We start from the raw sequence: 144179 nt of genomic DNA on the forward strand, positions 1-144179 counted from the left end.
TGTACCGTATTTAATGTCGGGCTGTGTTTAATTTTACATTGTTCAGTGTAGGGCACCGTTTCATTGTACCGTATTTACTGTCGGGCTGTGTTTAATTGTTCACTGTAGGGCACTGTTTCATTGTGCCGTATTTAATGTCGGGCTGTGTTTAATTGTATATTGTTCACTGTAGGGCACTGTTTCATTGTACCGTATGTAATGTCGGGCTGCGTTTAATTTTAAATTGTTCAGTGTAGGGCACCGTTTCATTGTACCGTATTTACTGTCGGGCTGTGTTTAATTGTACATTGTTCACTGTAGGGCACTGTTTTATTGTACCGTATTTAATGTCGGGCTGTGTTTAATTGTACATTGTTCACTGTAGGGCACTGTTTCATTTTACTGTATTTAATGTCGGGCTGTGTTTAATTTTACCTTGCTCAGTGGACGGCACTGTTACAGTGTACTGTATTTAATGTCGTGCTCTGTTTAATTTTACATTGTTCACTGTCGGGCACTGTTTCATTGTTCCGTATTTAATGTCGGGCTGTGTTTAAGTTTACATTGTTCAGTGTAGGGCACTGTTTCATTGTACTGTATTTAATGTCGGGCTGTGTTTAATTTTACATTGTTTAGTGTACGGCACTGTTTCGCTGTACCGTATTTAATGTCGGGCTCTGTTTAATTTTACATTGTTCAGTGTAGGGCACTGTTTCATTGTCCCTTATTTAATGTCGGGCTCTGTTTAATGTTACATTGTTCAGTGTCGGGCACTGTTTCATTGTATTGTATTTAATGTTGGGCTCTGATTAAGTTTACATTGTTCAGTGTAGGGCACTGTTTCATTGTACTGTATTTAATGTCGGGCTCTGTTTAATTTTGCCTTGTTTACTGTAGGGCACTGGTTCACTGCACCGTATTTAGTGTCGGGCTGTGTTTAATTTTACATTGTTCACTGTAGGGCACTGTTTCATTGTACCGTATTTACTGTCGGGCTGTGTTTAATTGTACATTGTTCACTGTAGGGCACTGTTTGATTTTACTGTATTTAATGTCGGGCTCTGTTTCATTTTACCTTGTTCAGTGTAGGGCACTGTTTCATTGTACCGTATTTAATGTCGGGCTGTGTTTAATTTTACATTGGTCAGTGTAGGGCACTCTTTCATTGTACCGTATTTAATGTCGGGCTGTGTTTAATTTTGCCTTGTTCAGTGTAGGGCACTGTTTCATTTTATCCGTATTTAATGTCGGGCTGTGTTTAATTGTACATTGTTCACTGTAGGGCACTGTTTCATTGTACCGTATTTAATGTCGGGCTGTGTTTAATTTTACCTTGCTCAGTGGACGGCACTGTTACAGTGTACTGTATTTAATGTCGTGCTCTGTTTAATTTTACATTGTTCACTGTCGGGCACTGTTTCATTGTACCGTATTTAATGTCGGGCTGTGTTTAATTTTACATTGTTCAGTGTAGGGCACCGTTTAATTGTACCGTATTTACTGTCGGGCTGTGTTTAATTGTACATTGTTCACTGTAGGGCACTGTTTCATTGTACCGTATTTAATGTCGGGCTGTGTTTAATTGTATATTGTTCACTGTAGGGCACTGTTTCATTGTACCGTATTTAATGTCGGGCTGCGTTTAATTTTACATTGTTCAGTGTAGGGCACCGTTTCATTGTACCGTATTTACTGTCGGGCTGTGTTTAATTGTACATTGTTCACTGTAGGGCACTGTTTTATTGTACCGTATTTAATGTCGGGCTGTGTTTAATTGTACATTGTTCACTGTAGGGCACTGTTTCATTTTACTGTATTTAATGTCGGGCTGTGTTTCATTTTACCTTGTTCAGTGTAGGGCACTGTTTTATTTTACCGTATTTAATGTCGGGCTGTGTTTAATTTTACCTTGCTCAGTGGACGGCACTGTTACAGTGTACTGTATTTAATGTCGTGCTCTGTTTAATTTTACATTGTTCACTGTCGGGCACTGTTTCATTGTCCCGTATTTAATGTCGGGCTGTGTTTAAGTTTACATTGTTCAGTGTAGGGCACTGATTCATTGTACTGTATTTAATGTCGGGCTGTGTTTAATTTTACATTGTTCAGTGTACGGCACTGTTTCGCTGTACCGTATTTAATGTCGGGCTCTGTTTAATTTTACATTGTTCAGTGTAGGGCACTGTTTCATTGTCCCTTATTTAATGTCGGGCTCTGTTTAATGTTACATTGTTCAGTGTCGGGCACTGTTTCATTGTACTGTATTTAATGTTGGGCTCTGATTAAGTTTACATTGTTCAGTGTAGGGCACTGTTTCATTGTACTGTATTTAATGTCGGGCTCTGTTTAATTTTGCCTTGTTTACTGTAGGGCACTGTTTCATTGTACTGTATTTAATGTCGGGCTCTGTTTAATTTTACCTTGTTCACTGTCGGGCACTGTTTCATTGCCCCGTATTTAATGTCGGGCTCTGTTTAATTTTACATTGTTCAGTGTCGGGCACTGTTTCACTGTACCGTATTTAGTGTCGGGCTGTGTTTAATTGTACATTGTTCACTGTAGGGCACTGTTTCATTTTACTGTATTTAATGTCGGGCTCTGTTTAATTTTACCTTGTTCAGTGTAGGGCACTGTTTCATTGTACTGTATTTAATGTTGGGCTCTGTTTAATGTTACCTTGTTGAGTTAAGGGCACTGTTTCATTGCCCCGTATTTAATGTCGGGCTCTGTTTAATTTTACATTGTTCAGTGTAGGGCACAGTTTCATTGTACTGTATTTAATGTCGGGCTCTGTTTAATTTTGCCTTTTTTTACTGTAGGTCACTGTTTCATTGTACTGTATTTAATGTCGGGCTCTGTTTAATTTTGCCTTTTTTACTGTAGGTCACTGTTTCATTGTACTGTATTTAATGTCGGGCTCTGTTTAATTTTACCTTGTTCACTGTCGGGCACTGTTTCATTGCCCCGTATTTAATGTCGGGCTCTGTTTAATTTTACATTGTTCAGTATAGGGCACTGTTTCATTGTACTGTATTTAATGTCGGGCTCTGTTTAATTTTGCCTTTTTTTACTGTAGGTCACTGTTTCATTGTACTGTATTTAATGTCGGGCTCTCTTTATTTTTACATTGTTCACTGTAGGGCACTGTTTCATTGTACCGTATTTAATGTCGGGCTCTGTTTAATTTTACATTGTTCACTGTAGGGCACTGTTTCATTGTACCGTATTTAATGTCGGGCTCTGTTTAATTTTACCTTGTTCACTGTAGGGCACTGTTTCATTGTACTGTATTTAATGTCGGGCTGTGTTTAATTTTACATTGTTTAGTGTAGGGCACTGATTCATTGTACCGTATTTAATGTCGGGCTCTGTTTAATTTTACATTGTTCAGTGTAGGGCACTGTTTCACTGTACCGTATTTAATGTCGGGCTCCGTTTAATTTTACATTGTTCAGTGTAGGGCACTGTTTCATTGGACCGTATTTACTGTCGGGCTGTGTTTCATTGTACATTGTTCAATGTAGGGCACTGTTTCATTGTACCGTATTTAATGTCGGGCTGTGTTTTATTTTACATTGTTCACTGTAGGGCACTGTTTCATTGTACCGTATTTAATGTCGGGCTCTGTTTAATTTTACCAAGTTCAGTGTAGGGCACTGTTTCATTGTACCGTATTTAATGTCGGGCTATGTTTAATTTTACATTGTTCACTGTAGGTCACTATTTCATTGTACTGTATTTAATGTAGGTCTGTGTTTAATTTTACATTCTTCACTGTGGGGCATTGTTTCATTGTGCTGTATTTAATGTTGGGCTCTGTTTAATTTTACCTTGTTCACTGTCGGGCACAGTTTCATTGTCCCTTATTTAATGTCGGGCTCTGTTTAATGTTACAATGTTCAGTGTAGGGCACTGTTTCATTGTACTGTATTTAATGTTGGGCTGTGTTTAATTTTGCCTTGTTTACTGTAGGGCACTGTTTCACTGTACCGTATTTATTGTCGCGCTGTGTTTAATGTTACATTGTTCAGTGTAGGGCACTGTTTCATTGTACTGTATTTAATGTCGGGCTCTGTTTAATTTTGCCTTGTTTACTGTAGGTCACTGTTTCATTGTACTGTATTTAATGTCGGGCTCTGTTTAATTTTACCTTGTTCAGTGTAGGGCACTGTTTCATTGTACCGTATTTACTGTCGGGCTGTGTTTAATTGTACATTGTTCACTGTCGGGCACTGTTTCATTGTACCGTATTTAATGTCGGGCTGTGTTTAATTGTACATTGTTCACTGTAGGGCACTGTTTCATTTTACTGTATTTAATGTCGGGCTCTGTTTCATTTTACCTTGTTCAGTGTAGGGAACTGTTTCATTGTACCGTATTTAATGTCGGGCTGTGTTTAATTTTGCCTTGTTCAGTGTAGGGCACTGTTTCATTTTATCCGTATTTAATGTCGGGCTGTGTTTAATTGTACATTGTTCACTGTAGGGCACTGTTTCATTGTACCGTATTTAATGTCGGGCTGTGTTTAATTTTACCTTGCTCAGTGGACGGCACTGTTACAGTGTACTGTATTTAATGTCGTGCTCTGTTTAATTTTACATTGTTCACTGTCGGGCACTGTTTCATTGTACCGTATTTAATGTCGGGCTGTGTTTAATTTTACATTGTTCAGTGTAGGGCACCGTTTCATTGTACCGTATTTACTGTCGCGCTGTGTTTAATTGTACATTGTTCACTGTAGGGCACTGTTTCATTGTACCGTATTTAATGTCGGGCTGTGTTTAATTGTATATTGTTCACTGTAGGGCACTGTTTCATTGTACCGTATTTAATGTCGGGCTGCGTTTAATTTTACATTGTTCAGTGTAGGGCACCGTTTCATTGTACCGTATTTACTGTCGGGCTGTGTTTAATTGTACATTGTTCACTGTAGGGCACTGTTTTATTGTACCGTATTTAATGTCGGGCTGTGTTTAATTGTACATTGTTCACTGTAGGGCACTGTTTCATTTTACTGTATTTAATGTCGGGCTGTGTTTCATTTTACCTTGTTCAGTGTAGGGCACTGTTTTATTTTACCGTATTTAATGTCGGGCTGTGTTTAATTTTACCTTGCTCAGTGGACGGCACTGTTACAGTGTACTGTATTTAATGTCGTGCTCTGTTTAATTTTACATTGTTCACTGTCGGGCACTGTTTCATTGTCCCGTATTTAATGTCGGGCTGTGTTTAATTGTACATTGTTCACTGTAGGGCACTGTTTCATTTTACTGTATTTAATGTCGGGCTCTGTTTCATTTTACCTTGTTCAGTGTAGGGAACTGTTTCATTGTAAAGTATTTAATGTTGGGCTGTGTTTAATTTTACCTTGCTCAGTGGACGGCACTGTTACAGTGTACTGTATTTAATGTCGTGCTCTGTTTAATTTTACATTGTTCACTGTCGGGCACTGTTTCATTGTCCCGTATTTAATGTCGGGCTCTGTTTAATGTTACATTGTTCAGTGTAGGGCACTGTTTCATTGTACTGTAGTTAATGTCGGGCTCTGTTTAATTTTGCCTTGTTTACTGTAGGGCACTGTTTCATTGTACTGTATTTAATGTCGGGCTCTGTTTAATGTTACATTGTTCAGTGTAGGGCACTGTTTCATTGTACTGTATTTAATGTCGGGCTCTGTTTAATTTTGCCTTGTTTACTGTAGGTCACTGTTTCATTGTACTGTATTTAATGTCGGGCTCTGTTTAATTTTACCTTGTTCAGTGTAGGGCACTGTTTCATTGTACCGTATTTACTGTCGGGCTGTGTTTAATTGTACATTGTTCACTGTCGGGCACTGTTTCATTGTACCGTATTTAATGTCGGGCTGTGTTTAATTGTACATTGTTCACTGTAGGGCACTGTTTCATTTTACTGTATTTAATGTCGGGCTCTGTTTCATTTTACCTTGTTCAGTGTAGGGAACTGTTTCATTGTACCGTATTTAATGTCGGGCTGTGTTTAATTTTGCCTTGTTCAGTGTAGGGCACTGTTTCATTTTATCCGTATTTAATGTCGGGCTGTGTTTAATTGTACATTGTTCACTGTAGGGCACTGTTTCATTGTACCGTATTTAATGTCGGGCTGTGTTTAATTTTACCTTGCTCAGTGGACGGCACTGTTACAGTGTACTGTATTTAATGTCGTGCTCTGTTTAATTTTACATTGTTCACTGTCGGGCACTGTTTCATTGTACCGTATTTAATGTCGGGCTCTGTTTAATTTTACATTGTTCACTGTAGGGCACTGTTTCATTGTACCGTATTTAATGTCGGGCTCTGTTTAATTTTACCTTGTTCACTGTAGGGCACTGTTTCATTGTACTGTATTTAATGTCGGGCTGTGTTTAATTTTACATTGTTTAGTGTAGGGCACTGATTCATTGTACCGTATTTAATGTCGGGCTCTGTTTAATTTTACATTGTTCAGTGTAGGGCACTGTTTCACTGTACCGTATTTAATGTCGGGCTCCGTTTAATTTTACATTGTTCAGTGTAGGGCACTGTTTCATTGGACCGTATTTACTGTCGGGCTGTGTTTCATTGTACATTGTTCAATGTAGGGCACTGTTTCATTGTACCGTATTTAATGTCGGGCTGTGTTTTATTTTACATTGTTCACTGTAGGGCACTGTTTCATTGTACCGTATTTAATGTCGGGCTCTGTTTAATTTTACCAAGTTCAGTGTAGGGCACTGTTTCATTGTACCGTATTTAATGTCGGGCTATGTTTAATTTTACATTGTTCACTGTAGGTCACTATTTCATTGTACTGTATTTAATGTAGGTCTGTGTTTAATTTTACATTCTTCACTGTGGGGCATTGTTTCATTGTGCTGTATTTAATGTTGGGCTCTGTTTAATTTTACCTTGTTCACTGTCGGGCACAGTTTCATTGTCCCTTATTTAATGTCGGGCTCTGTTTAATGTTACATTGTTCAGTGTAGGGCACTGTTTCATTGTACTGTATTTAATGTTGGGCTGTGTTTAATTTTGCCTTGTTTACTGTAGGGCACTGTTTCACTGTACCGTATTTATTGTCGCGCTGTGTTTAATTGCACATTGTTCACTGTAGGGCACTGTTTCATTGTACTGTATTTAATGTGGCGCTCTGTTTAATTTTACCTTGTTCAGTGTAGGGCACCGTTTCATTGTACCGTATTTAATGTCGGGCTGTGTTTAATTGTACATTGTTCACTGTGGGGCAGTGTTTCATTTTACTGTATTTAATGTCGGGCTCTGTTTAATTTTACCTTGTTCAGTGTCGGGCACTGTTTCATTGTACCGTATTTAATGTCGAGCTTTGTTTAATTTTACCTTGTTCAGTGTCGGGCACTGTTTCATTGTACCGTATTTACTGTCGGGCTGTGTTTAATTGTACATTGTTCACTGTCGGGCACTGTTTCATTGTACCGTATTTAATGTCGGGCTGTGTTTAATTGTACATTGTTCACTGTAGGGCACTGTTTCATTTTACTGTATTTAATGTCGGGCTCTGTTTCATTTTACCTTGTTCAGTGTAGGGAACTGTTTCATTGTAAAGTATTTAATGTTGGGCTGTGTTTAATTTTACCTTGCTCAGTGGACGGCACTGTTACAGTGTACTGTATTTAATGTCGTGCTCTGTTTAATTTTACATTGTTCACTGTCGGGCACTGTTTCATTGTCCCGTATTTAATGTCGGGCTCTGTTTAATGTTACATTGTTCAGTGTAGGGCACTGTTTCATTGTACTGTATTTAATGTCGGGCTCTGTTTAATTTTGCCTTGTTTACTGTAGGGCACTGTTTCATTGTACTGTATTTAATGTCGGGCTCTGTTTAATGTTACATTGTTCAGTGTAGGGCACTGTTTCATTGTACTGTATTTAATGTCGGGCTCTGTTTAATTTTGCCTTGTTTACTGTAGGTCACTGTTTCATTGTACTGTATTTAATGTCGGGCTCTGTTTAATTTTACCTTGTTCAGTGTAGGGCACTGTTTCATTGTACCGTATTTACTGTCGGGCTGTGTTTAATTGTACATTGTTCACTGTCGGGCACTGTTTCATTGTACCGTATTTAATGTCGGGCTGTGTTTAATTGTACATTGTTCACTGTAGGGCACTGTTTCATTTTACTGTATTTAATGTCGGGCTCTGTTTCATTTTACCTTGTTCAGTGTAGGGAACTGTTTCATTGTACCGTATTTAATGTCGGGCTGTGTTTAATTTTGCCTTGTTCAGTGTAGGGCACTGTTTCATTTTATCCGTATTTAATGTCGGGCTGTGTTTAATTGTACATTGTTCACTGTAGGGCACTGTTTCATTGTACCGTATTTAATGTCGGGCTGTGTTTAATTTTACCTTGCTCAGTGGACGGCACTGTTACAGTGTACTGTATTTAATGTCGTGCTCTGTTTAATTTTACATTGTTCACTGTCGGGCACTGTTTCATTGTACCGTATTTAATGTCGGGCTGTGTTTAATTTTACATTGTTCAGTGTAGGGCACCGTTTCATTGTACCGTATTTACTGTCGGGCTGTGTTTAATTGTACATTGTTCACTGTAGGGCACTGTTTCATTGTACCGTATTTAATGTCGGGCTGTGTTTAATTGTATATTGTTCACTGTAGGGCACTGTTTCATTGTACCGTATTTAATGTCGGGCTGCGTTTAATTTTACATTGTTCAGTGTAGGGCACCGTTTCATTGTACCGTATTTACTGTCGGGCTGTGTTTAATTGGACATTGTTCACTGTAGGGCACTGTTTTATTGTACCGTATTTAATGTCGGGCTGTGTTTAATTGTACATTGTTCACTGTAGGGCACTGTTTCATTTTACTGTATTTAATGTCGGGCTGTGTTTCATTTTACCTTGTTCAGTGTAGGGCACTGTTTTATTTTACCGTATTTAATGTCGGGCTGTGTTTAATTTTACCTTGCTCAGTGGACGGCACTGTTACAGTGTACTGTATTTAATGTCGTGCTCTGTTTAATTTTACATTGTTCACTGTCGGGCACTGTTTCATTGTCCCGTATTTAATGTCGGGCTGTGTTTAATTGTACATTGTTCACTGTAGGGCACTGTTTCATTTTACTGTATTTAATGTCGGGCTCTGTTTCATTTTACCTTGTTCAGTGTAGGGAACTGTTTCATTGTAAAGTATTTAATGTTGGGCTGTGTTTAATTTTACCTTGCTCAGTGGACGGCACTGTTACAGTGTACTGTATTTAATGTCGTGCTCTGTTTAATTTTACATTGTTCACTGTCGGGCACTGTTTCATTGTCCCGTATTTAATGTCGGGCTCTGTTTAATGTTACATTGTTCAGTGTAGGGCACTGTTTCATTGTACTGTAGTTAATGTCGGGCTCTGTTTAATTTTGCCTTGTTTACTGTAGGGCACTGTTTCATTGTACTGTATTTAATGTCGGGCTCTGTTTAATGTTACATTGTTCAGTGTAGGGCACTGTTTCATTGTACTGTATTTAATGTCGGGCTCTGTTTAATTTTGCCTTGTTTACTGTAGGTCACTGTTTCATTGTACTGTATTTAATGTCGGGCTCTGTTTAATTTTACCTTGTTCAGTGTAGGGCACTGTTTCATTGTACCGTATTTACTGTCGGGCTGTGTTTAATTGTACATTGTTCACTGTCGGGCACTGTTTCATTGTACCGTATTTAATGTCGGGCTGTGTTTAATTGTACATTGTTCACTGTAGGGCACTGTTTCATTTTACTGTATTTAATGTCGGGCTCTGTTTCATTTTACCTTGTTCAGTGTAGGGAACTGTTTCATTGTACCGTATTTAATGTCGGGCTGTGTTTAATTTTGCCTTGTTCAGTGTAGGGCACTGTTTCATTTTATCCGTATTTAATGTCGGGCTGTGTTTAATTGTACATTGTTCACTGTAGGGCACTGTTTCATTGTACCGTATTTAATGTCGGGCTGTGTTTAATTTTACCTTGCTCAGTGGACGGCACTGTTACAGTGTACTGTATTTAATGTCGTGCTCTGTTTAATTTTACATTGTTCACTGTCGGGCACTGTTTCATTGTACCGTATTTAATGTCGGGCTCTGTTTAATTTTACATTGTTCACTGTAGGGCACTGTTTCATTGTACCGTATTTAATGTCGGGCTCTGTTTAATTTTACCTTGTTCACTGTAGGGCACTGTTTCATTGTACTGTATTTAATGTCGGGCTGTGTTTAATTTTACATTGTTTAGTGTAGGGCACTGATTCATTGTACCGTATTTAATGTCGGGCTCTGTTTAATTTTACATTGTTCAGTGTAGGGCACTGTTTCACTGTACCGTATTTAATGTCGGGCTCCGTTTAATTTTACATTGTTCAGTGTAGGGCACTGTTTCATTGGACCGTATTTACTGTCGGGCTGTGTTTCATTGTACATTGTTCAATGTAGGGCACTGTTTCATTGTACCGTATTTAATGTCGGGCTGTGTTTTATTTTACATTGTTCACTGTAGGGCACTGTTTCATTGTACCGTATTTAATGTCGGGCTCTGTTTAATTTTACCAAGTTCAGTGTAGGGCACTGTTTCATTGTACCGTATTTAATGTCGGGCTATGTTTAATTTTACATTGTTCACTGTAGGTCACTATTTCATTGTACTGTATTTAATGTAGGTCTGTGTTTAATTTTACATTCTTCACTGTGGGGCATTGTTTCATTGTGCTGTATTTAATGTTGGGCTCTGTTTAATTTTACCTTGTTCACTGTCGGGCACAGTTTCATTGTCCCTTATTTAATGTCGGGCTCTGTTTAATGTTACATTGTTCAGTGTAGGGCACTGTTTCATTGTACTGTATTTAATGTTGGGCTGTGTTTAATTTTGCCTTGTTTACTGTAGGGCACTGTTTCACTGTACCGTATTTACTGTCGCGCTGTGTTTAATTGCACATTGTTCACTGTAGGGCACTGTTTCATTGTACTGTATTTAATGTGGCGCTCTGTTTAATTTTACCTTGTTCAGTGTAGGGCACCGTTTCATTGTACCGTATTTAATGTCGGGCTGTGTTTAATTGTACATTGTTCACTGTGGGGCAGTGTTTCATTTTACTGTATTTAATGTCGGGCTCTGTTTAATTTTACCTTGTTCAGTGTCGGGCACTGTTTCATTGTACCGTATTTAATGTCGAGCTTTGTTTAATTTTACCTTGTTCAGTGTCGGGCACTGTTTCATTGTACCGTATTTACTGTCGGGCTGTGTTTAATTGTACATTGTTCACTGTCGGGCACTGTTTCATTGTACCGTATTTAATGTCGGGCTGTGTTTAATTGTACATTGTTCACTGTAGGGCACTGTTTCATTTTACTGTATTTAATGTCGGGCTCTGTTTCATTTTACCTTGTTCAGTGTAGGGAACTGTTTCATTGTAAAGTATTTAATGTCGGGCTGTGTTTAATTTTACCTTGCTCAGTGGACGGCACTGTTACAGTGTACTGTATTTAATGTCGTGCTCTGTTTAATTTTACATTGTTCACTGTCGGGCACTGTTTCATTGTACCGTATTTAATGTCGGGCTGTGTTTAATTTTACATTGTTCAGTGTAGGGCACCGTTTCATTGTACCGTATTTACTGTCGGGCTGTGTTTAATTGTACATTGTTCACTGTAGGGCACTGTTTCATTGTACCGTATTTAATGTCGGGCTGTGTTTAATTGTATATTGTTCACTGTAGGGCACTGTTTCATTGTACCGTATTTAATGTCGGGCTGCGTTTAATTTTACATTGTTCAGTGTAGGGCACCGTTTCATTGTACCGTATTTACTGTCGGGCTGTGTTTAATTGGACATTGTTCACTGTAGGGCACTGTTTTATTGTACCGTATTTAATGTCGGGCTGTGTTTAATTGTACATTGTTCACTGTAGGGCACTGTTTCATTTTACTGTATTTAATGTCGGGCTGTGTTTCATTTTACCTTGTTCAGTGTAGGGCACTGTTTTATTTTACCGTATTTAATGTCGGGCTGTGTTTAATTTTACCTTGCTCAGTGGACGGCACTGTTACAGTGTACTGTATTTAATGTCGTGCTCTGTTTAATTTTACATTGTTCACTGTCGGGCACTGTTTCATTGTCCCGTATTTAATGTCGGGCTGTGTTTAATTGTACATTGTTCACTGTAGGGCACTGTTTCATTTTACTGTATTTAATGTCGGGCTCTGTTTCATTTTACCTTGTTCAGTGTAGGGAACTGTTTCATTGTAAAGTATTTAATGTTGGGCTGTGTTTAATTTTACCTTGCTCAGTGGACGGCACTGTTACAGTGTACTGTATTTAATGTCGTGCTCTGTTTAATTTTACATTGTTCACTGTCGGGCACTGTTTCATTGTCCCGTATTTAATGTCGGGCTCTGTTTAATGTTACATTGTTCAGTGTAGGGCACTGTTTCATTGTACTGTAGTTAATGTCGGGCTCTGTTTAATTTTGCCTTGTTTACTGTAGGGCACTGTTTCATTGTACTGTATTTAATGTCGGGCTCTGTTTAATGTTACATTGTTCAGTGTAGGGCACTGTTTCATTGTACTGTATTTAATGTCGGGCTCTGTTTAATTTTGCCTTGTTTACTGTAGGTCACTGTTTCATTGTACTGTATTTAATGTCGGGCTCTGTTTAATTTTACCTTGTTCAGTGTAGGGCACTGTTTCATTGTACCGTATTTACTGTCGGGCTGTGTTTAATTGTACATTGTTCACTGTCGGGCACTGTTTCATTGTACCGTATTTAATGTCGGGCTGTGTTTAATTGTACATTGTTCACTGTAGGGCACTGTTTCATTTTACTGTATTTAATGTCGGGCTCTGTTTCATTTTACCTTGTTCAGTGTAGGGAACTGTTTCATTGTACCGTATTTAATGTCGGGCTGTGTTTAATTTTGCCTTGTTCAGTGTAGGGCACTGTTTCATTTTATCCGTATTTAATGTCGGGCTGTGTTTAATTGTACATTGTTCACTGTAGGGCACTGTTTCATTGTACCGTATTTAATGTCGGGCTGTGTTTAATTTTACCTTGCTCAGTGGACGGCACTGTTACAGTGTACTGTATTTAATGTCGTGCTCTGTTTAATTTTACATTGTTCACTGTCGGGCACTGTTTCATTGTACCGTATTTAATGTCGGGCTCTGTTTAATTTTACATTGTTCACTGTAGGGCACTGTTTCATTGTACCGTATTTAATGTCGGGCTCTGTTTAATTTTACCTTGTTCACTGTAGGGCACTGTTTCATTGTACTGTATTTAATGTCGGGCTGTGTTTAATTTTACATTGTTTAGTGTAGGGCACTGATTCATTGTACCGTATTTAATGTCGGGCTCTGTTTAATTTTACATTGTTCAGTGTAGGGCACTGTTTCACTGTACCGTATTTAATGTCGGGCTCCGTTTAATTTTACATTGTTCAGTGTAGGGCACTGTTTCATTGGACCGTATTTACTGTCGGGCTGTGTTTCATTGTACATTGTTCAATGTAGGGCACTGTTTCATTGTACCGTATTTAATGTCGGGCTGTGTTTTATTTTACATTGTTCACTGTAGGGCACTGTTTCATTGTACCGTATTTAATGTCGGGCTCTGTTTAATTTTACCAAGTTCAGTGTAGGGCACTGTTTCATTGTACCGTATTTAATGTCGGGCTATGTTTAATTTTACATTGTTCACTGTAGGTCACTATTTCATTGTACTGTATTTAATGTAGGTCTGTGTTTAATTTTACATTCTTCACTGTGGGGCATTGTTTCATTGTGCTGTATTTAATGTTGGGCTCTGTTTAATTTTACCTTGTTCACTGTCGGGCACAGTTTCATTGTCCCTTATTTAATGTCGGGCTCTGTTTAATGTTACATTGTTCAGTGTAGGGCACTGTTTCATTGTACTGTATTTAATGTTGGGCTGTGTTTAATTTTGCCTTGTTTACTGTAGGGCACTGTTTCACTGTACCGTATTTACTGTCGCGCTGTGTTTAATTGCACATTGTTCACTGTAGGGCACTGTTTCATTGTACTGTATTTAATGTGGCGCTCTGTTTAATTTTACCTTGTTCAGTGTAGGGCACCGTTTCATTGTACCGTATTTAATGTCGGGCTGTGTTTAATTGTACATTGTTCACTGTGGGGCAGTGTTTCATTTTACTGTATTTAATGTCGGGCTCTGTTTAATTTTACCTTGTTCAGTGTCGGGCACTGTTTCATTGTACCGTATTTAATGTCGAGCTTTGTTTAATTTTACCTTGTTCAGTGTCGGGCACTGTTTCATTGTACCGTATTTACTGTCGGGCTGTGTTTAATTGTACATTGTTCACTGTCGGGCACTGTTTCATTGTACCGTATTTAATGTCGGGCTGTGTTTAATTGTACATTGTTCACTGTAGGGCACTGTTTCATTTTACTGTATTTAATGTCGGGCTCTGTTTCATTTTACCTTGTTCAGTGTAGGGAACTGTTTCATTGTAAAGTATTTAATGTTGGGCTGTGTTTAATTTTACCTTGCTCAGTGGACGGCACTGTTACAGTGTACTGTATTTAATGTCGTGCTCTGTTTAATTTTACATTGTTCACTGTCGGGCACTGTTTCATTGTCCCGTATTTAATGTCGGGCTCTGTTTAATGTTACATTGTTCAGTGTAGGGCACTGTTTCATTGTACTGTATTTAATGTCGGGCTCTGTTTAATTTTGCCTTGTTTACTGTAGGGCACTGTTTCATTGTACTGTATTTAATGTCGGGCTCTGTTTAATGTTACATTGTTCAGTGTAGGGCACTGTTTCATTGTACTGTATTTAATGTCGGGCTCTGTTTAATTTTGCCTTGTTTACTGTAGGTCACTGTTTCATTGTACTGTATTTAATGTCGGGCTCTGTTTAATTTTACCTTGTTCAGTGTAGGGCACTGTTTCATTGTACCGTATTTACTGTCGGGCTGTGTTTAATTGTACATTGTTCACTGTCGGGCACTGTTTCATTGTACCGTATTTAATGTCGGGCTGTGTTTAATTGTACATTGTTCACTGTAGGGCACTGTTTCATTTTACTGTATTTAATGTCGGGCTCTGTTTCATTTTACCTTGTTCAGTGTAGGGAACTGTTTCATTGTAAAGTATTTAATGTTGGGCTGTGTTTAATTTTACCTTGCTCAGTGGACGGCACTGTTACAGTGTACTGTATTTAATGTCGTGCTCTGTTTAATTTTACATTGTTCACTGTCGGGCACTGTTTCATTGTCCCGTATTTAATGTCGGGCTCTGTTTAATGTTACATTGTTCAGTGTAGGGCACTGTTTCATTGTACTGTATTTAATGTCGGGCTCTGTTTAATTTTGCCTTGTTTACTGTAGGGCACTGTTTCATTGTACTGTATTTAATGTCGGGCTCTGTTTAATTTTGCCTTTTTTTACTGTAGGTCACTGTTTCATTGTACTGTATTTAATGTCGGGCTCTCTTTATTTTTACATTGTTCACTGTAGGGCACTGTTTCATTGTACCGTATTTAATGTCGGGCTCTGTTTAATTTTACATTGTTCACTGTAGGGCACTGTTTCATTGTACCGTATTTAATGTCGGGCTCTGTTTAATTTTACCTTGTTCACTGTAGGGCACTGTTTCATTGTACTGTATTTAATGTCGGGCTGTGTTTAATTTTACATTGTTTAGTGTAGGGCACTGATTCATTGTACCGTATTTAATGTCGGGCTCTGTTTAATTTTACATTGTTCAGTGTAGGGCACTGTTTCACTGTACCGTATTTAATGTCGGGCTCCGTTTAATTTTACATTGTTCAGTGTAGGGCACTGTTTCATTGGACCGTATTTACTGTCGGGCTGTGTTTCATTGTACATTGTTCAATGTAGGGCACTGTTTCATTGTACCGTATTTAATGTCGGGCTGTGTTTTATTTTACATTGTTCACTGTAGGGCACTGTTTCATTGTACCGTATTTAATGTCGGGCTATGTTTAATTTTACATTGTTCACTGTAGGTCACTATTTCATTGTACTGTATTTAATGTAGGTCTGTGTTTAATTTTACATTCTTCACTGTGGGGCATTGTTTCATTGTGCTGTATTTAATGTTGGGCTCTGTTTAATTTTACCTTGTTCACTGTCGGGCACAGTTTCATTGTCCCTTATTTAATGTCGGGCTCTGTTTAATGTTACATTGTTCAGTGTAGGGCACTGTTTCATTGTACTGTATTTAATGTTGGGCTCTGTTTAATTTTGCCTTGTTTACTGTAGGGCACTGTTTCACTGTACCGTATTTATTGTCGGGCTGTGTTTAATTGCACATTGTTCACTGTAGGGCACTGTTTCATTGTACTGTATTTAATGTGGCGCTCTGTTTAATTTTACCTTGTTCAGTGTAGGGCACCGTTTCATTGTACCGTATTTAATGTCGGGCTGTGTTTAATTGTACATTGTTCACTGTGGGGCAGTGTTCCATTTTACTGTATTTAATGTCGGGCTCTGTTTAATTTTACCTTGTTCAGTGTCGGGCACTGTTTCATTGTACCGTATTTAATGTCGAGCTTTGTTTAATTTTACCTTGTTCAGTGTCGGGCACTGTTTCATTGTACCGTATTTACTGTCGGGCTGTGTTTAATTGTACATTGTTCACTGTCGGGCACTGTTTCATTGTACCGTATTTAATGTCGGGCTGTGTTTAATTTTACATTGTTCAGTGTAGGGCACTGTTTCATTTTACTGTATTTAATGTCGGGCTCTGTTTCATTTTACCTTGTTCAGTGTAGGGAACTGTTTCATTGTAAAGTATTTAATGTTGGGCTGTGTTTAATTTTACCTTGCTCAGTGGACGGCACTGTTACAGTGTACTGTATTTAATGTCGTGCTCTGTTTAATTTTACATTGTTCACTGTCGGGCACTGTTTCATTGTCCCGTATTTAATGTCGGGCTCTGTTTAATGTTACATTGTTCAGTGTAGGGCACTGTTTCATTGTACTGTATTTAATGTCGGGCTCTGTTTAATTTTGCCTTGTTTACTGTAGGTCACTGTTTCATTGTACTGTATTTAATGTCGGGCTCTGTTTAATTTTACCTTGTTCAGTGTAGGGCACTGTTTCATTGTACCGTATTTAATGTCGGGCTCTGTTTAATGTTACATTGTTCAGTGTAGGGCACTGATTCATTGTACTGTATTTAATGTCGGGCTGTGTTTAATTTTACATTGTTCAGTGTAGGGCACTGTTTCATTGTACTGTATTTAATGTTGGGCTCTGTTTAATTTTACCTTGTTCAGTGTAGGGCACTGTTTCATTGTACTGTATTTAATGTCGGGCTCTGTTTAATTTTGCCTTGTTTACTGTAGGTCACTGTTTCATTGTACCGTATTTAATGTCGGGCTGTGTTTAATTTTACCTTGCTCAGTGGAGGGCACTGTTACATTGTACTGTATTTAATGTCGGGCTCTGTTTAATTTTGCCTTGTTTACTGTAGGTCACTGTTTCATTGTACTGTATTTAATGTCGGGCTCTGTTTAATTTTACCTTGTTCAGTGTAGGGCACTGTTTCATTGTACCGTATTTAATGTCGGGCTCTGTTTAATTTTACCTTGTTCAGTGTAGGGCACTGTTTCATTTTACCGTATTTAATGTCGGGCTGTGTTTAATTTTACATTGTTCACTGTAGGGCATTGTTTCATTGTGCTGTATTTAATGTTGGGCTCTGTTTAATTTTACCTTGTTCACTGTCGGGCACTGTTTCATTGTCCCGTATTTAATGTCGGGCTCTGTTTAATTTTACATTGTTCAGTGTAGGGCACTGTTTCATTGTACTGTATTTAATGTCGGGCTCTGTTTAATTTTACATTGTTCACTGTAGGTCACTGTTTCATTGTACTGTATTTAATGTCGGGCTCTGTTTAATTTTACATTGTTCAGTGTAGGGCACTGTTTCATTTTACCGTATTAAATGTCGGGCTGTGTTTAATTTTACATTGTTCACTGCAGGGCATTGTTTCATTGTACCGTATTTAATGTCGGGCTCTGTTTAATTTTACCTTATTCAGTGTAGGGCACTGTTTCATTGTACCGTATTTAATGTCGGGCTGTGTTTTATTTTACCTTGTTCAGTGTAGGGCATTGTTTCATTGTGCTGTATTTAATGTCGGGCTCTGTTTAATTTTACCTTGTTCACTGTCGGGCACTGTTTCATTGTCCCGTATTTAATGTCGGGCTCTGTTTAATTTTACATTGTTCACTGTAGGGCACTGTTTCATTGTACCGTATTTAATGTCGGGCTCTGTTTAATTTTACCTTATTCAGTGTAGGGCACTGTTTCATTGTACCGTATATAATGTCGGGCTGTGTTTTATTTTACCTTGTTCAGTGTAGGGCATTGTTTCATTGTGCTGTATTTAATGTCGGGCTCTGTTTAATTTTACCTTGTTCACTGTCGGGCACTGTTTCATTGTCCCGTATTTAATGTCGGGCTCTGTTTAATTTTACATTGTTCACTGTAGGGCATTGTTTCATTGTGCTGTATTTAATGTCGGGCTCTGTTTAATTTTACCTTGTTCACTGTCGGGCACTGTTTCATTGTACCGTATTTAATGTCGGGCTCTGTTTAATTTTACCTTGTTCAGTGTAGGGCACTGTTTCATTGTCCCGTATTTAATGTCGGGCTCTGTTTAATTTTACATTGTTCACTGTAGGGCACTGTTTCATTGTACCGTATTTAATGTCGGGCTCTGTTTAATTTTACCTTGTTCAGTGTAGGGCACTGTTTCATTTTACAGTATTTAATGTCGGGCTGTTTTTAATTTTACATTGTTCACTGTAGGGCATTGTTTCATTGTGCTGTATTAAATGTTGGGCTCTGTTTTATTTTACCTTGTTCACTGTCGGGCACTGTTTCATTGTCCCGTATTTAATGTCCGGCTCTGTTTAATTTTACATTGTTCAGTGTAGGGCACTGTTTCATTGTACTGTATTTAATGTCGGGCTCTGTTTAATTTTGCCTTTTTTACTGTAGGTCACTGTTTGATTGTACTGTATTTAATGTAGGGCTCTGTTTATTTTTACATTGTTCACTGTCGGGCACTGTTTCACTGTACCGTATTTAATGTCGGGCTCTGTTTAATTTTACATTGTTCACTGTGGGGCACTATTTCATTGTACCGTATTTAATGTCGGGCTCTGTTTAATTTTACTTTGTACACTGTAGGGCACTGTTTCATTGTACCGTATTTAATGTCGGGCTCTGTTTAATTTTACATTGTTGATTGTAGGGCACTGTTTCATTGTACCGTATTTAATGTCGGGTTCTGTTTAATTTTACATTGTTGATTGCAGGGCACCGTTTCATTGTACCGTATTTAATGTCGGGCTCCGTTTAATTTTACATTGTTCGGTGTAGGGCACTGTTTCATTGCACCGTATTTAATGTCTGGCTCTGTTTAATTTGACCTTGTTCACTGTAGGGCACTGTTTCATTGTACTATATTTAATGTCGGGCTCTGTTTAACTTTACTTTGTACACTGTAGGGAACTGTTTCATTGTTCTGTATTTAATAGAACATAGAACATAGAAAATACAGCACAGAACAGGCCCTTCGGCCCACGATATTGTGCCGAACCTTTGTCCTAGATTAATCATAGATTATCATTGAATTTACAGTGCAGAAGGAGGCCATTCGGCCCTTTGAGTCTGCACCAGCTCTTGGAAAGTGCACCCTACCCAAACTCAACACCTCCACCCAACACCAAGGGCAATTTGGACATTAAGGGCAATTTGTCATTGGCCAATTCACCTTACCCGCACATCTTTGGACTGTGGGTGGAAACCGGAGCACCCGGAGGAAACCCACGCAGACACGGGGAGGACGTGCAGACTCCGCACAGACAATGACCCACGCTGGAATCGAACCTGGGACCATGGATCTGTGAAGCAATTGTGCTATCCACAATGCTACCGTGCTGCCCTTAAGAACAAATACATCTACACTATATCATTTTCCCGTAATCCATGTACCTATCCAACAGCTGCTTGAAGGTCCCTAATGTTTCCGACTCAACTACTTCCACAGGCAGTGCATTCCATGCCCCCACTACTCTCTGGGTAAAGAACCTACCTCTGATATCCCTCCTATATCTTCCACCTTTCACCTTAAATTTATGTCCCCTTGTAATGGTGTGTTCCACCTGGGGAAAAAGTCTCTGACTGTCTACTCTATCTATTCCCCTGATCATCTTATAAACCTCTTTCAAGTCGCCCCTCATCCTTCTCCGCTCTAATGAGAAAAGGCCTAGCACCCTCAACCTTTCCTCGTAAGACCTACTCTCCATTCCAGGCAACACCCTGGTAAATCTTCTTTGCACCTTTTCCAGAACTTCCACATCCTTCCTAAAATGAGGCGACCAGAACTGTACACAGTACTCCAAATGTGGCCTTACCAAAGTTTTGTACAGCTGCATCATTACCTCATGGCTCTTAAATTCAATCCCTCTGTTAATGAACGCGAGCACACCATAGGCCTTCTTCACAGCTCTATCCACTTGAGTGGCAACTTTCAAAGATGTATGAACATAGACCCCAAGGTCTCTCTGCTCCTCCACAATGCCAAGAACTCTACCGTTAACCCTGTATTCCGCATTCATATTTGTCCTTCCAAAATGGACAACCTCACACTTTTCAGGGGTAAACTCCATCTGCCACTTCTCAGCCCAGCTCTGCATCCTATCTATGTCTCTTTGCAGCCGACAACAGCCCTCCTTACTATCCACAACTCCACCAATCTTCGTATCGTCTGCAAATTTACTGACCCACCCTTCAACTCCCTCATCCAAGTCATTAATGAAAATCACAAACAGCAGAGGACCCAGAACTGATCCCTGCGGTACACCACTGGTAACTGGGATCCAGGCTGAATATTTGCCATCCACCACCACTCTCTGACTTCTATCGGTTAGCCAGTTCGTTATCCAACTGGCCAAATTTCCCACTATCCCATGCCTCCTTATTTTGTGCAGAAGCCTACCATGGGGAACTTTATCAAATGCCTTACTAAAATCCATGTACACTACATCCACTGCTTTACCTTCATCCACATGCTTGGTCACCTCCTCAAAGAATTCAATAAGATTTGTAAGGCAAGACCTACCCCTCACAAATCCGTGCTGACTCTCCCTAATCAAGCAGTGTCTTTCCAGATGCTCAGAAATCCTATCCTTCAGTACCCTTTCCATTACTTTGCCTGCCACCGAAGTAAGACTAACTGGCCTGTAATTCCCAGGGTTATCCCTAGTTCCTTTTTTGAACAGGGGCACGACATTCGCCACTCTCCAATCCCCTGGTACCACCCCTGTTGACAATGAGGACGAAAAGATAATTGCCAACGGCTCTGCAATTTCATCTCTTGCTTCCCATAGAATCCTTGGATATACCCGTCAGGCCCGGGGGACTTGTCTATCCTTAAGTTTTTCAAAATGCCCAACACATCTTCCTTCCTAACAAGTATTTCCTCGAGCTTACCAATCTGTTTCACACTGTCCTCTCCAACAATATCGCCCCTCTCATTTGTAAATACAGAAGAAAAGTACTCATTCAAGACCTCTCCTATCTCTTCAGACTCTATACACAATCTCCCGCTACTGTCCCTGATCGGACCTACCCTAGCTCTAGTCATTCTCATATTTCTCACATATGTATAAAAGGCCTTGGGGTTTTCCTTGATCCTACCCGCCAAAGATTGTTCATGCCCTCTCTTATCTCTCCTAATCCCTTTCTTCAATTCCCTCCTGGCTATCTTGTATCCCTCCAATGCCCTGTCTGAACCTTGTTTCCTCAGCCTTACATAAGTCACCTTTTTCCTCTTAACAAGACATTCAACCTCTCTTGTCAACCATGGTTCCCTCACTCGACCATCTCTTCCCTGCCTGACAGGGACATACATATCAAGGACACGTAGCACCTGTTCCTTGAACAAGTTCCACATTTCACTTGTGTCCTTCCCTGCCAGCCTATGTTCCCAACTTATGCACTTCAATTCTTGTCTGACAACATCGTATTTACCCTTCCCCCAATTGTGAACCTTGCCCTGTTGCACGTACCTATCCCTCTCCATTACTAAAGTGAAAGTCACAGAATTGTGGTCACTATCTCCAAAATGCTCCCCCACTAACAAATCTATCACTTGCCCTGGTTCATTACCCAGTACTAAATCCAATATTGCCCCTCCTCTGGTTGGACAATCTACATACTGTGTTAGAAAAGCTTCCTGGACACACTGCACAAACACCACCCCATCCAAACTATTTGATCTCAAGAGTTTCCATTCAATATTTGGGAAGTTAAAGTCGCCCATGACTACTACCCTATGACTTCTGCACCTTTCCAAAATCTGTTTCCCAATCTGTTCCTCCACATCTCTGCTACTATTGGGGGGCCTATAGAAAACTCCTAACAAGGTGACTGCTCCTTTCCTATTTCTGACTTCAACCCATACTACCTCAATAGGGTGATACTCCTCGAACTGCCTTTCTGCAGCTGTTATACTATCTCTAATTAATAATGCCACCCCCCACCTCTTTTACCACCCTCCCTAATCTTATTGAAACTTCAATAACCAGGGACCTCCAACAACCATTTCTGCCCCTCTTCTATCCAAGTTTCCGTGATGGCCACCACATCGTAGTCCCAAGTACCGATCCATGCCTTAAGTTCACCCACCTTATTCCTGATGCTTCTTGCGTTGAAGTATACACACTTCAACCCATCTCCGTGCCTGCAAATACTCTCCTTTGTCAGTGTTCCCTTCCCCACTGCCTCATTACAAGCTTTGGCGTCCTGAATATCGGCTACCTTAGTTGCTGGACTACAAATCCGGTTCCCATTCCCCTGCCAAATTAGTTTAAACCCTCCCGAAGAGTACGAGCAAACCTCCCTCCCAGGATATTGGTGCCCCTCTGGTTCAGATGCAACCCGTCCTGCTTGTACAGGTCCCACCTTCCCCAGGATGCGCTCCAATTATCCAAATACCTGAAGCCCTCCCTCCTACACCATTCCTGCAGCCACGTGTTCAACTGCACTCTCTCCCTATTCCTAGCCTCGCTATCACGTGGCACCGGCAACAAACCAGAGATGACAACTCTGTCTGTCCTGGCTTTCAACTTCCAGCCGAACTCCCTAAACTTGTTTATTACCTCCACACCCCTTTTCCTACCTATGTCGTTGGTACCAATGTGCACCACGACTTCTGGCTGCTTCTCCTCCCCCTTAAGGATCCTGAAGACACGATCCGAGACATCCCTGGCCCTGGCACCCGGGAGGCAACATACCTTCCGGGAGTCTCGCTCGCGACCACAGAATCTCTTATCTATTCCCCTAACCATTGAATCTCCTACAACTATTGCATTTCTATTCTCCCCCCTTCCCTTCTGAGCCCCAGAGCCAGACTCAGTGCCAGAGACCTGGCCGCTAGGGCCTTCCCCCGGTAGGTCATCCCCCCCAACAGCATCCAAAACGGTATACTTGTTTTGAAGGGGAACGGCCACGAGGGATCCCTGCACTGTCTGCCTGTTTGTTTTTTTCCCCCTGACTGTAACCCAGCTATTCTTGTCCTGTACCTTGGGTGTGGTTACCTCCCTGTAACTCTTCTCAATCACCCCCTCTGCCTCCCGGATGATCCGAAGTTCATCCAGCTTCAGCTCCAGTTCCCGAACACGGTCTTTGAGGAGCTGAAGTTGGGTGCACTTCCCGCAGGTATAGTCAGTGGGGACACCGGTGGTATCCCTCACCACCCACATCCTACAGGAGGAGCATGTAACTGGCCTAGCCTCCATCCCCTCTTACCTTAAAGAATATAGCTGCTGTGTGGACTAACTAGATCTCCGCCCTCCGACTCTGCTCCCAGACAGCTACACTTCCTGTAAACTCATGGTTCTCTTCGCACTCTTTGCGGAAATGTCGGAAACAAAATGAAAGGAGCACCTTACTCCCTCCTCACCTAACTCCCTCGGTCACCAAACTCTCACTATCGCACTCAAAAAACACCAAATTCAGCACTCAGTGCAAACAAAGTCTGCACTGTAGGGGATAACTTTTATTCTGTGAATCGAGCCTCTGGAAAACTGGCCGAATCCAATTAACTAATTAACAAGCTCCAGCTGCAAGTGCCTAGAAGTAGAAGCCTGTTTAATGTCGGGCTCTGTTTACTTTTACTTTGTTCACTGTAGGGCACTGTTTCATTGTACTGTATTTAATGTCGGTCTCTGTTTAATTTTACCTTGTTCAGTGTAGGGCACTGTTTCATTGAACTGTATTTAATGTCGGGCTCTGTTTAACTTTACTTTGTACACTGTAGGGCACTGTTTCATTGTACCGTATTTAATGTCGGGCTCTGTTTAATTTTACCTTGCTCAGTGGAGGGCACTGTTACATTGTACTGTATTTAATGTCGTGCTCTGTTTAATTTTACATTGTTCACTGTAGGGCACTGTTTCATTGTACCGTATGTATTGTCGGGCTCTGTTTTATTTTACATTGTTCACAGTAGGGCCCTGTTTCATTGTACTGTATTTAATGTCGGGCTCTGTTTAATTTTACTTTGTTCACTGTAGGTCACTGTTTCATTGTACCGTATTTAATGTCGGGCTCTGTTTAATTTTACATTGTTGCTGGTAGGGCGCTGATTAATTGTACCGTATTTAATGTCGGGCTGTGTTATATTTTACATTGTTCACTGTAGGGCACTGTTTCATTGTACCGTATTTAATGTCGGGCTCTGTTTTATTTTACCTTGTTCAGTGTAGGGCACTGTTTCATTGTACCGTATTTAATGTCGGGCTCTGTTAGATTTTACCTTGTTCAGTGTAGGGCACTGTTTCATTGTACCGTATTTACTGTGGGGCTGTGTTTCATTGTACATTGTTCACTGTAGGGCACTGTTTCATTGTACCGTATTTAATGTCGGGCTGTGTTTAATTTTACATTGTTCAGTGTAGGGCACTGTTTCATTGTACTGTATTTAATGTCGGGCTCTGTTTAATTTTGCCTTGTTCACTGTAGGGCACTGTTTCATTGTACTGTATTTAATGTCGGGCTCTGTTTAATTTTAGCTTGTTCAGTGTAGGGGACTGTTTCATTGTACCGTATTTAATGTCGGGCTCTGTTCAATTTTACATTGTTCAGTGTAGGGCACTGTTTCATGGTACCGTATTTAATGTCGGGCTCTGTTTAATTTTACCTTGTTCACTGTAGGGCACTGTTTCGTTTTACCGTATTTAATGTCGGGCTCTGTTTAATTTTACCTTGTTCACTGTAGGGCACTGTTTCATTGTACCGTATTTAATGTCGGGCTGTGTTTAATTTTACATTGTTGACTGTAGGGCACTGTTTCATTGTACCGTATTTAATGTCGGGCTGTGTTTAATTGTACCTTGTTCACTGTAGGGCACTGTTTCATTGTACCGTATTTAATGTCGGGCTGTGTTTAATTTTACCTTGCTCAGTGGAGGGCACTGTTACATTGTACTGCGTTTAATGTCGTGCTCTGTTTAATTTTACATTGTTCACTGTAGCGCACTGTTTCATTGTACCGTATTTAATGTCGGGCTGTGTTTAATTTTACATTGTTCACTGTAGGGCACTGTTTCATTGTACCGTATTTAATGTCGGGCTCTGTTTAATTTTACATTGTTCAGTGTAGGGCACTGTTTCATTGTACCGTATTTAATGTCGGGCTCTGTTTAATTTTACATTGTTGCTGGTAGGGCACTGTTTCATTGTACCGTATTTAATGTCGGGCTGTGTTTTATTTTACATTGTTCAGTGTAGGGCACTGATTCATTGCACCGTATTTAATGTCGGGTTCTGTTTAATTTTACATTGTTCAGTGTAGGGCACTGATTCATTGCACCGTATTTTATGTCGGGTTCTGTTTAATTTTACATTGTTCAGTGTAGGGCACTGTTTCATTGTACCGTATTTAATGTCGGGCTCTGTTTAATTTTACATTGTTCACTGTAGGGCACTGTTTCATTGTACCGTATGTATTGTCGGGCTCTGTTTTATTTTACATTGTTCACAGTAGGGCCCTGTTTCATTGTACTGTATTTAATGTCGGGCTCTGTTTAATTTTACTTTGTTCACTGTAGGTCACTGTTTCATTGTACCGTATTTAATGTCGGGCTCTGTTTAATTTTACATTGTTGCTGGTAGGGCGCTGATTAATTGTACCGTATTTAATGTCGGGCTGTGTTATATTTTACATTGTTCACTGTAGGGCACTGTTTCATTGTACCGTATTTAATGTCGGGCTCTGTTTTATTTTACCTTGTTCAGTGTAGGGCACTGTTTCATTGTACCGTATTTAATGTCGGGCTCTGTTAGATTTTACCTTGTTCAGTGTAGGGCACTGTTTCATTGTACCGTATTTGCTGTGGGGCTGTGTTTCATTGTACATTGTTCACTGTAGGGCACTGTTTCATTGTACCGTATTTAATGTCGGGCTGTGTTTAATTTTACATTGTTCAGTGTAGGGCACTGTTTCATTGTACTGTATTTAATGTCGGGCTCTGTTTAATTTTGCCTTGTTCACTGTAGGGCACTGTTTCATTGTACTGTATTTAATGTCGGGCTCTGTTTAATTTTAGCTTGTTCAGTGTAGGGGACTGTTTCATTGTACCGTATTTAATGTCGGGCTCTGTTCAATTTTACATTGTTCAGTGTAGGGCACTGTTTCATGGTACCGTATTTAATGTCGGGCTCTGTTTAATTTTACCTTGTTCACTGTAGGGCACTGTTTCGTTTTACCGTATTTAATGTCGGGCTCTGTTTAATTTTACCTTGTTCACTGTAGGGCACTGTTTCATTGTACCGTATTTAATGTCGGGCTGTGTTTAATTTTACATTGTTGACTGTAGGGCACTGTTTCATTGTACCGTATTTAATGTCGGGCTGTGTTTAATTGTACCTTGTTCACTGTAGGGCACTGTTTCATTGTACCGTATTTAATGTCGGGCTGTGTTTAATTTTACCTTGCTCAGTGGAGGGCACTGTTACATTGTACTGCGTTTAATGTCGTGCTCTGTTTAATTTTACATTGTTCACTGTAGCGCACTGTTTCATTGTACCGTATTTAATGTCGGGCTGTGTTTAATTTTACATTGTTCACTGTAGGGCACTGTTTCATTGTACCGTATTTAATGTCGGGCTCTGTTTAATTTTACATTGTTCAGTGTAGGGCACTGTTTCATTGTACCGTATTTAATGTCGGGCTCTGTTTAATTTTACATTGTTGCTGGTAGGGCACTGTTTCATTGTACCGTATTTAATGTCGGGCTGTGTTTTATTTTACATTGTTCAGTGTAGGGCACTGATTCATTGCACCGTATTTAATGTCGGGTTCTGTTTAATTTTACATTGTTCAGTGTAGGGCACTGATTCATTGCACCGTATTTTATGTCGGGTTCTGTTTAATTTTACATTGTTCAGTGTAGGGCACTGTTTCATTGTACCGTATTTAATGTCGGGCTCTGTTTAATTTTACCTTGTTCACTGTAGGGCACTGTTTCATTGTACCGTATTTACTGTCGGGCTGTGTTTAATTGTACATTGTTCACTGTCGGGCACTGTTTCATTCTACCGTATTTAATGTCGGGCTGTGTTTAATTTTACATTGTTCAGTGTAGGGCACTGTTTCATTTTACCGTATTTAATGTTGGGCTGTGTTTAATTTTACCTTGCTCAGTGGACGGCACTGTTACAGTGTACTGTATTTAATGTCGTGCTCTGTTTAATTTTACATTGTTCACTGTCGGGCACTGTTTCATTGTCCCGTATTTAATGTCGGGCTCTGTTTAATGTTACATTGTTCAGTGTAGGGCACTGTTTCATTGTACTGTATTTAATGTCGGGCTCTGTTTAATTTTGCCTTGTTTACTGTAGGTCACTGTTTCATTGTACTGTATTTAATGTCGGGCTCTGTTTAATTTTACCTTGTTCAGTGTAGGGCACTGTTTCATTGTACCGTATTTAATGTCGGGCTCTGTTTAATGTTACATTGTTCAGTGTAGGGCACTGATTCATTGTACTGTATTTAATGTCGGGCTGTGTTTAATTTTACATTGTTCAGTGTAGGGCACTGTTTCATTGTACTGTATTTAATGTTGGGCTCTGTTTAATTTTACCTTGTTCAGTGTAGGGCACTGTTTCATTGTACTGTATTTAATGTCGGGCTCTGTTTAATTTTGCCTTGTTTACTGTAGGTCACTGTTTCATTGTACCGTATTTAATGTCGGGCTGTGTTTAATTTTACCTTGCTCAGTGGAGGGCACTGTTACATTGTACTGTATTTAATGTCGGGCTCTGTTTAATTTTGCCTTGTTTACTGTAGGTCACTGTTTCATTGTACTGTATTTAATGTCGGGCTCTGTTTAATTTTACCTTGTTCAGTGTAGGGCACTGTTTCATTGTACCGTATTTAATGTCGGGCTCTGTTTAATTTTACCTTGTTCAGTGTAGGGCACTGTTTCATTTTACCGTATTTAATGTCGGGCTGTGTTTAATTTTACATTGTTCACTGTAGGGCATTGTTTCATTGTGCTGTATTTAATGTTGGGCTCTGTTTAATTTTACCTTGTTCACTGTCGGGCACTGTTTCATTGTCCCGTATTTTATGTCGGGCTCTCTTTAATTTTACATTGTTCAGTGTAGGGCACTGTTTCATTGTACTGTATTTAATGTCGGGCTCTGTTTAATTTTGCCTTTTTTACTGTAGGTCACTGTTTCATTGTACTGTATTTAATGTCGGGCTCTGTTTAATTTTACATTGTTCAGTGTAGGGCACTGTTTCATTTTACCGTATTAAATGTCGGGCTGTGTTTAATTTTACATTGTTCACTGCAGGGCATTGTTTCATTGTACCGTATTTAATGTCGGGCTCTGTTTAATTTTACCTTATTCAGTGTAGGGCACTGTTTCATTGTACCGTATTTAATGTCGGGCTGTGTTTTATTTTACCTTGTTCAGTGTAGGGCATTGTTTCATTGTGCTGTATTTAATGTCGGGCTCTGTTTAATTTTACCTTGTTCACTGTCGGGCACTGTTTCATTGTCCCGTATTTAATGTCGGGCTCTGTTTAATTTTACATTGTTCACTGTAGGGCACTGTTTCATTGTACCGTATTTAATGTCGGGCTCTGTTTAATTTTACCTTATTCAGTGTAGGGCACTGTTTCATTGTACCGTATTTAATGTCGGGCTGTGTTTTATTTTACCTTGTTCAGTGTAGGGCATTGTTTCATTGTGCTGTATTTAATGTCGGGCTCTGTTTAATTTTACCTTGTTCACTGTCGGGCACTGTTTCATTGTCCCGTATTTAATGTCGGGCTCTGTTTAATTTTACATTGTTCACTGTAGGGCATTGTTTCATTGTGCTGTATTTAATGTCGGGCTCTGTTTAATTTTACCTTGTTCACTGTCGGGCACTGTTTCATTGTCCCGTATTTAATGTCGGGCTCTGTTTAATTTTACATTGTTCACTGTAGGGCACTGTTTCATTGTACCGTATTTAATGTCGGGCTCTGTTTAATTTTACCTTGTTCAGTGTAGGGCACTGTTTCATTTTACAGTATTTAATGTCGGGCTGTTTTTAATTTTACATTGTTCACTGTAGGGCATTGTTTCATTGTGCTGTATTAAATGTTGGGCTCTGTTTTATTTTACCTTGTTCACTGTCGGGCACTGTTTCATTTTCCCGTATTTAATGTCCGGCTCTGTTTAATTTTACATTGTTCAGTGTAGGGCACTGTTTCATTGTACTGTATTTAATGTCGGGCTCTGTTTAATTTTGCCTTTTTTACTGTAGGTCACTGTTTGATTGTACTGTATTTAATGTAGGGCTCTGTTTATTTTTACATTGTTCACTGTCGGGCACTGTTTCACTGTACCGTATTTAATGTCGGGCTCTGTTTAATTTTACATTGTTCACTGTGGGGCACTATTTCATTGTACCGTATTTAATGTCGGGCTCTGTTTAATTTTACTTTGTACACTGTAGGGCACTGTTTCATTGTACCGTATTTAATGTCGGGCTCTGTTTAATTTTACATTGTTGATTGTAGGGCACTGTTTCATTGTACCGTATTTAATGTCGGGTTCTGTTTAATTTTACATTGTTGATTGCAGGGCACCGTTTCATTGTACCGTATTTAATGTCGGGCTCCGTTTAATTTTACATTGTTCGGTGTAGGGCACTGTTTCATTGCACCGTATTTAATGTCTGGCTCTGTTTAATTTGACCTTGTTCACTGTAGGGCACTGTTTCATTGTACTATATTTAATGTCGGGCTCTGTTTAACTTTACTTTGTACACTGTAGGGAACTGTTTCATTGTTCTGTATTTAATAGAACATAGAACATAGAAAATACAGCACAGAACAGGCCCTTCGGCCCACGATATTGTGCCGAACCTTTGTCCTAGATTAATCATAGATTATCATTGAATTTACAGTGCAGAAGGAGGCCATTCGGCCCTTTGAGTCTGCACCAGCTCTTGGAAAGTGCACCCTACCCAAACTCAACACCTCCACCCAACACCAAGGGCAATTTGGACATTAAGGGCAATTTGTCATTGGCCAATTCACCTTACCCGCACATCTTTGGACTGTGGGTGGAAACCGGAGCACCCGGAGGAAACCCACGCAGACACGGGGAGGACGTGCAGACTCCGCACAGACAATGACCCACGCTGGAATCGAACCTGGGACCATGGATCTGTGAAGCAATTGTGCTATCCACAATGCTACCGTGCTGCCCTTAAGAACAAATACATCTACACTATATCATTTTCCCGTAATCCATGTACCTATCCAACAGCTGCTTGAAGGTCCCTAATGTTTCCGACTCAACTACTTCCACAGGCAGTGCATTCCATGCCCCCACTACTCTCTGGGTAAAGAACCTACCTCTGATATCCCTCCTATATCTTCCACCTTTCACCTTAAATTTATGTCCCCTTGTAATGGTGTGTTCCACCTGGGGAAAAAGTCTCTGACTGTCTACTCTATCTATTCCCCTGATCATCTTATAAACCTCTTTCAAGTCGCCCCTCATCCTTCTCCGCTCTAATGAGAAAAGGCCTAGCACCCTCAACCTTTCCTCGTAAGACCTACTCTCCATTCCAGGCAACACCCTGGTAAATCTTCTTTGCACCTTTTCCAGAACTTCCACATCCTTCCTAAAATGAGGCGACCAGAACTGTACACAGTACTCCAAATGTGGCCTTACCAAAGTTTTGTACAGCTGCATCATTACCTCATGGCTCTTAAATTCAATCCCTCTGTTAATGAACGCGAGCACACCATAGGCCTTCTTCACAGCTCTATCCACTTGAGTGGCAACTTTCAAAGATGTATGAACATAGACCCCAAGGTCTCTCTGCTCCTCCACAATGCCAAGAACTCTACCGTTAACCCTGTATTCCGCATTCATATTTGTCCTTCCAAAATGGACAACCTCACACTTTTCAGGGGTAAACTCCATCTGCCACTTCTCAGCCCAGCTCTGCATCCTATCTATGTCTCTTTGCAGCCGACAACAGCCCTCCTTACTATCCACAACTCCACCAATCTTCGTATCGTCTGCAAATTTACTGACCCACCCTTCAACTCCCTCATCCAAGTCATTAATGAAAATCACAAACAGCAGAGGACCCAGAACTGATCCCTGCGGTACACCACTGGTAACTGGGATCCAGGCTGAATATTTGCCATCCACCACCACTCTCTGACTTCTATCGGTTAGCCAGTTCGTTATCCAACTGGCCAAATTTCCCACTATCCCATGCCTCCTTATTTTGTGCAGAAGCCTACCATGGGGAACTTTATCAAATGCCTTACTAAAATCCATGTACACTACATCCACTGCTTTACCTTCATCCACATGCTTGGTCACCTCCTCAAAGAATTCAATAAGATTTGTAAGGCAAGACCTACCCCTCACAAATCCGTGCTGACTCTCCCTAATCAAGCAGTGTCTTTCCAGATGCTCAGAAATCCTATCCTTCAGTACCCTTTCCATTACTTTGCCTGCCACCGAAGTAAGACTAACTGGCCTGTAATTCCCAGGGTTATCCCTAGTTCCTTTTTTGAACAGGGGCACGACATTCGCCACTCTCCAATCCCCTGGTACCACCCCTGTTGACAATGAGGACGAAAAGATAATTGCCAACGGCTCTGCAATTTCATCTCTTGCTTCCCATAGAATCCTTGGATATACCCGTCAGGCCCGGGGGACTTGTCTATCCTTAAGTTTTTCAAAATGCCCAACACATCTTCCTTCCTAACAAGTATTTCCTCGAGCTTACCAATCTGTTTCACACTGTCCTCTCCAACAATATCGCCCCTCTCATTTGTAAATACAGAAGAAAAGTACTCATTCAAGACCTCTCCTATCTCTTCAGACTCTATACACAATCTCCCGCTACTGTCCCTGATCGGACCTACCCTAGCTCTAGTCATTCTCATATTTCTCACATATGTATAAAAGGCCTTGGGGTTTTCCTTGATCCTACCCGCCAAAGATTGTTCATGCCCTCTCTTATCTCTCCTAATCCCTTTCTTCAATTCCCTCCTGGCTATCTTGTATCCCTCCAATGCCCTGTCTGAACCTTGTTTCCTCAGCCTTACATAAGTCACCTTTTTCCTCTTAACAAGACATTCAACCTCTCTTGTCAACCATGGTTCCCTCACTCGACCATCTCTTCCCTGCCTGACAGGGACATACATATCAAGGACACGTAGCACCTGTTCCTTGAACAAGTTCCACATTTCACTTGTGTCCTTCCCTGCCAGCCTATGTTCCCAACTTATGCACTTCAATTCTTGTCTGACAACATCGTATTTACCCTTCCCCCAATTGTGAACCTTGCCCTGTTGCACGTACCTATCCCTCTCCATTACTAAAGTGAAAGTCACAGAATTGTGGTCACTATCTCCAAAATGCTCCCCCACTAACAAATCTATCACTTGCCCTGGTTCATTACCCAGTACTAAATCCAATATTGCCCCTCCTCTGGTTGGACAATCTACATACTGTGTTAGAAAAGCTTCCTGGACACACTGCACAAACACCACCCCATCCAAACTATTTGATCTCAAGAGTTTCCATTCAATATTTGGGAAGTTAAAGTCGCCCATGACTACTACCCTATGACTTCTGCACCTTTCCAAAATCTGTTTCCCAATCTGTTCCTCCACATCTCTGCTACTATTGGGGGGCCTATAGAAAACTCCTAACAAGGTGACTGCTCCTTTCCTATTTCTGACTTCAACCCATACTACCTCAATAGGGTGATACTCCTCGAACTGCCTTTCTGCAGCTGTTATACTATCTCTAATTAATAATGCCACCCCCCACCTCTTTTACCACCCTCCCTAATCTTATTGAAACTTCAATAACCAGGGACCTCCAACAACCATTTCTGCCCCTCTTCTATCCAAGTTTCCGTGATGGCCACCACATCGTAGTCCCAAGTACCGATCCATGCCTTAAGTTCACCCACCTTATTCCTGATGCTTCTTGCGTTGAAGTATACACACTTCAACCCATCTCCGTGCCTGCAAATACTCTCCTTTGTCAGTGTTCCCTTCCCCACTGCCTCATTACAAGCTTTGGCGTCCTGAATATCGGCTACCTTAGTTGCTGGACTACAAATCCGGTTCCCATTCCCCTGCCAAATTAGTTTAAACCCTCCCGAAGAGTACGAGCAAACCTCCCTCCCAGGATATTGGTGCCCCTCTGGTTCAGATGCAACCCGTCCTGCTTGTACAGGTCCCACCTTCCCCAGGATGCGCTCCAATTATCCAAATACCTGAAGCCCTCCCTCCTACACCATTCCTGCAGCCACGTGTTCAACTGCACTCTCTCCCTATTCCTAGCCTCGCTATCACGTGGCACCGGCAACAAACCAGAGATGACAACTCTGTCTGTCCTGGCTTTCAACTTCCAGCCGAACTCCCTAAACTTGTTTATTACCTCCACACCCCTTTTCCTACCTATGTCGTTGGTACCAATGTGCACCACGACTTCTGGCTGCTTCTCCTCCCCCTTAAGGATCCTGAAGACACGATCCGAGACATCCCTGGCCCTGGCACCCGGGAGGCAACATACCTTCCGGGAGTCTCGCTCGCGACCACAGAATCTCTTATCTATTCCCCTAACCATTGAATCTCCTACAACTATTGCATTTCTATTCTCCCCCCTTCCCTTCTGAGCCCCAGAGCCAGACTCAGTGCCAGAGACCTGGCCGCTAGGGCCTTCCCCCGGTAGGTCATCCCCCCCAACAGCATCCAAAACGGTATACTTGTTTTGAAGGGGAACGGCCACGAGGGATCCCTGCACTGTCTGCCTGTTTGTTTTTTTCCCCCTGACTGTAACCCAGCTATTCTTGTCCTGTACCTTGGGTGTGGTTACCTCCCTGTAACTCTTCTCAATCACCCCCTCTGCCTCCCGGATGATCCGAAGTTCATCCAGCTTCAGCTCCAGTTCCCGAACACGGTCTTTGAGGAGCTGAAGTTGGGTGCACTTCCCGCAGGTATAGTCAGTGGGGACACCGGTGGTATCCCTCACCACCCACATCCTACAGGAGGAGCATGTAACTGGCCTAGCCTCCATCCCCTCTTACCTTAAAGAATATAGCTGCTGTGTGGACTAACTAGATCTCCGCCCTCCGACTCTGCTCCCAGACAGCTACACTTCCTGTAAACTCATGGTTCTCTTCGCACTCTTTGCGGAAATGTCGGAAACAAAATGAAAGGAGCACCTTACTCCCTCCTCACCTAACTCCCTCGGTCACCAAACTCTCACTATCGCACTCAAAAAACACCAAATTCAGCACTCAGTGCAAACAAAGTCTGCACTGTAGGGGATAACTTTTATTCTGTGAATCGAGCCTCTGGAAAACTGGCCGAATCCAATTAACTAATTAACAAGCTCCAGCTGCAAGTGCCTAGAAGTAGAAGCCTGTTTAATGTCGGGCTCTGTTTACTTTTACTTTGTTCACTGTAGGGCACTGTTTCATTGTACTGTATTTAATGTCGGTCTCTGTTTAATTTTACCTTGTTCAGTGTAGGGCACTGTTTCATTGAACTGTATTTAATGTCGGGCTCTGTTTAACTTTACTTTGTACACTGTAGGGCACTGTTTCATTGTACCGTATTTAATGTCGGGCTCTGTTTAATTTTACCTTGCTCAGTGGAGGGCACTGTTACATTGTACTGTATTTAATGTCGTGCTCTGTTTAATTTTACATTGTTCACTGTAGGGCACTGTTTCATTGTACCGTATGTATTGTCGGGCTCTGTTTTATTTTACATTGTTCACAGTAGGGCCCTGTTTCATTGTACTGTATTTAATGTCGGGCTCTGTTTAATTTTACTTTGTTCACTGTAGGTCACTGTTTCATTGTACCGTATTTAATGTCGGGCTCTGTTTAATTTTACATTGTTGCTGGTAGGGCGCTGATTAATTGTACCGTATTTAATGTCGGGCTGTGTTATATTTTACATTGTTCACTGTAGGGCACTGTTTCATTGTACCGTATTTAATGTCGGGCTCTGTTTTATTTTACCTTGTTCAGTGTAGGGCACTGTTTCATTGTACCGTATTTAATGTCGGGCTCTGTTAGATTTTACCTTGTTCAGTGTAGGGCACTGTTTCATTGTACCGTATTTACTGTGGGGCTGTGTTTCATTGTACATTGTTCACTGTAGGGCACTGTTTCATTGTACCGTATTTAATGTCGGGCTGTGTTTAATTTTACATTGTTCAGTGTAGGGCACTGTTTCATTGTACTGTATTTAATGTCGGGCTCTGTTTAATTTTGCCTTGTTCACTGTAGGGCACTGTTTCATTGTACTGTATTTAATGTCGGGCTCTGTTTAATTTTAGCTTGTTCAGTGTAGGGGACTGTTTCATTGTACCGTATTTAATGTCGGGCTCTGTTCAATTTTACATTGTTCAGTGTAGGGCACTGTTTCATGGTACCGTATTTAATGTCGGGCTCTGTTTAATTTTACCTTGTTCACTGTAGGGCACTGTTTCGTTTTACCGTATTTAATGTCGGGCTCTGTTTAATTTTACCTTGTTCACTGTAGGGCACTGTTTCATTGTACCGTATTTAATGTCGGGCTGTGTTTAATTTTACATTGTTGACTGTAGGGCACTGTTTCATTGTACCGTATTTAATGTCGGGCTGTGTTTAATTGTACCTTGTTCACTGTAGGGCACTGTTTCATTGTACCGTATTTAATGTCGGGCTGTGTTTAATTTTACCTTGCTCAGTGGAGGGCACTGTTACATTGTACTGCGTTTAATGTCGTGCTCTGTTTAATTTTACATTGTTCACTGTAGCGCACTGTTTCATTGTACCGTATTTAATGTCGGGCTGTGTTTAATTTTACATTGTTCACTGTAGGGCACTGTTTCATTGTACCGTATTTAATGTCGGGCTCTGTTTAATTTTACATTGTTCAGTGTAGGGCACTGTTTCATTGTACCGTATTTAATGTCGGGCTCTGTTTAATTTTACATTGTTGCTGGTAGGGCACTGTTTCATTGTACCGTATTTAATGTCGGGCTGTGTTTTATTTTACATTGTTCAGTGTAGGGCACTGATTCATTGCACCGTATTTAATGTCGGGTTCTGTTTAATTTTACATTGTTCAGTGTAGGGCACTGATTCATTGCACCGTATTTTATGTCGGGTTCTGTTTAATTTTACATTGTTCAGTGTAGGGCACTGTTTCATTGTACCGTATTTAATGTCGGGCTCTGTTTAATTTTACATTGTTCACTGTAGGGCACTGTTTCATTGTACCGTATGTATTGTCGGGCTCTGTTTTATTTTACATTGTTCACAGTAGGGCCCTGTTTCATTGTACTGTATTTAATGTCGGGCTCTGTTTAATTTTACTTTGTTCACTGTAGGTCACTGTTTCATTGTACCGTATTTAATGTCGGGCTCTGTTTAATTTTACATTGTTGCTGGTAGGGCGCTGATTAATTGTACCGTATTTAATGTCGGGCTGTGTTATATTTTACATTGTTCACTGTAGGGCACTGTTTCATTGTACCGTATTTAATGTCGGGCTCTGTTAGATTTTACCTTGTTCAGTGTAGGGCACTGTTTCATTGTACCGTATTTGCTGTGTGGCTGTGTTTCATTGTACATTGTTCACTGTAGGGCACTGTTTCATTGTACCGTATTTAATGTCGGGCTGTGTTTAATTTTACATTGTTCAGTGTAGGGCACTGTTTCATTGTACTGTATTTAATGTCGGGCTCTGTTTAATTTTGCCTTGTTCACTGTAGGGCACTGTTTCATTGTACTGTATTTAATGTCGGGCTCTGTTTAATTTTAGCTTGTTCAGTGTAGGGGACTGTTTCATTGTACCGTATTTAATGTCGGGCTCTGTTCAATTTTACATTGTTCAGTGTAGGGCACTGTTTCATGGTACCGTATTTAATGTCGGGCTCTGTTTAATTTTACCTTGTTCACTGTAGGGCACTGTTTCGTTTTACCGTATTTAATGTCGGGCTCTGTTTAATTTTACCTTGTTCACTGTAGGGCACTGTTTCATTGTACCGTATTTAATGTCGGGCTGTGTTTAATTTTACATTGTTGACTGTAGGGCACTGTTTCATTGTACCGTATTTAATGTCGGGCTGTGTTTAATTGTACCTTGTTCACTGTAGGGCACTGTTTCATTGTACCGTATTTAATGTCGGGCTGTGTTTAATTTTACCTTGCTCAGTGGAGGGCACTGTTACATTGTACTGCGTTTAATGTCGTGCTCTGTTTAATTTTACATTGTTCACTGTAGCGCACTGTTTCATTGTACCGTATTTAATGTCGGGCTGTGTTTAATTTTACATTGTTCACTGTAGGGCACTGTTTCATTGTACCGTATTTAATGTCGGGCTCTGTTTAATTTTACATTGTTCAGTGTAGGGCACTGTTTCATTGTACCGTATTTAATGTCGGGCTCTGTTTAATTTTACATTGTTGCTGGTAGGGCACTGTTTCATTGTACCGTATTTAATGTCGGGCTGTGTTTTATTTTACATTGTTCAGTGTAGGGCACTGATTCATTGCACCGTATTTAATGTCGGGTTCTGTTTAATTTTACATTGTTCAGTGTAGGGCACTGATTCATTGCACCGTATTTTATGTCGGGTTCTGTTTAATTTTACATTGTTCAGTGTAGGGCACTGTTTCATTGTACCGTATTTAATGTCGGGCTCTGTTTAATTTTACCTTGTTCACTGTAGGGCACTGTTTCATTGTACCGTATTTAATGTCGGGCTCTGTTTAATTTTACCTTGTTCACTGTAGGGCACTGTTTCATTGTACTGTATTTAATGTCGAGCTCTGTTTAATTTTACATTGTTCACTGTAGGGCACTGTTTCATTGTACTGTATTTAATGTCGGGCTCTTTTTAATTTTACATTGTTCACTGTAGGGCACCGTTTCATTGTACCGTATTTAATGTCGGGCTCTGTTTAATTTTACCTTGTTCACTGTAGGGAACTATTTCATTGTACCGTATTTAATGTCGGGCTCTGTTTAATTTTACTTTGTACACTGTAGGGCACTGTTTCATGGTACCGTATTTAATGTCGGGCTCTGTTTAATTTTACAGCGTTCAATGTAGGGCACTGTTTCATTGTACTGTATTTAATGTCGGGCTCTGTTTAATTTTACATTGTTCAGTGTAGGGCACTGTTTCATTGCACCGTATTTAATGTCTGGCTCTGTTTAATTTGACCTTGTTCACTGTAGGGCACTGTTTCATTGTACTATATTTAATGTCGGGCTCTGTTTAACTTTACTTTGTACACTGTAGGGCACTGTTTCATTGTTCAGTATTTAATAGAACATAGAACATAGAAAATACAGCACAGAACAGGCCCTTCGGCCCACGATGTTGTGCCGAACCTTTGTCCTAGATTAATCATAGATTATCATTGAATTTACAGTGCAGAATGAGGCCATGAGGCCCTTTGAGTCTGCACCAGCTCTTGGAAAGAGCACCCTACCCAAACTCAACACCTCCACCCAACAGCAAGGGCAATTTGGACATTAAGGGCAATTTGTCATTGGCCAATTCACCTTACCCGCACATCTTTGGACTGTGGGTGGAAACCGGAGCACCCGGAGGAAACCCACGCAGACACGTGGAGGACGTGCAGACTCCGCACAGACAATGACCCAAGCTGGAATCGAACCTGGGACCATGGATCTGTGAAGCAATTGTGCTATCCACAATGCTACCGTGCTGCCCTTAAGAACAAATACATCTACACTATATCATTTTCCCGTAATCCATGTACCTATCCAACAGCTGCTTGAAGGTCCCTAATGTTTCCGACTCAACTACTTCCACAGGCAGTGCATTCCATGCCCCCACTACTCTCTGGGTAAAGAACCTACCTCTGATATCCCTCCTATATCTTCCACCTTTCATGTTAAATTTATGTCCCCTTGTAATGGTGTGTTCCACCTGGGGAAAAAATCTCTGACCGTCTACTCTATCTATTCCCCTGATCATCTTATAAACCTCTATCAAGTCGCCCCTCATCCTTCTCCGCTCGAATGAGAAAAGGCCTAGCACCCTCACCCTTTCCTCGTAAGACCTACTCTCCATTCCAGGCAACGCCCTGGTAAATCTTCTTTGCACCTTTTCCAGAACTTCCACATCCTTCCTAAAATGAGGCGACCAGAACTGTACACAGTACTCCAAATGTGGCCTTACCAAAGTTTTGTACAGCTGCATCATTACCTCATGGCTCTTAAATTCAATCCCTCTGTTAATGAACGCGAGCACACCATAGGCCTTCTTCACAGCTCTATCCACTTGAGTGGCAACTTTCAAAGATGTATGAACATAGACCCCAAGGTCTCTCTGCTCCTCCACAATGCCAAGAACTCTACCGTTAACCCTGTATTCCGCATTCATATTTGTCCTTCCAAAATAGACAACCTCACACTTTTCAGGGTTAAACTCCATCTGCCACTTCTCAGCCCAGCTCTGCATCCTATCTATGTCTCTTTGCAGCCGACAACAGCCCTCCTTACTATCCACAACTCCACCAATCTTCGTATCGTCTGCAAATTTACTGACCCACCCTTCAACTCCCTCATCCAAGTCATTCATGAAAATCACAAACAGCAGAGGACCCAGAACTGATCCCTGCGGTACACCACTGGTAACTGGGATCCAGGCTGAATATTTGCCATCCACCACCACTCTCTGACTTCTATCGGTTAGCCAGTTCGTTATCCAACTGGCCAAATTTCCCACTATCCCATGCCTCCTTATTTTGTGCAGAAGCCTACCATGGGGCACTTTATCAAATGCCTTACTAAAATCCATGTACACTACATCCACTGCTTTACCTTCATCCACATGCTTGGTCACCTCCTCAAAGAATTCAATAAGATTTGTAAGGCAAGATCTACCCCTCACAAATCCGTGCTGACTCTCCCTAATCAAGCAGTGTCTTTCCAGATGCTCAGAAATCCTATCCTTCAGTACCCTTTCCATTACTTTGCCTACCACCGAAGTAAGACTAACTGGCCTGTAATTCCCAGGGTTATCCCTAGTTCCTTTTTTGAACAGGGGCACGACATTCGCCACTCTCCAATCCCCTGGTACCACCCCTGTTGACAATGAGGACGAAAAGATAATTGCCAACGGCTCTGCAATTTCATCTCTTGCTTCCCATAGAATCCTTGGATATACCCGTCAGGCCCGGGGGACTTGTCTATCCTTAAGTTTTTCAAAATGCCCAACACATCTTCCTTCCTAACAAGTATTTCCTCGAGCTTACCAATCTGTTTCACACTGTCCTCTCCAACAATATCGCCCCTCTCATTTGTAAATACAGAAGAAAAGTACTCATTCAAGACCTCGCCTATCTCTTCAGACTCAATACACAATCTCCCGCTACTGTCCTTGATCGGACCTACCCTCGCTCTAGTCATTCTCATATTTCTCACATATGTGTAAAAGGCCTTGGGGTTTTCCTTGATCCTACCCGCCAAAGATTGTTCATGCCCTCTCTTAGCTCTCCTAATCCCTTTCTTCAGTTCACTCCTGGCTATCTTGTATCCCTCCAATGCCCTATCTGAACCTTGTTTCCTCAGCCTTACATAAGTCACCTTTTTCCTCTTAACAAGACATTCAACCTCTCTTGTCAACCATGGTTCCCTCACTCGACCATCTCTTCCCTGCCTGACAGGGACATACATATCAAGGACACGTAGCACCTGCTCCTTGAACAAGTTCCACATTTCACTTGTGTCCTTCCCTGCCAGCCTATGTTCCCAACTTATGCACTTCAATTCTTGTCTGACAACATCGTATTTACCCTTCCCCCTTGCCCTGTTGCACGTACCTATCCCTCTCCGTTACTAAAGTGAAAGTCACAGAATTGTGGTCACTATCTCCAAAATGCTCCCCCACTAACAAATCTATCACTTGCCCTGGTTCATTACCCAGTACTAAATCCAATATTGCCCCTCCTCTGGTTGGACAATCTACATACTGTGTTAGAAAAGCTTCCTGGACACACTGCACAAACACCACCCCATCCAAACTATTTGATCTAAAGAGTTTCCACTCAATATTTGGGAAGTTAAAGTCGCCCATGACTACTACCCTATGACTTCTGCACCTTTCCAAAATCTGTTTCCCAATCTGTTCCTCCACATCTCTGCTACTATTGGGGGGCCTATAGAAAACTCCTAACAAGGTGACTGCTCCTTTCCTATTTCTGACTTCAACCCATACTACCTCAATAGGGTGATACTCCTCGAACTGCCTTTCTGCAGCTGTTATACTATCTCTAATTAATAATGCCACCCGCCCCCCCACCTCTTTTACCACCCTCCCTAATCTTATTGAAACATCTATAACCAGGGACCTCCAACAACCATTTCTGCCCCTCTTCTATCCAAGTTTCCGTGATGGCCACCACATCGTAGTCCCAAGTACCGATCCATGCCTTAAGTTCACCCATCTTACTGTGCAATCAATCTGCGTGCTGTCAGTTTGTACACCTTCGAGTAGAAAGAGAGAAAGAAATCCATCTTCAAATACTCTGAACATAATTCTGAAAGTGCCCCATTTTTGGGCTCTTCCTGTGCACAAGCTGCCTGCAGAATCCCCCAAATTAAAAACAAGGTGAGAGAGGAGCGTCAGGGGTGTGTTACCAGAAATCAGTTGGGGTTATCAAACTGACCGTTTTCATTGAATCCAAATTGTTTCATTGTAAATTCTAATCTCAGAAATTGACATCAGAGGAATTCAGTGAAAAATCCCATTGAACCTCCTTGTCTAATAAAATGATGTTGTTGCCGATGACCCTGTATTTATTCAGGAATAAACTTTAAATCTCCCAGTGGGAAAAATCAAATTGAATCCCAATTTATAGAGCAGCTCACTGAGGAAATCTGTCTGTGAGAAACAGAATAAGATTGTCCCCATCAAAGACTCCCACGACAGCAATGTCCTGGGGTTCCTTGCCGGTCTTTACTCAGAGTATAGAAAGCTGTCCTTGGGAGACAGACGAATAGACATCCCAAACTAATCAGAAACTCAGGAGGAAATAAATATTAACATCAAGACTGAAGTAAGCACAGGACTTTGCTAGATCTGTTGCTGTGCCCTGAATTAACATAACCACAGACAGGACAAATGCCTCTGGCCTCTCCTGTGAAGACACATCTTTAGTAAATAATCACAGCGGACAGACTGAAAACATTCATGACAGAAAGTCAGGGGGTAGGTCTGCACACAGATCTCTGAGGAGATCTCAACCAATACTGTTTCTAATCATTTCCCAATAGAATTTTAACTTATGCTTCAATTCTGTTACACAGAAATGTGGTCCCTGTGGGAGGATTGTGTTAAGACAGCAGTTGCTGGATCCAATGCTGTGTAATTTATCAACAGTAAGGAGATTGGTATCTCTTGTCAGTCATTTACATGTCAATAGTGAGCTGTCCTCAGAGGCAGACATTCCACACGTGTCAGAGACTGGGGCTGGAGATTGCTCACAGCTCACTGAGGATAAATCTGAGTCTGAGGGACCAATCCTCCCACTTCACTGAAAACATTGCCCCTCTTGTTCAGTGTGTGTCTGTGTGTGTTGCTGAGTGCAGCTTCAGTGTGAAGTGAGAGAGCTTGAAGTGAGAGCTGTTGGTGGTGTGAGGAAGTGGAGTTCACCGATCCTACCTGCCCCAGCTTGTATTGTGCCTGGTGGGAGTGGGACCATCCAGGGCTGCAGGCCCAGCCTCCTGTCCTCCCACCCCTCTGCCTGAGGTGGGACTGGGACCATCCAGGGCTGCAGGCCCGGCCTCCTGTCCCCCAACCCTCTGCCTGAGGTGGGAGTGGGACCATCCAGGGCTGCAGGCCCGGCCTCCTGTCCTCCCACCCCTCTGCCTGAGGTGGGACTGGGACCATCCAGGGCTGCAGGCCCGGCCTCCTGTCCTCCCACCCCTCTGCCTGAGGTGGGAGTGGGACCATCCAGGGCTGCAGGCCCAGCCTCCTGTCCTCCCACCCCTCTGCCTTAGGTGGGAGTGGGACCATCCAGGGCTGCAGGCCCAGCCTCCTGTCCCCCACCCCTCTGCCTGAGGTGGGAGTGGGACCATCCAGGGCTGCAGGCCCGGCCTCCTGTCCTCCCACCCCTCTGCCTGAGGTGGGACTGGGACCATCTAGGGCTGCAGGCCCGGCCTCCTGTCCTCCCACCCCTCTGCCTGAGGTGGGAGTGTGACCATCCAGGGCTGCAGGCCCGGCCTCCTGTCCTCCCACCCCTCTGCCTGAGATGGGAGTGGGACCATCCAGGGCTGCAGTCCCAGCCTCCTGTCCTCCCACCCCTCTGTCTGAGGTAGGAGTGTGACCATCCAGGGCTGCAGGCCCGGCCTCCTGTCCTCCCACCCCTCTGCCTGAGGTGGGAGTGGGACCATCCAGGGCTGCAGGCCCAGCCTCCTGTTCTCCCACCCCTCTGCCTGAGGTGGGACTGGGACCATCCAGGGCTGCAGGCCCAGCCTCCTGTCCTCCCACCCCTCTGCCTGAGGTGGGAGTGGGACCATCCAGGGCTGCAGGCCCGGCCTCCTGTCCTCCCACCCCTCTGCCTGAGGTGGGAGTGGGACCATCCAGGGCTGCAGGCCCAGTCTCCTGCCCCCCCCACCCCCACCCCTCTGCCTGAGGTGGGAGTGGGGCCACGTGGGGACTGCGGACCCTGTCCTCCCGCCCCTCTGCCTGAGGTGGGAGTGGGACCATCGCGGACTGCGGACCCTGTCCTCCCACCCCTCTGCCTGAGGTGGGAGTGGGACCATTGGGGACTGCGGACCCTGTCCTCCCACCCCTCTGCCTGAGGTGAGAGTGGAACCATCGGGGACTGCGGACTCTGTCCCCCCACCCCTCTGTCTGAGGTGGGAGTGGGACCATTGGGGATTGCGGACCCTGTCCTCCCACCCCTCTGCCTGAGGTGGGACTGAGACCATCGGGGACTGCGGACCCTGTCCTCCCACCCCTCTGCCTGAGGTGGGAGTGGGACCATCGGGGACTGCGGACTCTGTCCTCCCACCCCTCTGCCTGAGGTGGGAGTGGGACCATTGGGGACTGCGAACCCTGTCCTCCCACCCCTTTGCCTCAGGTGGGAGTGGGACCATCGGGGACTGCGGACCCTGTCCTCCCACCCCTCTGCCTGAGGTGGGAGTGGGACCATTGGGGACTGCGGACCCTGTCCTCCCACCCCTCTGCCTGAGGTGGGAGTGGGACCATCGGGGACTGCGGACCCTGTCCTCCCACCCCTCTGCCTGAGGGGGGAGTGGGACCATCGGGGACTGCGGACCCTGTCCTCCCACCCCTCTGCCTGAGGTGGGAGTGGGACCATTGGGGACTGCGAACTCTGTCCTCCCACCCCTCTGCCTGAGGTGGGAGTGGGACCATTGGGGACTGCGGACCCTGTCCCCCCACCCCTCTGCCTGAGGTGGGAGTGCGACCATCGGGGACTGCGGACCCTGTCCTCCCACCCCTCTGCCTGAGGTGGGAGTGGGACCCTCGGGGACTGCGGACCCTGTCCTCCCACCCCTCTGCCTGAGGTGGGAGTGGGACCATTGGGGGCTGCGGACTCTGTCCTCCCACCCCTCTGCCTGAGGTGGGAGTGGGACCATTGGGGACTGCGGACCCTGTCCTCCCACCCCTCTGCCTGAGGTGGGAGTGGGACCATGGGCGACTGCGGACTCTGTCCTCCCACCCCTCTGCCTGAGGTGGGACTGGGACCATTGGGGACTGCGAACCCTGTCCTCCCACCCCTCTGCCTGAGGTGGGAGTGGGACCATTGGGGACTGCGGACCCTGTCCTCCCACCCCTCTGCCTGAGGTGGGAGTGGGACCATCGGGGACTGCGGACCCTGTCCTCCCACCCCTCTGCCTGAGGTGGGAGAGGGACCATCGGGGACTGCGGACCCAGTCCTCCCACCCCTCTGCCTGAGGTGGGAGTGGGACCATCGGGGACTGCGGACCCTGTCCTCCCACCCCTCTGCCTGAGGTGGGACTGGGACCATCGGGGACTGCGGACCCTGTCCCCCCACCCCTCTGCCTGAGGTGGGAGTGGGACCATCGTGGACTGCGGACCCTGTCCTCCCACCCCCCTGCCTGAGGTGGGAGAGGGACCATCGGGGACTGCGGACCCTGTCCTCCCACCCCTCTGCCTGAGGAGGGAGTGTGACCATCGGGGACTGCGGACCCTGTCCTCCCACCCCTCTGCCTGAGGTGGGAGTGGGACCATTGGGGACTGCGGACCCTGTCCTCCCACCCCTCTGCCTGAGGTGGGAGTCGGGCCATCGGGGACTGCGGACCCTGTCCCCCCACCCGTCTGCCTGAGGTGGGAGTGGGACCATCGGGGACTGCGGACCCTGTCCTCCCACCCCTCTGTCTGAGGTGGGAGTGGGACCATCGGGGACTGCGGGCCCTGTCCTCCCACCCCTCTGCCTGAGGTGGGAGTGGGACCATTGGGGACTGCGGACCCTGTCCTCCCACCCCTCTGCCTGAGGTGGGAGTGGGACCATTGGGGGCTGCGGACCCTGTCCCCCCACCCCTCTGCCTGAGGTGGGAGTGGGACCATCGGGGACTGCGGACCCTGTCCTCCCACCCCTCTGCCTGAGGTGGGAGTGGGACCATCGGGGACTGCGGACCCTGTCCTCCCACCCCTCTGCCTGAGGTGGGAGTGGGACCATCGGGGACTGCGGACCCTGTCCTCCCACCCCTCTGCCTGAGGTGGGAGTGGGACCATTGGCGACTGCGGACTCTGTCCTCCCACCCCTCTGCCTGAGGTGGGAGTGGGACCATCGGGGACTGCAGACCCTGTCCTCCCACCCCTCTGCCTGAGGTGGGAGTGGGACCATCGGGGACTGCGGACCCTGTCCTCCCACCCCTCTGCCTGAGGTTGGAGTGGGACCATCGGGGACTGCGGACTCTGACCTCCAACCCCTCTGCCTGAGGTGGGAGAGGGACCATTGGGGACTGCGGACCCTGTCCTCCCACCCCTCTGCCTGAGGTGGGAGTGCGACCATCGGGGACTGCGGACCCTGTCCTCCCACCCCTCTGCCTGAGGTGGGAGAGGGACCATTGGGGACTGCGGACCCTGTCCTCCCACCCCTCTGCCTGAGGTGGGAGTGGGACCATTGGGGGCTGCGGACTCTGTCCTCCCACCCCTCTGCCTGAGGTGGGAGTGGGACCATTGGGGACTGCGGACCCTGTCCTCCCACCCCTCTGCCTGAGGTGGGGGTGGGACCATCGGGGACTGCGGACCCTGTCCTCCCACCCCTCTGCCTGAGGTGGGAGTGGGACCATTGGGGACTGCGGACCCTGTCCTCCCACCCCTCTGCCTGAGCCGGGAGGAGGTCACCGAGGAGGTTTCGTGGTCTCCCATCAGGGGGAGGCCCATAAAGTGTTCTGGTCGGCGGCCGTCCTGCGCTGCCACGCCTGCAGAGGGCTGGGGCACCTCCGGCGCCACTGCCCCCCCCCTGCCAGCACTGCCCCCCTCTCCTCTGCCCAGCGGCCGGCCCCAGACCCCCCCGCGGCCGCTGGAGGGGGTGCGGAGGAGGGGGAGGGGGATGCTGCCGGGGCCTCTCCCGCCATGGAGGCCGTGCAGCAGGGCGATCCCGAGCCGCCCCCTCCCCGCAAGCGCCGCCTGCCCGGGCAAGGGGGGGTTCGCTGCCCCCTCCCCGGGCGAGGAGGGTGGGGGTCTCCCGTGTTGGTGCCCATCCCCCTGACGCCTGGCCCGGGGCACACAATGAAGAGAAGCAAGGCCGGGGGGGGCCTCCGAGGCCCCCGAGCCCCTCGAGCTGCTGTCGCCCCCCGAGCAGGAGGACCCGGGGTCGAGTGGAGACGGAACCCCTGGGGTCCCGTCCCGCCCGGTGCAAGTTTCCTCCCCGGACGCCTCCTCTTCACCATCGCCGGGGGCCGGCAGCAGCAGCGACCGCTCATCGTGCCACTGTGGGCCGTGGAAGGGGGAGGACGGGGAAGGCTCCCCGCCCTCTACACCCGAGCGGGCGACGCCGGAGAGCCCTGTTTTCAACCCGGACATGTTTCCGGGGGGCCTCCCCGAGGTCCCGGAGTCGCCGACGTGGGTGGAGGCACCGTCCACGGGCCCTGAGCCGCGGGAGGAGCCTGCGAGGGACCTGCCTGAGGACGACCCTGGGGGTGGGGTCGACTCGGGCCAAGGGTTAGCCGGTGTGTCCGTGCCGCCCGCCATACTCCATGTGGCGGGGGACTTGAGCTCGGGAGGTGACCATTCGGAGGAGGAAGGCTGCTCGGTGGCGGGTGAGGAGGAGGATTTAGACTCTCTCTGCAGAGGCAGAGGGCACCCTCACACCCGGCACCGAGTCTCCCCTCGTCCCCCCTGGGGAACTCCGGACATTTCTGGGAGCGCACCACGGTCACCCGGACTGTGTGCGGCTGGCCCTGGACAGCTGGGGAAACCTGGGGCTGCTCCTTGGCTCCGCCCGGGCCTATGCCAGAGAGGCCCGGGAGTTCGATCAAGACCAGGAGGAGCAGCGCCAAGCTGCTCAGTTCCTTGTGGGACTCCTGAGGGAGTGGAGGGGGCGGTACCCCCACTCTGAGCACTAAAGGTGATGGATAACTATTGCTGCTGACATGGAGGTAACCATGGCCAGCCTCAACATTTTCAGCCGGAGATCTTGGGGGGTCAAGGAGCCGGTGCCAGGCCGTCTGCTGCACCTAAAGGCCCGTTTCGGGGCAGGGTTAATTCACTTTGTAAATGTATCCGCTCCCGTGGCCGGACCGCAGCAGGCGGCTTTCTTCCAAAAGGTGTCCACTCTTCTCGGCACCATCCAGGTGGGCGAGTTGTTATTGAAAATATGGAAAGATGTGTCATTTGAAACATGGAAGTCTGGCAATATCTGGTCTGGGAGAAACATGAGAGGATACAGGGAAAGATCCCACCAAGGGTTAACAGCAGCTGCCAGGAGAGGATTGTAAAATGCAGATAGCCTTGCTCAAGCAGGCTCAGCAAACAAGACAAACAGGATTTTGAATGAAGCCAAAAACAATGGCCCACACCTTCAAAGAACAACAAACAAAGAACAAAGAAATGTACAGCACAGGAACAGGCCCTTCGGCCCTCCAAGCCCGTGCCGACCATACTGCCCGACTAAACTACAATCTTCTACACTTCCTGGGTCCGTATCCTTCTATTCCCATCCTATTCATATATTTGTCAAGATGCCCCTTAAATGTCCCTATCGTCCCTGCCTCCACTACCTCCTCCGGTAGTGAGTTCCAGGCACCCACTACCCTCTGCGTAAAAAACTTGCCTCGTACATCTACTCTAAACTTTGCCCCTCTCACCTTAAACCTATGCCCCCTAGTAATTGACCCCTCTACCCTGGGGAAAAGCCTCTGACTATCCACTCTGTCTATGCCCCTCATAATTTTGTATACCTCTATCAGGTCGCCCCTCAACCTCCTTTGTTCCAGTGAGAACAAACCGAGTTTATTCAATCGCTCCTCATAGCTTATGCCCTCCATACCAGGCAACATTCTGGTAAATCTCTTCTGCACCCTCTCTAAAGCCTCCACATCCTTCTGGTAGTGTGGCGACCAGAATTGAACACTATACTCCAAGTGTGGCCTAACTAAGGTTCTATACAGCTGCAACATGACTTGCCAATTCTTATACTCAAAAAGAGTATAAGAAAGTAACTGTCTTAGTTCGCAGTTTTCATGAAAGTAACTGTCTTAGTTCGCAGCTGGTAAAAAGGATGAGGTTCAGTTGAATTTGGTGATAATTCTAGGTGTGAAAATTTGCTAAACCAAGTAAATTAAAGAAAACTGGAGACTATCAGTCTACGAGAAACATAATTCAAAGCCAAAATCAAAGTCAAAATTATGAGCTGAGGACACAATTGGAAAATAAAACTACAGAAATGACAGGAATTAAAAGTAACACCTCTTGAAACCAAAGCATTTTGATCATCACACAGGAAACACTGTAATCAGATCTCTGATATGCAGTTATGTCAAAATGAATACTTAGTTGGATTAGAAGGTTTAGTCAAACGTACTTTGTACAATCAAAGTGAAATTAGTTACTTTACAATAAAATCATAAAAGCTAGAAAACTGTTAGAAAAATATATAAACCCAGAGACCAGGGCAGGAACTACCAGAACCAGAACCAGAACTCAGAGGGAGGGAGAGAGAGAAGCAGAGAAGAAACAAGCAGCTCAGAGTCAGATTACAGTCAGCTCGGCCATGGGAAAGACAAAGCACAGCAGCCGAGCTAAAACAGCTAATACATCTCAGGAAGACTATAATTCAAAGAGTCAGCTCTATGTCAGCTCAGAGATAGCCAGCAGAGTCAGCTCTCACAGCTCGGTACATGGGAAAGACAGGACACAGCAACCGAGCTCATCAGCGATTACATCTAAAGAAGACCAGACTTTATAAAGAAGATTGATTGTCAAGGTGGGCCTGAAGGTCCCTTCAACCACCCAGAAGGATCCAGAAGCAAGGTCTTTTTCCTTTCTGTAAAGAAAGTATTTGCAGCTTTTAAAAGAAAAAATATAATAATAAAATAACTTAATTTAACCTGAAATAGTGGTTATTCCAAAGTCTACTTTACTTACTTAGCAATGCGGGACCCAGGATTGATGCTACTAAGTGGGAAGTAGATTAAATCTTCGGTGAAGGTATGGGTTATACCGGGGGATAACTTGACAATATAGTTTGACCTGAATAGCACCCACTGAAGCCTGCATCGGAGTCGGGAGTGAGAATCCTGATCACCATTTAGAATCTCGGCCCTTTTTGGTAGAGGGGGAATTCTAAGAATAGTGGTGAGTTTTCAAAAACAGAGTGCATCGTCCTCGGAGGGGATTTTAATTGCACCCTCAAGGACAAGGACCGCACTGGAGTCCAGTGCGGCCCGGCGGCGGTGGTGAAGTTGAGGGACCTGGTTAGGTCCTTTGACTTGGTGGATGTCTGGCGGACTCTCCATCCTGAATTGCGGGTGCGCACCTCTGTGCGGCCCCAGTTCAGAGCGTCCAGCATCGACCGTCTTTACATTTCCAAGACGTACTTCCCCAGCGTTCCGACGGCCTCCATGGAGCAGGTGCCGAGCTCGGATCACCACCTGGTGTGGGCGGGTCTCGCCCCGTCCCGCGCTCAGACACGGTCCGCGTACTGGCACTTTAACAACCTGCTGCTGGAGGACGAGCGGTTCCTGGACTCGTTCTGCCGTTTCTGGGCCGGCTGGAGAAGGAAGCGGGGTGGCTTCCCCTCCATGAGGCTACGGTGGGATGTGGGCAAGGCCCAGAACCGTGCCGTCTGTCAGGGGTACACGAAGGGGTCTACGGCGGGGCGGAACTCCACGATCGCCAACCTGGCTGAGGAACTCCTCGATCTGGAGTCACGTCTCGCTCAGCCTGATGAGGCCCGGCCCTGGGGCTGGTGTACAGGGAGAAGAGGGGCGCACTGCGGGACCTGCAACTGGCCGGGTCCTGCGGCGCGTACGTGAGGTCGCGGATCCGTCTCCTAACGGACATGGACCGCGGCTCCCGCTTCTTCTACTCGCTGGAAAGAGGACGCCGGGCTGTGGGTGCCGTGGGAAGGGCTGGGTGGCGGAGGGCTGTGGGTGCCGTGGGAAGGGCTGGGTGGCGGCCGGGGGTCCCTGGAGCGGGGGCAGGCGCTGCCCACGGGCACACTCGAAGCTTCCCGGGCTGGCTGGGCCCCGCAGGGGGTGGGCTGCCGGACCGACCCCCATTCTCACACTTTCATTGGGCGGGCATTGGGTGAGGTTTGGTCTCTTTTCCTGTTCTGTTGGGGCTGTGCTCCACCCGCGGTTTGGGGCACTCCCCACATTTTGTTTTGTCCATCAGTTACTTCTGGTCTGTTTTGCTTTGTTGTGTCCCAGCTCCAGGCCGATGCCAGCGTCGGGCGCTGCCTCACCCTGCCCGCGGGGAGAGCGGGCAGGACAGGCAATCTCAGGGAAAACAGATCCAAATAAACATTATATAGACATCAAATAAACAGCACCATCAAACTGTCCGACCCGAGACAATGCTGCTGGGGGAGGGGGACCGCGGCTGCTGGGGGAGGGGGACTGCGGCTGCTGGGGGAGGGGGACCGCGGCTGCTGGGGAGGGGGACCGTGGCTGCTGGGGGAGGGGGACCACGGCTGCTGGGGGAGGGGGACCGCGGCTGCTGGGGGAGGGGACGAGGACCGCGGCTGCTGGGGGAGGGGGACCGCGGCTGCTGGGGGAGGAGGACCGCGGCTGCTGGGGGAGGGGGACCGCGGCTGCTGGGGGAGGGGGACCGCGGCTGCTGGGGGAGGGTGACCGCGGCTGCTGGGTGAGTGGGGCCGCGGCTGCTGGGGAGGGGGACCGCGGCTGCTGGGGGAGGGGGACCGCGGCTGCTGGGGGAGGGGGACCGCGGCAGCTGGGGGAGGGGGACCCCGGCTGCTGGGTGAGTGGGGCCGCGGCTGCTGGGGAGGGGGACCGCGGCTGCTGGGGGAGGGGGACCGCGGCTGCTGGGGGAGGGGGACCGCGGCTGCTGGGGAGGGGGACCGCGGCTGCTGGGTGAGTGGGGCCGCGGCTGCTGGGGGAGGGGGACCGCGGCTGCTGGGGGAGGGGGACCGCGGCTGCTGGGGGAGGGGGACCGCGGCTGCTGGGGAGGGGGACCGCGGCTGCTGGGGGAGGGGGACCGCGGCTGCTGGGGGAGGGGGACCGCGGCTGCTGGGGGAGGGGGACCCCGGCTGCTGGGTGAGTGGGGCCGCGGCTGCTGGGGAGGGGTACCGCGGCTGCGGGGGAGGTGGACCACGGCTGCGGGGGGAGGGGGAGGGATCGCGGCTGCTGGGGGAGGGGGACCGCGGCTGCTGGGTGAGTGGGGCCGCGGCTGCTGGGGGAGGGGGACCGCGGTTGCTGAGGGAGGGGGACCGCGGCTGCTGGGGGAGGGGGACCCCGGCTGCTGGGTGAGTGGGGCCGCGGCTTCTGGGGGAGGGGGACTGCGGCTGCTGGGGAGGGGGACCGCGGCTGCTGGGGGAGGGGGACCGCGGCTGCTGGGGAGGGGGACCGCGGCTGCGGGGGGAGGCGGACCACGGCTGCGGGGGAGGGGGAGGGATCGCGGCTGCTGGGGGAGGGGGAGTGGGAACGCGGCTGCTGGGGAGGGGGAGGGGTCCGCGGCTGCTGGGGGAGGGGGAGGGATCGCGGCTGCTGGGGGAGTGGTGTCCCGAAGCGTGGTACATTGGCGAGACCATGCAGACGCTGCGACAACGAATGAACGGACATCGCGCGACAATCACCAGGCAGGAATGTTCCCTTCCAGTCGGGGAACACTTCAGCAGTCAAGGGCATTCAGCCTCTGATCTCCGGGTAAGCGTTCTTCAAGGCGGCCTTCAGGACGCGCAACAACGCAGAATCTCCGAGCAGAAGCTTATATCCAAGTTCCGCACACATGAGTGCGGCCTCAACCGGGACCTGGGATTCATGTCGCATTACATTCATCCCCCACCATCTGGCCTGCAAAGTCCTACCAACTGTCCTGGCTTGGTACAATTCACACCTCTTTAACCTGGGGTTACCCCATCTCTGGATCTGTAAAGATTTAATCACCTGCTAATGCTCGCATTCCAAGCTTTGTTTGGCATCTTTGAATTTGTCTATATATATGTTTCTGGAACATACCTCTTCATTCACCTGAGGAAGGAGCAGCGCTCCGAAAGCTAGTGACATCGAAACAAACCTGTTGGACTTTAACCTGGTGTTGTAAGACTTCTTACTGTGCTCACCCCAGTCCAACGCCGGCATCTCCACATCATCTGTAAATACAGATATACTGCCCAGGGACCACTGCAAATAGTGATATACTACCCAGTGACCACTGTAAATAAAGGAATACCGCCCAGGAACCACTGTAAATGAAGACTGTCTACACAAGGACTACTGGAATTAATGATATACTACCCAGGAACAACTACAGATGATGTTATACTATCCAGTGATCATTGCAAATAATGATATACTACGCAGGGACCACTGCAGGTAATGATATACTACACAGAGCCACTGTAAATAATGATATACTGCCCAGGCACACTGTAAGTAATGATATACTACCAGGGACCACTGTAAATAATGATATACTGCCCAGGGACCACTGTAAATAATGATATACTACGCAGGGACCACTGCAGATAATGATATACTGCACAGAGCCACTGTAAATAATGATGTACTGCCCAGGCACACTGTAAATAATGATATACTTCCAGGGACAACTGTAAATAATGATATACTTCCCAGGGACCACTGTAAATAATGATATAGTGCCCAGGCACACTGTAAATAATGATATACTACCCAGGGACAATTGTAAGTAATGATATTAAACCCAGGGACAATTGTAAATAATGATATACTACCCAGAGGACACTGTAAATAATGATATTCCACCCAGTGACCACTGTAAATAATGATATGCTACCTAGGTACCACTGTAAATAATGATATACCACTCAGGGACCCCAGTGAATAATGATCTCCTGCATAGGATCACTGTAAATAATGATATGCTACCCAGGGACCACTGTAAATATTGATATTGTACGCCGGGACAGCTGTTAACATTTACAAATAACCCAGGGACCACTGTTAATAATGATATACTTCCCAGGGACCACTGGAAATAATGATAAACTACCCAGGAACCACTGTAAATAAGATATAGTGCACAGGGCCCACTGTAAATAATGATATACCAGCCAGTGACCACTGTAAATAATGATATTCTAATCAGAGACAACAGTAAATAATGATATACTGCCCAGGGACCATTGTAAATAAAGATATACTGCAAATGCATATTTTCAAGATAATGACACTGTCTTGTGCTAATTGTCAAGGTCAAGGGATTGAATACACAGCAACATGAATGCACCATTGTTCACAATGCAGATAACAGCTGGGTCAGAAAAGCTGATGTTGCACATTGAAGATGGACGGCTTGCCATCAAATCAAATGTGTTTGAGTCTAACCCAAACCAAGTAGGATTATATTGGGGTGTGATTAGACGATTTAAGACAGATATGAAAGTGTATAACTGAAAAGTTTCTCCCCGCCATTTTAGGTTTTATTGTCTTTGAAAGTGTATTGTCTTTGGGGGTGTGTGTTGAGGAGATGTCTTTGTGTTGTCTTTCTGTTAGTTTAGTCAGTTTTGTCCTTTATAGTCTCCATTTTAGAGATGTCTTTTGGGGTTCTGTCAGTCTAACAGTCTGCGTCAGTGATGTTAGTCCACTTTTGACTTTGAGTTTGAGTTTAGCTGAAGATTAGCTTTCTCTCTCTCTTCATGTTTCATTGCCAGACTTTGACCTTTTAAAAGTTACTTTCGAGCTGTCTGCCTAAGCAAAGAAAGATAATGTCTGTAATTCTCTGAAAGCTTCGAATTGTCTACGAATTGCCTTTTAAATGACTTTCAAATTGTCTACGAATTGCCTTTTAAATGACTTTCAAATTGTAATCAAGCGACTACAAATAAAACAATTCTTTTTGGCACCTGAGGAGTTTATACTGCAAATTTCTGCTGAGTTCCAGTATTCGCAAAGTGCTACTGATAACCGAATAGCAGAGATTATATAAATTCCTTCAACTATACACAGTCGAATAATACAAGGAATCGAACAACTTAACACAGTCTACAAATAGTACAAATCTTACAACTTGTCGTATTGCGCCAGGACTTGATTCATTAACTAAGCTTCCCCCAAACTTGGTGTAGTTCGACAGGTTAAGATTCCTTAAATTAAAGTTTCCTTCATTTTGGCGTAGTCAGGCAGTAGGGGGGAGTACTGAGGACGACATTCGGAGGCCCAGGTGACGACGGAAAGCTTCGAAGATAATCGGAGGAGGTCGGGAACCTTCGGGAAGCTTCGGAGATAATCGGAGGAGGCCCAGAAGACAGCCGGAACCCACGGCTAGACTAGGGTAAGAAATATCTTTTTCACCCATTACAAGTCTTAAAGCCGCATCAATCAGTACTTCGACCCTTGAAAAGAACATTTTTTTAAATAAACTGTGTTAAATAAATCAAGTGCCAGTCGGTCAGACTATCAGACGTGACTGGAAGATTAGTCACTGCAGTAACTAAAATAAAACGGCAGTCAGCGATCAAGAAAAGTTATGGCTGATCCAATTCAAAGTGTAGATTCAGAGCCTTTAGCAGACAGAAAATTACTCCCCACTACATCCAAGGGGGGTGCTGGAATACCAGATGTTTCTGTTGAAGATATGTTGGGGGATTGTAGATCTTTCACTCGTAGACATTTTAACCTATGTGAAACCTCAAAAAAAAATGGAATCAAAGTATGATATCCCCAGAGGACAGTGGTCCTTCAATAATATCAAGAGAGCATGGGGAAAATGCACACGATTACACGGTGCAGAATGTGTAAAATGGTCCCTGGTAATTACGGGACAGATACACAGTCAGCAAGAGGTCATTGTTAAAAATAAAAGTGATCATCAGCTTCAGTCCACTAAAGACCAACTAAGTGCAGTTCTTGAAGATTTGCAAGATGCAAAATCCAAACTTGAGCATTATGATGAAATTAGAACAGATTTGCAAAATAAAACCTCTGAACTCCAGCAGTTAAATGTTCAAATCGCAGAATTTCAAAATCAAGTTTTTAAAGTGGAGTCAGAATTCCAAAATCAAGTTTTTAAAATGGAGTCAAAATACCAACAGCTGCAATTAAATACTGAACTAAGTGATGATGAGTATAGATCTACTAAAAGGCAACTAATTGCAGTTGTTGAAGAATTGCAAGATGCAAAATCCAAACTTGAAACAGATTTGCAAGATGCAAAATCCAAACTTGAGCATTCTGATGAAATTAAAACAGATTTGCAAGATGCAAAATCCAAACTTGAGCATTCTGATGAAATTAAAACAGATTTGCAAGATGCAAAATCCAAACTTGAGCATTCTGATGAAATTAAAACAGATTTGCAAGTTGCAAAATCCAAACTTGAGCATTATGATGAAATTAAAACAGAATTGCAAGATGCAAAATCCAAACTTGAAACAGAATTGCAAGATGCAAAATCCAAACATGAGCATTTTGATGAAATTAAAACAGAATTGCAAGATGCAAAATCCAAACTTGAAACAGATTTGCAAGATGCAAAATCCAAACTTGAGCATTATGATGAAATTAAAAAAGATTTGCAAGTTGCAAAATCCAAACTTGAGCATTATGATGAAATTAGAACAGATTTGCAAAACAAAACCTCTGAACTCCAGCAATTCCAAATCCAAGTTTTTAAAGTGGAGTCAAAATACCAACAGTTGCAATTAACTACTGAGCGAAGCGATGATGAGTATAGGTCCACTAAAAAGCAACTAATTGCAGTTGTTGAAGAATTGCAAGATGCAAAATCCAAACTTGAGCATTCTGATGAAATTAAAACAGATTTGCGAAACAAAACCTCTGAACTCCAGCAGTTATCTTTTCAAATAACAGAATTCCAAAATCAAGTCTTTGAAGTGGAGTCAAAATACCGACAATTGCAATTAAAAACTGAGCGAATTGAACTTGAAAATTGCAAGTTAGTGAAAGAAAGATGTGTTTTAGAAAGAAATACAACCAGCGTGACTGAACATTGCAATTCTTTGACAAACATGCTTTCTGTACAAAAGATTGAACAAACTCAGAAAGCAGTCCAAGCCACCCACCTAGTGGCACAATCGGCAATTGCACAGCCGAGATCAATTGTTAAACATAAATCATTTTCTCTGTCGGATGAATCAGACGAAGATAGTGTTCCTACAATACAAAATACTAAAGCAATTCGACTAGCCCCTTTAAAAAACAAACGGGTTAGAGTTGGAAGCAAAAAAATAGAGGAAGATGGTGAAACTATCACTAGAAACATATTTGACCACCAATGGGTTCATGAACAAATTGATCCTTCTAAAATTGACGAATGGTCCAAGGGTCTTCCACACCCTAAAAAAGGTGGTAAGATCACATGGGATGGAATTCACAGATTACAAGCCATTTACAGTCTCCACCCATTTGATGGAGTACAAATTCTGACTATCATGCTAGGTACTCGCATCAGTTCAACCCTTCGAAATGAAGTAGAAGTTGCCCTTGGAGACGATTTGCAAAATTTAGAAGCTGGTTGGTTAACAATCAAGAATTGGCTATTACAATTTCGCCCCCCGAGGACCAATTGGTCTAAGATCACAGCTTGCTTTCAAAAAAATGATGAAGATATTCAGGATTTTGAGGAAAGATTTTTACATACTTGGATGGAATATTCAGGGATGACACTCGACCAGGAAAATGACACATGGGATGCAAGCACTTTAAGTCCATTAAAAACGGCTTTTATAGCCGGTGTTAAACCTGGAGTTTCTGCTGCCTTGAATTTGGTTTTACCAGCTTGGGCCACAGCTGGCACATACCGAGACATAGTTGACCGATGCATTCAGATAGATCGTGGTTTGCACAATCAGGCAACTTTTAACACTGCAGCTGCTCAAATGCAGCCTATTGCTCAAATCCAGCCCATGTTACCTGCTGCTCCAGCGGCGGCTGTTGCAGCACCTGCAGGAATATCAGCAGTAACTACAATTTCACCACCAGCGCTAGAACAAACACGTTCCCTTGCTCCATTAAAATCACGTAAGGAAATACCACAATGTCTTTCCTGTGGTAGAGTAGGACACTGGATGGCAAAATGCTATCAAAAACAACGGATGGATTCAAGAGATGATAATGAAGTAGACAATGTTCACTACAATACATCTCCACCTCGTGGTCAACCATGTAACACGTACCAACAAGACACACCCAGTATGGCTTCTGGTCAGCAACACTGGCTAAGCAACTACAACCATGGTTTGCTTTTACAGTTAATCAACAACAGTATCATAATAGCCCAACTGTTTACCACATGGCTTTACAGAATCATCTCAGGCAACTGCCTGTTCGGCCTTCCACCATTATCCAATATGAAGATGATGTTCTGATAACCTCCACCAATAAAGATGATCATGACAAAGACTTACGGGTGGTCTTGAACCACCTCAGTACTAACAATCACAAAGCTAGCTTTCACAAAGCACAAATTGCCCAGAAAGATGTTTACTTGGAACAGAAAATTTCCAAACGAGAAAGGGAACTTACTCAGAAGAGAACGGCTGCCATCAAAGCAGCTAAAGAACCCTCAATGTATCGCTAAAAATTTGCCAAGAACTGTCAACTTAAGAAAACTGTAATTATTCTGAACGTTGCTTTATTAATTTAAAGAAATTAACATATCTTGTTAGCTGTGTTTCCTTTAACAGAATCGACAAATTCATCTACAGAAAATCAAGATACAGCACAAGATTGGTTCAGTTATATATTTAATAAGTTATTGTATTTGATATTTTAAAATAAATGTTTAAAATTAGCCTGGAAATTAATACTTCAAACAATGTGGAAGCTGGTTTTTTAAAAAAAAACCAACAATCATTGATTAAAAGCCAAAAGAACATATCGTTCAAAGAAATTTGGTGGCGGGAATTTGGCAGCAATCCAACTTTTACTCCCAGTCCATTTGAGTGACAAAAAAAAGTTTAAAGATGCGAATGGCATCATTCCAAGCTATACGCCTCTTTTTGTCTCTGCAAGAAAATTAACCCTTTCAACAAGTTTTTGTGTATTATCCAGAAGATGTCAAAGACTTGACATCAATTTTGATAATCATTTTACCATTTATTACTAGATCATATGTTCAACTTTTATTGTATAATCATTTTACAAGAAGTTATTATTAATTACCAATGTGATCAAATTTGATTAATTTATTATTTATAATAATTATTTTGAAATGCCTGTTGCAATGTTAATTCCATTTTACTGTTTAAAACTGCAATGATTCTTTGCGCTTTTACCTATCCTATCGCATTAATGATGTATTTTAATCTTTTCTGATATATCTCAATTTTTCGATTTATCAAAGGGCCGACTGTAGAAGCCAAGTATTTCGAATACAACTAGTATAGGTAAAAGATAGCTGTTTAAGCATAAATGTTGAGCCCCAGTTTTAAATACCCATTTATACAGCATAATTCACTTTTACTGAAGTCCGTTGTTCTGGCAAATGCATATTTTCAAGATAATGACACTGTCTTGTGCTAATTGTCAAGGTCAGGGACTGAATACACAGCAACATGAATGCACCATTGTTCACAATGCAGATAACAGCTAGGTCAGAAAAGCTGATGTTGCACATTGAAGATGGACGGCTTGCCATCAAATCAAATGTGTTTGAGTCTAACCCAAACCAATTAGGATTATATTGGGGTGTAATTAGACGATTTAAGACAGATATGAAAGTGTATAACTGAAAAGTTTCTCCCCGCCATTTTAGGTTTTATTGTCTTTGAAAGTGTGTTGTCTTTGGGGGTGTGTGTTGAGGAGATGTCTTTGTGTTGTCTTTCTGTTAGTTTAGTCACTTTTGTCCTTTATAGTCTCCATTTTAGAGATGTCTTTTGGGGGTTCTGTCAGTCTAACAGTCTGTGTCAGTGATGTTAGTCCACTTTTGACTTTGAGTTTGAGTTTAGCTGAAGATTAGCTTTCTCTCTCTCTTCATGTTTCATTGCCAGACTTTGACCTTTTAAAAGTTACTTTCGAGCTGTCTGCCTAAGCAAGGAAAGATAATGTCTGTAATTCTCTGAAAGCTTCGAATTGTCTACGAATTGCCTTTTAAATGACTTTCAAATTGTCTACGAATTGCCTTTTAAATGACTTTCAAATTGTAATCAAGCGACTACAAATAAAACAATTCTTTTTGGCACCTGAGGAGTTTATACTGCAAATTTCTGCTGAGTTCCAGTATTCGCAAAGTGCTACTGATAACCGAATATCAGAGATGATATAAATTCCTTCAACTATATACAGTCGAATAATACAAGGAATCGAACAACTTAACACAGTCTACAAATAGTACAAATCTTACAACTTGTCGTATTGCGCCAGGACTTGATTCATTAACTAAGCTTCCCCCAAACTTGGTGTAGTTCGACAGGTTAAGATTCCTTAAATTAAAGTTTCCTTCACTAGGTACCACAGTAAATAATGATAAACCACTCAGGGAACACTGTAAATAATGATATTCTACCCAGGGACCCCTGTAAATAATGATATGCTACCTAGGTACCACTGCAAATAATGATATACTGCCCAGGGACCACTGCAAATAATGATATACCACTCAGGGAACACTGTAAATAATGATATGCTACCTAGGTACCACTGCAAATGATGATATACTGCCCAGGGACCACTGCAAATAATGATATACCACTCAGGGAACACTGTAAATAATGATATGCTACCTAGGTACCACTGTAAATAATGGTATACCACTCAGGGAACACGGTAAATAATGATATTCTACCCAGGGACCCCTGTAAATAATGATATGCTACCTAGGTACCACTGCAAATAATGATATACTGCCCAGGGACCACTGTAAATAATGATATTCTACACAGGGACCACTGTAAATAAAGATATTCTACACAGGGAACACTGTAAATAATTATATTCTACACAGGGACCACTGTAAATAATGATATGCTATCCAGGAACCACTGAAAATAATGATATACCACTCAGGGAACACTGTAAATAATGATATTCTACCCAGGGACCCCTGTAAATAATGATATTCTACACAGGGACCACTGTAAATAAAGATAAACCACTCAGGGAACACTGTAAATAAAGATAAACCACCCGGGACCACTGTAAATAAAGATAAACTACCCAGGGACCACTGTAAATAAAGATAAAACACCCGGGAACCACTGTAAATAAAGATAAACAACCCAGGGACCACTGTAAATAAAGATAAACCACCCGGGACCACTGTAAATAAAGATAAACTACCCAGGGACCACTGTAAATAAAGATAAAACACCCGGGAACCACTGTAAATAAAGATAAACAACCCAGGGACCACTGTAAATAAAGATAAACCACCGCGGGGACCACTGTAAATAAAGATAAACCACCCGGGGACCACTGTAAATAAAGATAAAACACCCAAAGACCACTGTAAATAAAGATAAACCACCCAGGGACCACTGTAAATAAAGATAAACCACCCGGGGACCACTGTAAATAAAGATACACCACCCAGGGACCACTGTACATAAAGATAAACCACCCAGGGACCACTGTAAATAAAGATAAACCACCCAGGGACCACTGTAAATAAAGATAAACCACCCAGGGACCACTGTAAATAAAGATAAACCACCCAGGGACCACTGTAAATAAAGATAAACCACCCAGGGACCACTGTAAATAAAGATAAACCACCCAGGGACCACTGTAAATAAAGATAAACCACCCAGGGACCACTGTAAATAAAGATAAACCACCCAGGGACCACTGTAAATAAAGATAAACCACACAGGGACCACTGTAAATAAAGATAAACCACCCGTGGACCACTGTAAATAAAGATAAACCACCCGGGGACCACTGTAAATAAAGATAAAACACGCAAAGACCACTGTAAATAAAGATAAACCACCCAGGGACCATTGTAAATAAAGATAAACCACCCGGGGACCACTCTAAATAAAGATAAACCACCCTGGGACCACTGTAAATAAAGATAAACCACCCAGGGTCCACTGTAAATAAAGATAAACCACCCGGGAACCACTGTAAATAAATATAAACCACCCAGGGACCACTGTAAATAAAGATAAACCACCCAGGGACCACTGTAAATAAAGATAAACCACCCAGAGACCACTGTAAATGAAGATAAACCACCCAGGGACCACTGTAAATAAAGATAAACCACCCAGAGACCACTGTAAATGAAGATAAACCACCCAGAGACCACTGTAAATAAAGATAAACAACCCAGGGACCACTGTAAATAAAGATAAACCACCCAGGGACCATTGTAAATAAAGATAAACCACCCGGGGACCACTGTAAATAAAGATAAACCACCCAGAGACCACTGTAAATGAAGATAAACCACCCAGAGACCACTGTAAATAAAGATAAACAACCCAGGGACCACTGTAAATAAAGATAAACCACCCAGGGACCATTGTAAATAAAGATAAACCACCAGTGGACCACTGTAAATAAAGATAAACCACACAGAGACCACTGTAAATAAAGATAAACCACCCGTGGACCACTGTAAATAAGGATAAACCACCCAGGGACCACTGTAAATAAAGAAAAACCACCCAGGGACCACTGTAAATAAAGATAAACCACTCGGGGACCACTGTAAATAAAGATAAACCACCCAGGGACCACTGTAAATAAAGATAAACCACCCAGAGACCACTGTAAATAAAGATAAACCACCCGGGGAACACTGTAAATAAAAATAAACCACCCAGAGACCACTGTAAATAAAGATAAACCACCCAGGGACCACTGTAAATGAAGATAAACCACCCAGAGACCACTGTAAATAAAGATAAACCACCCAGGGACCACTGTAAATAAAGATAAACCACTCGGGGACCACTGTAAATAAAGATAAACCACCCAGGGACCACTGTAAATAAAGATAAACCACCCAGAGACCACTGTAAATAAAGATAAACCACCCGGGGAACACTGTAAATAAAAATAAACCACCCAGAGACCACTGTAAATAAAGATAAACCACCCAGGGACCACTGTAAATGAAGATAAACCACCCAGAGACCACTGTAAATAAAGATAAACAACCCAGGGACCACTGTAAATAAAGATAAACCACCCAGGGACCATTGTAAATAAAGATAAACCACCCGGGGACCACTGTAAATAAAGATAAACCACCCGGGGACCACTGTAAATAAAGATAAACCACCCGGGGACCACTGTAAATAAAGATAAACCACCCGGTGACCACTGTAAATAAAGATAAACCACCCAGAGACCACTGTAAATCAAGATAAACCACCCGGGGACCACTGTAAATAAAGATAAACCACCCAGGGACCTCTGTAAATAAAGATAAACCACCCGGTGACCACTGTAAATAAAGATAAACCACCCAGGGACCACTGTAAATAAAGATAAACCACCCAGGTACCACTGTAAATAAAGATAAACCACCGGGGACCACTGTAAATAAAGATAAACCACCCAGGGACCACTGTAAATAAAGATAAACCACCCAGGGACCTCTGTAAATAAAGATAAACCACCCGGGGACCACTGTAAATAAAGATAAACCACCCGGGGACCACTGTAAATAAAGATAAACCACCCAGGGACCACTGTAAATAAAGATAAACCACCCAGGGACCTCTGTAAATAAAGATAAACCACCCGGGGACCACTGTAAATAAAGATAAACCACCCGGGGACCACTGTAAATAAAGATAAACCATCCGGGGACCACTGTAAATAAAGATAAACCACCCAGAGACCACTGTAAATCAAGATAAACCACCCGGGGACCACTGTAAATAAAGATAAACCACCCAGGGACCTCTGTAAATAAAGATAAACCACCCGGTGACCACTGTAAATAAAGATAAACCACCCAGGGACCACTGTAAATAAAGATAAACCACCCAGGTTCCACTGTAAATAAAGATAAACCACCGGGGACCACTGTAAATAAAGATAAACCACCCAGGGACCACTGTAAATAAAGATGAACCACCCGGGGACCACTGTAAATAAAGATAAACCACCCAGGGACCACTGTAAATAAAGATAAACCACCCGGGAACCACTGTAAATGAAGATAAAACACCCAGAGACCACTGAAAATAAAGATAAACCACCCAGGAATCACTGTAAATAAAGATAAACCACCCAGGGACCACTGTAAATAAAGATAAACCACCCAGAGACCATTGGAAATAAAGATAAACCACCCAGGAACCACTGTAAATAAAGATAAACCACCCGGGGACCACTGTAAATAAAGATAAACCACCCAGGGACCACTGTAAATAAAGATAAACTACCCAGAGACCACTGTAAATAAAGATAAACCACCCAGGGACCAGTGTAAATAAAGAAAAACCACCCGGGGACCACTGTATATAAAGATAAACCACCCGGGGACCACTGTAAATAAAGATAAACCACCCAGGGACCACTGTAAATAAAGATAAACCACCCAGAGACCATTGGAAATAAAGATAAACCACCCAGGAACCACTGTAAATAAAGATAAACCACCCGGGGACCACTGTAAATAAATATAAACCACCCAGAGACCACTGTAAATAAAGATAAAACACCCAGGGACCACTGCAAATAAAGATAAAACACCCAGAGACCACTGTAAATAAAGATAAACCACCCAGGGACCACTGTAAATAAAGATAAACCACCCAGGGACCACTGTAAATAAAGATAAACCACCCGGGAACCACTGTAAATAAAGATAAACCACCCAGGGACCACTGTAAATAAAGATAAACCACCCGGGGACCACTGTAAATATAGATAAACCACCCAGGGACCACTGTAAATAAAGATAAACCACCCAGGGACCACTGTAAATAAAGATAAACCACCCAGGAACCTCTGTAGATAAAGATAAACCACCCGGGGATCACTGTAAATAAAGATAAACCACCCAGGGACCACTGTAAATAAAGATAAACCACCCAGGGACCACTGTAAATAAAGATAAACCACCCAGAGACCACTGTAAATAAAGATAAACCACCCAGAGACCACTGTAAATAAAGATAAACAACCCGGGGACCACTGTAAATAAAGATAAACCACACGGGGACCAGAGTAAATAAAGATAAACCACCCAGGGACCACTGTAAATAAAGATAAACCACCCAGAGCCCACTGTAAATAAAGATAAACCACCCAGGGACCACTGTAAATAAAGATAAACCACCCGGGGACCACTGTAAATAAAAATAAACAACCCAGGGACAACTGTAAATAAAGATAAACCACCCAGGGACCACTGTAAATAAAGATAAACCACCCAGAGACCACTGTAAATAAATATAAACCACCCAGGGACCACTGTAAATAAAGATAAACCACCCAGGGACCACTGTAAATAAAGATAAACCACCCAGGGACCACTGTAAATAAAGATAAACCACCCAGGGACCACTGTAAATAAAGATAAACCACCCAGGGACCTCTGTAAATAAAGATAAACCACCCAGGGACCACTGTAAATAAAGATAAACCACCCAGAGACCACTGTAAATAAAGATAAACCACCCAGGGACCACTGTAAATAAAGATAAACCACCCGGGAACCACTGTAAATAAAGATAAACCACCCAGAGACCATTGGAAATAAAGATAAACCACCCAGGAACCACTGTAAAGAAAGATAAACCAACCGGGGACCACTGTAAATAAAGATAAACCACCCAGAGACCACTGTAAATAAAGATAAAACACCCAGGGACCACTGTAAATAAAGATAAAACACCCAGAGACCACTGTAAATAAAGATAAACCATCCAGGGACCACTGTAAATAAAGATAAACCACCCGGGAACCACTGTAAATAAAGATAAACCACCCGGGGATGACTGTAAATAAAGATAAACCACTCGGGGACCACTGTAAATAAAGATAAACCACCCAGGGACCACTGTAAATAAAGATGAACCACCCGGGGACCACTGTAAATAAAGATAAAACACCCAGGGACCACTGTAAATAAAGATAAACCACCCGGGAACCACTGTAAATAAAGATAAAACACCCAGAGACCACTGTAAATAAAGATAAACCACCCAGGAATCACTGTAAATAAAGATAAACCACCCAGGAACCACTGTAAATAAAGATAAACCACCCAGAGACCACTGTAAATAAAGATAAACAACCCGGGGACCACTGTAAATAAAGATAAACCACCCAGGAACCACTGTAAATAAAGATAAACCACCCAGGGACCACTGTAAATAAAGATAAACAACCCAGGGACCACTGTAAATAAAGATAAACCACCCAGTGACCACTGTAAATAAAGATAAACCACCCAGAGACCACTGTAAATGAAGATAAACCACCCAAGGACCACTGTAAATAAAGATAAACTACCCAGGGACAACTGTAAATAAAGATAAACCACCCAGAGACCATTGGAAATAAAGATAAACCACCCAGGAACCACTGTAAATAAAGATAAACCACCCGGGGACCACTGTAAATAAATATAAACCACCCAGAGACCACTGTAAATAAAGATAAACCACCCAGGGACCACTGTAAATAAAGATAAAACACCCAGGGACCACTGTAAATAAAGATAATACACCCAGAGACCACTGTAAATAAAGATAAACCACCCAGGGACCACTGTAAATAAAGATAAACCACCCGGGGACCACTGTAAATATAGATAAACCACCCAGGGACCACTGTAAATAAAGATAAACCACCCAGGGACCACTGTAAATAAAGATAAACCACCCAGGAACCTCTGTAGATAAAGATAAACCACCCGGGGATCACTGTAAATAAAGATAAACCACCCGGGGACCACAGTAAATAAAGATACACCACCCAGAGACCACTGTAAATAAAGATAAACCACCCAGAGACCACTGTAAATAAAGATAAACCACCCAGAGACCACTGTAAATAAAGATAAACAACCCGGGGACCACTGTAAATAAAGATAAACCACACGGGGACCAGAGTAAATAAAGATAAACCACACAGGGACCACTGTAAATAAAGATAAACCACCCAGAGCCCACTGTAAATAAAGATAAACCACCCAGGGACCACTGTAAATAATGATATTCTACACAGGGACCACTGTAAATAAAGATATTCTACACAGGGAACACTGTAAATAATTATATTCTACACAGGGACCACTGTAAATAATGATATGCTATCCAGGAACCACTGTAAATAATGATATACCACTCAGGGAACACTGTAAATAATGATATTCTACCCAGGGACCCCTGTAAATAATGATATTCTACACAGGGACCACTGTAAATAAAGATAAACCACTCAGGGAACACTGTAAATAAAGATAAACCACCCGGGACCACTGTAAATAAAGATAAACTACACAGGGACCACTGTAAATAAAGATAAACCACCCAGGGACCACTGTAAATAAAGATAAACCACCCGGGACCACTGTAAATAAAGATAAACTACACAGAGACCACTGTAAACAAAGATAATCCACCCAGGGACCACTGTAAATAAAGATAAACCACCCAGGGACCACTGTAAATAAAGATAAACTACCCAGGGAACACTGTAAATAAAGATAAACCACCCAGGGAACACTGTAAATAAAGATAAACTACCCAGGGAACACTGTAAATAAAGATAAACCACCCAGGGACCACTGTAAATAAAGATAAACCACCCAGGGACCACTGTAAATAAAGATAAACCACCCGGGACCACTGTAAATAAAGATAAACTACCCAGGGACCACTGTAAATAAAGATAAACCACCCGGGAACCACTGTAAATAAAGATAAACCACCCAGGGACCACTGTAAATAAAGATAAACCACCCGGAGACCACTGTAAATAAAGATAAACCACCCAGGGACCACTGTAAATAAAGATAAACCACCCAGGGACCACTGTAAATAAAGATAAACCACCCAGGGACCACTGTAAATAAAGATAAACCACCCAGGGACCACTGTAAATAAAGATAAACCACCCGGGAACCACTGTAAATAAAGATAAACCACCCAGGGACCACTGTAAATAAAGATAAACCACCCAGGGACCACTGTAAATAAAGATAAACCACCCGGGAACCACTGTAAATAAAGATAAACAACCCAGAGACCACTGTAAATAAAGATAAACCAGCCGGGGACCACTGTAAATAAAGATAAACCACCCGGGGACCACTGTAAATAAAGATAAACCACCCGGGAACCACTGTAAATAAAGATAAACCACCCAGAGACCACTGTAAATAAAGATAAACCACCCGGGGACCACTGTAAATAAAGATAAACCACCCGGGGACCACTGTAAATAAAGATAAACCACCCGGGGACCGCTGTAAATAAAGATAAACCACCCAGGGACCACTGTAAATAAAGATAAACCACCCGGGGACCACTGTAAATAAAGATAAACCACCCGGGAACCACTGTAAATAAAGATAAACCACCCAGGGTCCACTGTAAATAAAGATAAACCACCCGGGGACCACTGTAAATAAAGATAAACCACCCAGGGACCACTGTAAATAAAGATAAACCACCCAGGGACCACTGTAAATAAAGATAAACCACCCGGGAACCACTGTAAATAAAGATAAACCACCCAGGGACCACTGTAAATAAAGATAAACCACCCAGGGACCACTGTAAATAAAGATAAACCACCCAGGGACCACTGTAAATAAAGATAAACCACCCGGGAACCACTGTAAATAAAGATAAACCACCCAGGGACCACTGTAAATAAAGATAAACCACCCAGGGACCACTGTAAATAAAGATAAACCACCCGGGAACCACTGTAAATAAAGATAAACCACCCAGGGACCACTGTAAATAAAGATAAACTACCCAGGGACCACTGTAAATAAAGATAAAACACCCGGGAACCACTGTAAATAAAGATAAACAACCCAGGGACCACTGTAAATAAAGATAAACCACCCCGGGGACCACTGTAAATAAAGATAAACCACCCGGGGACCACTGTAAATAAAGATAAAACACCCAAAGACCACTGTAAATAAAGATAAACCACCCAGGGACCACTGTAAATAAAGATAAACCACCCGGGGACCACTGTAAATAAAGATACACCACCCAGGGACCACTGTAAATAAAGATAAACCCCCCAGGGACCACTGTAAATAAAGATAAACCACCCAGGGACCACTGAAAATAAAGATAAACCACCCAGGGACCACTGTAAATAAAGATAAACCACCCAGGGACCACTGTAAATAAAGATAAACCACCCGGGGACCACTGTAAATAAAGATAAACCACCCGGGGACCACTGTAAATAAAGATAAACCACCCAGGGACCATTGTAAATAAAGAAGAACCACCCGGGGACCAGTGTAAATAAAGATAAACCACCCAGGGACCACTGTAAATAAAGATAAACCACCCGGGGACCACTGTAAATAAAGATAAACCACCCTGGGACCACTGTAAATAAAGATAAACCACCCAGGGTCCACTGTAAATAAAGATAAACCACCCGGGAACCACTGTAAATAAAGATAAACCACCCAGGGACCACTGTAAATAAAGATAAACCACCCGGGAACCACTGTAAATAAAGATAAACCACCCGGGGACCACTGTAAATAAAGATAAACCACCCAGGGACCACTGTAAATAAAGATAAACCACCCAGAGACCACTGTAAATGAAGATAAACCACCCAGAGACCACTGTAAATAAAGATAAACAACCCAGGGACCACTGTAAATAAAGATAAACCACCCAGGGACCATTGTAAATAAAGGTAAACCACCCGGGGACCACTGTAAATAAAGATAAACCACCCAGGGACCACTGTAAATAAAGATAAACCACCCAGGGACCACTGTAAATAAAGATAAACCACCCGGGGACCACTGTAAATAAAGATAAACCACACAGAGACCACTGTAAATAAAGATAAACCACCCGTGGACCACTGTAAATAAAGATAAACCACCCGGGGACCACTGTAAATAAAGATAAACCACCCAGGGAACTCTGTAAATAAAGATAAACCACCCGGGGACCACTGTAAATAAAGATAAACCACCCAGGGACCACTGTAAATAAAGATAAACCACCCAGGGACCTCTGTAAATAAAGATAAACCACCGGGGACCACTGTAAATCAAGATAAACCACCCGGGGACCACTGTAAATAAAGATAAACCACCCAGGGACCTATGTAAATAATGATAAACCACCCGGGAACCACTGTAAATGAAGATAAAACACCAAGAGACCACTGTAAATAAAGATAAACCACCCAGGGACCACTGTAAATAAAGATAAACCACCCAGGTACCACTGTAAATAAAGATAAACCACCCGGGGACCACTGTAAATAAAGATAAACCACCCAGGGACCACTGTAAATAAAGATGAACCACCCGGGGACCACTGTAAATAAAGATAAACCACCCAGGGACCACTGTAAATAAAGATAAACCACCCGGGAACCACTGTAAATGAAGATAAAACACCAAGAGACCACTGTAAATAAAGATAAACCACCCAGGAATCACTGTAAATAAAGATAAAACACCCAGGGACCACTGTAAATAAAGATAAACCACCCAGAGACCATTGGAAATAAAGATAAACCACCCAGGAACCACTGTAATTAAAGATAAACCACCCGGGGACCACTGTAAATAAAGATAAACCACCCAGGGACCACTGTAAATAAAGATAAACTACCCAGAGACCACTGTAAATAAAGATAAACCACCCAGGGACCAGTGTAAATAAAGATAAACCACCCGGGGACCACTGTAAATAAAGATAAACCACCCAGGAACCACTGTAAATAAAGATAAACCACCCAGGGACCACTGTAAATAAAGATAAACCACCCAGGGACCACTGTAAATAAAGATAAACTACCCAGAGACCATTGGAAATAAAGATAAACTACCCAGGAACCACTGTAAATAAAGATAAACCACCCGAGGACCACTGTAAATAAATATAAACCACCCAGAGACCACTGTAAATAAAGATAAAACACCCAGGGACCACTGTAAATAAAGATAAAACACCCAGAGACCACTGTAAATAAAGATAAACCACCCAGGGACCACTGTAAATAAAGATAAACCACCCGGGGACCACTGTAAATATAGATAAACCACCCAGGGACCACTGTAAATAAAGATAAACCACCCAGGGACCACTGTAAATAAAGATAAACCACCCAGGAACCTCTGTAGATAAAGATAAACCACCCGGGGATCACTGTAAATAAAGATAAACCACCCGGGGACCACAGTAAATAAAGATACACCACCCAGAGACCACTGTAAATAAAGATAAACCACCCAGAGACCACTGTAAATAAAGATAAACCACCCAGAGACCACTGTAAATAAAGATAAACAACCCGGGGACCACTGTAAATAAAGATAAACCACACGGGGACCAGAGTAAATAAAGATAAACCACCCGGGGACCACTGTAAATAAAGATAAACCACCCAGGGACCACTGTAAATAAAGATAAACCACCCAGAGCCCGCTGTAAATAAAGATAAACCACCCAGGGACCACTGTAAATAAAGATAAACCACCCGGGGACCACTGTAAATAAAAATAAACAACCCAGGGACCACTGTAAATAAAAATAAACCACCCAGGGACCACTGTAAATAAAGATAAACCACCCAGGGACCACTGTAAATAAAGATAAACCACCCAGGGACCATTGTAAATAAAGATAAACCACCCGGGGACCACTGTAAATAAAGATAAACCACACAGAGACCACTGTAAATAAAGATAAACCACCCAGGGACCACTGTAAATAAAGATAAACCACCCAGGGACCACTGTAAATAAAGATAAACCACCCGTGGACCACTGTAAATAAAGAAAAACCACCCAGGGACCACTGTAAATAAAGATAAACCACCCAGGGAACTCTGTAAATAAAGATAAACCACCCGGGGACCACTGTAAATAAAGATAAACCACCCAGGGACCACAGTAAATAAAGATAAACCACCCAGGGACCTCTGTAAATAAAGATAAACCACCCGGGGACCACTGTAAATCAAGATAAACCACCCGGGGACCACTGTAAATAAAGATAAACCACCCAGGGACCTATGTAAATAAAGATAAACCACCCGGTGACCACTGTAAATAAAGATAAACCACCCAGGGACCACTGTAAATAAAGATAAACCACCCAGGTACCACTGTAAATAAAGATAAACCACACGGGGACCACTGTAAATAAAGATAAACCACCCAGGGACCACTGTAAATAAAGATGAACCACCCGGGGACCACTGTAAATAAAGATAAACCACCCAGGGACCACTGTAAATAAAGATAAACCACCCGGGAACCACTGTAAATGAAGATAAAACACCAAGAGACCACTGTAATTAAAGATAAACCACCCAGGAATCACTGTAAATAAAGATAAACCACCCAGGGACCACTGTAAATAAAGATAAACCACCCAGAGACCATTGTAAATAAAGATAAACCACCCAGGAACCACTGTAATTAAAGATAAACCACCCGGGGACCACTGTAAATAAAGATAAACCACCCAGGGACCACTGTAAATAAAGATAAACCACCCAGGGACCACTGTAAATAAAGATAAACCACCCAGGGACCACTGTAACTAAAGATAAACCACCCAGAGACCACTGTAAATAAAGATAAACCACCCAGGGACCACTGTAAATAAAGATAAACTACCCAGAGACCACTGTAAATAAAGATAAACCACCCAGGGACCAGTGTAAATAAAGATAAACCACCCGGGGACCACTGTAAATAAAGATAAACCACCCAGGAATCACTGTAAATAAAGATAAACCACCCAGGGACCACTGTAAATAAAGATAAACCACCCAGGGACCACTGTAAATAAAGATAAACCACCCAGAGACCATTGGAAATAAAGATAAACCACCCAGGAACCACTGTAAATAAAGATAAACCACCCGAGGACCACTGTAAATAAATATAAACCACCCAGAGACCACTGTAAATAAAGATAAAACACCCAGGGACCACTGTAAATAAAGATAAAACACCCAGAGACCACTGTAAATAAAGATAAACCACCCAGGGACCACTGTAAATAAAGATAAACCACCCGGGGACCACTGTAAATATAGATAAACCACCCAGGGACCACTGTAAATAAAGATAAACCACCCAGGGACCACTGTAAATAAAGATAAACCACCCAGGAACCTCTGTAGATAAAGATAAACCACCCGGGGATCACTGTAAATAAAGATAAACCACCCGGGGACCACAGTAAATAAAGATACACCACCCAGAGACCACTGAAAATAAAGAAAAACCACCCAGAGACCACTGTAAATAAAGATAAACCAACCAGAGACCACTGTAAATAAAGATAAACAACCCGGGGACCACTGTAAATAAAGATAAACCACACGGGGACCAGATTAAATAAAGACAAACCACCCGGGGACCACTGTAAATAAAGATAAACCACCCAGGGACCACTGTAAATAAAGATAAACCACCCAGAGCCCACTGTAAATAAAGATAAACCACCCAGGGACCACTGTAAATAAAGATAAACCACCCGGGGACCACTGTAAATAAAAATAAACAACCCAGGGACCACTGTAAATAAAGATAAACCACCCAGGGACCACTGTAAATAAAGATAAACCACCCAGAGACCACTGTAAATAAATATAAACCACCCAGGGACCACTGTAAATAAAGATAAACCACCCAGGGACCACTGTAAATAAAGATAAACCACCCAGGGACCACTGTAAATAAAGATAAACCACCCAGGGACCACTGTAAATAAAGATAAACCACCCAGGGACCACTGTAAATAAAGATAAACCACCCAGGGACCACTGTAAATAAAGATAAACCACCCAGAGACCACTGTAAATAAAGATAAACCACCCAGGGACCACTGTAAATAAAGATAAACCACCCGGGAACCACTGCAAATAAAGATAAACCACCCAGAGACCATTGGAAATAAAGATAAACCACCCAGGAACCACTGTAAACAAAGATAAACCAACCGGGGACCACCGTAAATAAAGATAAACCACCCAGAGACCACTGTAAATAAAGATAAAACACCCAGGGACCACTGTAAATAAAGATAAAACACCCAGAGACCACTGTAAATAAAGATAAACCATCCAGGGACCACTGTAAATAAAGATAAACCACCCGGGAACCACAGTAAATAAAGATAAACCACCCGGGGATGACTGTAAATAAAGATAAACCACTCGGGGACCACTGTAAATAAAGATAAACCACCCAGGGACCACTGTAAATAAAGATGAACCACCCGGGGACCACTGTAAATAAAGATAAACCACCCAGGGACCACTGTAAATAAAGATAAACCACCCGGGAACCACTGTAAATAAAGATAAAACACCCAGAGACCACTGTAAATAAAGATAAACCACCCAGGAATCACTGTAAATAAAGATAAACCACCCAGGAACCACTGTAAATAAAGATAAACCACCCAGAGACCACTGTAAATAAAGATAAACCACCCAGGGACCACTGTAAATAAAGATAAACCACCCAGGGACCACTGTAAATAAAGATAAACAACCCGGGGACCACTGTAAATAAAGATAAACCACCCAGGGACCACTGTAAATAAAGATAAACCACCCAGGGACCACTGTAAATAAAGATAAACCACCCAGGGACCACTGTAAATAAAGATAAACCACCCAGGGACCACTGTAAATAAAGATAAACCACCCAGGGACCACTGTAAATAAAGAAAAACCACCCAGGGACCACTGTAAATAAAGATAAACCACCCCGGGACCACTGTAAATAAAGATAAACCACCCAGGGACCACTGTAAATAAAGATAAACCACCCAGGGACCACTGTAAATAAAGATAAACAACCCGGGGACCACTGTAAATAAAGATAAACCACCCAGGAACCACTGTAAATAAAGATAAACCACCCAGGGACCAGTGTAAATAAAGATAAACCACCCAGGGACCACTGTAAATAAAGATAAACCACCCAGGGACCACTGTAAATAAAGATAAACCACCCAGAGACCATTGGAAATAAAGATAAACCACCCAGGAACCACTGTAAATAAAGATAAACCACCCGGGGACCACTGTAAATAAATATAAACCACCCAGAGACCACTGTAAATAAAGATAAAACACCCAGGGACCACTGTAAATAAAGATAAAACTCCCAGAGACCACTGTAAATAAAGATAAACCACCCAGGGACCACTGTAAATAAAGATAAACCACCCGGGGACCACTGTAAATAAAGATAAATCACCCAGAGACCACTGTAAATAAAGATAAACCACTCAGGAACCACTGTAAATAAAGATAAACCACCCGGGGACCACTGTAAATAAAGATAAACCACCCAGGGACCACTGTAAATAAAGATAAACCACCCAGGAACCTCTGGAGATAAAGATAAACCACCCGGGGATCACTGTAAATAAAGATAAACCACCCAGGGACCACTGTAAATAAAGATACACCACCCAGAGACCACTGTAAATAAAGATAAACCACCCAGAGACCACTGTAAATAAAGATAAACCACCCAGAGACCACTGTAAATAAAGATAAACAACCCGGGGACCACTGTAAATAAAGATAAACCACCCGGGGACCACTGTAAATAAAGATAAACCACCCAGAGACCACTGTAAATAAAGATAAACCACCCAGAGACCACTGTAAATAAAGATAAACAACCCGGGGACCACTGTAAATAAAGATAAACCACACGGGGACCAGAGTAAATAAAGATAAACCACACAGGGACCACTGTAAATAAAGATAAACCACCCAGAGCCCACTGTAAATAATGATAAACCACCCAGGGACCACTGTAAATAAAGATAAACCACCCGGGGACCACTGTAAATAAAAATAAACAACCCAGGGACCACTGTAAATAAAGATAAACCACCCAGGGACCACTGTAAATAAAGATAAACCACCCAGAGACCACTGTAAATAAATATAAACCACCCAGGGACCACTGTAAATAAAGATAAACCACCCAGGGACCACTGTAAATAAAGATAAACCACCCAGGGACCACTGTAAATAAAGATAAACCACCCAGGGACCACTGTAAATAAAGATAAACTACCCAGGGACCACTGTAAATAAAGATAAACCACCCAGGGACCACTGTAAATAAAGATAAACCACCCAGAGACCACTGTAAATAAAGATAAACCACCCAGGGACCACTGTAAATAAAGATAAACAACCCGGGAACCACTGTAAATAAAGATAAACCACCCAGAGACCATTGGAAATAAAGATAAACCACCCAGGAACCACTGTAAACAAAGATAAACCAACCGGGGACCACTGTAAATAAAGATAAACCACCCAGAGACCACTGTAAATAAAGATAAAACACCCAGGGACCACTGTAAATAAAGATAAAACACCCAGAGACCACTGTAAATAAAGATAAACCACCCGGGAACCACTGTAAATAAAGATAAACCACCCGGGGATGACTGTAAATAAAGATAAACCACTCGGGGACCACTGTAAATAAAGATAAACCACCCAGGGACCACTGTAAATAAAGATAAACCACCCAGGGACCACTGTAAATAAAGATCAACCACCCAGGGACCACTGTAAATAAAGATAAACCACCCAGGGACCACTGCAAATAAAGATAAACCACCCAGGGACCACTGCAAATAAAGATAAACCACCCAGAGACCACTGTAACTAAAGATAAACCACCCAGGGACCACTGTAAATAAAGATAAACCACCCGGGACAACTGTAAATAAAGATAAACCACCCAGGGACCACTGTAAATAAAGATAAACCACCCGGGGACCACTGTAAATAAAGATAAACCACCCGGGGACCACTGTAAATAAAGATAAACCACCAAGGGACCACTGTAAATAAAGATAAACCACCCAGGGACCACTGTAAATAAAGATAAACCACCCAGGGACCACTGTAAATAAAGATAAACCACCCGGGAACCACTGTAAATAAAGATAAACCACACAGAGACCACTGTAAATAAAGATAAACCACCCAGGGACCACTGTAAATAAAGATAAACCACACAGAGACCATTGGAAATAAAGATAAACCACACAGGAACCACTGTAAATAAAGATAAACCAACCGGGGACCACTGTAAATAAAGATAAACCACTCAGAGACCACTGTGAATAAAGATAAAACACCCAGGGACCACTGTAAATAAAGATAAAACACCCAGAGACCACTGTAAATAAAGATAAACCACCCAGGGACCACTGTAAATAAAGATAATCCACACAAGACCACTGTAAATAAAGATAAACCACCCAGGGACCACTGTAAATAAAGATAAACCACCCAGGGACCACTGTAAATAAAGATAAATCACCCAGAGACAACTGTAAATAAAGATAAACCACCCAGGGACCACTGTAAATAAAGATAAACCACCCAGGGACCACTGTAAATAAACATAAACCACCCAGGGACCACTGTAAATAAAGATAAACCACCCAGGGACTACTGTAAATAAAGAAAAACCACCCAGGGACCACTGTAAATAAAGATAAACCACCCAGGGACCACTGGAAATAAAGATAAACCACCCAGAGACCACTGTAAATAAAGATAAACCACCCAGGGACCACTGTAAATATAGATAAACCACCCGGGAACCACTGTAAATAAAGATAAACCACCCACAGACCATTGGAAATAAAGATAAACCACCCAGGAACCACTGTAAATAAAGATAAACATCCCGGGGACCACTGTAAATAAAGATAAAACACCCAGAGACCACTGTAAATAAAGATAAAACACCCAGCGACCACTGTAAATAAAGATAAAACACCCAGAGACCACTGTAAATAAAGATAAACCACCCAGGGACCACTGTAAATAAAGATAAACCACCCGGGAACCACTGTAAATAAAGATAAACCACCCGGGGATGACTGTAAATAAAGATAAACCACTCGGGGACCACTGTAAATAAAGATAAACCACCCATGGACCACTGTAAATAAAGATAAACCACCAAGGGACCACTGTAAATAAAGATAAACCACCCAGGGACCACTGTAAATAAAGATAAACAACCCAGGGACCACTGTAAATAAAGATAAACCACCCAGGGACCACTGTAAATAAAGATAAACCACCCAGGGACCACTGTAAATAAAGATAAACCACCCAGGGACCACTGCAAATAAAGATAAACCACCCGGGGACCACTGTAAATGAAGATAAACCACCCAGAGACCACTGTAAATAAAGATAAACCACCCGGGGACCACTGTAAATAAAGATAAACCACCCAGAGACCACTGTAACTAAAGATAAACCACCCAGGGACCACTGTAAATAAAGATAAACCACCCGGGACAACTGTAAATAAAGATAAACCACCCAGGGACCACTGTAAATAAAGATAAACCACCCGGGGACCACTGTAAATAAAGATAAACCACCCAGGGACCACTGTAAATAAAGATAAACCACCCGGGAACCACTGTAAATAAAGATAAACCACACAGAGACCACTGTAAATAAAGATAAACCACCCAGGGACCACTGTAAATAAAGATAAACCACACAGAGACCATTGGAAATAAAGATAAACCACACAGGAACCACTGTAAATAAAGATAAACCAACCGGGGACCACTGCAAATAAAGATAAACCAGTCAGAGACCACTGTGAATAAAGATAAAACATCCGGGGACCACTGTAAATAAAGATAAACCACTCAGAGACCACTGTGAATAAAGATAAAACACCCAGGGACCACTGTAAATAAAGATAAAACACCCAGAGACCACTGTAAATAAAGATAAACCACCCAGGGACCACTGTAAATAAAGATAATCCACACAAGACCACTGTAAATAAAGATAAACCACCCAGGGACCACTGTAAATAAAGATAAATCACCCGGGGACCACTGTAAATAAAGAAAAACCACCCAGGGACCACTGTAAATAAAGATAAACCACCCAGGGACCACTGTAAATAAAGATAAATCACCCAGAGACCACTGTAAATAAAGATTAACCACCCAGGGACCACTGTAAATAAAGATAAACCACCCAGGGACCACTGTAAATAAACATAAACCACCCAGGGACCACTGTAAATAAAGATAAAACACCCAGGGACCACTGTAAATAAAGGTAAACCACCCAGGGACCACTGTAAATAAAGTTAAACCACCCAGGGACCACTGTAAATAAAGATAAACCACCCAGAGACCACTGTAAATAAAGATAAACCACCCAGGGACCACTGTAAATATAGATAAACCACCCGGGAACCACTGTAAATAAAGATAAACCACCCACAGACCATTGGAAATAAAGATAAACCACCCAGGAACCACTGTAAATAAAGATAAACCTCCCGGGGACCACTGTAAATAAAGATAAACCACCCAGAGACCACTGTAAATAAAGATAAAACACCCAGCGACCACTGTAAATAAAGATAAAACACCCAGAGACCACTGTAAATAAAGATAAACCACCCAGGGACCACTGTAAATAAAGGCAAGCCACCCGGGAACCACTGTAAATAAAGATAAATCACCCGGGGACCACTGCAAATAAAGATAAACCACCCAGGGACCACTGTAAATAAAGATAAACCACCCAGGGACCACTGTAAATAAAGATAAACCACCCGGGAACCACTGTAAATAAATATAAACCACCCAGGGACCACTGAAAATAAAGATAAACCGCCCAGAGACCACTGTAAATAAAGATAAACCACCCAGGGACCACTGTAAATAAAGATAAACCACCCGGGGACCACTGTAAATAAAGATAAACCACCCGGGGACGACTGTAAATAAAGATAAACCAGCCAGGGACCACTGTAAATAAAGATAAATCACACAGGGACCACTGTAAATAAAGATAAACTACCCGGGGACCATTGTAAATAAAGATCAATCACCCGGGGACCACTGTAAATAAAGATAAACCAGCCAGGGACCACTGTAAATAAAGATAAATCACACAGGGACCAATGTAAATAAAGATAAACCACCCAGAGACCACTGTAAATAAAGATAAACCACCCAGGGACCACTGTAAATAAAGATAAACCACACAGGGACCACTGCAAATAAAGATAAACCACCCAGGGACCCTGTAAATAAAGATAAACCAACCAGAGACCACTGTAAAGAAAGATAAACCACCCAGGGTCCACTGTAAATAAAGATAAACCACCCGGGGACCACTGTAAATAAAGATAAACCACCCAGGGACCACTGTAAATAAAGATAAACAACCCAGGGACCACTGTAAATAAAGATAAACCACCCAGAGACCACTGTAAATAAAGATAAAGCACCCAGGGACCACTGTAAATAAAGATAAACTACCCAGAGACCACTGTAAATAAAGATAAACCACCCAGGGACCACTGTAAATAAAGATAAACCACCCGGGGACCACTGTAAATAAAGATAAACCACCCAGGGACCACTGTAAATAAAGATAAACCACCCAGGGACCACTGTAAATAAAGATAAACCACCCGGGAACCACTGTAAATAAAGATAAGCCACCCAGGGACCACTGTAAATAAAGATAAACCACCCAGCGACCACTGTAAATAAAGATAAACCACCCGGGGATCACTGTAAATAAAGATAAACCACCCAGGGACCACTGTAAATAAAGATAAACCGCCCAGGGACCACTGTAAATAAAGATAAACCACCCGGGAACCACTGTAAATAAAGATAAGCCACCCGGGAACCGCTGTAAATAAAGATAAACCACCCAGGGACCACTGTAAATAAAGATAAGCCACCCAGGGACCACAGTAAATAAAGATAAACCACCCGGGAACCACTGTAAATAAAGATAAGCCACCCAGGGACCACTGTAAATAAAGATAAACTACCCAGGGACCACTATAAATAAAGATAATCCACCCAGGGACCACTGTAAATAAAGATAAACCACCCGGGAACCACTGTAAATAAAGATAAACCACCCAGAGACCACTGCAAATAAAGATACACCACCCAGGGACCACTGTAAATAAAGATAAACCACCCAGAGACCACTGTAAATAAAGATAAACCACCCGGGGACCACTGTAAATAAAGATAAACCACCCAGAGACCACTGTAAATAAAGATAAACCACCCAGAGACCACTGCAAATAAAGATAAACCACCCAGGGACCACTGTAAATAAAGATAAACCACCCAGGGACCACTGTAAATAAAGATAAACCACCCGGGGACCACTGTAAATAAAGATAAACTACCCAGGGACCACTATAAATAAAGATAATCCACCCAGGGACCACTGTAAATAAAGATAAACCACCCAGGGACCACTGTAAATAAAGATCAACCACCCAGGGACCACTGTAAATAAAGATAAACCACCCAGGGACCACTGTGAATAAAGATAAACCACCCAGGGACCACTGTAAATAAAGATAAACCACCGGGAACCACTGTAAATAAAGATTAAACCACCCGGGGACCACTGTAAATAAAGATAAACCACCCAGAGACCACTGTAAATAAAGATAAACCACCCGGGGACCACTGTAAATAAAGATAAACCACCCAGAGACAACTGTAAATAAAGATAAACCACCCAGGGACCACTGTAAATAAAGATAAACCACCCAGGGACCACTGTAAATAAATATAAACCACCCAGGGACCACTGTAAATAAAGATAAACCTCCCGGGGACCACTGTAAATAAAGATAAACCACCCAGACACCACTGTAAATAAGGATAAACCACCCAGAGACCACTGTAAATAAAGATAAACCACCCAGGGACCACTGTAAATAAAGATAAACCACCGGGGGACCACTGTGAATAAAGATAAACCACCCGGAGACCACTGTAAATAAAGATAAACCACCCGGGGACCACTGTAAATAAAGGTAAACCACCCAACAACCACTGTAAATAAAGATAAACCACCGAGAGACCACTGTAAATAAAGATAAACCACCCAGGGACCACTGTACATAAAGATAAACCACCCAGGGAACCACTGTAAATAAAGATAAATCACCCGGGGACCACTGTAAATAAAGATAAACCACCCAGGAACCACTGTAAATAAAGATAAATCACCCAGAGACCACTGTAAATAAATATAAACCACCCAGGGACCACTGTAAATAAAGATAAACCACCCAGGGACTACTGTAAATAAAGACAAACCACCCGGGGACCACTGTAAATAAAGATAAACCACCCGGGGACCACTATAAATGGAGATAAACCACCCAGGGACCACTGTAAAAAAAGATAAACCACCCAGGGACCACTGTAAATAAAGATAAGCCACCCAGGGTCCACTGTAAATAAAGATAAACCACCCAGAGACCACTGTAAATAAAGATAAACCTCCCAGTGACCACTGTAAATAAAGAAATACCACTCAGGGACCACTGTAAATAAAGATAAACCACCCAGGGACCACTGTAAATAAAGATAAACAACCCAGCGACCACTGTAAATAAAGATAAACCAGACAGGGACCACTGTAAATAAAGATAAGCCACCCAGGGACCACTGTAAATACATATAAACCACCCAGGGACCACTGTAAATACAGATAAACCACACAGGGACCACTGTAAATAAAGATAAACCACCCGGGAACCACTGTAAATAAAGATACACCAACCAGGGACCACTGTAAATAAAGATAAACCACCCAGAGACCACTGTAAATAAAGATAAAACACCCAGGTACCACTGTAAATAAAGATAAAACACCCAGAGACCACTGTAAATAAAGATAAACCACCCAGGGACCACTGTAAATAAAGATAAACCACCCGGGAAACACTGTAAATAAAGATAAACCACCCGGGGATGACTCTAAATAAAGATAAACCACCCGGGGAACTCTGTAAATAAAGATAAACCACCCAGGGACCACTGTAAATGAAGATAAACCACCCAGGGACCACTGTAAATAAAGATAAACCACCCAGGGACCACTGTAAATAAAGATAAACAACCCAGGGACCACTGTAAATAAAGATAAACCACCCAGGGACCACTGTAAATAAAGATAAACCACCCAGGGACCACTGTAAATAAAGATAAACCACCCAGGGACCACTGTAAATAAAGATAAACCACCCAGGGACCACTGTAAATAAAGATAAACCACCCAGAGACCACTGTAAATAAAGATAAACCACCCAGGGACCACTGTAAATAAAGGTAAACCACCCGGGGACAACTGTAAATAAAGATAAACCACCCAGGGACCACTGTAAATAAAGATAAACCACCCGGGGACCACTGTAAATAAAGATAAACCACCCAGGGACCACTGTAAATAAAGATAAACCACCCGGGAACCACTGTAAATAAAGATAAACCACACAGAGACCACTGTAAATAAAGATAAACCACCCAGGGACCACTGTAAATAAAGATAAACCACACAGAGACCATTGGAAATAAAGATAAACCACCCAGGAACCACTGTAAATAAAGATAAACCAACCGGGGACCACTGTAAATAAAGATAAACCACCCAGAGACCACTGTGAATAAAGATAAAACACCCAGGGACCACTGTAAATAAAGATAAAACACACAGAGACCACTGTAAATAAAGATAAACCACCCAGGGACCACTGTAAATAAAGATAATCCACACAAGACCTATGTATATAAAGATAAACCACCCAGGGACCACTGTAAATAAAGATAAATCAACCGGGGACCACTGTAAATAAAGATAAACCACCCAGGGACCACTGTAAATAAAGATAAACCACCCAGGGACCACTGTAAATAAAGATAAATCACCCAGAGACCACTGTAAATAAAGATAAACCACCCAGGGACCACTGTAAATAAAGATAAACCACCCAGGGACCACTGTAAATAAACATAAACCACCCAGGGACCACTGTAAATAAAGATAAACCACCCAGGGACCACTGTAAATAAAGGTAAACCACCCAGGGACCACTGTAAATAAAGATAAATCACCCAGGGACCACTGTAAATGAAGATAAACCACCCAGAGACCACTGTAAATAAAGATAAACCACCCAGGGACCACTGTAAATAAAGATAAACCACCCGGGAACCACTGTAAATAAAGATAAACCACTCACAGACCATTGGAAATAAAGATAAACCACCCAGGGACCACTGTAAATAAAGATAATCCACACAAGACCTATGTATATAAAGATAAACCACCCAGGGACCACTGTAAATAAAGATAAATCAACCGGGGACCACTGTAAATAAAGATAAACCACCCAGGGACCACTGTAAATAAAGATAAACCACCCAGGGACCACTGTAAATAAAGATAAATCACCCAGAGACCACTGTAAATAAAGATAAACCACCCAGGGACCACTGTAAATAAAGATAAACCACCCAGGGACCACTGTAAATAAACATAAACCACCCAGGGACCACTGTAAATAAAGATAAACCACCCAGGGACCACTGTAAATAAAGGTAAACCACCCAGGGACCACTGTAAATAAAGATAAATCACCCAGGGACCACTGTAAATGAAGATAAACCACCCAGAGACCACTGTAAATAAAGATAAACCACCCAGGGACCACTGTAAATAAAGATAAACCACCCGGGAACCACTGTAAATAAAGATAAACCACTCACAGACCATTGGAAATAAAGATAAACCACCCAGGAACCACTGTAAATAAAGATAAACCTCCCGGGGACCACTGTAAATAAAGATAAACCACCCAGAGACCACTGTAAATAAAGATAAAACACCCAGCGACCACTGTAAATAAAGATAAAACACCCAGAGACCACTGTAAATAAAGATAAACCACCCAGGGACCACTGTAAATAAAGGCAAGCCACCCGGGAACCACTGTAAATAAAGATAAACCACCCGGGGACCACTGTAAATAAAGATAAACCACCCAGAGACCACTGTAAATAAAGATAAACCATCCAGGGACCACTGTAAATAAAGATAAACCACCCGGGGACCACTGTAAATAAAGATAAACCACCCGGGGACCACTGTAAATAAAGATAAACCAGCCAGGGACCACTGTAAATTAAGATAAATCACACAGGGACCAATGTAAATAAGGATAAACCACCCAGAGACCACTGTAAATAAAGATAAACCACCCAGGGACCACTGTAAATAAAGATAAACCACACAGGGACCACTGTAAATAAAGATAAACCACCCAGGGACCACTGTAAATAAAGATAAACCAACCAGAGACCACTGTAAAGAAAGATAAACCACCCAGGGACCACTGTAAATAAAGATAAACAACCCAGGGACCACAGTAAATAATGATAAACCACCCAGAGACCACTGTAAATAAAGATAAATCACCCAGGGACCACTGTAAATAAAGATAAACCACCCAGAGACCACTGTAAATAAAGATAAACCACCCAGGGACCACTGTAAATAAAGATAAACCACCCGGGAACCACTGTAAATAAAGATAAACCACCCAGGGACCACTGTAAATAAAGATAAACCACCCAGGGACCACTGTAAATAAATATAAACCACCCGGGAACCACTGTAAATAAAAATAAACCACCCGGGAACCACTGTAAATAAAGATAAACCACCCAGGGACCACTGTAAATAAAGATAAACCACCCAGGGACCACTGTAAATAAAGATAAACCACCCAGGGACCACTGTAAATAAAGATAAACCACCCAGGGACCACTGTAAATAAAGATAAACCACCCGGGGACCACTGTAAATAAAGATAAACTACCCAGGGACCACTATAAATAAAGATAAACCTCCCAGGGACCACTGTAAATAAAGATAAACCACCCAGGGACCACTGTAAATAAAGATAAACCACCCAGGGACCACTGTAAATAAAGATAAACCACCCGGGGACCACTGTAAATAAAGATAAACTACCCAGGGACCACTATAAATAAAGATAATCCAACCAGGGACCAGTGTAAATAAAGATAAACCACCCAGGGACCACTGTAAATAAAGATAAACCACCCAGGGACCACTGTAAATAAAGATAAACCACCCGGGAACCACTGTAAATAAAGATTAAACCACCCGGGGACCACTGTAAATAAAGATAAACCACCAAGAGACCACTGTAAATAAAGATAAACCACCCGGGGACCACTGTAAATAAAGATAAACCACCCAGAGACCACTGTAAATAAAGATAAACCACCCAGGGATCACTGTAAATAAAGATAAACCACCCAGGGACCACTGTAAATGAGTATAAACCACCCAGGGACGACTGTAAATAAAGATAAACCACCCGGGGACCACTGTAAATAAAGATAAACCACCCAGACACCACTGTAAATAAGGATAAACCACCCAGAGACCACTGTAAATAAAGAAAAACCACCCAGGGACCACTGTAAATAAAGATAAACCACCAGGGGACCACTGTAAATAAAGATAAACCACCCGGAGACCACTGTAAATAAAGATAAACCACCCGGGGACCACTGTAAATAAAGGTAAACCACCCAGGGACCACTGTAAATAAAGATAAACCACCCAGGGAACCACTGCAAATAAAGATAAACCACCCGGGGACCACTGTAAATAAAGATAAACCACCCAGAGACCACTATAAATAAAAATAAAGCACCCAGGGACCACTGTAAATAAAAATAAACCACCCAGGGACCACTGTAAATAAAGATAAACCACCCAGAGACCACTGTAAATAAAGATAAACCACTCAGGGACCACTGTAAATAAAGATAAACCACCCAGGAACCACTGTAAATAAAGATAAACCACCCAGGGACCACTGTAAATAAAGATAAACCACCCAAGGACCACTGTAAATAAAGATAAACCACCCAGGGACCACTGTAAATAAAGATAAACCACCCAGGGACCACTGTAAATAAAGATAAACCACCCAGGGACCACTGTAAGTAAAGATAAACCACCCAGGGACCACTGTAAATAAAGATACACCTCCCGGGACCACTGGAAATAAAGATAAACCACCCAGGGACCACTGTAAATAAAGATAAACCACCCAGGGACCACTGTAAATAAAGATAAACCACCCAGGGACCACTGTAAGTAAAGATAAACCACCCAGGGACCACTGTAAATAAAGATAAACCTCCCGGGACCACTGTAAATAAAGATAAACCTCCCGGGACCACTGGAAATAAAGATAAACCACCCAGGGACCACTGTAAATAATGATAAACCACCCAGGGACCACTGTAAATAAAGATAAACCACCCAGGGACCACTGTAAATAAAGATAAACCACCCAGGGACCACTGTAAATAAAGATAAACCACCCAGGGACCACTGTAAATAAAGATAAACCACCCAGGAACCACTGTAAATAAAGATAAATCACCCAGAGACCACTGTAAATAAATATAAACCACCCAGGGACCACTGTAAATAAAGATAAACCACCCAGAGACCACTGTAAATAAAGATAAACCACCCAGGGACCACTGCAAATAAAGATAAACCACCCAGGGACCACTGTAAATAAAGACAAACCACCCGGGGACCACTATAAATGAAGATAAACCACCCAGGGACCACTGTAAATAAAGATAAACCACCCAGGGACCACTGTAAATAAAGATAAACCACCCAGGGTCCACTGTAAATAAAGATAAACCACCCAGAGACCACTGTAAATAAAGATAAACCTCCCAGGGACCACTGTAAATAACGAAATACCACTCAGGGACCACTGTAAATAAAGATAAACCACCCAGGGAACCACTGTAAATAAAGAAAAACCACCCGGGGACCACTGTAAATAAAGATAAACCACCCAGAGACCACTATAAATAAAAATAAAGCACCCAGGGACCACTGTAAATAAAAATAAACCACCCAGGGACCACTGTAAATAAAGATAAACCACCCAGAGACCACTGTAAATAAAGATAAACCACTCAGGGACCACTGTAAATAAAGATAAACCACCCAGGAACCACTGTAAATAAAGATAAACCACCCAGGGACCACTGTAAATAAAGATAAACCACCCAAGGACCACTGTAAATAAAGATAAACCACCCAGGGACCACTGTAAATAAAGATAAACCACCCAGGGACCACTGTAAATAAAGATAAACCACCCAGGGACCACTGTAAGTAAAGATAAACCACCCAGGGACCACTGTAAATAAAGATAAACCTCCCGGGACCACTGGAAATAAAGATAAACCACCCAGGGACCACTGTAAATAAAGATAAACCACCCAGGAACCACTGTAAATTAAGATAAATCACCCAGAGACCACTGTAAATAAATATAAACCACCCAGGGACCACTGTAAATAAAGATAAACCACCCAGAGACCACTGTGAATAAAGATAAACCACCCAGGGACCACTGCAAATAAAGATAAACCACCCAGGGACCACTGTAAATAAAGACAAACCACCCGGGGACCACTATAAATGAAGATAAACCACCCAGGGACCACTGTAAATAAAGATAAACCACCCAGGGACCACTGTAAATAAAGATAAACCACCCAGGGTCCACTGTAAATAAAGATAAACCACCCAGAGACCACTGTAAATAAAGATAAACCTCCCAGGGACCACTGTAAATAACGAAATACCACTCAGGGACCACTGTAAATAAAGATAAACCACCCAGGGACCACTGTAAATAAAGATAAACCATGCAGGGACCACTGTAAATAACGAAATACCACTCAGGGACCACTGTAAATAAAGATAAACCACCCAGCGACAACTGTAAATAAAGATAAACCACTCAGGGACCACTGTAAATAAAGATAAGCCACTCAGGGACCACTGTAAATACATATAAACCACCCAGGGACCACTGTAAATACAGATAAACAACACAGGGACCACTGTAAATAAAGATAAACCACCCGGGAACCACTGTAAATAAAGATGCACCCCCCAGGGACCACTGTAAATAAAGATAAACCATCTGGGGACCACTGTAAATAAAGATAATCCACCCGGGACCACTGTAAATAAAGATAAACCACCCGGGGACCACTGTAAATAAAGATAAACCACCCAGAGACCACTGTAAATAAAGATAAACCTCCCAGGGACCACTGTAAATAAAGATAAACCACCCAGGGACCACTGTATATAAAGATAAACCACCCAGGGACCACTGTAAATAAAGATAAACCATCCAGGGACCACTGTAAATAAAGATAAGCCACCCAGGGACCACTGTAAATAAATATAAACCACCCAGGGACCACTGTAAATACAGATAAACCATCCAGGGACCACTGTAAATAAAGATAAATCACCCAGAGACCACTGTAAATAAATATAAACCACCCAGGGACCACTGTAAATAAAGATAAACCACCCAGAGACCACTGTAAATAAAGATAAACCACCCAGGGACCACTGCAAATAAAGATAAACCACCCAGGGACCACTGTAAATAAAGACAAACCACCCGGGGACCACTATAAATGAAGATAAACCACCCAGGGACCACTGTAAATAAAGATAAACCACCCAGGGACCACTGTAAATAAAGATAAACCACCCAGGGTCCACTGTAAATAAAGATAAACCACCCAGAGACCACTGTAAATAAAGATAAACCTCCCAGGGACCACTGTAAATAACGAAATACCACCCAGGGACCACTGTAAATAAAGATTAACCACCCAGGGACCACTGTAAATAAAGATAAACAACCCAGGGACCACTGTAAATAAAGATAAACCACCCGGGGACCACTGTAAATAAAGATAAACCACCCAGGGACCACTGTAAATAAAGATAAACCAGCCAGGGACCACTGTAAATAAAGATAAACCACTCAGGGACCACTGTAAATAAAGATATACCACCCAGGGACCACTGTAAATAAAGATAAGCCACTCAGGGACTACTGTAAATAAAGATAAACCACACAGGGACCACTGTAAATAAAGATAAACAACCCAGGGACCACTGTAAATACATATAAACCACCCAGAGACCACTGTAAATACAGATAAACCACACAGGGACCACTGTAAATAAAGATAAACCACCCGGGAACCACTGTAAATAAAGATGCACCACCCAGGGACCACTGTAAATAAAGATAAACCACCTGGGGACCACTGTAAATAAAGATAATTCACCCGGGACCACTGTAAATAAAGATAAACCACCCGGGGACCACTGTAAATAAAGATAAACCACCCAGAGACCACTGTAAATAAAGATAAACCTCCCAGGGACCACTGTAAATAAAGATAAGCCACCCAGGGACCACTGTAAATAAATATAAACCACCCAGGGACCACTGTAAATACAGATAAACCACCCAGGGACCACTGTAAATAAAGATAAACCACCCGGGAACCACTGTAAATAAAGATACACCACCGAGGGACCACTGTAAATAAAGATAAACCACCCGGGGACCAATGTAAATAAAGATAATCCACCAGGGACCACTGTAAATAAAGATAAACCACCCGGGAACCTCTGTAAATAAAGATAAACCACCCAGGGACCACTGTAAATAAAGATAAACCACCCAGGAACCACTGTAAATAAAGATAAACCACCCAGGGACCATTGTAAATAAAGATAAACCACCCAGGGACCACTGTAAATAAAGATTACCACCCAGGGACTACTGTAAATAAAGATAAACCACCCAGGAACCACTGTAAATAAAGATAAGTCACCCAGCGACCACTGTAAATAAAGATAAACCACCCGGGAATCACTGTAAATAAAGATAAACCACCCGGGGACCACTGTAAATAAAGATAAACCACCCAGGTACCACTGTAAATAAAGATAAACCACCCGGGGACCACTGTAAATAAAGATAAACCACCCAGGAACCACTGTAAATAAAGATAAGCCACCCAGCGACCACTGTAAATAAAGATAAACCACCCGGGAACCACTGTAAATAAAGATAAACCACCCAGGGACCACTATAAATAAAGATAAACCACCCAGGGACCACTGTAAATAAAGATAAACCACCCAGGGACCACTGTAAATAAAGATAAACCACCCAGAGACCACTGTAAATAAATATAAACAACCCAGGGACAACTGTAAATAAAGATAAACCACCCGGGGACCACTGTAAATAAAGATAAACCACCCAGGAACCACTGTGAATAAAGATAAACCACCCAGGGACCACTGTAAATAAAGATAAACCACCCAGGGACCACTGTAAATAAAGATAAACCACCCGGGGACCACTGTAAATAACGATAAACCGCCCAGGGACCACTGTAAATAAAGATAAACTACCCAGGGACCACTGTAAATAAAGATAAACCACCCAGGGACCACTGTAAATAAAGATAAACGACCCAGGGACCACTGAAAATAAAGATAAACCACCCAGGGACTACTGTAAATCAAGATAAACCACCAATGGGACCACTGTAAATAAAGATAAACTACCCAGGGACCACTGTAAATAAAGATAAACCGCCCAGGGACAACTGTAAATAAAGATAAACCACCCAGGGACCACTTTAAATAAAGATAAACCACCCAGGGACCACTGCAAATAAAGATAAACCACACAGGGACCACTGTACATAAAGATAAAACACGCAGAGACCACTGTAAATAAAGATAAACCACCCAGGGACCACTGTAAATAAAGATAAACCACCCAGAGACCACTGTAAATAAAGATAAACCACCCATGGATCACTGCAAATAAAGATGAACCACCCCGGGACCACTGTAAATAACGATAAACCACCCAGGGACCACTGTAAATAAAGATAAACCACACAGGGACCACTGTAAATCAAGATAAACCACCAAGGGACCACTGTAAATAAAGATAAACCACCCAGAGTCCACTGTAAATAAAGATAAATCACCCAGGGACCACTGTAAATAAAGATAAACCACCCAGGGACCACTGTAAATAAAGATAAACCACTCAGGGACCACTGTAAATAAAGGTAAACCACCCGGGGTCCACTGTAAATAAAGATAAAGCACCCAGAGACCTTTGTAAATAAAGATAAACCACCCAGAGACCACTGTAAATAAAGATAAACCACTCAGGGACCACTGTAAATAAAGATAAACCACCCGTGGACCACTGTAAATAAAGATAAATCACCCAGAGACCTTTGTAAATAAAGATAAACCACCCGGGGACCACTGTAAATAAAGATAAACCACCCAGGGACCACTGTAAATAAAGATAAATCACCCAGAGACCTTTGTAAATAAAGATAAACCACCCGGGGACCACTGTAAATAAAGATAAACCACTCAGGGACCACTGTAAATAAAGATAAACCACCCGGGGACCACTGTAAATAAGGATAAACCACCCAGAGACCACGGTAAATAAAGATAAACCACCCAGGGACCACTGTAAATAAAGATAAACCACCCAGAGACCACTGTAAATAAAGATAAACCACCCAGGGACCACTGTAAATAAAGATAAACCACCCGGGAACCACTTTAAATAAAGATAAACCACCCAGGGACCACTGTAAATAAAGATAAACCACCCAGAGACCACTGTAAATAAAGATAAACCACCCAGAGACCACTGTAAATAAAGATAAACCACCCAGGGGCCACTGTAAATAAAGATAAACCACCCGGGGACCACTGTAAATAAAGATAAACCACACAGGGACCACTGTAAATAAAGATAACCCACCCAGAGACCACTGTAAATCGAGATAAACCACCCGGGGACCACTGTAAATGAAGATAAACCACCCAGAGACCACTGTAAATAAAGATAAACCACTCAGGGACCACTGTAAATAAAGGTAAACCACCCAGGTACCACTGTAAATAAAGATAAACCACCCAGAGACCACTGTAAATAAAGATAAACCACCCAGGGACCACTGTAAATAAAGATAAACCACCCAGAGACCACTGTAAATAAAGATAAACCACCCAGGGACCACTGTAAATATAGATAAACCACCCGGGAACCACTGTAAATAAAGATAAACCACCCACAGACCATTGGAAATAAAGATAAACCACCCAGGAACCACTGTAAATAAAGATAAACATCCCGGGGACCACTGTAAATAAAGATAAACCACCCAGAGACCACTGTAAATAAAGATAAAACACCCAGCGACCACTGTAAATAAAGATAAAACACCCAGAGACCACTGTAAATAAAGATAAACCACCCAGGGACCACTGTAAATAAAGACAAACCACCCGGGAACCACTGTAAATAAAGATAAACCACCCGGGGATGACTGTAAATAAAGATAAACCACTCGGGGACCACTGTAAATAAAGATAAACCACCCAGGGACCACTGTAAATAAAGATAAACCACCCAGGGACCACTGTAAATAAAGATAAACCACCCAGGGACCACTGTAAATAAAGATAAACAACCCAGGGACCACTGTAAATAAAGATAAACCACCCAGGGACCACTGTAAATAAAGATAAACCACCCAGGGACCACTGTAAATAAAGATAAACCACCCAGGGACCACTGCAAATAAAGATAAACCACCCAGGGACCACTGCAAATAAAGATAAACCACCCAGAGACCACTGTAACTAAAGATAAACCACCCAGGGACCACTGTAAATAAAGATAAACCACCCGGGGACCACTGTAAATAAAGATAAACCACCCAGGGACCACTGTAAATAAAGATAAACCACCCGGGAACCACTGTAAATAAAGATAAACCACACAGAGACCACTGTAAATAAAGATAAACCACCCAGGGACGACTGTAAATAAAGATAAACCACACAGAGACCATTGCAAATAAAGATAAACCACACAGGAACCACTGTAAATAAAGATAAACCAACCGGGGACCACTGCAAATAAAGATAAACCACTCAGAGACCACTGTGAATAAAGATAAAACATCCGGGGACCACTGTAAATAAAGATAAACCACTCAGAGACCACTGTGAATAAAGATAAAACACCCAGGGACCACTGTAAATAAAGATAAAACACCCAGAGACCACTGTAAATAAAGATAAACCACCCAGGGACCACTGTAAATAAAGATAATCCACACAAGACCACTGTAAATAAAGATAAACCACCCAGGGACCACTGTAAATAAAGATAAATCACCCGGGGACCACTGTAAATAAAGAAAAACCACCCAGGGACCACTGTAAATAAAGATAAATCACCCAGAGACCACTGTAAATAAAGATAAACCACCCAGGGACCACTGTAAATAAAGATAAACCACCCAGGGACCACTGTAAATAAACATAAACCACCCAGGGACCACTGTAAATAAACATAAACCACCCAGGGACCACTGTAAATAAAGATAAACCACCCAGGGACCACTGTAAATAAAGGTAAACCACCCAGGGACCACTGTAAATAAAGTTAAACCACCCAGGGACCACTGTAAATAAAGTTAAACCACCCAGAGACCACTATAAATAAAAATAAAGCACCCAGGGACCACTGTAAATAAAAATAAACCACCCAGGGACCACTGTAAATAAAGATAAACCACCCAGAGACCACTGTAAATAAAGATAAACCACTCAGGGACCACTGTAAATAAAGATAAACCACCCAGGAACCACTGTAAATAAAGATAAACCACCCAGGGACCACTGTAAATAAAGATAAACCACCCAAGGACCACTGTAAATAAAGATAAACCACCCAGGGACCACTGTAAATAAAGATAAACCACCCAGGGACCACTGTAAATAAAGATAAACCACCCAGGGACCACTGTAAGTAAAGATAAACCACCCAGGGACCACTGTAAATAAAGATAAACCTCCCGGGACCACTGGAAATAAAGATAAACCACCCAGGGACCACTGTAAATAAAGATAAACCACCCAGGAACCACTGTAAATTAAGATAAATCACCCAGAGACCACTGTAAATAAATATAAACCACCCAGGGACCACTGTAAATAAAGATAAACCACCCAGAGACCACTGTGAATAAAGATAAACCACCCAGGGACCACTGCAAATAAAGATAAACCACCCAGGGACCACTGTAAATAAAGACAAACCACCCGGGGACCACTATAAATGAAGATAAACCACCCAGGGACCACTGTAAATAAAGATAAACCACCCAGGGACCACTGTAAATAAAGATAAACCACCCAGGGTCCACTGTAAATAAAGATAAACCACCCAGAGACCACTGTAAATAAAGATAAACCTCCCAGGGACCACTGTAAATAACGAAATACCACTCAGGGACCACTGTAAATAAAGATAAACCACCCAGGGACCACTGTAAATAAAGATAAACCATGCAGGGACCACTGTAAATAACGAAATACCACTCAGGGACCACTGTAAATAAAGATAAACCACCCAGCGACAACTGTAAATAAAGATAAACCACTCAGGGACCACTGTAAATAAAGATAAGCCACTCAGGGACCACTGTAAATACATATAAACCACCCAGGGACCACTGTAAATACAGATAAACAACACAGGGACCACTGTAAATAAAGATAAACCACCCGGGAACCACTGTAAATAAAGATGCACCCCCCAGGGACCACTGTAAATAAAGATAAACCACCTGGGGACCACTGTAAATAAAGATAAACCACCCGGGACCACTGTAAATAAAGATAAACCACCCGGGGACCACTGTAAATAAAGATAAACCACCCAGAGACCACTGTAAATAAAGATAAACCTCCCAGGGACCACTGTAAATAAAGATAAACCACCCAGGGACCACTGTATATAAAGATAAACCACCCAGGGACCACTGTAAATAAAGATAAACCATCCAGGGACCACTGTAAATAAAGATAAGCCACCCAGGGACCACTGTAAATAAATATAAACCACCCAGGGACCACTGTAAATACAGATAAACCATCCAGGGACCACTGTAAATAAAGATAAATCACCCAGAGACCACTGTAAATAAATATAAACCACCCAGGGACCACTGTAAATAAAGATAAACCACCCAGAGACCACTGTAAATAAAGATAAACCACCCAGGGACCACTGCAAATAAAGATAAACCACCCAGGGACCACTGTAAATAAAGACAAACCACCCGGGGACCACTATAAATGAAGATAAACCACCCAGGGACCACTGTAAATAAAGATAAACCACCCAGGGACCACTGTAAATAAAGATAAACCACCCAGGGTCCACTGTAAATAAAGATAAACCACCCAGAGACCACTGTAAATAAAGATAAACCTCCCAGGGACCACTGTAAATAACGAAATACCACCCAGGGACCACTGTAAATAAAGATTAACCACCCAGGGACCACTGTAAATAAAGATAAACCACCCAGGGACCACTGTAAATAAAGATAAACCACCCAGGGACCACTGTAAATAAAGATTACCACCCAGGGACCACTGTAAATAAAGATAAACAACCCAGGGACCACTGTAAATAAAGATAAACCACCCGGGGACCACTGTAAATAAAGATAAACCACCCAGGGACCACTGTAAATAAAGATAAACCACCCAGGGCCCACTGTAAATAAAGATAAACCACTCAGGGACCACTGTAAATAAAGATATACCACCCAGGGACCACTGTAAATAAAGATAAGCCACTCAGGGACTACTGTAAATAAAGATAAACCACACAGGGACCACTGTAAATAAAGATAAACAACCCAGGGACCACTGTAAATACATATAAACCACCCAGAGACCACTGTAAATACAGATAAACCACACAGGGACCACTGTAAATAAAGATAAACCACCCGGGAACCACTGTAAATAAAGATGCACCACCCAGGGACCACTGTAAATAAAGATAAACCACCTGGGGACCACTGTAAATAAAGATAATTCACCCGGGACCACTGTAAATAAAGATAAACCACCCGGGGACCACTGTAAATAAAGATAAACCACCCAGAGACCACTGTAAATAAAGATAAACCTCCCAGGGACCACTGTAAATAAAGATAAGCCACCCAGGGACCACTGTAAATAAATATAAACCACCCAGGGACCACTGTAAATACAGATAAACCACCCAGGGACCACTGTAAATAAAGATAAACCACCCGGGAACCACTGTAAATAAAGATACACCACCGAGGGACCACTGTAAATAAAGATAAACCACCCGGGGACCAATGTAAATAAAGATAATCCACCCGGGACCACTGTAAATAAAGATAAACCACCCGGGAACCTCTGTAAATAAAGATAAACCACCCAGGGACCACTGTAAATAAAGATAAACCACCCAGGAACCACTGTAAATAAAGATAAACCACCCAGGGACCATTGTAAATAAAGATAAACCACCCAGGGACCACTGTAAATAAAGATTACCACCCAGGGACTACTGTAAATAAAGATAAACCACCCAGGAACCACTGTAAATAAAGATAAGTCACCCAGCGACCACTGTAAATAAAGATAAACCACCCGGGAATCACTGTAAATAAAGATAAACCACCCGGGGACCACTGTAAATAAAGATAAACCACCCAGGTACCACTGTAAATAAAGATAAACCACCCGGGGACCACTGTAAATAAAGATAAACCACCCAGGAACCACTGTAAATAAAGATAAGCCACCCAGCGACCACTGTAAATAAAGATAAACCACCCGGGAACCACTGTAAATAAAGATAAACCACCCAGGGACCACTATAAATAAAGATAAACCACCCAGGGACCACTGTAAATAAAGATAAACCACCCAGGGACCACTGTAAATAAAGATAAACCACCCAGAGACCACTGTAAATAAATATAAACAACCCAGGGACAACTGTAAATAAAGATAAACCACCCGGGGACCACTGTAAATAAAGATAAACCACCCAGGAACCACTGTGAATAAAGATAAACCACCCAGGGACCACTGTAAATAAAGATAAACCACCCAGGGACCACTGTAAATAAAGATAAACCACCCGGGGACCACTGTAAATAACGATAAACCGCCCAGGGACCACTGTAAATAAAGATAAACTACCCAGGGACCACTGTAAATAAAGATAAACCACCCAGGGACCACTGTAAATAAAGATAAACGACCCAGGGACCACTGAAAATAAAGATAAACCACCCAGGGACTACTGTAAATCAAGATAAACCACCAATGGGACCACTGTAAATAAAGATAAACTACCCAGGGACCACTGTAAATAAAGATAAACCGCCCAGGGACAACTGTAAATAAAGATAAACCACCCAGGGACCACTTTAAATAAAGATAAACCACCCAGGGACCACTGCAAATAAAGATAAACCACACAGGGACCACTGTACATAAAGATAAAACACGCAGAGACCACTGTAAATAAAGATAAACCACCCAGGGACCACTGTAAATAAAGATAAACCACCCAGAGACCACTGTAAATAAAGATAAACCACCCATGGATCACTGCAAATAAAGATGAACCACCCCGGGACCACTGTAAATAACGATAAACCACCCAGGGACCACTGTAAATAAAGATAAACCACACAGGGACCACTGTAAATCAAGATAAACCACCAAGGGACCACTGTAAATAAAGATAAACCACCCAGAGTCCACTGTAAATAAAGATAAATCACCCAGGGACCACTGTAAATAAAGATAAACCACCCAGGAACCACTGTAAATAAAGATAAACCACTCAGGGACCACTGTAAATAAAGGTAAACCACCCGGGGTCCACTGTAAATAAAGATAAAGCACCCAGAGACCTTTGTAAATAAAGATAAACCACCCAGAGATCACTGTAAATAAAGATAAACCACTCAGGGACCACTGTAAATAAAGATAAACCACCCGTGGACCACTGTAAATAAAGATAAATCACCCAGAGACCTTTGTAAATAAAGATAAACCACCCGGGGACCACTGTAAATAAAGATAAACCACCCAGGGACCACTGTAAATAAAGATAAATCACCCAGAGACCTTTGTAAATAAAGATAAACCACCCGGGGACCACTGTAAATAAAGATAAACCACTCAGGGACCACTGTAAATAAAGATAAACCACCCGGGGACCACTGTAAATAAGGATAAACCACCCAGAGACCACGGTAAATAAAGATAAACCACCCAGGGACCACTGTAAATAAAGATAAACCACCCAGAGACCACTGTAAATAAAGATAAACCACCCAGGGACCACTGTAAATAAAGATAAACCACCCGGGAACCACTTTAAATAAAGATAAACCACCCAGGGACCACTGTAAATAAAGATAAACCACCCAGAGACCACTGTAAATAAAGATAAACCACCCAGAGACCACTGTAAATAAAGATAAACCACCCAGGGGCCACTGTAAATAAAGATAAACCACCCGGGGACAACTGTAAATAAAGATAAACCACACAGGGACCACTGTAAATAAAGATAAACCACCCAGAGACCACTGTAAATCGAGATAAACCACCCGGGGACCACTGTAAATGAAGATAAACCACCCAGAGACCACTGTAAATAAAGATAAACCACTCAGGGACCACTGTAAATAAAGGTAAACCACCCAGGTACCACTGTAAATAAAGATAAACCACCCAGAGACCACTGTAAATAAAGATAAACCACCCAGGGACCACTGTAAATAAAGATAAACCACCCAGAGACCACTGTAAATAAAGATAAACCACCCAGGGACCACTGTAAATATAGATAAACCACCCGGGAACCACTGTAAATAAAGATAAACCACCCACAGACCATTGGAAATAAAGATAAACCACCCAGGAACCACTGTAAATAAAGATAAACATCCCGGGGACCACTGTAAATAAAGATAAAACACCCAGAGACCACTGTAAATAAAGATAAACCACCCAGGGACCACTGTAAATAAAGACAAACCACCCGGGAACCACTGTAAATAAAGATAAACCACCCGGGGATGACTGTAAATAAAGATAAACCACTCGGGGACCACTGTAAATAAAGATAAACCACCCAGGGACCACTGTAAATAAAGATAAACCACCCAGGGACCACTGTAAATAAAGATAAACCACCCAGGGACCACTGTAAATAAAGATAAACAACCCAGGAACCACTGTAAATAAAGATAAACCACCCGGGGATGACTGTAAATAAAGATAAACCACTCGGGGACCACTGTAAATAAAGATAAACCACCCAGGGACCACTGTAAATAAAGATAAACCACCCAGGGACCACTGTAAATAAAGATAAACCACCCAGGGACCACTGTAAATAAAGATAAACAACCCAGGGACCACTGTAAATAAAGATAAACCACCCAGGGACCACTGTAAATAAAGATAAACCACCCAGGGACCACTGTAAATAAAGATAAACCACCCAGGGACCACTGCAAATAAAGATAAACCACCCAGGGACCACTGCAAATAAAGATAAACCACCCAGAGACCACTGTAACTAAAGATAAACCACCCAGGGACCACTGTAAATAAAGATAAACCACCCGGGGACCACTGTAAATAAAGATAAACCACCCAGGGACCACTGTAAATAAAGATAAACCACCCGGGAACCACTGTAAATAAAGATAAACCACACAGAGACCACTGTAAATAAAGATAAACCACCCAGGGACGACTGTAAATAAAGATAAACCACACAGAGACCATTGCAAATAAAGACAAACCACACAGGAACCACTGTAAATAAAGATAAACCAACCGGGGACCACTGCAAATAAAGATAAACCACTCAGAGACCACTGTGAATAAAGATAAAACATCCGGGGACCACTGTAAATAAAGATAAACCACTCAGAGACCACTGTGAATAAAGATAAAACACCCAGGGACCACTGTAAATAAAGATAAAACACCCAGAGACCACTGTAAATAAAGATAAACCACCCAGGGACCACTGTAAATAAAGATAATCCACACAAGACCACTGTAAATAAAGATAAACCACCCAGGGACCACTGTAAATAAAGATAAATCACCCGGGGACCACTGTAAATAAAGAAAAACCACCCAGGGACCACTGTAAATAAAGATAAATCACCCAGAGACCACTGTAAATAAAGATAAACCACCCAGGGACCACTGTAAATAAAGATAAACCACCCAGGGACCACTGTAAATAAACATAAACCACCCAGGGACCACTGTAAATAAACATAAACCACCCAGGGACCACTGTAAATAAAGATAAACCACCCAGGGACCACTGTAAATAAAGGTAAACCACCCAGGGACCACTGTAAATAAAGTTAAACCACCCAGGGACCACTGTAAATAAAGATAAACCACCCAGAGACCACTGTAAATAAAGATAAACCACCCAGGGACCACTGTAAATATAGATAAACCACCCGGGAACCACTGTAAATAAAGATAAACCACCCACAGACCATTGGAAATAAAGATAAACCACCCAGGAACCACTGTAAATAAAGATAAACCTCCCGGGGACCACTGTAAATAAAGATAAACCACCCAGAGACCACTGTAAATAAAGATAAAACACCCAGCGATCACTGTAAATAAAGATAAAACACCCAGAGACCACTGTAAATAAAGATAAACCACCCAGGGACCACTGTAAATAAAGGCAAGCCACCCGGGAACCACTGTAAATAAAGATAAACCACCCGGGGACCACTGCAAATAAAGATAAACCACCCAGGGACCACTGTAAATAAAGATAAACCACCCAGGGACCATTGTAAATAAAGATAAACCACCCAGGGACCACTGTAAATAAAGATTACCACCCAGGGACTACTGTAAACAAAGATAAACCACCCAGGAACCACTGTAAATAAAGATAAGTCACCCAGCGACCACTGTAAATAAAGATAAACCACCCGGGAATCACTGTAAATAAAGATAAACCACCCGGGGACCACTGTAAATAAAGATAAACCACCCAGGTACCACTGTAAGTAAAGATAAACCACCCGGGGACCACTGTAAATAAAGATAAACCACCCAGGAACCACTGTAAATAAAGATAAGCCACCCAGCGACCACTGTAAATAAAGATAAACCACCCGGGAACCACTGTAAATAAAGATAAACCACCCAGGGACCACTATAAATAAAGATAAACCACCCAGGGACCACTGTAAATAAAGATAAACCACACAGGGACCACTGTAAATAAAGATAAACCACCCAGAGACCACTGTAAATAAATATAAACAACCCAGGGACAACTGTAAATAAAGATAAACCACCCGGGGACCACTGTAAATAAAGATAAACCACCCAGGAACCACTGTGAATAAAGATAAACCACCCAGGGACCACTGTAAATAAAGATAAACCACCCAGGGACCACTGTAAATAAAGATAAACCACCCGGGGACCACTGTAAATAACGATAAACCGCCCAGGGACCACTGTAAATAAAGATAAACTACCCAGGGACCACTGTAAATAAAGATAAACCACCCAGGGACCACTGTAAATAAAGATAAACGACCCAGGGACCACTGAAAATAAAGATAAACCACCCAGGGACGACTGTAAATCAAGATAAACCACCAATGGGACCACTGTAAATAAAGATAAACTACCCAGGGACCACTGTAAATAAAGATAAACCGCCCAGGGACAACTGTAAATAAAGATAAACTACCCAGGGACCACTGTAAATAAAGATAAAACACCCGGGGAACACTGAAAATAAAGATAAACCACACAGGGACAACTGTAAATAAAGATAAACCACCCAGGGACCACTGTAAATAAAGATAAACCACCCGGGGACCACTGTAAATTAAGATAAACCACCCGGGGACCACTGTAAATAAAGATAAACCACCCAGGGACCACTTTAAATAAAGATAAACCACCCAGGGACCACTGCAAATAAAGATAAACCACACAGGGACCACTGTACATAAAGATAAAACACGCAGAGACCACTGTAAATAAAGATAAACCACCCAGGGACCACTGTAAATAAAGATAAACCACACAGAGACCACTGTAAATAAAGATAAACCACCCATGGATCACTGCAAATAAAGATGAACCACCCCGGGACCACTGTAAATAACGATAAACCACCCAGGGACCACTGTAAATAAAGATAAACCACACAGGGACCACTGTAAATCAAGATAAACCACCAAGGGACCACTGTAAATAAAGATAAACCACCCAGAGTCCACTGTAAATAAAGATAAATCACCCAGGGACCACTGTAAATAAAGATAAACCACCCAGGGACCACTGTAAATAAAGATAAACCACTCAGGGACCACTGTAAATAAAGGTAAACCACCCGGGGTCCACTGTAAATAAAGATAAAGCACCCAGAGACCTTTGTAAATAAAGATAAACCACCCAGAGACCACTGTAAATAAAGATAAACCACTCAGGGACCACTGTAATTAAAGATAAACCACCCGTGGACCACTGTAAATAAAGATAAATCACCCAGAGACCTTTGTAAATAAAGATAAACCACCCGGGGACCACTGTAAATAAAGATAAACCACCCAGGGACCACTGTAAATAAAGATAAATCACCCAGAGACCTCTGTAAATAAAGGTAAACCACCCGGGGACCACTGTAAATAAAGATAAACCACTCAGGGACCACTGTAAATAAAGATAAACCACCCGGGGACCACTGTAAATAAGGATAAACCACCCAGAGACCACGGTAAATAAAGATAAACCACCCAGGGACCACTGTAAATAAAGATAAACCACCCAGAGACCACTGTAAATAAAGATAAACCACCCAGGGACCACTGTAAATAAAGATAAACCACCCGGGAACCACTTTAAATAAAGATAAACCACCCAGGGACCACTGTAAATAAAGATAAACCACCCAGAGACCACTGTAAATAAAGATAAACCACCCAGAGACCACTGTAAATAAAGATAAACCACCCAGGGGCCACTGTAAATAAAGATAAACCACCCGGGGACCACTGTAAATAAAGATAAACCACACAGGGACCACTGTAAATAAAGATAAACCACCCAGAGACCACTGTAAATCGAGATAAACCACCCGGGGACCACTGTAAATAAAGATAAACCACCCAGGGACCACTATAAATAAAGATAAACCACCCAGGAACCACTGTACATAAAGATAAGCCACCCAGCGACCACTGTAAATAAAGATAAACCACCCAGGGACCACTGTAAATAAAGATAAACCACCCGGGGACCACTGTAAATAAAGATAAACCACCCAGGGACCACTATAAATAAAGATAAACCACCCAGGGACCACTGTAAATAAAGATAAACCACCCAGGGACCACTGTAAATAAAGATAAACCACCCAGAGACCACTGTAAATAAATATAAACAACCCAGGGACAACTGTAAATAAAGATAAACCACCCGGGGACCACTGTAAATAAAGATAAACCACCCAGGAACCACTGTGAATAAAGATAAACCACCCAGGGACCACTGTAAATAAAGATAAACCACCCAGGGACCACTGTAAATAAAGATAAACCACCCGGGGACCACTGTAAATAACGATAAACCGCCCAGGGACCACTGTAAATAAAGATAAACTACCCAGGGACCACTGTAAATAAAGATAAACCACCCAGGGACCACTGTAAATAAAGATAAACGACCCAGGGACCACTGAAAATAAAGATAAACCACCCAGGGACGACTGTAAATCAAGATAAACCACCAATGGGACCACTGTAAATAAAGATAAACTACCCAGGGACCACTGTAAATAAAGATAAACCGCCCAGGGACAACTGTAAATAAAGATAAACTACCCAGGGACCACTGTAAATAAAGATAAAACACCCGGGGAACACTGAAAATAAAGATAAACCACACAGGGACAACTGTAAATAAAGATAAACCACCCAGGGACCACTGTAAATAAAGATAAACCACCCGGGGACCACTGTAAATTAAGATAAACCACCCGGGGACCACTGTAAATAAAGATAAACCACACAGGGACCACTTTAAATAAAGATAATCCACCCAGGGACCACTGCAAATAAAGATAAACCACACAGGGACCACTGTACATAAAGATAAAACACGCAGAGACCACTGTAAATAAAGATAAACCACCCAGGGACCACTGTAAATAAAGATAAACCACACAGAGACCACTGTAAATAAAGATAAAACACCCATGGATCACTGCAAATAAAGATGAACCACCCCGGGACCACTGTAAATAACGATAAACCACCCAGGGACCACTGTAAATAAAGATAAACCACACAGGGACCACTGTAAATCAAGATAAACCACCAAGGGACCACTGTAAATAAAGATAAACCACCCAGAGTCCACTGTAAATAAAGATAAATCACCCAGGGACCACTGTAAATAAAGATAAACCACCCAGGGACCACTGTAAATAAAGATAAACCACTCAGGGACCACTGTAAATAAAGGTAAACCACCCGGGGTCCACTGTAAATAAAGATAAAGCACCCAGAGACCTTTGTAAATAAAGATAAACCACCCAGAGACCACTGTAAATAAAGATAAACCACTCAGGGACCACTGTAATTAAAGATAAACCACCCGTGGACCACTGTAAATAAAGATAAATCACCCAGAGACCTTTGTAAATAAAGATAAACCACCCGGGGACCACTGTAAATAAAGATAAACCACCCAGGGACCACTGTAAATAAAGATAAATCACCCAGAGACCTCTGTAAATAAAGGTAAACCACCCGGGGACCACTGTAAATAAAGATAAACCACTCAGGGACCACTGTAAATAAAGATAAACCACCCGGGGACCACTGTAAATAAGGATAAACCACCCAGAGACCACGGTAAATAAAGATAAACCACCCAGGGACCACTGTAAATAAAGATAAACCACCCAGAGACCACTGTAAATAAAGATAAACCACCCAGGGACCACTGTAAATAAAGATAAACCACCCGGGAACCACTTTAAATAAAGATAAACCACCCAGGGACCACTGTAAATAAAGATAAACCACCCAGAGACCACTGTAAATAAAGATAAACCACCCAGAGACCACTGTAAATAAAGATAAACCACCCAGGGGCCACTGTAAATAAAGATAAACCACCCGGGGACCACTGTAAATAAAGATAAACCACACAGGGACCACTGTAAATAAAGATAAACCACCCAGAGACCACTGTAAATCGAGATAAACCACCCGGGGACCACTGTAAATGAAGATAAACCACCCAGAGGCCACTGTAAATAAAGATAAACCACTCAGGGACCACTGTAAATAAAGGTAAACCACCCAGGTACCACTGTAAATAAAGATAAACCACCCAGAGACCACTGTAAATAAAGATAAACCACCCAGGGACCACTGTAAATAAAGATAAACCACCCAGAGACCACTGTAAATAAAGATAAACCACCCAGGGACCACTGTAAATATAGATAAACCACCCGGGAACCACTGTAAATAAAGATAAACCACCCACAGACCATTGGAAATAAAGATAAACCACCCAGGAACCACTGTAAATAAAGATAAACATCCCGGGGACCACTGTAAATAAAGATAAACCACCCAGAGACCACTGTAAATAAAGATAAAACACCCAGCGACCACTGTAAATAAAGATAAAACACCCAGAGACCACTGTAAATAAAGATAAACCACCCAGGGACCACTGTAAATAAAGACAAACCACCCGGGAACCACTGTAAATAAAGATAAACCACCCGGGGATGACTGTAAATAAAGATAAACCACTCGGGGACCACTGTAAATAAAGATAAACCTCCCAGGGACCACTGTAAATAAAGATAAACCACCCAGGGACCACTGTAAATAAAGATAAACCACCCAGGGACCACTGTAAATAAAGATAAACAACCCAGGGACCACTGTAAATAAAGATAAACCACCCAGGGACCACTGTAAATAAAGATAAACCACCCAGGGACCACTGTAAATAAAGATAAACCACCCAGGGACCACTGCAAATAAAGATAAACCACCCAGGGACCACTGCAAATAAAGATAAACCACCCAGAGACCACTGTAACTAAAGATAAACCACCCAGGGACCACTGTAAATAAAGATAAACCACCCGGGACAACTGTAAATAAAGATAAACCACCCAGGGACCACTGTAAATAAAGATAAACCACCCGGGGACCACTGTAAATAAAGATAAACCACCCAGGGACCACTGTAAATAAAGATAAACCACCCGGGAACCACTGTAAATAAAGATAAACCACACAGAGACCACTGTAAATAAAGATAAACCACCCAGGGACCACTGTAAATAAAGATAAACCACCCAGAGACCATTGGAAATAAAGATAAACCACACAGGAACCACTGTGAATAAAGATAAAACATCCGGGGACCACTGTAAATAAAGATAAACCACTCAGAGACCACTGTGAATAAAGATAAAACACCCAGGGACCACTGTAAATAAAGATAAAACACCCAGAGACCACTGTAAATAAAGATAAACCACCCAGGGACCACTGTAAATAAAGATAATCCACACAAGACCACTGTAAATAAAGATAAACCACCCAGGGACCACTGTAAATAAAGATAAATCACCCGGGGACCACTGTAAATAAAGAAAAACCACCCAGGGACCACTGTAAATAAAGATAAATCACCCAGAGACCACTGTAAATAAAGATAAACCACCCAGGGACCACTGTAAATAAAGATAAACCACCCAGGGACCACTGTAAATAAACATAAACCACCCAGGGACCACTGTAAATAAACATAAACCACCCAGGGACCACTGTAAATAAAGATAAACCACCCAGGGACCACTGTAAATAAAGGTAAACCACCCAGGGACCACTGTAAATAAAGTTAAACCACCCAGGGACCACTGTAAATAAAGATAAACCACCCAGAGACCACTGTAAATAAAGATAAACCACCCAGGGACCACTGTAAATATAGATAAACCACCCGGGAACCACTGTAAATAAAGATAAACCACCCACAGACCATTGGAAATAAAGATAAACCACCCAGGAACCACTGTAAATAAAGATAAACCTCCCGGGGACCACTGTAAATAAAGATAAACCACCCAGAGACCACTGTAAATAAAGATAAAACACCCAGCGATCACTGTAAATAAAGATAAAACACCCAGAGACCACTGTAAATAAAGATAAACCACCCAGGGACCACTGTAAATAAAGGCAAGCCACCCGGGAACCACTGTAAATAAAGATAAACCACCCGGGGACCACTGCAAATAAAGATAAACCACCCAGGGACCACTGTAAATAAAGATAAACCACCCAGGGACCACTGTAAATAAAGATAAACCACCCGGGGACCACTGTAAATAAATATAAACCACCCAGGGACCACTGAAAATAAAGATAAACCGCCCAGAGACCACTGTAAATAAAGATAAACCACCCAGGGACCACTGTAAATAAAGATAAACCACCCGGGGACCACTGTAAATAAAGATAAACCACCCGGGGACGACTGTAAATAAAGATAAACCAGCCAGGGACCACTGTAAATATAGATAAATCACACAGGGACCACTGTAAATAAAGATAAACTACCCGGGGACCATTGTAAATAAAGATAAATCACCCGGGGACCATTGTAAATAAAGATAAACCAGCCAGGGACCACTGTAAATAAAGATAAATCACACAGGGACCAATGTAAATAAAGATAAACCACCCAGAGACCACTGTAAATAAAGATAAACCACTCAGGGACCACTGTAAATAAAGATAAACCACACAGGGACCACTGCAAATAAAGATAAACCACCCAGGGACCACTGTAAATAAAGATAAACCAACCAGAGACCACTGTAAAGAAAGATAAACCACCCAGGGTCCACTGTAAATAAAGATAAACCACCCGGGGACCACTGTAAATAAAGATAAACCACCCAGGGACCACTGTAAATAAAGATAAACAACCCAGGGACCACGGTAAATAAAGATAAACCACCCAGAGACCACTGTAAATAAAGATAAAGCACCCAGGGACCACTGTAAATAAAGATAAACTACCCAGAGACCACTGTAAATAAAGATAAACCACCCAGGGACCACTGTAAATAAAGATAAACCACCCGGGGACCACTGTAAATAAAGATAAACCACCCAGGGACGACTGTAAATAAAGATAAACCACACAGAGACCATTGCAAATAAAGATAAACCACACAGGAACCACTGTAAATAAAGATAAACCAACCGGGGACCACTGCAAATAAAGATAAACCACTCAGAGACCACTGTGAATAAAGATAAAACATCCGGGGACCACTGTAAATAAAGATAAACCACTCAGAGACCACTGTGAATAAAGATAAAACACCCAGGGACCACTGTAAATAAAGATAAAACACCCAGAGACCACTGTACATAAAGATAAACCACCCAGGGACCACTGTAAATAAAGATAATCCACACAAGACCACTGTAAATAAAGATAAACCACCCAGGGACCACTGTAAATAAAGATAAATCACCCGGGGACCACTGTAAATAAAGAAAAACCACCCAGGGACCACTGTAAATAAAGATAAATCACCCAGAGACCACTGTAAATAAAGATAAACCACCCAGGGACCACTGTAAATAAAGATAAACTACCCAGGGACCACTGTAAATAAACATAAACCACCCAGGGACCACTGTAAATAAACATAAACCACCCAGGGACCACTGTAAATAAAGATAAACCACCCAGGGACCACTGTAAATAAAGGTAAACCACCCAGGGACCACTGTAAATAAAGTTAAACCACCCAGGGACCACTGTAAATAAAGATAAACCACCCAGAGACCACTGTAAATAAAGATAAACCACCCAGGGACCACTGTAAATATAGATAAACCACCCGGGAACCACTGTAAATAAAGATAAACCACCCACAGACCATTGGAAATAAAGATAAACCACCCAGGAACCACTGTAAATAAAGATAAACCTCCCGGGGACCACTGTAAATAAAGATAAACCACCCAGAGACCACTGTAAATAAAGATAAAACACCCAGCGATCACTGTAAATAAAGATAAAACACCCAGAGACCACTGTAAATAAAGATAAACCACCCAGGGACCACTGTAAATAAAGGCAAGCCACCCGGGAACCACTGTAAATAAAGATAAACCACCCGGGGACCACTGCAAATAAAGATAAACCACCCAGGGACCACTGTAAATAAAGATAAACCACCCAGGGACCATTGTAAATAAAGATAAACCACCCAGGGACCACTGTAAATAAAGATTACCACCCAGGGACTACTGTAAATAAAGATAAACCACCCAGGAACCACTGTAAATAAAGATAAGTCACCCAGCGACCACTGTAAATAAAGATAAACCACCCGGGAATCACTGTAAATAAAGATAAACCACCCGGGGACCACTGTAAATAAAGATAAACCACCCAGGTACCACTGTAAGTAAAGATAAACCACCCGGGGACCACTGTAAATAAAGATAAACCACCCAGGAACCACTGTAAATAAAGATAAGCCACCCAGCGACCACTGTAAATAAAGATAAACCACCCGGGAACCACTGTAAATAAAGATAAACCACCCAGGGACCACTATAAATAAAGATAAACCACCCAGGGACCACTGTAAATAAAGATAAACCACCCAGGGACCACTGTAAATAAAGATAAACCACCCAGAGACCACTGTAAATAAATATAAACAACCCAGGGACAACTGTAAATAAAGATAAACCTCCCGGGGACCACTGTAAATAAAGATAAACCACCCAGGAACCACTGTGAATAAAGATAAACCACCCAGGGACCACTGTAAATAAAGATAAACCACCCAGGGACCACTGTAAATAAAGATAAACCACCCGGGGACCACTGTAAATAACGATAAACCGCCCAGGGACCACTGTAAATAAAGATAAACTACCCAGGGACCACTGTAAATAAAGATAAACCACCCAGGGACCACTGTAAATAAAGATAAACGACCCAGGGACCACTGAAAATAAAGATAAACCACCCAGGGACTACTGTAAATCAAGATAAACCACCAATGGGACCACTGTAAATAAAGATAAACTACCCAGGGACCACTGTAAATAAAGATAAACCGCCCAGGGACAACTGTAAATAAAGATAAACTACCCAGGGACCACTGTAAATAAAGATAAAACACCCGGGGAACACTGAAAATAAAGATAAACCACACAGGGACAACTGTAAATAAAGATAAACCACCCAGGGACCACTGTAAATAAAGATAAACCACCCGGGGACCACTGTAAATTAAGATAAACCACCCGGGGACCACTGTAAATAAAGATAAACCACCCAGGGACCACTTTAAATAAAGATAAACCACCCAGGGACCACTGCAAATAAAGATAAACCACACAGGGACCACTGTACATAAAGATAAAACACGCAGAGACCACTGTAAATAAAGATAAACCACCCAGGGACCACTGTAAATAAAGATAAACCACACAGAGACCACTGTAAATAAAGATAAACCACCCATGGATCACTGCAAATAAAGATGAACCACCCCGGGACCACTGTAAATAACGATAAACCACCCAGGGACCACTGTAAATAAAGATAAACCACACAGGGACCACTGTAAATCAAGATAAACCACCAAGGGACCACTGTAAATAAAGATAAACCACCCAGAGTCCACTGTAAATAAAGATAAATCACCCAGGGACCACTGTAAATAAAGATAAACCACCCAGGGACCACTGTAAATAAAGATAAACCAGTCAGGGACCACTGTAAATAAAGGTAAACCACCCGGGGTCCACTGTAAATAAAGATAAAGCACCCAGAGACCTTTGTAAATAAAGATAAACCACCCAGAGACCACTGTAAATAAAGATAAACCACTCAGGGACCACTGTAAATAAAGATAAACCACCCGTGGACCACTGTAAATAAAGATAAATCACCCAGAGACCTTTGTAAATAAAGATAAACCACCCGGGGACCACTGTAAATAAAGATAAACCACCCAGGGACCACTGTAAATAAAGATAAATCACCCAGAGACCTTTGTAAATAAAGATAAACCACCCGGGGACCACTGTAAATAAAGATAAACCACTCAGGGACCACTGTAAATAAAGATAAACCACCCGGGGACCACTGTAAATAAGGATAAACCACCCAGAGACCACGGTAAATAAAGATAAACCACCCAGGGACCACTGTAAATAAAGATAAACCACCCAGAGACCACTGTAAATAAAGATAAACCACCCAGGGACCACTGTAAATAAAGATAAACCACCCGGGAACCACTTTAAATAAAGATAAACCACCCAGGGACCACTGTAAATAAAGATAAACCACCCAGAGACCACTGTAAATAAAGATAAACCACCCAGAGACCACTGTAAATAAAGATAAACCACCCAGGGGCCACTGTAAATAAAGATAAACCACCCGGGGACCACTGTAAATAAAGATAAACCACACAGGGACCACTGTAAATAAAGATAAACCACCCAGAGACCACTGTAAATCGAGATAAACCACCCGGGGACCACTGTAAATGAAGATAAACCACCCAGAGGCCACTGTAAATAAAGATAAACCACTCAGGGACCACTGTAAATAAAGGTAAACCACCCAGGTACCACTGTAAATAAAGATAAACCACCCAGAGACCACTGTAAATAAAGATAAACCACCCAGGGACCACTGTAAATAAAGATAAACCACCCAGAGACCACTGTAAATAAAGATAAACCACCCAGGGACCACTGTAAATATAGATAAACCACCCGGGAACCACTGTAAATAAAGATAAACCACCCACAGACCATTGGAAATAAAGATAAACCACCCAGGAACCACTGTAAATAAAGATAAACATCCCGGGGACCACTGTAAATAAAGATAAACCACCCAGAGACCACTGTAAATAAAGATAAAACACCCAGCGACCACTGTAAATAAAGATAAAACACCCAGAGACCACTGTAAATAAAGATAAACCACCCAGGGACCACTGTAAATAAAGACAAACCACCCGGGAACCACTGTAAATAAAGATAAACCACCCGGGGATGACTGTAAATAAAGATAAACCACTCGGGGACCACTGTAAATAAAGATAAACCACCCAGGGACCACTGTAAATAAAGATAAACCACCCAGGGACCACTGTAAATAAAGATAAACCACCCAGGGACCACTGTAAATAAAGATAAACAACCCAGGGACCACTGTAAATAAAGATAAACCACCCAGGGACCACTGTAAATAAAGATAAACCACCCAGGGACCACTGTAAATAAAGATAAACCACCCAGGGACCACTGCAAATAAAGATAAACCACCCAGGGACCACTGCAAATAAAGATAAACCACACAGAGACCACTGTAACTAAAGATAAACCACCCAGGGACCACTGTAAATAAAGATAAACCACCCGGGACAACTGTAAATAAAGATAAACCACCCAGGGACCACTGTAAATAAAGATAAACCACCCGGGGACCACTGTAAATAAAGATAAACCACCCAGGGACCACTGTAAATAAAGATAAACCACCCGGGAACCACTGTAAATAAAGATAAACCACACAGAGACCACTGTAAATAAAGATAAACCACCCAGGGACCACTGTAAATAAAGATAAACCACCCAGAGACCATTGGAAATAAAGATAAACCACACAGGAACCACTGTGAATAAAGATAAAACATCCGGGGACCACTGTAAATAAAGATAAACCACTCAGAGACCACTGTGAATAAAGATAAAACACCCAGGGACCACTGTAAATAAAGATAAAACACCCAGAGACCACTGTAAATAAAGATAAACCACACAGGGACCACTGTAAATAAAGATAATCCACACAAGACCACTGTAAATAAAGATAAACCACCCAGGGACCACTGTAAATAAAGATAAATCACCCGGGGACCACTGTAAATAAAGAAAAACCACCCAGGGACCACTGTAAATAAAGATAAATCACCCAGAGACCACTGTAAATAAAGATAAACCACCCAGGGACCACTGTAAATAAAGATAAACCACCCAGGGACCACTGTAAATAAACATAAACCACCCAGGGACCACTGTAAATAAACATAAACCACCCAGGGACCACTGTAAATAAAGATAAACCACCCAGGGACCACTGTAAATAAAGGTAAACCACCCAGGGACCACTGTAAATAAAGTTAAACCACCCAGGGACCACTGTAAATAAAGATAAACCACCCAGAGACCACTGTAAATAAAGATAAACCACCCAGGGACCACTGTAAATATAGATAAACCACCCGGGAACCACTGTAAATAAAGATAAACCACCCACAGACCATTGGAAATAAAGATAAACCACCCAGGAACCACTGTAAATAAAGATAAACCTCCCGGGGACCACTGTAAATAAAGATAAACCACCCAGAGACCACTGTAAATAAAGATAAAACAGCCAGCGATCACTGTAAATAAAGATAAAACACCCAGAGACCACTGTAAATAAAGATAAACCACCCAGGGACCACTGTAAATAAAGGCAAGCCACCCGGGAACCACTGTAAATAAAGATAAACCACCCGGGGACCACTGCAAATAAAGATAAACCACCCAGGGACCACTGTAAATAAAGATAAACCACCCAGGGACCACTGTAAATAAAGATAAACCACCCGGGGACCACTGTAAATAAATATAAACCACCCAGGGACCACTGAAAATAAAGATAAACCGCCCAGAGACCACTGTAAATAAAGATAAACCACCCAGGGACCACTGTAAATAAAGATAAACCACCCGGGGACCACTGTAAATAAAGATAAACCACCCGGGGACGACTGTAAATAAAGATAAACCAGCCAGGGACCACTGTAAATATAGATAAATCACACAGGGACCACTGTAAATAAAGATAAACTACCCGGGGACCATTGTAAATAAAGATAAATCACCCGGGGACCACTGTAAATAAAGATAAACCAGCCAGGGACCACTGTAAATAAAGATAAATCACACAGGGACCAATGTAAATAAAGATAAACCACCCAGAGACCACTGTAAATAAAGATAAACCACCCAGGGACCACTGTAAATAAAGATAAACCACACAGGGACCACTGCAAATAAAGATAAACCACCCAGGGACCACTGTAAATAAAGATAAACCAACCAGAGACCACTGTAAAGAAAGATAAACCACCCAGGGTCCACTGTAAATAAAGATAAACCACCCGGGGACCACTGTAAATAAAGATAAACCACCCAGGGACCACTGTAAATAAAGATAAACAACCCAGGGACCACTGTAAATAAAGATAAACCACCCAGAGACCACTGGAAATAAAGATAAAGCACCCAGGGACCACTGTAAATAAAGATAAACTACCCAGAGACCACTGTAAATAAAGATAAACCACCCAGGGACCACTGTAAATAAAGATAAACCACCCGGGGACCACTGTAAATAAAGATAAACCACCCAGGGACCACTGTAAATAAAGATAAACCACCCAGCGACCACTGTAAATAAAGATAAACCACCCGGGGATCACTGTAAATAAAGATAAACCACCCAGGGACCACTGTAAATAAAGATAAACCACCCGGGAACCACTGTAAATAAAGATAAGCCACCCGGGAACCACTGTAAATAAAGATAAGCCACCCAGGGACCACTGTAAATAAAGATAAACTACCCAGGGACCACTATAAATAAAGATAATCCACCCAGGGACCACTGTAAATAAAGATAAACCACCCGGGAACCACTGTAAATAAAGATAAGCCACCCAGGGACCACTGTAAATAAAGATAAACTACCCAGGGACCACTATAAATAAAGATAATCCACCCAGGGACCACTGTAAATAAAGATAAACCACCCGGGAACCACTGTAAATAAAGATAAACCACCCAGAGACCACTGTAAATAAAGATAAACCACCCGGGGACCACTGTAAATAAAGATAAACCACCCAGAGACCACTGTAAATAAAGATAAACCACCCAGAGACCACTGCAAATAAAGATAAACCACCCAGGGACCACTGTAAATAAAGATAAACCACCCGGGGACCACTGTAAATAAAGATAAACTACCCAGGGACCACTATAAATAAAGATAATCCACCCAGGGACCACTGTAAATAAAGATAAACCACCCAGGGACCACTGTAAATAAAGATCAACCACCCAGGGACCACTGTAAATAAAGATAAACCACCCAGGGACCACTGTGAATAAAGATAAACCACCCAGGGACCACTGTAAATAAAGATAAACCACCGGGAACCACTGTAAATAAAGATTAAACCACCCGGGGACCACTGTAAATAAAGATAAACCACCCAGAGACCACTGTAAATAAAGATAAACCACCCGGGGACCACTGTAAATAAAGATAAACCACCCAGAGACAACTGTAAATAAAGATAAACCACCCAGGGACCACTGTAAATAAAGATAAACCACCCAGGGACCACTGTAAATAAATATAAACCACCCAGGGACCACTGTAAATAAAGATAAACCTCCCGGGGACCACTGTAAATAAAGATAAACCACCCAGACACCACTGTAAATAAGGATAAACCACCCAGAGACCACTGTAAATAAAGATAAACCACCCAGGGACCACTGTAAATAAAGATAAACCACCGGGGGACCACTGTAAATAAAGATAAACCACCCGGAGACCACTGTAAATAAAGATAAACCACCCGGGGACCACTGTAAATAAAGGTAAACCACCCAGGCACCACTGTAAATAAAGATAAACCACCGAGAGACCACTGTAAATAAAGATAAACCACCCAGGGACCACTGTACATAAAGATAAACCACCCAGGGAACCACTGTAAATAAAGATAAATCACCCGGGGACCACTGTAAATAAAGATAAACCACCCAGGAACCACTGTAAATAAAGATAAATCACCCAGAGACCACTGTAAATAAATATAAACCACCCAGGGACCACTGTAAATAAAGATAAACCACCCATGGACAACTGTAAATAAAGACAAACCACCCGGGGACCACTGTAAATAAAGATAAACCACCCGGGGACCACTATAAATGGAGATAAACCACCCAGGGACCACTGTAAATAAAGATAAACCACCCAGGGACCACTGTAAATAAAGATAAGCCACCCAGGGTCCACTGTAAATAAAGATAAACCACCCAGAGACCACTGTAAATAAAGATAAACCTCCCAGGGACCACTGTAAATAAAGAAATACCACTCAGGGGCCACTGTAAATAAAGATAAACCACCCAGGGACCACTGTAAATAAAGATAAACAACCCAGCGACCACTGTAAATAAAGATAAACCAGACAGGGACCACTGTAAATAAAGATAAGCCACCCAGGGACCACTGTAAATACATATAAACCACCCAGGGACCACTGTAAATACAGATAAACCACACAGGGACCACTGTAAATAAAGATAAACCACCCGGGAACCACTGTAAATAAAGATACACCAACCAGGGACCACTGTAAATAAAGATAAACCACCCAGAGACCACTGTAAATAAAGATAAAACACCCAGGGACCACTGTAAATAAAGATAAAACACCCAGAGACCACTGTAAATAAAGATAAACCACCCAGGGACCACTGTAAATAAAGATAAAGCACCCGGGAAACACTGTAAATAAAGATAAACCACCCGGGGATGACTCTAAATAAAGATAAACCACCCGGGGACCACTGTAAATAAAGATAACCCACCCAGGGACCACTGTAAATAAAGATAAACCACCCAGGGACCACTGTAAATAAAGATAAACCACCCAGGGACCACTGTAAATAAAGATAAACAACCCAGGGACCACTGTAAATAAAGATAAACCACCCAGGGACCACTGTAAATAAAGATAAACCACCCAGGGACCACTGTAAATAAAGATAAACCACCCAGGGACCACTGTAAATAAAGATAAACCACCCAGGGACCACTGTAAATAAAGATAAACCACCCAGAGACCACTGTAAATAAAGATAAACCACCCAGGGACCACTGTAAATAAAGGTAAACCACCCGGGGACAACTGTAAATAAAGATAAACCACCCAGGGACCACTGTAAATAAAGATAAACCACCCGGGGACCACTGTAAATAAAGATAAACCACCCAGGGACCGCTGTAAATAAAGATAAACCACCCGGGATCCACTGTAAATAAAGATAAACCACACAGAGACCACTGTAAATAAAGATAAACCACCCAGGGACCACTGTAAATAAAGATAAACCACACAGAGACCATTGGAAATAAAGATAAACCACCCAGGAACCACTGTAAATAAAGATAAACCAACCGGGGACCACTGTAAATAAAGATAAACCACCCAGAGACCACTGTGAATAAAGATAAAACACCCAGGGACCACTGTAAATAAAGATAAAACACACAGAGACCACTGTAAATAAAGATAAACCACCCAGGGACCACTGTAAATAAAGATAATCCACACAAGACCACTGTAAATAAAGATAAACCACCCAGGGACCACTGTAAATAAAGATAAATCAACCGGGGACCACTGTAAATAAAGATAAACCACCCAGGGACCACTGTAAATAAAGATAAACCACCCAGGGACCACTGTAAATAAAGATAAACCACCCAGGGACCACTGTAAATAAACATAAACCACCCAGGGACCACTGTAAATAAAGATAAACCACCCAGGGACCACTGTAAATAAAGGTAATCCACCCAGGGACCACTGTAAATAAAGATAAATCACCCAGGGACCACTGTAAATGAAGATAAACCACCCAGAGACCACTGTAAATAAAGATAAACCACCCAGGGACCACTGTAAATAAAGATAAACCACCCGGGAACCACTGTAAATAAAGATAAACCACTCACAGACCATTGGAAATAAAGATAAACCACCCAGGAACCACTGTAAATAAAGATAAACCTCCCGGGGACCACTGTAAATAAAGATAAACCACCCAGAGACCACTGTAAATAAAGATAAAACACCCAGCGACCACTGTAAATAAAGATAAAACACCCAGAGACCACTGTAAATAAAGATAAACCACCCAGGGACCACTGTAAATAAAGGCAAGCCACCCGGGAACCACTGTAAATAAAGATAAACCACCCGGGGACCACTGTAAATAAAGATAAACCACCCAGAGACCACTGTAAATAAAGATAAACCATCCAGGGACCACTGTAAATAAAGATAAACCACCCGGGGACCACTGTAAATAAAGATAAACCACCCGGGGACCACTGTAAATAAAGATAAACCAGCCAGGGACCACTGTAAATTAAGATAAATCACACAGGGACCAATGTAAATAAGGATAAACCACCCAGAGACCACTGTAAATAAAGATAAACCACCCAGGGACCACTGTAAATAAAGATAAACCACACAGGGACCACTGTAAATAAAGATAAACCACCCAGGGACCACTGTAAATAAAGATAAACCAACCAGAGACCACTGTAAATAAAGATAAACCTCCCAGGGACCACTGTAAAGAAAGATAAACCACCCAGGGACCACTGTAAATAAAGATAAACAACCCAGGGACCACAGTAAATAATGATAAACCACCCAGAGACCACTGTAAATAAAGATAAATCACCCAGGGACCACTGTAAATAAAGATAAACCACCCAGAGACCACTGTAAATAAAGATAAACCACCCAGGGACCACTGTAAATAAAGATAAACCACCCGGGAACCACTGTAAATAAAGATAAACCACCCAGGGACCACTGTAAATAAAGATAAACCACCCAGGGACCAATGTAAATAAATATAAACCACCCGGGAACCACTGTAAATAAAAATAAACCACCCGGGAACCACTGTAAATAAAGATAAACCACCCAGGGACCACTGTAAATAAAGATAAACCACCCAGGGACCACTGTAAATAAAGATAAACTACCCAGGGACCACTGTAAATAAAGATAAACCACACAGGGACCACTGTAAATAAAGATAAACCACCCGGGGACCACTGTAAATAAAGATAAACTACCCAGGGACCACTATAAATAAAGATAATCCAACCAGGGACCAGTGTAAATAAAGATAAACCACCCAGGGACCACTGTAAATAAAGATAAACCACCCAGGGCCCACTGTAAATAAAGATAAACCACCCAGGGACCACTGTAAATAAAGATAAACCACCCGGGAACCACTGTAAATAAAGATTAAACCACCCGGGGACCACTGTAAATAAAGATAAACCACCCAGAGACCACTGTAAATAAAGATAAACCACCCGGGGACCACTGTAAATAAAGATAAACCACCCAGAGACCACTGTAAATAAAGATAAACCACCCAGGGACCACTGTAAAGAAAGATAAACCACCCAGGGACCACTGTAAATGAGTATAAACCACCCAGGGACGACTGTAAATAAAGATAAACCACCCGGGGACCACTGTAAATAAAGATAAACCACCCAGGGTCCACTGTAAATAAAGATAAACCACCCAGGGACCACTGTAAATAAAGATAAACCACCCAGGGACCACTGTAAATAAAGATAAACCACCCAGACACCACTGTAAATAAGGATAAACCACCCAGAGACCACTGTAAATAAAGAAAAACCACCCAGGGACCACTGTAAATAAAGATAAACCACCAGGGGACCACTGTAAATAAAGATAAACCACCCGGAGACCACTGTAAATAAAGATAAACCACCCGGGGACCACTGTAAATAAAGGTAAACCACCCAGGGACCACTGTAAATAAAGATAAACCACCCAGGGAACCACTGCAAATAAAGATAAACCACCCGGGGACCACTGTAAATAAAGATAAACCGCCCAGAGACCACTATAAATAAAAATAAAGCACCCAGGGACCACTGTAAATAAAAATAAACCACCCAGGGACCACTGTAAATAAAGATAAACCACCCAGAGACCACTGTAAATAAAGATAAACCACTCAGGGACCACTGTAAATAAAGATAAACCACCCAGGAACCACTGTAAATAAAGATAAACCACCCAGGGACCACTGTAAATAAAGATAAACCACCCAAGGACCACTGTAAATAAAGATAAACCACCCAGGGACCACTGTAAATAAAGATAAACCACCCAGGGACCACTGTAAATAAAGATAAACCACCCAGGGACCACTGTAAGTAAAGATAAACCACCCAGGGACCACTGTAAATAAAGATAAACCTCCCGGGACCACTGCAAATAAAGATAAACCACCCAGGGACCACTGTAAATAAAGATAAACCACCCAGGAACCACTGTAAATAAAGATAAATCACCCAGAGACCACTGTAAATAAATATAAACCACCCAGGGACCACTGTAAATAAAGATAAACCACCCAGAGACCACTGTAAATAAAGATAAACCACCCAGGGACCACTGCAAATAAAGATAAACCACCCAGGGACCAATGTAAATAAAGACAAACCACCCGGGGACCACTATAAATGAAGATAAACCACCCAGGGACCACTGTAAATAAAGATAAACCACCCAGGGACCACTGTAAATAAAGATAAACCACCCAGGGTCCACTGTAAATAAAGATAAACCACCCAGAGACCACTGTAAATAAAGATAAACCTCCCAGGGACCACTGTAAATAACGAAATACCACTCAGGGACCACTGTAAATAAAGATAAACCACCCAGGGAACCACTGTAAATAAAGATAAACCACCCGGGGACCACTGTAAATAAAGATAAACCACCCAGAGACCACTATAAATAAAAATAAAGCACCCAGGGACCACTGTAAATAAAAATAAACCACCCAGGGACCACTGTAAATAAAGATAAACCACCCAGAGACCACTGTAAATAAAGATAAACCACTCAGGGACCACTGTAAATAAAGATAAACCACCCAGGAACCACTGTAAATAAAGATAAACCACCCAGGGACCACTGTAAATAAAGATAAACCACCCAAGGACCACTGTAAATAAAGATAAACCACCCAGGGACCACTGTAAATAAAGATAAACCACCCAGGGACCACTGTAAATAAAGATAAACCACCCAGGGACCACTGTAAGTAAAGATAAACCGCCCAGGGACCACTGTAAATAAAGATAAACCTCCCGGGACCACTGGAAATAAAGATAAACCACCCAGGGACCACTGTAAATAAAGATAAACCACCCAGGAACCACTGTAAATTAAGATAAATCACCCAGAGACCACTGTAAATAAATATAAACCACCCAGGGACCACTGTAAATAAAGATAAACCACCCAGAGACCACTGTAAATAAAGATAAACCACCCAGGGACCACTGCAAATAAAGATAAACCACCCAGGGACCACTGTAAATAAAGACAAACCACCCGGGGACCACTATAAATGAAGATAAACCACCCAGGGACCACTGTAAATAAAGATAAACCACCCAGGGACCACTGTAAATAAAGATAAACCACCCAGGGCCCACTGTAAATAAAGATAAACCACACAGAGACCACTGTAAATAAAGATAAACCTCCCAGGGACCACTGTAAATAACGAAATACCACTCAGGGACCACTGTAAATAAAGATAAACCACCCAGGGACCACTGTAAATAAAGATAAACCATGCAGGGACCACTGTAAATAACGAAATACCACTCAGGGACCACTGTAAATAAAGATAAACCACCCAGCGACAACTGTAAATAAAGATAAACCACTCAGGGACCACTGTAAATAAAGATAAGCCACTCAGGGACCACTGTAAATACATATAAACCACCCAGGGACCACTGTAAATACAGATAAACAACACAGGGACCACTGTAAATAAAGATAAACCACCCGGGAACCACTGTAAATAAAGATGCACCACCCAGGGACCACTGTAAATAAAGATAAACCACCTGGGGACCACTGTAAATAAAGATAATCCACCCGGGACCACTGTAAATAAAGATAAACCACCCGGGGACCACTGTAAATAAAGATAAACCACCCAGAGACCACTGTAAATAAAGATAAACCTCCCAGGGACCACTGTAAATAAAGATAAACCACCCAGGGACCACTGTATATAAAGATAAACCACCCAGGGACCACTGTAAATAAAGATAAACCATCCAGGGACCACTGTAAATAAAGATAAGCCACCCAGGGACCACTGTAAATAAATATAAACCACCCAGGGACCACTGTAAATACAGATAAACCACCCAGGGACCACTGTAAATAAAGATAAATCACCCAGACACCACTGTAAATAAATATAAACCACCCAGGGACCACTGTAAATAAAGATAAACCACCCAGAGACCACTGTAAATAAAGATAAACCACCCAGGGACCACTGCAAATAAAGATAAACCACCCAGGGACCACTGTAAATAAAGACAAACCACCCGGGGACCACTATAAATGAAGATAAACCACCCAGGGACCACTGTAAATAAAGATAAACCACCCAGGGACCACTGTAAATAAAGATAAACCACCCAGGGTCCACTGTAAATAAAGATAAACCACCCAGAGACCACTGTAAATAAAGATAAACCTCCCAGGGACCACTGTAAATAACGAAATACCACCCAGGGACCACTGTAAATAAAGATTAACCACCCAGGGACCACTGTAAATAAAGATAAACCACCCAGGGACCACTGTAAATAAAGATAAACCACCCAGGGACCACTGTAAATAAAGATTACCACCCAGGGACCACTGTAAATAAAGATAAACAAACCAGGGACCACTGTAAATAAAGATAAACCACCCGGGGACCACTGTAAATAAATATAAACCACCCAGGGACCACTGTAAATAAAGATAAACCACCCAGGGACCACTGTAAATAAAGATAAACCACTCAGGGACCACTGTAAATAAAGATAAACCACCCAGGGACCACTGTAAATAAAGATAAACCACCCAGGGTCCACTGTAAATAAAGATAAACCACCCAGAGACCACTGTAAATAAAGATAAACCTCCCAGGGACCACTGTAAATAACGAAATACCACTCAGGGACCACTGTAAATAAAGATAAACCACCCAGGGAACCACTGTAAATAAAGATAAACCACCCGGGGACCACTGTAAATAAAGATAAACCACCCAGAGACCACTATAAATAAAAATAAAGCACCCAGGGACCACTGTAAATAAAAATAAACCACCCAGGGACCACTGTAAATAAAGATAAACCACCCAGAGACCACTGTAAATAAAGATAAACCACTCAGGGACCACTGTAAATAAAGATAAACCACCCAGGAACCACTGTAAATAAAGATAAACCACCCAGGGACCACTGTAAATAAAGATAAACCACCCAAGGACCACTGTAAATAAAGATAAACCACCCAGGGACCACTGTAAATAAAGATAAACCACCCAGGGACCACTGTAAATAAAGATAAACCACCCAGGGACCACTGTAAGTAAAGATAAACCACCCAGGGACCACTGTAAATAAAGATAAACCTCCCGGGACCACTGGAAATAAAGATAAACCACCCAGGGACCACTGTAAATAAAGATAAACCACCCAGGAACCACTGTAAATTAAGATAAATCACCCAGAGACCACTGTAAATAAATATAAACCACCCAGGGACCACTGTAAATAAAGATAAACCACCCAGAGACCACTGTAAATAAAGATAAACCACCCAGGGACCACTGCAAATAAAGATAAACCACCCAGGGACCACTGTAAATAAAGACAAACCACCCGGGGACCACTATAAATGAAGATAAACCACCCAGGGACCACTGTAAATAAAGATAAACCACCCAGGGACCACTGTAAATAAAGATAAACCACCCAGGGCCCACTGTAAATAAAGATAAACCACCCAGAGACCACTGTAAATAAAGATAAACCTCCCAGGGACCACTGTAAATAACGAAATACCACTCAGGGACCACTGTAAATAAAGATAAACCACCCAGGGACCACTGTAAATAAAGATAAACCATGCAGGGACCACTGTAAATAACGAAATACCACTCAGGGACCACTGTAAATAAAGATAAACCACCCAGCGACAACTGTAAATAAAGATAAACCACTCAGGGACCACTGTAAATAAAGATAAGCCACTCAGGGACCACTGTAAATACATATAAACCACCCAGGGACCACTGTAAATACAGATAAACAACACAGGGACCACTGTAAATAAAGATAAACCACCCGGGAACCACTGTAAATAAAGATGCACCACCCAGGGACCACTGTAAATAAAGATAAACCACCTGGGGACCACTGTAAATAAAGATAATCCACCCGGGACCACTGTAAATAAAGATAAACCACCCGGGGACCACTGTAAATAAAGATAAACCACCCAGAGGCCACTGTAAATAAAGATAAACCTCCCAGGGACCACTGTAAATAAAGATAAACCACCCAGGGACCACTGTATATAAAGATAAACCACCCAGGGACCACTGTAAATAAAGATAAACCATCCAGGGACCACTGTAAATAAAGATAAGCCACCCAGGGACCACTGTAAATAAATATAAACCACCCAGGGACCACTGTAAATACAGATAAACCACCCAGGGACCACTGTAAATAAAGATAAATCACCCAGAGACCACTGTAAATAAATATAAACCACCCAGGGACCACTGTAAATAAAGATAAACCACCCAGAGACCACTGTAAATAAAGATAAACCACCCAGGGACCACTGCAAATAAAGATAAACCACCCAGGGACCACTGTAAATAAAGACAAACCACCCGGGGACCACTATAAATGAAGATAAACCACCCAGGGACCACTGTAAATAAAGATAAACCACCCAGGGACCACTGTAAATAAAGATAAACCACCCAGGGTCCACTGTAAATAAAGATAAACCACCCAGAGACCACTGTAAATAAAGATAAACCACTCAGGGACCACTGTAAATAAAGATATACCACCCAGGGACCACTGTAAATAAAGATAAGCCACTCAGGGACTACTGTAAATAAAGATAAACCACACAGGGACCACTGTAAATAAAGATAAACAACCCAGGGACCACTGTAAATACATATAAACCACCCAAGGACCACTGTAAATACAGATAAACCACACAGGGACCACTGTAAATAAAGATAAACCACCCGGGAACCACTGTAAATAAAGATGCACCACCCAGGGACCACTGTAAATAAAGATAAACCACCTGGGGACCACTGTAAATAAAGATAATTCACCCGGGACCACTGTAAATAAAGATAAACCACCCGGGGACCACTGTAAATAAAGATAAACCACCCAGAGACCACTGTAAATAAAGATAAACGTCCCAGGGACCACTGTAAATAAAGATAAGCCACCCAGGGACCACTGTAAATAAATATAAACCACCCAGGGACCACTGTAAATACAGATAAACCACCCAGGGACCACTGTAAATAAAGATAAACCGCCCGGGAACCACTGTAAATAAAGATACACCACCGAGGGACCACTGTAAATAAAGATAAACCACCCGGGGACCAATGTAAATAAAGATAATCCACCCGGGACCACTGTAAATAAAGATAAACCACCCGGGAACCTCTGTAAATAAAGATAAACCACCCAGGGACCACTGTAAATAAAGATAAACCACCCAGGAACCACTGTAAATAAAGATAAACCACCCAGGGACCATTGTAAATAAAGATAAACCACCCAGGGACCACTGTAAATAAAGATTACCACCCAGGGACTACTGTAAATAAAGATAAACCACCCAGGAACCACTGTAAATAAAGATAAGTCACCCAGCGACCACTGTAAATAAAGATAAACCACCCGGGAATCACTGTAAATAAAGATAAACCACCCGGGGACCACTGTAAATAAAGATAAACCACCCATGTACCACTGTAAATAAAGATAAACCACCCGGGGACCACTGTAAATAAAGATAAACCACCCAGGAACCACTGTAAATAAAGATAAGCCACCCAGCGACCACTGTAAATAAAGATAAACCACCCGGGAACCACTGTAAATAAAGATAAACCACCGAGGGACCACTATAAATAAAGATAAACCACCCAGGGACCACTGTAAATAAAGATAAACCACCCAGGGACCACTGTAAATAAAGATAAACCACCCAGAGACCACTGTAAATAAATATAAACAACCCAGGGACAACTGTAAATAAAGATAAACCACCCGGGGACCACTGTAAATAAAGATAAACCACCCAGGAACCACTGTGAATAAAGATAAACCACCCAGGGACCACTGTAAATAAAGATAAACCACCCAGGGACCACTGTAAATAAAGATAAACCACCCGGGGACCACTGTAAATAACGATAAACCGCCCAGGGACCACTGTAAATAAAGATAAACTACCCAGGGACCACTGTAAATAAAGATAAACCACCCAGGGACCTCTGTAAATAAAGATAAACGACCCAGGGACCACTGAAAATAAAGATAAACCACCCAGGGACTACTGTAAATCAAGATAAACCACCAATGGGACCACTGTAAATAAAGATAAACTACCCAGGGACCACTGTAAATAAAGATAAACCGCCCAGGGACAACTGTAAATAAAGATAAACTACCCAGGGACCACTGTAAATAAAGATAAAACACCCGGGGAACACTGAAAATAAAGATAAACCACACAGGGACCACTGTAAATAAAGATAAACCACCCAGGGACCACTGTAAATAAAGATAAACCACCCGGGGACCACTGTAAATTAAGATAAACCACCCGGGGACCACTGTAAATAAAGATAAACCACCCAGGGACCACTTTAAATAAAGATAAACCACCCAGGGACCACTGCAAATAAAGATAAACCACACAGGGACCACTGTAAATAAAGATAAAACACGCAGAGACCACTGTAAATAAAGATAAACCACCCAGGGACCACTGTAAATAAAGATAAACCACCCAGAGACCACTGTAAATAAAGATAAACCACCCATGGATCACTGCAAATAAAGATGAACCACCCCGGGACCACTGTAAATAACGATAAACCACCCAGGGACCACTGTAAATAAAGATAAACCACACAGGGACCACTGTAAATCAAGATAAACCACCAAGGGACCACTGTAAATAAAGATAAACCACCCAGAGTCCACTGTAAATAAAGATAAATCACCCAGGGACCACTGTAAATAAAGATAAACCACCCAGGGACCACTGTAAATAAAGATAAACCACTCAGGGACCACTGTAAATAAAGGTAAACCACCCGGGGTCCACTGTAAATAAAGATAAAGCACCCAGAGACCTTTGTAAATAAAGATAAACCACCCAGAGACCACTGTAAATAAAGATAAACCACTCAGGGATCACTGTAAATAAAGATAAACCACCCGTGGACCACTGTAAAAAAAGATAAATCACCCAGAGACCTTTGTAAATAAAGATAAACCACCCGGGGACCACTGTAAATAAAGATAAACCACCCAGGGACCACTGTAAATAAAGATAAACCACCCAGAGACCACTGTAAATAAAGATAAACCACCCAGAGACCACGGTAAATAAAGATAAACCACCCAGGGACCACTGTAAATAAAGATAAACCACCCGGGAACCACTTTAAATAAAGATAAACCACCCAGGGACCACTGTAAATAAAGATAAACCACCCAGAGACCACTGTAAATAAAGATAAACCACCCAGAGACCACTGTAAATAAAGATAAACCACCCAGGGGCCACTGTAAATAAAGATAAACCACCCGGGGACCACTGTAAATAAAGATAAACCACACAGGGACCACTGTAAATAAAGATAAACCACCCAGAGACCACTGTAAATCGAGATAAACCACCCGGGGACCACTGTAAATAAAGATAAACCACCCAGAGACCACTGTAAATAAAGATAAACCACTCAGGGACCACTGTAAATAAAGGTAAACCACCCGGGGTCCACTGTAAATAAAGATAAAGCACCCAGAGTCCACTGTAAATAAAGATAAACCACCCAGGGACCACTGTAAATAAAAATAAGCCACTCAGGGACTACTGTAAATAAAGATAAACCACACAGGGACCACTGTAAATAAAGATAAACAACCCAGGGACCACTGTAAATACATATAAACCACCCAGGGACCACTGTAAATACAGATAAACCACACAGGGACCACTGTAAATAAAGATAAACCACCCGGGAACCACTGTAAATAAAGATGCACCACCCAGGGACCACTGTAAATAAAGATAAACCACCTGGGGACCACTGTAAATAAAGATAATCCACCCGGGACCACTGTAAATAAAGATAAACCACCGGGGACCACTGTAAATAAAGATAAACCACCCAGAGACCACTGTAAATAAAGATAAACCTCCCAGGGACCACTGTAAATAAAGATAAGCCACCCAGGGACCACTGTAAATAAATATAAACCACCCAGGGACCACTGTAAATACAGATAAACCACCCAGGGACCACTGTAAATAAAGATAAACCACCCGGGAACCACTGTAAATAAAGATACACCACCCAGGGACCACTGTAAATAAAGATAAACCACCCGGGGACCAATGTAAATAAAGATAATCCACCCGGGACCTCTGTAAATAAAGATAAACCACCCGGGAACCTCTGTAAATAAAGATAAACCACCCAGGGACCACTGTAAATAAAGATAAACCACCCAGGAACCACTGTAAATAAAGATAAACCACCCAGGGACCATTGTAAATAAAGATAAACCACCCAGGGACCACTGTAAATAAAGATTACCACCCAGGGACTACTGTAAATAAAGATAAACCACCCAGGAACCACTGTAAATAAAGATAAGTCACCCAGCGACCACTGTAAATAAAGATAAACCACCCGGGAATCACTGTAAATAAAGATAAACCACCCAGGGACCACTGTAAATAAAGATAAACCACCCAGGTACCACTGTAAATAAAGATAAACCACCCGGGGACCACTGTAAATAAAGATAAACCACCCAGGAACCACTGTAAATAAAGATAAGCCACCAGGGGACCACTGTAAATAAAGATAAACCACCCGGGAACCACTGTAAATAAAGATAAACCACCCAGGGACAACTGTAAATAAAGATAAGTCACCCAGCGACCACTGTAAATAAAGATAAACCACCCGGGAATCACTGTAAATAAAGATAAACCACCCGGGGACCACTGTAAATAAAGATAAACCACCCATGTACCACTGTAAATAAAGATAAACCACCCGGGGACCACTGTAAATAAAGATAAACCACCCAGGAACCACTGTAAATAAAGATAAGCCACCCAGCGACCACTGTAAATAAAGATAAACCACCCGGGAACCACTGTAAATAAAGATAAACCACCCAGGGACCACTATAAATAAAGATAAACCACCCAGGGACCACTGTAAATAAAGATAAACCACCCAGGGACCACTGTAAATAAAGATAAACCACCCAGAGACCACTGTAAATAAATATAAACAACCCAGGGACAACTGTAAATAAAGATAAACCACCCGGGGACCACTGTAAATAAAGATAAACCACCCAGGAACCACTGTGAATAAAGATAAACCACCCAGGGACCACTGTAAATAAAGATAAACCACCCAGGGACCACTGTAAATAAAGATAAACCACCCGGGGACCACTGTAAATAACGATAAACCGCCCAGGGACCACTGTAAATAAAGATAAACTACCCAGGGACCACTGTAAATAAAGATAAACCACCCAGGGACCACTGTAAATAAAGATAAACGACCCAGGGACCACTGAAAATAAAGATAAACCACCCAGGGACTACTGTAAATCAAGATAAACCACCAATGGGACCACAGTAAATAAAGATAAACTACCCAGGGACCACTGTAAATAAAGATAAACCGCCCAGGGACAACTGTAAATAAAGATAAACTACCCAGGGACCACTGTAAATAAAGATAAAACACCCGGGGAACACTGAAAATAAAGATAAACCACACAGGGACCACTGTAAATAAAGATAAACCACCCAGGGACCACTGTAAATAAAGATAAACCACCCGGGGACCACTGTAAATTAAGATAAACCACCCGGGGACCACTGTAAATAAAGATAAACCACCCAGGGACCACTTTAAATAAAGATAAACCACCCAGGGACCACTGCAAATAAAGATAAACCACACAGGGACCACTGTAAATAAAGATAAAACACGCAGAGACCACTGTAAATAAAGATAAACCACCCAGGGACCACTGTAAATAAAGATAAACCACCCAGAGACCACTGTAAATAAAGATAAACCACCCATGGATCACTGCAAATAAAGATGAACCACCCCGGGACCACTGTAAATAACGATAAACCACCCAGGGACCACTGTAAATAAAGATAAACCACACAGGGACCACTGTAAATCAAGATAAACCACCAAGGGACCACTGTAAATAAAGATAAACCACCCAGAGTCCACTGTAAATAAAGATAAATCACCCAGGGACCACTGTAAATAAAGATAAACCACCCAGGGACCACTGTAAATAAAGATAAACCACTCAGGGACCACTGTAAATAAAGGTAAACCACCCGGGGTCCACTGTAAATAAAGATAAAGCACCCAGAGACCTTTGTAAATAAAGATAAACCACCCAGAGACCACTGTAAATAAAGATAAACCACTCAGGGATCACTGTAAATAAAGATAAACCACCCGTGGACCACTGTAAAAAAAGATAAATCACCCAGAGACCTTTGTAAATAAAGATAAACCACCCGGGGACCACTGTAAATAAAGATAAACCACCCAGGGACCACTGTAAATAAAGATAAACCACCCAGAGACCACTGTAAATAAAGATAAACCACCCAGAGACCACGGTAAATAAAGATAAACCACCCAGGGACCACTGTAAATAAAGATAAACCACCCGGGAACCACTTTAAATAAAGATAAACCACCCAGGGACCACTGTAAATAAAGATAAACCACCCAGAGACCACTGTAAATAAAGATAAACCACCCAGAGACCACTGTAAATAAAGATAAACCACCCAGGGGCCACTGTAAATAAAGATAAACCACCCGGGGACCACTGTAAATAAAGATAAACCACACAGGGACCACTGTAAATAAAGATAAACCACCCAGAGACCACTGTAAATCGAGATAAACCACCCGGGGACCACTGTAAATAAAGATAAACCACCCAGAGACCACTGTAAATAAAGATAAACCACTCAGGGACCACTGTAAATAAAGGTAAACCACCCGGGGTCCACTGTAAATAAAGATAAAGCACCCAGAGTCCACTGTAAATAAAGATAAACCACCCAGGGACCACTGTAAATAAAAATAAGCCACTCAGGGACTACTGTAAATAAAGATAAACCACACAGGGACCACTGTAAATAAAGATAAACAACCCAGGGACCACTGTAAATACATATAAACCACCCAGGGACCACTGTAAATACAGATAAACCACACAGGGACCACTGTAAATAAAGATAAACCACCCGGGAACCACTGTAAATAAAGATGCACCACCCAGGGACCACTGTAAATAAAGATAAACCACCTGGGGACCACTGTAAATAAAGATAATCCACCCGGGACCACTGTAAATAAAGATAAACCACCGGGGACCACTGTAAATAAAGATAAACCACCCAGAGACCACTGTAAATAAAGATAAACCTCCCAGGGACCACTGTAAATAAAGATAAGCCACCCAGGGACCACTGTAAATAAATATAAACCACCCAGGGACCACTGTAAATACAGATAAACCACCCAGGGACCACTGTAAATAAAGATAAACCACCCGGGAACCACTGTAAATAAAGATACACCACCCAGGGACCACTGTAAATAAAGATAAACCACCCGGGGACCAATGTAAATAAAGATAATCCACCCGGGACCTCTGTAAATAAAGATAAACCACCCGGGAACCTCTGTAAATAAAGATAAACCACCCAGGGACCACTGTAAATAAAGATAAACCACCCAGGAACCACTGTAAATAAAGATAAACCACCCAGGGACCATTGTAAATAAAGATAAACCACCCAGGGACCACTGTAAATAAAGATTACCACCCAGGGACTACTGTAAATAAAGATAAACCACCCAGGAACCACTGTAAATAAAGATAAGTCACCCAGCGACCACTGTAAATAAAGATAAACCACCCGGGAATCACTGTAAATAAAGATAAACCACCCAGGGACCACTGTAAATAAAGATAAACCACCCAGGTACCACTGTAAATAAAGATAAACCACCCGGGGACCACTGTAAATAAAGATAAACCACCCAGGAACCACTGTAAATAAAGATAAGCCACCCAGCGACCACTGTAAATAAAGATAAACCACCCGGGAACCACTGTAAATAAAGATAAACCACCCAGGGACAACTGTAAATAAAGATAAACCACCCGGGGACCACTGTAAATAAAGATAAACCACCCAGGAACCACTGTGAATAAAGATAAACCACCCAGGGACCACTGTAAATAAAGATAAACCACCCAGGGACCACTGTAAATAAAGATAAACCACCCGGGGACCACTGTAAATAACGATAAACCGCCCAGGGACCACTGTAAATAAAGATAAACTACCCAGAGACCACTGTAAATAAAGATAAACCACCCAGAGACCACAGTAAATAAAGATAAACCACCCGGGGACCACTGTAAATAAAGATAAACGACCCAGGGACCACTGATAATAAAGATAAACCACCCAGGGACTACTGTAAATCAAGATAAACCACCAATGGGACCACTGTAAATAAAGAAAAACTACCCAGGGATCACTGTAAATAAAGATAAACCGCCCAGGGACAACTGTAAATAAAGATAAACTACCCAGGGACCACTGTAAATAAAGATAAAACACCCGGGGAACACTGAAAATAAAGATAAACCACACAGGGAACACTGTAAATAAAGATAAACCACCCAGGAACCACTGTAAATAAAGATAAACCACCCAGGGACCACTGTAAATAAAGATAAACCACCCAGGGACCACTGTAAATAAAGATAAACCACCCAGGGACCACTGTAAATAAAGATAAACCACCCGGGGACCACTGTAAATTAAGATAAACCACCCGGGGACCACTGTAAATAAAGATAAACCACCCAGGGACCACTTTAAATAAAGATAAACCACCCAGGGACCACTGCAAATAAAGATAAACCACACAGGGACCACTGTAAATGAAGATAAAACACGCAGAGACCACTGTAAATAAAGATAAACCACCCAGGGACCACTGTAAATAAAGATAAACCACCCAGAGACCACTGTAAATAAAGATAAACCACCCATGGATCACTGCAAATAAAGATGAACCACCCCGGGACCACTGTAAATAACGATAAACCACCCAGGGACCACTGTAAATAAAGATAAACCACACAGGGACCACTGTAAATCAAGATAAACCACCAAGGGACCACTGTAAATAAAGATAAACCACCCAGAGTCCACTGTAAATAAAGATAAATCACCCAGGGACCACTGTAAATAAAGATAAACCACCCAGGGACCACTGTAAATAAAGATAAACCACTCAGGGACCACTGTAAATAAAGGTAAACCACCCGGGGTCCACTGTAAATAAAGATAAAGCACCCAGAGACCTTTGTAAATAAAGATAAACCACCCAGAGACCACTGTAAATAAAGATAAACCACTCAGGGACCACTGTAAATAAAGATAAACCACCCGTGGACCACTGTAAATAAAGATAAACCACCCAGGGACAACTGTAAATAAAGATAAACCACCCGGGGACCACTGTAAATAAAGATAAACCACCCAGGAACCACTGTGAATAAAGATAAACCACCCAGGGACCACTGTAAATAAAGATAAACCACCCAGGGACCACTGTAAATAAAGATAAACCACCCGGGGACCACTGTAAATAACGATAAACCGCCCAGGGACCACTGTAAATAAAGATAAACTACCCAGAGACCACTGTAAATAAAGATAAACCACCCAGAGACCACAGTAAATAAAGATAAACCACCCGGGGACCACTGTAAATAAAGATAAACGACCCAGGGACCACTGATAATAAAGATAAACCACCCAGGGACTACTGTAAATCAAGATAAACCACCAATGGGACCACTGTAAATAAAGAAAAACTACCCAGGGATCACTGTAAATAAAGATAAACCTCCCAGGGACAACTGTAAATAAAGATAAACTACCCAGGGACCACTGTAAATAAAGATAAAACACCCGGGGAACACTGAAAATAAAGATAAACCACACAGGGAACACTGTAAATAAAGATAAACCACCCAGGAACCACTGTAAATAAAGATAAACCACCCAGGGACCACTGTAAATAAAGATAAACCACCCAGGGACCACTGTAAATAAAGATAAACCACCCAGGGACCACTGTAAATAAAGATAAACCACCCGGGGACCACTGTAAATTAAGATAAACCACCCGGGGACCACTGTAAATAAAGATAAACCACCCAGGGACCACTTTAAATAAAGATAAACCACCCAGGGACCACTGCAAATAAAGATAAACCACACAGGGACCACTGTAAATGAAGATAAAACACGCAGAGACCACTGTAAATAAAGATAAACCACCCAGGGACCACTGTAAATAAAGATAAACCACCCAGAGACCACTGTAAATAAAGATAAACCACCCATGGATCACTGCAAATAAAGATGAACCACCCCGGGACCACTGTAAATAACGATAAACCACCCAGGGACCACTGTAAATAAAGATAAACCACACAGGGACCACTGTAAATCAAGATAAACCACCAAGGGACCACTGTAAATAAAGATAAACCACCCAGAGTCCACTGTAAATAAAGATAAATCACCCAGGGACCACTGTAAATAAAGATAAACCACCCAGGGACCACTGTAAATAAAGATAAACCACTCAGGGACCACTGTAAATAAAGGTAAACCACCCGGGGTCCACTGTAAATAAAGATAAAGCACCCAGAGACCTTTGTAAATAAAGATAAACCACCCAGAGACCACTGTAAATAAAGATAAACCACTCAGGGACCACTGTAAATAAAGATAAACCACCCGTGGACCACTGTAAATAAAGATAAATCACCCAGAGACCTTTGTAAATAAAGATAAACCACCCGGGGACCACTGTAAATAAAGATAAACCACCCAGGGACCACTGTAAATAAAGATAAACCACCCGGGGACCACTGTAAATAAGGATAAACCACCCAGAGACCACGGTAAATAAAGATAAACCACCCAGGGACCACTGTAAATAAAGATAAACCACCCAGAGACCACTGTAAATAAAGATAAACCACCCAGGGAACCACTGTAAATAAAGATAAACCACTCAGGGACCACTGTAAATAAAGATAAACCACCCGTGGACCACTGTAAATAAAGATAAATCACCCAGAGACCTTTGTAAATAAAGATAAACCACCCGGGGACCACTGTAAATAAGGATAAACCACCCAGAGACCACGGTAAATAAAGATAAACCACCCAGGGACCACTGTAAATAAAGATAAACCACCCAGAGACCACTGTAAATAAAGATAAACCACCCAGGGACCACTGTAAATAAAGATAAACCACCCAGGGACCACTGTAAATAAAGATAAACCACCCGGGAACCACTTTAAATAAAGATAAACCACCCAGGGACCACTGTAAATAAAGATAAACCACCCAGAGACCACTGTAAATAAAGATAAACCACCCAGAGACCACTGTAAATAAAGATAAACCACCCGGGGACCACTGTAAATAAAGATAAACCACCCAGGGACCACTGTAAATAAAGATAAACCACCCGGGGACCACTGTAAATAAAGTTAAACCACACAGGGACCACTGTAAATAAAGATAAACCACCCAGAGACCACTGTAAATCGAGATAAACCACCCGGGGACCACTGTAAATAAAGATAAACCACCCAGAGACCACTGTAAATAAAGATAAACCACCCGGGGAACACTGTAAATAAAGATAAACCACTCAGGGAACCACTGTAAATAAAGATAAACCACCCAGAGACCACTGAAAATAAAGATAAACCACCCAGGGACCACTTTAAATAAAGATAAACCACCCAGGGACCACTGTAAATAAAGGTAAACCACCCAGAGACAACTGAAAATAAAGATAAACCACCCAGGGACCACTTTAAATAAAGATAAACCACCCGGGGACCACTGTAAATAAAGATAATCCACCCAGAGACCACTGTAAATAAAGATAAACCACCCGGGGACCACTGTAAATAAAGATAAACCACCCAGGGACAACTGTAAATAAAGATAAACCACCCAGGGACCACTGTAAATTAAGATAAACCACCCAGGGACCACTGTAAATGAAGATAAACCACCCGCGAACCACTGTAAATAAAGATAAACCATCCAGGGACCACAGTAAATAAAGATAAACCACCCGGGGAACACAGTAAATAAAGATAAACCACCCAGAGACCACTGTAAATAAAGATAAACCACCCAGGAACCACTGTAAATAAAGATAAACCACCCAGGGACCATTGTAAATAAAGATAAACCACCCAGGGACCACTGTAAATAAAGATTACCACCCAGGGACTACTGTAAATAAAGATAAACCACCCAGGAACCACTGTAAATAAAGATAAGTCACCCAGCGACCACTGTAAATAAAGATAAACCACCCGGGAATCACTGTAAATAAAGATAAACCACCCAGGGACCACTGTAAATAAAGATAAACCACCCAGGTACCACTGTAAATAAAGATAAACCACCCGGGGACCACTGTAAATAAAGATAAACCACCCAGGAACCACTGTAAATAAAGATAAGCCACCCAGCGACCACTGTAAATAAAGATAAACCACCCGGGAACCACTGTAAATAAAGATAAACCACCCAGGGACAACTGTAAATAAAGATAAACCACCCGGGGACCACTGTAAATAAAGATAAACCACCCAGGAACCACTGTGAATAAAGATAAACCACCCAGGGACCACTGTAAATAAAGATAAACCACCCAGGGACCACTGTAAATAAAGATAAACCACCCGGGGACCACTGTAAATAACGATAAACCGCCCAGGGACCACTGTAAATAAAGATAAACTACCCAGAGACCACTGTAAATAAAGATAAACCACCCAGAGACCACTGTAAATAAAGATAAACCACCCGGGGACCACTGTAAATAAAGATAAACGACCCAGGGACCACTGATAATAAAGATAAACCACCCAGGGACTACTGTAAATCAAGATAAACCACCAATGGGACCACTGTAAATAAAGAAAAACTACCCAGGGATCACTGTAAATAAAGATAAACCGCCCAGGGACAACTGTAAATAAAGATAAACTACCCAGGGACCACTGTAAATAAAGATAAAACACCCGGGGAACACTGAAAATAAAGATAAACCACACAGGGACCACTGTAAATAAAGATAAACCACCCAGGGACCACTGTAAATAAAGATAAACCACCCGGGGACCACTGTAAATTAAGATAAACCACCCGGGGACCACTGTAAATAAAGATAAACCACCCAGGGACCACTTTAAATAAAGATAAACCACCCAGGGACCACTGCAAATAAAGATAAACCACACAGGGACCACTGTAAATGAAGATAAAACACGCAGAGACCACTGTAAATAAAGATAAACCACCCAGGGACCACTGTAAATAAAGATAAACCACCCAGAGACCACTGTAAATAAAGATAAACCACCCATGGATCACTGCAAATAAAGATGAACCACCCCGGGACCACTGTAAATAACGATAAACCATCCAGGGACCACTGTAAATAAAGATAAACCACACAGGGACCACTGTAAATCAAGATAAACCACCAAGGGACCACTGTAAATAAAGATAAACCACCCAGAGTCCACTGTAAATAAAGATAAATCACCCAGGGACCACTGTAAATAAAGATAAACCACCCAGGGACCACTGTAAATAAAGATAAACCACTCAGGGACCACTGTAAATAAAGGTAAACCACCCGGGGTCCACTGTAAATAAAGATAAAGCACCCAGAGACCTTTGTAAATAAAGATAAACCACCCAGAGACCACTGTAAATAAAGATAAACCACTCAGGGACCACTGTAAATAAAGATAAACCACCCGTGGACCACTGTAAATAAAGATAAATCACCCAGAGACCTTTGTAAATAAAGATAAACCACCCGGGGACGACTGTAAATAAAGATAAACCACCCAGGGACCACTGTAAATAAAGATAAACCACCCGGGGACCACTGTAAATAAGGATAAACCACCCAGAGACCACGGTAAATAAAGATAAACCACCCAGGGACCACTGTAAATAAAGATAAACCACCCAGAGACCACTGTAAATAAAGATAAACCACCCAGGGAACCACTGTAAATAAAGATAAACCACTCAGGGACCACTGTAAATAAAGATAAACCACCCGTGGACCACTGTAAATAAAGATAAATCACCCAGAGACCTTTGTAAATAAAGATAAACCACCCTGGGACCACTGTAAATAAGGATAAACCACCCAGAGACCACGGTAAATAAAGATAAACCACCCAGGGACCACTGTAAATAAAGATAAACCACCCAGAGACCACTGTAAATAAAGATAAACCACCCAGGGACCACTGTAAATAAAGATAAACCACCCAGGGACCACTGTAAATAAAGATAAACCACCCGGGAACCACTTTAAATAAAGATAAACCACCCAGGGACCACTGTAAATAAAGATAAACCACCCAGAGACCACTGTAAATAAAGATAAACCACCCAGAGACCACTGTAAATAAAGATAAACCACCCGGGGACCACTGTAAATAAAGATAAACCACCCAGGGACCACTGTAAATAAAGATAAACCACCCGGGGACCACTGTAAATAAAGTTAAACCACACAGGGACCACTGTAAATAAAGATAAACCACCCAGAGACCACTGTAAATCGAGATAAACCACCCGGGGACCACTGTAAATAAAGATAAACCACCCAGAGACCACTGTAAATCAAGATAAACCACCCGGGGAACACTGTAAATAAAGATAAACCACTCAGGGAACCACTGTAAATAAAGATAAACCACCCAGAGACCACTGAAAATAAAGATAAACCACCCAGGGACCACTTTAAATAAAGATAAACCACCCAGGGACCACTGTAAATAAAGGTAAACCACCCAGAGACAACTGAAAATAAAGATAAACCACCCAGGGACCACTTTAAATAAAGATAAACCACCCGGGGACCACTGTAAATAAAGATAATCCACCCAGAGACCACTGTAAATAAAGATAAACCACCCGGGGACCACTGTAAATAAAGATAAACCACCCAGGGACAACTGTAAATAAAGATAAACCACCCAGGGACCACTGTAAATTAAGATAAACCACCCAGGGACCACTGTAAATGAAGATAAACCACCCGGGAACCACTGTAAATAAAGATAAACCATCCAGGGACCACAGTAAATAAAGATAAACCACCCGGGGAACACAGTAAATAAAGGTAAACCACCCAGAGACCACTGTAAATAAAGATAAACCACCCAGGGACCACAGTAAATAAAGATAAACCACCCAGGGACCACTGTAAATAAAGATAAACCACCCAGGGACCACTGTAAATAAAGATAAACCACCCGGGGAACACAGTAAATAAAGATAAACCACCCAGAGACCACTGTAAATAAAGATAAACCTCCCAGGGACCACTGTAAATAAAGATAAACCACCCGGGGACCACTGTAAATAAAGATAAACCACCCAGGAACCACTGTAAATAAAGATAAACCTCCCAGGGACCACTGTAAATAAAGATAAATCTCCCATGAACCACTGTAAATAAAGATAAACCACCCAGGGACCACTGTAAATAAAGATAAACCACCCGGGGACCACTGTAAATAAAGATAAACCTCCCAGGGACCACTGTAAATAAAGATAAACCACCCGGGGACCACTGTAAATAAAGATAAACCACCCAGGAACCACTGTAAATAAAGATAAACCTCCCAGGGACCACTGTAAATAAAGATAAATCTCCCATGAACCACTGTAAATAAAGATAAACCACCCGGGGAACACAGTAAATAAAGATAAACCACCCAGAGACCACTGTAAATAAAGATAAACCTCCCAGGGACCACTGTAAATAAAGATAAACCACCCGGGGACCACTGTAAATAAAGATAAACCACCCAGGAACCACTGTAAATAAAGATAAACCTCCCAGGGACCACTGTAAATAAAGATAAATCTCCCATGAACCACTGTAAATAAAGATAAACCACCCAGGGACCACTGTAAATAAAGATAAACCACCCGGGGACCACTGTAAATAAAGATAAATTACCCAGGGACCACTGTAAATAAAGATAAACCACCCAGGGACCTCTGTAGATAAAGATAAACCACCCGGGGACCACTGTAAATATAAATAAACCTCCCAGGGACCACTGTAAATAAAGATAAACCACCCAGGGACCACTGTAAATAAAGATAAACCACCCAGGGACCACTGTATATAAAGATAAACCACCCAGGGACTACTGTAAATAATGAAATACTATCCCGAGTCCACTGTAAATTAAGAGGTACTACACTGGGCACACTATAAATGATGACATAATGTCCAGGGACCACTGTAAATCACGATGCATCACTCTGGGACCACTGTAAATTATACTACACTACACTGGGACCACTGTACATAATGATATACTGCCCAGGGACCACTGTAAATAATGATATACTGCCCAGGGACCATTGTAAATAATGATATACGACCCAGGGACTGCTGTGATTAATGATATATTTCCCAGGGACCACTGTAAATAATGCTATACTACACAGAGACCACTGTGAATCCTGATATATTGCACAGGGACACTTGAAATAATGAAATACTATCCAGAAACCACTGTAAATAAAGATGCATTACACAGGGCACACTATAATTGATGACATACTGTCCCGGGACAACTGTAAATCTTGACATACCACCCTGGGAACACAGTCAATAATGATAGACCGCCCAAGACCACTGTAAATAAAGATATACTATCCAGGGAACACTGTAAATAATGAAATACTAACCAAGGACCACTGTAAATAATGATATACGACCCAGGGACTACTGTACATAATAATATTCTACCCATGTACTCCTGTAAATATTAATATACTACCCAAGTAACACTGTAAATAATAATTAACATCCCAGGGACCACTGTAAATAATGATATACTACCCAGGGACCACTTTAAATAATGATACGTTGCCCAGAAACCACTGTGAATAATGATATACTAGCCAAGGACCTCTGTAAATAATGATATACTGCCCAGGGACCACTGTAAATATGGACATATTACCCGGGAACCACTGTCACCAATGAAATACTACCCAATCACCACTGTAAATGATTTTACCTATCCAACAACCACTGTAAATAATGGTATACAACCCACTGACCAGTGTAAATAATGATATACTACACAGGGACCACAGTACATAATGATAAACTACGCAGGGACCACTGTAAATAATGATTTACCACCCAGGTACCGCTGCATATAATGATATTCTACCCAAAGAACACTGTAAATAATGATATTCTAACCAAGATCCACTGTAAATAATGATATACCATCCAGGGACCACTGTAAATAATGATATACTACCCAGGGGCCACTGTAAATAATGATGTGGAGATGCCGGCGTTGGACTGGGGTGAGCACAGTAAGAAGTCTTACAACACCAGGTTAAATTCCAACAGGTTTGTTTCGATGTCACTAGCTTTTGGAGCGCTGCTCCTTCCTCAGGTGAATGAATCAGGCATCTTTGAATCTGGCTATATATGTGTTTCTGGAACATACCTCTTCATTCACCTGAGGAAGGAGCAGCGCTCCGAAAGCTAGTGACATCGAAACAAACCTGTTGGACTTTAACCTGGTGTTGTAAGACTTCGTACTGTAAATAATGATATACTGCCCAGGGACCACTGTAAATAATGATACACTACTCAGGGCCCACTGAAAATAATGACATACTACCCAGGGCCCACTGAAAATAATGATATACTACCCAAGGACCACTGAAAATAATGATACACTACCCAGGGCCCACTGAAAATAATGATACACTACCCAGGGACCACTGTAAATAATGATACACTACTCAGGGCCCACTGAAAATAATGACATACTACCCAGGGCCCACTGAAAATAATGATATACTACCCAAGGACCACTGTAAATAATGATATACTACCCAGGGACCTCAGTAAATAATGATATACAACCCAGGGACCACTGTAAATAATGATATACTACCCAGGGACCACTGTACATAATGATTTACTGCGCAGGGCCCACTGAAAATAATGATATACTACCCAGGGACCACTGTAAATAATGATATACTACCCAGGGACCACAGTAAATAATGATATACTACCCAGGAACCACTGTAAATAATGATATACTACCCAGGAACCACAGTAAATAATGATATACTGCCCAGGGATCACAGTAAATATGGACATATTACCCGGGAACCACTGTCATTAATGAAATACTACCCAATCACCACTGTAAATGATGATACCTATCCAAGGCCACTATAAATAATGGTTTACTACCCAGGGACCACTGTAAATAATGATATACTGACTACGGGCGACTGTAAATAATGACATACTGCCCCGGGACCACTGTCACCAATGAAATACTATCCAGTGAAAACTGTAAATGATGATAACTACCCAAGGCCCCTGTAAATAATGATATACTACCCAGGGACAAGTATAAATAATGATTTACTAACTAGGGACAACTGTATATAATGTTATTCTCCCCAGGGACCACTGTGCATAATGATATACTACACAGGGACCACGGTGAATAACGATATGCTTCCAAGGG

The sequence above is a fragment of the Scyliorhinus torazame genome, chromosome 5, assembly GCF_047496885.1.
Source record: "Scyliorhinus torazame isolate Kashiwa2021f chromosome 5, sScyTor2.1, whole genome shotgun sequence".
NCBI classification, from domain to species: domain Eukaryota; kingdom Metazoa; phylum Chordata; class Chondrichthyes; order Carcharhiniformes; family Scyliorhinidae; genus Scyliorhinus; species Scyliorhinus torazame.